General features: G+C 49.5%; 7 protein-coding genes and 2 non-coding genes across 11 annotated transcripts; 6 read left to right on the forward strand and 3 right to left on the reverse strand.

The window, feature by feature from the left end:
• Window positions 1–1,870: 1,870 nt before the first annotated feature.
• On the reverse strand, window positions 1,871–21,029 carry LOC144726255 (phosphatidylserine synthase 1-like). Its single transcript, XM_078604802.1, has 13 exons — window positions 20,662–21,029; window positions 18,624–18,715; window positions 17,963–18,007; window positions 16,738–16,862; window positions 14,946–15,104; window positions 12,198–12,349; window positions 11,331–11,472; window positions 9,950–10,062; window positions 8,132–8,197; window positions 5,044–5,143; window positions 4,742–4,810; window positions 2,950–3,022; window positions 1,871–2,379 (listed from the first exon to the last, which is right to left on the reverse strand). Exons 1-13 carry the CDS (start codon window positions 20,940–20,942, stop codon window positions 2,321–2,323), a joined length of 1,476 nt encoding a protein of 491 aa, XP_078460928.1. The 5' UTR covers window positions 20,943–21,029; the 3' UTR covers window positions 1,871–2,320.
• A 319-nt stretch (window positions 21,030–21,348) lies between these two features.
• Window positions 21,349–28,378, forward strand: LOC144726256 (transcription termination factor 3, mitochondrial-like). 2 transcript variants are annotated; one of them, XM_078604804.1, is made up of 8 exons: window positions 21,349–21,443; window positions 22,410–22,838; window positions 23,198–23,344; window positions 24,188–24,377; window positions 24,915–25,062; window positions 26,082–26,153; window positions 26,851–27,012; window positions 28,064–28,378. In XM_078604804.1, the coding sequence occupies exons 2-8, from the start codon at window positions 22,589–22,591 to the stop codon at window positions 28,256–28,258; spliced, it is 1,164 nt and encodes a 387-aa protein (XP_078460930.1). In that variant the 5' UTR covers window positions 21,349–21,443; window positions 22,410–22,588; the 3' UTR covers window positions 28,259–28,378. The 2 variants fall into 2 exon arrangements, with proteins under 2 accessions (XP_078460930.1, XP_078460929.1); XM_078604803.1 differs by having other exon boundaries at window positions 21,375–21,572.
• A 599-nt stretch (window positions 28,379–28,977) lies between these two features.
• Window positions 28,978–29,050, forward strand: TRNAK-CUU (transfer RNA lysine (anticodon CUU)). The gene has a single exon. It is a non-coding gene; the product is annotated as a tRNA-Lys (tRNA).
• A 200-nt stretch (window positions 29,051–29,250) lies between these two features.
• Window positions 29,251–29,323, forward strand: TRNAK-CUU (transfer RNA lysine (anticodon CUU)). The gene has a single exon. It is a non-coding gene; the product is annotated as a tRNA-Lys (tRNA).
• Window positions 29,324–55,350: 26,027 nt separating this feature from the next.
• On the reverse strand, window positions 55,351–72,791 carry LOC144726258 (uncharacterized). The gene is made up of 6 exons (XM_078604805.1): window positions 72,598–72,791; window positions 61,639–61,821; window positions 59,765–59,836; window positions 59,120–59,182; window positions 56,302–58,200; window positions 55,351–55,490 (listed from the first exon to the last, which is right to left on the reverse strand). Exons 1-6 carry the CDS (start codon window positions 72,638–72,640, stop codon window positions 55,483–55,485), a joined length of 2,268 nt encoding a protein of 755 aa, XP_078460931.1. The 5' UTR covers window positions 72,641–72,791; the 3' UTR covers window positions 55,351–55,482.
• A 1,550-nt stretch (window positions 72,792–74,341) lies between these two features.
• Window positions 74,342–97,715, forward strand: THOC1 (THO complex subunit 1). 2 transcript variants are annotated; one of them, XM_078604800.1, is made up of 21 exons: window positions 74,342–74,937; window positions 77,633–77,706; window positions 78,590–78,650; window positions 79,338–79,404; window positions 81,054–81,172; window positions 82,405–82,453; window positions 83,640–83,735; window positions 84,658–84,788; window positions 85,687–85,760; window positions 86,541–86,649; window positions 87,132–87,272; window positions 88,620–88,720; window positions 89,055–89,121; window positions 89,319–89,369; window positions 89,538–89,608; window positions 90,474–90,566; window positions 92,019–92,084; window positions 93,133–93,216; window positions 94,006–94,153; window positions 94,873–94,942; window positions 95,576–97,715. In XM_078604800.1, exons 1-21 carry the CDS (start codon window positions 74,887–74,889, stop codon window positions 95,917–95,919), a joined length of 2,067 nt encoding a protein of 688 aa, XP_078460926.1. In that variant the 5' UTR covers window positions 74,342–74,886; the 3' UTR covers window positions 95,920–97,715. The 2 variants fall into 2 exon arrangements, with proteins under 2 accessions (XP_078460926.1, XP_078460927.1); XM_078604801.1 differs by having other exon boundaries at window positions 74,343–74,937; window positions 84,658–84,740.
• A 7,082-nt stretch (window positions 97,716–104,797) lies between these two features.
• On the reverse strand, window positions 104,798–117,726 carry LOC144726524 (collectin-12-like). The gene is made up of 6 exons (XM_078605318.1): window positions 116,892–117,726; window positions 111,840–111,893; window positions 109,692–109,817; window positions 108,591–108,689; window positions 106,649–107,695; window positions 104,798–106,070 (listed from the first exon to the last, which is right to left on the reverse strand). Exons 1-6 carry the CDS (start codon window positions 116,896–116,898, stop codon window positions 105,595–105,597), a joined length of 1,809 nt encoding a protein of 602 aa, XP_078461444.1. The 5' UTR covers window positions 116,899–117,726; the 3' UTR covers window positions 104,798–105,594.
• Window positions 117,727–122,257: 4,531 nt separating this feature from the next.
• On the forward strand, window positions 122,258–130,480 carry LOC144726259 (uncharacterized). The gene is made up of 6 exons (XM_078604806.1): window positions 122,258–122,426; window positions 124,301–124,482; window positions 126,216–126,307; window positions 127,022–127,194; window positions 127,869–127,892; window positions 128,049–130,480. Exons 1-6 carry the CDS (start codon window positions 122,320–122,322, stop codon window positions 128,713–128,715), a joined length of 1,245 nt encoding a protein of 414 aa, XP_078460932.1. The 5' UTR covers window positions 122,258–122,319; the 3' UTR covers window positions 128,716–130,480.
• A 1,467-nt stretch (window positions 130,481–131,947) lies between these two features.
• On the forward strand, window positions 131,948–141,674 carry NANS (N-acetylneuraminate synthase). The gene is made up of 7 exons (XM_078604808.1): window positions 131,948–132,402; window positions 137,422–137,521; window positions 138,242–138,357; window positions 139,225–139,324; window positions 139,526–139,680; window positions 140,443–140,709; window positions 141,484–141,674. The coding sequence occupies exons 1-7, from the start codon at window positions 132,271–132,273 to the stop codon at window positions 141,667–141,669; spliced, it is 1,056 nt and encodes a 351-aa protein (XP_078460934.1). The 5' UTR covers window positions 131,948–132,270; the 3' UTR covers window positions 141,670–141,674.
• The last annotated feature ends 332 nt before the right edge of the window (window positions 141,675–142,006 follow it).

Here is a 142,006-nt window from a genome sequence, read left to right on the forward strand (position 1 = left end):
GCTGAGACCAGGTTGGATCACAATGCAGTAGATGCACGTCTATGGGTCTCTGTGCAAGCCTAGAGGTCTGTGCGTAAATCAACAGTGACAGATTTAATCACAACTTAGTATGTGCGAGCCTATGGGTCTCTGTGTAAACCGATGGGTCTCTTTGGGACCAACAACTCACCACAATTCGAGAACTCAGTTTAACCATGGGCGGTTGAGGCCCGCATTCAAACCCAGGATCCCAGTAGTGCCGGGTCGGTGTCTCCGACATGGCCATTGTGAACCCCGTGAGCCACCCCACAATGACCCTACTTCTCGCAGAGATAACGATGATGTGACAGGGTCTCCTAACATCAGCCACGCTGCGCACCTTATTGATAAACGCAATAACGATAACAGCAAACACACAGCAGAAATTACCACCGGCTGGCTATAGTGCTATTGCTTAGTACAGGCAATGAGTTAATATCACCGAAGAATATTGCTTAGTGCACGCTAGACTGTGGAATTACCTAAATTAGAATGTACCCTTCAGTACAATAATACTATTAGGTATAGGTAACACCGTGGTATTACCTATATCACAATGTATCCCTCAGTAGAGGTATTACCTATGTGCATCGCTCAATGTAGACACTTTTTTAATATTACCTATACCACAAGATATCGCTTATCGTTACTCACTGTAGGCAATGCCTACGTAGCACATTGTAGATCAGTATAAGCAATGCCTGGCAATGCCCACATTGAGGAGCAAATTGCTGAGCAGCATTCCCTACTTTGAGACTTTCTTTCCCATTCAAATGAGTAGGAAGTCCAATGTCAGACCGCCGTGTCTAGACTTGGCAATTCAATTTAACTGGGCTCCACAGGTTGGCAGTTGGTTCGTGACAATTTCTCAAACCCATAACCCACGGCAGCGGTAGGTGTCAGCCTTCGGCAAGGTACCCCTGCAAACACACAACTAACTCCTGGTAACCTGAGAGAAATTCGCTGGTTAAAAGTCAATCACAATTTCATTTAGTCACGTGGCGATTCTTCTGCACCCATTCCCCTGGCTTCCCACCCACCCCCAGCGCCGCCGCCGCCGCCACCAGAGATGCGAAGATTCGTCACAACTCTGGGCCACGATTCGATTCAAATAATTGATTAAAATGTTAGTTTAGCACGTAGGCTTTCGCAACCAATATCATCCATAATACAGGTTTTGTTGGGGGGGGGGGGTTAAATCGACGTAACTATATAAATGTGTCGTTAAACCCGCCACCACCCGACACAGCCAATTAGTAAGGTTTGTCTCGTAAACAAAACATGCCAATTCGTTACGAGTACAGCACACCGGTGTGATTGAGATTGTAAATGTTGTGGATTTTCTCTGAAAAAAAGAGCTAAATAGCTCAGTGGGCCTTACCTGGTAAACTTAAAATAGTTTAGGTGTAAACCATTGACATTGCTGGGTGGTCAGAGGTGGAGGGGAGTTGAGAAGCAGTTTAAGAAACTCGCCTCCATTATTTCAGCTGTCACGCCGGAAGGGGGAATCGAACCGGTGACCTCCGGGTTACAAGCCCCAAACGCTAACCATAACCCCACCCTGGCTGCAACCAATTCGGCACAGTGATGTTCAACTTAACCAAACCTATTGAAGACGACGACGATGATGATGGTGATGGCGACGACGATCCCCAACAAGAAGGAACGTGGAAAGCCCGCAACAGTTGCGATTGTCGGTGGCAATGATGAGATGGATAAACAATAAAAAACAATGTAATACTAGAGAAGAGTGCAGTTGTAATACTAACAAAAATACAATAATAATAACATACAATTGAAAAAAACCTATAAAACTATTAAAAAATGTCTGACGGTCAAGTGTTATATTTGATTTTTTTTTTATATATAACTGATTCGGAGCAGGGCTTAATTCCTCACGGAATATTTTCTGGGTCGCTGGTATAACGTGGTGGGTGGCACGTGACCAGTCGTGGTCAAAGCTGCTGGAACAAGTGAAAGGTATCCTGGATGTGGTGTGCCGGGCGAGGGGGTATTTCATGGGTCGCCACCCCCGGACAGTTTCCAGATGAAATTAAAGCCCTGGGTACGGGGTAAAAATGCAAACACAGCAGCGTATTTGTCACCCGACGTCTTAACTACTAAAGCTCGCGTTCGCCTCTTCTTTCACAGTGTGCATTATATGATCGCGAAACGTTGGAGCGAAGCGGTGCAGCCCAGGCAACTCGCCTTCAAACCATTCGTCGTCATCGTCGCCACGGCCACCAACACCCTCATCGCCGCCATCGCCGCCGCCATCACGGCGATCGGATGACTGCGCATTTCACAGAGTCTTTTTCAGCGCGATGGGGTCAGGCTTTTCCTGTATGTCCTGTCTGCTATCTGTGGGGCGAGACGGTCAAGTGAGTTGAGTGAATGTTTCTTTTGTTTTTTAGAAGTTTGGGGTTTGTGGAGGGTGACGGGGGTGAGAAATACCAGTGTGGAGGATGTACAAATCGACGGGCAAACAGGTAAAGCGACATGCAGATAGATAGACACGCAGGTGGAGAGAGAGGGACAGACGACAGGGGTGCAGGCAGGTGGACAGGCCTACAAAGATGCAGACAGACAGACAGACACATATACAGACAAATAGAGACACATGCAGACAGGCAGGAAGGAGCATTGTTAAACAGATGGATAGAAAGACACAGAAAGAGAGAGACACGCAGACAAAATCACAGGCAGGAAGGCAGGTAGGTGGACAGACCTCTAAAGAGCAAGACAGACACAGACCAGCAGGCTGCCATACAAAGAGAGAGACACACAGACTGGCAAAGAGACAAAGGGACACACCAACAGGCATGAAAACACACAGAGGCAGACGTGACGGCCGGCACGAGAGTGGAAAGACAGACAGCAAGGAGGCAGGGAAGAGAGGGGGGGCAGACGAACAGGCAGCGCTGGGCTCACCGCTCAGTTCCATGATGGAGTTCTCTGGGGATGAGTCCAAGTAGCTCACCGAGTCCTCGCACTCTGACAGAGACTGGAAAACAACACGGTGGCCAATCACGTGCCGAACACGTGACCATTTTTCCACTCAAATCAGACGCCCCCGCCAAGAAACAAAAATTGAGTCCATGATTTGGGCCGTTTCTGAGCAAGCAATGGAAATTCCTCGTTACTATGGCAATGGCAAGTATTCCCATCTTACAGATATTGCCATCTCCCCAACAAAGTGGAATTAGTTTTATCAACATGTGGAGCGCTCTGGCCAGACACGCCCAGGGGTCGACTAAGCCCACAATCACATTGGAGCTGATAAAATAGGTACCAGGAGAGATGATGATGGCTTAGGGAGGCCTTCATCAGGCAGTGGATTGATCATGGAAGAAGATGATGATGATGATGATGGTGTAAGTTTCGGGCTCTCAAAGGAGATGCCTGCCGCCTTCATTCCTCGTTTTTTCCAAGATAATCATTGACTTGAACGTTAAAGATTTTCTTAATCTTTGTAACCATTAAATCACGGCAGAAATAATAAAGTGTGCATATATGTGAAAAAGCTAAGCAGATACAATGTGCTGAAAACCGTATCATCATTCATACGAGTACATATTTTTTTAATCTTAGAAATCAATTTCCTCATTTTGCTAAAGCCTCGCTTTCCAAAACAAACGATGACTCGCTGATCGTTTGCTTCGAAAGGGAATTTTTTTTCTCAACAAACTTGTGGACCACATCACAGGTGATGCCAGCTCAGTGGCTCTGACAGGGGCCCATTGTGAGCCACCCACCTCAAATTAAAATTTCTCACAAAAGCTGTGAAAAAGCTCTCACGCGATCGCCTGGTCCAGTCACATTGTTTGCTAAGCCACCTGTCGGAACTTCTAATTCTCTGCTTTGCATAGTCATACAGGGAATTTTTTCATGATAATAGTAATAGCGTATGTGTGTTAAACTTCTTTCACACCGTATGTTGCCAACCGTGCTAACCAGGTGCGACGGGGAAGGACAACAGACTAAAATTTACAACTTATTATGGTCAATAACAACTGTGCCGGTATCTGCCCAATTTCGTCACATTTCAGAGCTTAGCAGACGCTTATCAGGGTTGAACCTTGACAGTGCCTGGAAGGGCGACTTGAATTGGCAGCATCTTGAGAATTCAGTGCCTGCAGAAGCTGCCGGCACATGCAGCGAAACGTCGGACGTCGTGCAGGACAACACGGGGTATGACCCGAAAATGCATCGGAGGGAGCTACACAGCATTAACAAAACCGTGACAGCCTGTGGCGTAGCGTTATTATTATTATGACTTACACACAAGCCACTGGTGATCGTGGCTATGATCTCACGTGGAAAATTCGAATGATCAAAGTGATGAATAATCATCGCCAGCCACGATCTATCAACTGCTGCATGAAGGCCTCTAGAAGCTGTCGTCACGTTTCCCCGTCTCGCAATGCAACGGGTCTGCGGCCCCTGCACGTGAGCGGATTTCATCGCTCCATCTCCGTGACGGTCGTCCTCTCGGGTTGGGTGGGTGTTCCTTCCTCCTTTGGCTTTCATTCTGGCATCCTTTGCGGCCCTCTGGCATCGTTCCTCCTACTGCGCGAACGGTGGCGACCGTGAGGCTGTCGCGTGTGTGGACTGTGCAACGGCGGTGGACGGATCGAGCGGAAGGAAGCGATGGCGACGCGTGGTGGGCATCAACGACGTTGGCGCCGGTGACCTCGCGAACGCGACCTCCATCGCGGTGTACCTTTTCGCGAGTAGGAGCCCAGTCGGCGTACGCCACCATCACGTAGAGGCACGCGAACGTGATGAAGGCCTGCGGGGCGAGCGGTGCAACACGCAGCACACGCGACATTCTGGTCTTAATAAAACATCAGCATCATCACCATTCACTCCATGTAACCTCCTACCTCTCCCCTCCCATCTCTCTCTACTCCCCTCCACGTTGGCAAGACAACTTGGAAGGAGGTGAGAGTGTGCTGCACTGGCAACAAGGTGTTGTGTGTGTGCATGACGTGCGTGTAAGTGCAAGGATCAGCCACTACTTACGATGCACACGAGCCACAGGAACACGTACATGACCTGCGTCTTGGAGAACAGCTCCTTGCCGAACTTTATGCAAACAATCGCCTCCAGGAACGCGATCGCTCTGCAGGCAAGGCGCACAGCATAGCGCGACAGGACACGGCAACGCACATAAAGACGGAGCCCTGCAATTGCTTAGCTCACGCCACTGCTAGTGGAAGGGCCTCCACGAGATGGAGCTCTATAGAAGAGCCCCTCTCTAGTGGAGGGTATTTGCCCGACTCTTTCAGACTGGCCAAACGTCTTGGAAGAGGTGGGATTACCCACACTTTACCCCACGACCTGCCAATCAACTGTGGAGTAACCCATTCGTAATGCCGGGTGAACAGAGATGGTGGTGGGGGGCGATGGATTGAGATATCTGTTGCATTGTTTCAACCGGCGACCTCTCAATTGAATCAGAATATTTGTGTATATTGGAGGAATCCGATGAGCTATGAATCGTCACATGAACTCCATTCATCCTCGCAGAGGCTTCTGGCTAGCCATCGAACAAAGACGGTCACCGCATCGCACGCTTTCAGATGCGCTTCTGCGGCCGTCTGGAACGCTCTTCCTTCCGATATTAGGAAGCCACTGGAGCTATGCACTTTTAAATCATATCAATTGGAAACTAATTTCTTCAGAACTGCTTTTTGTGTCGAGTGCGTTGTCATTCCCCCGCACCTCCGATCAGCACGGTTGACTACATTACGGCATGAAAGAAGTTAAACATACACGCATACATTAATGATGATAACGTTGCCAGTTATTTATTTACAACGAAAAAGGTCTCGCTGAGTCTCAGGACTCTTATTGAGAGAGGACATGTTGCCTTGGGACGTTTGGTCATTCCCACTAATGAGGGTTTGCATTAGGGTGTGGGATAAAGATTAGCACTTGACGTAGCACGGCAGAACAGCTCAGATAAAGCCAGCTTATTCAGTGAAGCGTGGTGTAATTCGAACGTGTGTGCAAAGCCCCTTCTTCTGGCCAAGTCCAGTAACTGCACCGCGCCAAATCTGATTCAGGTCTACTTTTCGGCCATAGTACACGCGGTGTGTTTATATCGGAGGGGATCGCCGGTGCAGTGTGTTTAACACGCTGCCCTCTAACCCGAGTTCGATTCCCAGCCATGGACAACGTCAGAGTTTGCGTGCTTCACCAAATGCCGCTAGCCAATTAGCCCTGTGAGCTAAAACACGTGTCACTGTATATGCGGACAGATGAAAACTGGTGTTTATTCACATATCATATATAATAAATAACCCAGCTTAAATATACGCTCCAAGCTTGGTGGTGTTTCATTCTTCACCTGAGGACGGCTGCTTGCGTTGTGGCCGAAACGTCGTGAGAATAATTTTACTATGTTTTATTTTTATTATTTTATTACTTCCCTTCTACGTGACTTTACCGAAAGAACCAAGAAGATAAATCCCTGCAGTCACAAAAGCTTTAAATCGAAATATAACAATACAAATTAATAATCCTTTTGCCAATCCACTGCTGTATGAAGGACTCCCCATACTGTGTCAGTCATGGCGATTGTTAGACCATACTTCACCAAATTGGGTTTAGTCGTTTTCACAAATATTTAAAGCAGGGATGGGGAACGTCCGGCCCGCGGGCCGTATGAGGCCCACGAAATCATTTGGGTCTGGCCCTGCCAAGGCAACCGCAGGCGGGACTCGAAATTCACTAAATCTAGGAGCAAACCTGGAAAAGCAATTGCGAGTAGCAGCAGCATCATCATCAACACCAGCTAACATCACACGCCTCGCCAAAGAGAAGCAGTTCCAGCCATCACATTAGGGGCGAGTTAATTAAATGTTTGACCAAATATAACGGGCTAATTTTTAAGTTGATAATTTTGTATGGCCCCCGAATTATGTTATAAATATCCAAATGGCCCTTGGCAGAAAAAAGGTTCCCCACCCCTGATTAAAAGTGTAGTCAGACAGAAAGATGTACAGATGGGCAGACAGATGAGGAGACAATGAACGGACGGATGGATGATGGTTGGCAGGATAGGCAGCGAGAGAGAATTGGATGGAATGGTGGATTCTTCGCTCCTCCCCTGTATTGTCATGTCCCAAACTCGTGACTGTGGTCAATGCAACACCTCTGATGGTCGTGGAGACCACGTGGTATAAACTACAAGCAATGGCACAAGCCCTCGCAACCCTCCCCCCACACCCCCCTACCCCACCCAACGCAAATCGGAAATAATCGAAGCGCTATTCGAAACGCGTATCGCGAGGATAAGATTTTCATTTATGAAAGCATCACGTGCTTAACAATTAAGGGGTCCAAAGCGAACGGCAGAGCAAGTCAATCTGGGGTGCCGCAGTGGCAAAATGTTAAATCTCTCGCCTGGTACGCAGGAGGTCGTGGTTTTGATTCCGACCCTGATGCCTGTATATTTGGAGTTTGCATGTTCTCTCTCGCCATGGTCGTGTGGATATTTCTCTAGGTGCTCCGGTTTTTTACCTCCACATTCAGAATTAACATTTGCTTAAAGAGTATTTGGCTGCAATAGATTTCCACGTGATAAGCCACTTCGTTGAGCTATCATTTGTGGTTAGGTCTGCTTCTCACAAAGGGCTGTATAGCTCAGTGGGCCCTTACCTGGTACAATAAAAAAAGTGCGAAAAATATTTAAAATACTTTTTTTTTTAAACACGCTTTAATGAAATGTACTGTCCGAGCTGCCCCTCCCCCTGGCCCCTTCCCCCATCGCCCCTCCTCTCCTTCCACATGCCCCGCCCCTGGGCGTGGCTCCCCGAGGCTTGCTGTGACATAAGGGACCGTGGTGATTTACAGGCAACGTCAGTTGAGCGTGGGCAATTAGAGCCGTAACGTGGACAATTAGATCCATAAAAAAGATTGTTTAAAAAAATATATTTTTTATTTTAAATGATAGAATATAGTATTGTCATCAGTATGACATACATATACGAAGTTTGTAGTCGACAGCACATTGGAAAGAATTGAGTTACAAGATTTCTTTTTTGAGGATACAACAGACGAAAGTGAGTTAAATAAAAGCGTGTAAAAAACGGCAGAGACTCACCCGTACACCCAGCACTGAGTGCCCACGCGCTTGCACTGCGTGTCCGTCAGGTACGCGTAGTACTGCCTGCAGCGCACACGCCAAGACACACACCGGCGTCGCCTGGCGTCATCATCAGACAAGATCTACCCACTGCTGGATGAAGGCGTCTTCGAGCCGTCGTCATCCCCAGCAGCTCGCGAAATCAGCGGCAATCGTCTTCATCATCATCTCCATATATATAAAAGGCAAAGTTGTGAATATGTGTGTCTGTTCAAAATGTTTAGCGTACTTCCCGACATGCAACAAACTTGAAATTTGCCATGTGGGTACTTTCCAGACTGTACACCATGCAACAATTATAAAAATAAAACATTTTGGGGGGGGGGGGGAGCTCAATAATGTATATATTTGTTGCACGGCAAGTGAGCTGTGACGTCACATCTGTCACGTGACCCGCGCACGTGGCAGCGTAACGTATTGTAGTGTAGTGGTTAGCGCGCCGCGTTACGAACCCGGCAACCCGAGTTCGATTCCCGCTCACGGCCACCACCGGTGACTATTATTTTAACCGGTCCTGGGCCTCCCCTAGGTCGACTCAGCCTCAAACGAGTAACTGGTCTACTGTGTGAACATCGCCACTGGGGGTACAAAGGCGGCCGGGCGTGGTGAATCCAAGTCCCGAGCGAAGCCGGGTAGTAAAGCCAGTCATTAATATTTTAAACAAACTACATGACTTTAACACGTAGGCTTTCGCGTCCAATATCATCCACAAGGTTTTTTTTTGGGTTAGATCGCGTTAATATATAAATATCACATAAACATATTTACGCGATCTAACCCCACAAAAACAACAACCTCTATTATGGATAAACAACATCGCACGTCAGTTGAGAGTGATATTTTAACCCGGTCCACACAAAACGACTGCCGCCATTCTTCCAGCAAACGTCGGTGAAGTCGCCACGGTGCTCGTGCCAGGCCAGGCGCCGTTTGAGACGATCACATGAGGTGTGGAATGCTCACTGAGAACAGGAGGTCACGGGACGGACCCAGGTTTTATAGGTTGACCGATTAAGATGACTGGTAGGTGGACCATGCTGGTCTATGCACTCACAAAGATAAAGATCACCTGTATAGCCTTAACAGACTGTTGGGGCAAGTGCTGTTAGCGAGCACCGGTGATGGCCAGCACGGCACACGCGGGGGTGGGTGGAAAGCACCACGCCCGGCCGCCTTTGTCTCCCCAGTGCCAATTTTTACACATCGCACCAGGTACTCATTTGAGGCCTAGTCGACCTAGGGGACGTCCACGACTAGTTCAGATAATCGTCATTGGTGTTGGTAGCCGTGAGCGGAAATCAAACCCAGGTCGCCAAGTTCATAGCGATGGCTCCCCAACACAGATCCCCCCATATAGGAGCAAGCGCTATTAATAAGTAGCACCTATGAAGGCCGGCACGGCACACGAAAGAGATGGGTGACCAGCACCATGCCTTCCCCATATACTCACACCCCCGCAAACAAAAACAAAGATCCCCTGTATAGCCTGAACAAACTGTCGCAGCAAGTGCTGTTCGCGAGCACCTATAAAGGCCGGCACGGCACACGAAGGGGTGGGTGGCCAGCACCACGCCCGGCCGCGTTTGTCTCCACAGCGGCGATGTTTTTACACACTGCACCAGGTACTAATTTGAGGCCGAGTCGACCTAGGTGAGGCCCAGGACCAATTCAGAACACGCACACAAACGTACATACACAGCGACACTGAGACGGGGCGAGGGGGGGGCGGAAGGGAATGGGTCTGGCAAACGGCGGTGTTGCCGGTGCGGGGCGGACCTGACAGTGGGCGCTGTGATGATGCCGATGAGGAAGATGCGCCCGACGCTGATTGGGTGCCCCGCCTGGAAGACGAAAATGTGCTTGAGGAAGAAGGTGTTGAGCTCCGTGAGCTGGAACACAATGCGACGCGCACACACACACACACAGAGACACGTGAACGACAACATTCGATCCGCTAACAAAAGTGATGATTTTCCAACATCTGTGTTTTTTTTAAAGATTCAAAACTAACTTTGAAGGGATGGTTGAGATAGTTCACGTAAACGTGACCTTACATCTGCGTGTCTAAATCAGCTCAAGCCTCACACCCCCATTTTCAATCCCTCATCTTTCCCCGCCGCCCCCCCCCCCCCGGTGAAAACAGACACTGCTCCGTGCAGCTCGCTTCTCTCCCTTTCTTCCCTTTACTCTCATCACCACCTTCTCATCCCCGACCATCTTGGCCCGGCCATTCCTTGTGCCCTTCCTCCCCTTCCTGCCTTGAGCCTCTTTTTCTGTCTTCCAGACTTCCGTCCCAGGCGACATCCCTTCCCGTTCCCGGTCATCTTGCCCCGTCCGCTATTTTGCTCAACTTTTCTTCGAGGAGTAATAACCAAACCCACCAGAAACTTTGCACACTATGTCTCTTATGTCCATTGCTTTAACGCTTTAGGGCACCACGGTGGCTAGGAGATGTTAACAACCTCGCCTGGTATGCAGGAGGTCGTGGGTTTGATAGCCACCATCACGCCTGCTGCTGTATATTGAGTTTGCATGTTCTCCCCGTGGCCATATGGATTTTTCTTCAGGTCCTCCGGTTTTTTGCTAGACATTTAGAAACTTGTATTTAGATTATTTGGCTGCTATAAATTTCCACTTGACGGCAAGCCACTTTGTTGAGCTGTGGGCAGGTCGCTTCTGAAAAAGAGCTAGATAGCTCGGTGGGCCTTACCTGGTAAAAAAAAAAATAGTTTTAGTTTGAACTACCTCTCACCACCACTACACCCTACCCACACAAACACTATCATTCCCTACCCGCTTCTCGTGGCGTGTCATGGGTAAAACTTTTACGAAAACCCAAAACCTCATCTGAAGCACTGGTGAGCAGGCCTTTAATTTCTGCTGGGTTTCTCCGGGTCGGTGATCTGGAGAAAGTTTTGGCGCACACGACATCCAGTTTACCTCCAACAATGACGATAGCTATGTGCCGCACATCCCAGTCTATCAGTGGGCCGGATTATATTCGATGAGAAACTTAGCCCTGGCTGACAGCAATCGACAACCATGACAACCGCGGGGCAGGCAGCCCTTCAGATGGCCTCCACGGGTGTGTCTGCGAAAAGGAGGTGGCTATTCTTTCACACCTCCCCCCAACTCCCCGCCCCCCCCCCCCCTTCACCTGCCAGATGATCATGAAGAGGTAGATGCCGGCGACCCGTTGGAAAGAGGACTTGGGGTCGAACCAACGCACGTACGTCCACCTCGCCGGCGTGAACTGCATTACCACGCGCTTGATCTTGCCCGTCGTGCTGTGGATGTCCCTGCGATGGGTAGGGGTGGCAGGTTGCGGGTCAAGGGGTCAACAGAGCCGCGATTAAACGATTAGCGGCGCGTGGAGTTGAACCGTTGCTCACGTCTGAATGTGTCAGGATGTGGCCTTTAAAGTCGCAATTTAAATGTGGAAGAAAAATCATGGGTTCCATAATGCATTCCAGCATACGTTTCCCCTCGGAAGTCTTCAATTAGCAAAGATCATTACTTATGTTCCAAGCCACACGACGAGAGAACGTCAAGTGGCGTGTGACGTTGCGATGCTGGCTGAGTAGGTCGGTGGCTGAGTGGCTGGGCGAGTGGCTGTGTGAGTGACTGGCTGGGTGGATGGGTGGTCGACTGGCTGACTTGCTGGCTGAGTGAGTGGCTGTGGGGTTGAGTGGCTGGGCGAGTGGCTGTGTGAGTGACTGGTTGGGTGGATGTGTGGTCGACTGGCTGGCTGTGTGGCTGACTTGCTGGCTGAGTGAGTGGCTGTGGGGCTGGGCGGCTGTGTGGTTGAGTGGCTGTGTGGTTGAGTGAGCGAGTAACCATGTGGACGAGGGGTTGGATCGCTGGCTGTGTGTCTGACTGGCTGCATGTTGAGTGAGCGAGTAACTGTGTGGGTGAGAGATTGGCTGGCTCGCTGTGTGGTTGTCTCGGGGGTTGGCCAAGTCGCCATCTACCCAGCTGGCTGTGCGAGCGACCGCGTGACAGGCCGAGTGTATGCGGTGGTTACTTGACGCTCTCCCATCGGTAGGTCCTCATTTCCAGAAAGTAGCAGACCACCATGCCCAGCCAGATGCCACCACCATTGCACAGGATGATGTCCAGGATCACCTGGTCCCACCAGCACTCGGCGAAGTTGGGCAGGAGGTGCATGAAGAACAACTGCATGCGCATGCACGAACACGTTCACACGCGCGCGTTAGTACTGCAGGTGCATTAACCGACAAGTACACGCCGTCGGCTTCCCAATGGACGTTCAAAGATCTTGTGACATTATTCAAAATAAAGTAAGTAGTCAGCCAATGCGTGCCAAGTCAAGGCAAGTCAATTTTATTTTTGCTTAAAGACACGGCGCCTTTCTGGCACAAATCTGTCACCCAAAGCGCCGGCATCACAGGTCAAATTTTTTTGACGAATTTGAAAACTTACCCACAAATTACTCAATTTGAAAAATACGTAGCAGCATAGGCTGCTACGTGGAGGCTATTCCATCTGTGAAACACAACACCGTCATGATAGCCTTGCGCAATAAGAATAGCCCAAATAACAAAAGCACTCACTATTATTACTACATATGGATGTACGCACTTGACTACATAACCAACATTACTTTGAATAAAGGGCAGGGTCGTGGCGGCAGAGCTATTCACGCGCTGCGTTATGAACCCCACCCGTCTATTGTTTCTGTTCAATTGTCATGGAGACGACCGAATTAAAAATTAGGTCGTCACGTGCTCTACGAGACTTGCGATTGGTCAACGTGAACTACGTGATGCAGATAATGCACCACGCAAGTGTAGTTGCACGGAAGATCGCGCACTGCGCTATGAACCCACAGCCCTGTGCTCGGTTCCCGGCCCTGACTCACATCAACAGTCAGCGATATACACCATTGGAACCTCATTTGCCAGATATCGCTTACTGATAATTGGTTTTTTACCCTTCTATCTGGCAACAACACTGACACCTTTTTTACAAGGAGTAAAAAAACAGAGTTATGTTTTTTGTTTGCATTATGACTGCAGGTATTGTGGTCTATGCAAACATGACGCCTTGTAAAAAAGGTGTCAGTTTTGTTGCCAGATAGAAGGGTAAAAAAAACAATTATCAGTAAGCGATATCTGAAGAGGTCCTGGCCTCGACCCCTTCGTGTTACCCACCATATCCCCCCATCTTTTAACCTGTCTTCATCTTGCTTCTTAAGTTCCTCTTTAAACCTTCTTCTTCCTAAAGTTCTTAAGACATTATTTTCAAATTTTTCTTATTTTAACGGGGTTCCCTTCGTCCTGATCGCACGTGCTTTCCACCGCCACCGCCTTCCGGGTCCAACCCTGCGAGGCGCACTGCCCCCTCCCGTCTCCCAGCCGTCGTTCTGTGCTCCCTACTCCATCCCGGGATCACCACATCGCTCGTGTGAAGGACCGGAGCGAGCGAGGACGTAGGTCGAAAAAATAATAGATCACGACGTTTCGATCGCAACACAAGCAATCGTCATCAGGTGGGACAACCACAGCAAGAAAAAACTGCTGTGGTTGTCCCACCTGATGACGATTGCTTGTGTTGCGATCGAAACGTCGTGATCTATTGTTTTTTCGACCTACGTGACTTTACCTGCAGTCACGAAAGCTTCAAATCAAGATTTTAAAACTTGCTTTAAATTTGGATTCTCTTAATGTGTTCTTTTTATTATGCCTTTGCTACAAATTTGTCACGTGATTTTATTTTGCCTACAATTTCACTTTCATTGTTCACGCCTGTAAGGCACTATGCATTACATTTTGTTGCACGAATAGTGCTAAATAAATAAAGTTTCATTGATTGATTCCCCCCCCCCCGCCCCCCCCGTGGTCATGTGGATTTGGCTACTATAAATTTCCATGTGATAAGCCAGTTCGTTGAGGTATCATTTGTGGCCAGGTCGCTTCTGGAAAAAAGCTCTTTCGCTCAGTGGGCCTTTCCTGGTCAAATAAAAGATATAGTTTAAGATAAACTACGCGCTGGTGCTTCGTCACGTGGCCCTTGCCGATCTAATCTGGTTCGATGGACACGAAATCAATAAACGCTTCTCTCCAGGGAAATGACCGACGTCACAATGAACTCGTCCATAGCCAGCGCTGGCCCTGCGTGCCCCCCCCCCCCACCCCCTACCGAGTCATTTCAGATGTCTTGTTAGGTTTTGGATCTGGCTCAGCATGATAAATAGCTTGTGTATAACCAACCACCTGTACCAGCCTCAAGAGACTAAGGAACCCCCGGCCTTTAAAGTGATACCCAACCTCGACAAGACTCCCAAGTTCTAGATTTGAAGCTTTCGTGACTGCAGGGATTCATCTTCTTGGTTCTTTCGGTAAAGTCACGTAGAATGGAAATAATAAAATAATAAAAATAGATTTGAAGCTTTCGTGACTGCAAGGATTCATACTCTTAGTTTTTTCGGTAAAGTCACGTATTCATTCATTGGCTACCACATTCTGATAAGCTCCCCCCCCCACCTCCTCTCCCTTAACTTGTATTTAAGAACTTGCATCTTGGAATCCCTGCCTCACTTGATACAGCAAATCTAGCTGTGACGGTCCCACCTGATGACGGAGACTTGTGTTGCCACCGAAACGCCGCGATTCATTATTTATTATTATTTTATTTATATTATTACTTTTATTAATTTTCATTTCATTTTTTACCTACGTGACTTTACCGAGAAAACCAAGAGTAAGACTCCCAAGCCCCTGGAAGGGTCGAGCCGGAAGCTCTGTGGCACCTCGGTCATCTCCCACGTGATGCTGATAGTCCAGCAGAGGCCGTAGCTCCGCACTACGAGGGCCTTCATGGCCCAGCCCCAGAAGTGGCCGAACGCGAACACATCGAAGTGGCTCGCGATCCTCTCCAACGTGATCACGTGGCAATTCACGGCGTACTCCTGCCACACGCACGCACGCAGGCAGAGAAGAAACGCGAGTGAAGATACGCGGGTGAAACATTTAGGTGTGCGCGCAAGACGGACTCACGAGTGGAGAGGTGATTGTGTTTTATGCATGTAGAGACTATGGGATAAAACGTGTTCTTCTCTGTCTCCCTATTATGCTGGGTGGTGATTTTTGTTTTGTTGTAACTTTCTAGCCCGCTCCTACTGGACATCCGCCTACTGGACAGCTGTGAAGAGCTTCATAGCTCGTCGGATGGATTCCTCCAATCTAAATAAAAGTTCTGATTCTCATTTGTGATACGTGCATGCACATGCAGCATACTTTTCGATTTAAAGCTTTCGTGACTGCAGGGATTCATCTTCTTGGTTCTTTCGGTAAAGTCACGTAGAAGGGAAATAACAAAATAATAAAAATAAAACATAATAAAATAAAATTCTCACGACGTTTCGGCCAACAACACAAGCAGCCGTCCTCAGGTGCATAATAGGGAGACAGAGAAGAAACGTTTCGGACGCTGTCTTTCCGACAGCCCTGTTCTTCACCTGAGGACGGCTGCTTGCGTTGTGGCCGAAACGTCGTGAGAATTGTATTTTATTATGTTTAATTTGTATTATTTTATTATTTCCCTTCTACGTGACTTTACCGAAAAAACCAAGAAGATGCAGCATACTCTTGTATTTATTTAGTTACGTTCATTTTCATTTGTCGCACGGAAGATGGTCCCATTTGGCTATTTGCCCGGCTACTTTACACGTGAGATCCATGATACGCGAGCATAGCAGCAACTAAAACATCAATATTGCAGAGATGGAGTACGGGGTCCCTGAGAACTATTGCACAACTAACGATGTGCACCAACGCACAGATGCCAACAGGTGCACACAGACGCACACGAGCATTATGTGCAGATGTCCGAAAAACACGCACATTTGTGCACACATACCAACATAAGTACGCAAACTCAAGACACGCATGCCCAACACACGCACAGATGCATACGTGCACAGACATACAACGTGCATGCACATGAATAGACGTGCACGTACGTATGTAAGGCAAACACACACAGGTGCGTGTACTTGGAAAAACGTGCACACACACACACACAAATAACCACAGATCACTGTGTCAGGATAGATCACACTCCATTCTGGGTTCAAGCTGAGACACTCTCCCCTCTCTGGGTTCAGTCAGGACACTGCCCGCAGTTAAGCAGACACAATCTCCCCCTCCCTGGGTTCAGCAAACACATTCTGCTCTCTCAGTTCAGTAGAGATATACCCTCCTCTGTAAAGTCACGTAGGTAAGAAAAATAAAAGAAATGAAAACAACTAAATTAAATCATGACCTTTCGGAGGCAACACATTTATTTTATTTATTTTACCTACGTGACTTTACCGAAAAAACACAAAGAGTATGAATCCTTGCAGTCACGAAAGCTTCAAATCTAGAATACCCTCCTCGCTAGGCTCAGTAGAGACACTCCATCCTGAGCCAGGCATCACTGGTGTCTGCAGAGTGCTGGCGCCGACGCTCTTGCAATAATAGCTCCATCTGCATTTTCACAATGTCTGTGTCTGTGCTGTGCACGTGGGACCGAAAGGGAAAGATCGGGAGAGACTGTACCATGATGTCAGCTTCGCGAGTGGCGTTGCGAAGCGCCGGGTCCAGCCAGTACATGATGGCCTTAACTTGCTCCGGGTTGAGGAAGAGCAGGAATATGAGGAACAGGAAGTAGAGGACGCTCATGCCTGCATACGCGTGCGTACAAAGACAAAGATCCCCCGTATAGCCTTACAAGACTGTTGGGATAAGTGCTGTTCGCATCTGTGAAGGCCGGCATGACATATGAGGGGTTGGATGGCTAGCATCACGGCCAGCTGCCGTTGTCTCTCCAGTGCTGATTTTTGGACATCGCACCTGGTACTCATTTCAGGCTGAATCGACCTAGGGGAGGCCTGGCACTGGCTCAAATATTCATCACTGGTGTTGGCCACGAGTGGGAATCGAACTCGGGTTGCCAGGTTCATAGCGCAACGTGCTGCTACACAAACATACGTACAAACACATTTCGATTGAAAGCTTTCATGACCGCAGGGATTCGTATTCTTGGTTCTTTCGGTAAAGTCACGTAGAAGGGAAATAATAAAAATAAAACAAGAAAATGATCACGACGTTTCGATTGCCACACAAGCAATCATCATCAGGTGTGAAAACCACAGCAAGAAAATTTGAAAAAGTGGCGTTTTTTTTCTTAAAATGTTCTTGCTGTGGTTTTCACACCTGATGATGATTGCTTGTGTTGTAATCGAAACGCCGTGAGAATTGTATTGTTTTATTATTTTATTATTTCCCTTCTACGTGACTTTACCGAAAGAACCAAGAATATGTACACACACATGTGAATAGGCACACGTACAGATACATGCAGGCTAAACCCAGTTTAGCTTCCGAGATCTGATGAGATGGGACATATTCTGGGTAATTTGGTCATTGGCGCCTACCCCCTGTGTATGTGAAGTCACGGTTTATCTGTGCTGAAACGATTGTCATCTTTGTTGATAACCACTGTTGACATTCCTTCAGTGTTCTCAAAAATTGGGTGGTAATTTTTTGTCAGGCCAGGATGCAGGGAGATCAGCCGAGTTGACCATTACATTTTAAGGAATTTAGCTCACAACTTTCCGATTGTGAATAATGCGCTGTGACCGTGTTTTCCTATCAAAGCTCCTATATTACACACACTCTTCACTGGTGAAACTCATCGGGCTCTTATCTGGATCAATCAGGGTTACCAAAATGAAACCATGCGGGGTTGCGGGTGTGAGGATGAGGTGAGAGGATTACTCACCGAACACCATGCGCCATATGGACGGGTGAGGTCTCGTGAAGGGACCTGTAATGTGACACGCAGACACACACATCAACACTCCCGCCGCCTGCTGCGCACATCTTTTTCCATCCGATGGAGATTCTTAGGGCTTAATTTCAGCCGGGTTTGTCCAGGTCAGTGACCGAGAAAATATTTACGCACGCATCACACCACATCCAATATTCCTATCGCTGTGGCAACTAGGCCCGTGCCACCTACCACAGTCTACCAGAGACTCGGAAAATATTCTGGAGAGATTAAGCCCTGGGAATTCTTATCCACTGGAGTTGATTGACAAAGTTGACTGACAAAGTGGATTGGCAGTGGAAAAATACTGCCAAACAAACAGAGTCCGGCTTCTGCTGGTGTTTGATGTAGATCAGCCGATGACACCAGAAGCAGCTGCCAACTTTATATAAACGATGGAGAACGCTCCATTTGGTTCCAGAAAAAAAAGGTCTCAGCACGAGCAGTGGAAACTTTGGGACATCATGCCAAAAACACGAGGTACGACCAGGAAAAAAAACGCATCGGAGAGATTTTGAGCGTGTTGTTCGGGGTGATGTCCGACGTTTCACTGCACGTGCCGGGGGCTTCTTCCGGTACAACCCAAGAGGCATGGGAGAGCTGTGACTCTCACCGTTGGGGAAGGCCATGACGCTGACGATGAGAAAGAAAACGGTGACGAAGATGATTCCCCGCCATATGTTGTCCTCGGGGCTGCTGTTATCCCTGAAGGGTTGAGCAGTAAACAGAAAGAGCTTACATAATTAATTCATTAATAGCTGACCTAGCCATATACTGTATTGCCTCAAGGCCAAATTACTTAGCCAAACATGGTGCCTGTCACAGACCACGTTACACTTGCCTCTGGCGCATTGGGAGGCAAGGGCTGGTGGATTACGCAGAGATTTTATTTACGTGCAACTCCCAAACCCACCGGGGCCGCGAGTGAGGTCGGTAATGGGTTGGAGCAAAGCAAATGGGTTTCTGTACCAACCTGTGAGGGCTTTCGAGTGCTACGCCCTTATTCTGTGCAGGTTTTCTCTGGGCACTTGGGTCTCCACCCAACGCAATGCGTCTGGACACGTTGTGAGGTTTCCCTGAGCAAAGGAGGTACTCTATTTCCTAAGTACATTAAAACATATATATGAATTTAAACGGTGATAATGTGCATCTGGCTGGCAAAAATGAACAATTCTCCCGACAATGTTCACATGTTTCGAAATCTCAAAATAAACTCAGTGTCCCGTGAAATATTCGTCGTTTTTATATCGCAACGATCAAAATTTTAAATCTGATGCCCTAATTCCGCGTAATGCGCCCGATCTCATCGGATCTCAGAAGCTGAGCAGGCGTTTGAGCCCGGCTATCGCTTGCACGGGGCGACCACCACCAGACATTGTCCATTTGTACCCTTAGTTCTTTCGGTAAAGCCACGTAGGTAAAAAATGAAATTAAAATTAATACAAATAAAACAATAAAATCACGACGTTTCGGAGGCAACACAAGTCTCCGTCATCAGATGGGACCGTCACAGCCAGATTTGCTGCATCAAGTGAGGGAGGGATTCAAGATGCAAGCTCTTAAATACCAGTTAAGGGGGAGGAGAGCTTGCATTTTTTTACCTAAGTGACTTTACCGAAAGAACTAAGAGTATGAATCCTTGCAGTCACGAAAGCTTCAAATCTAGAATTGTCCATTTGCCTTCTGCGTGGCGACATACATTGTGAACAGCAGAGGGCGGGTGTCAGCAAAATACACTGTAATGCACTTCTATGCTCGCACGCCTCCACAGTGACCGGCGTGGTGAAGTATGGTCAATTGTTCAGCGTGGGTTTTGTGGCCCTTAATGCAACAAGTGGATTTAATTAAAGTTTGGGCTGCTGTACGTTGATTTGGCAGGCGTGGTGTAAATATCTTTAGCAAAAACATTGTTGCAGAAATCAACGAGTGCACAGGTAATCTACCAAAAAAGCTTCAAGTAAATATGAATACGGAAATATATATAAAAATTCATAGCTTACAATTAATTTTGAGATATTTAAAGACATGTACTTGACAATACGGTAGATTTGACATGATGCTATCCATGCCATCTCGAACATACCGTAACTGCTGCGCAAACCAGATTTTAAAACTTTACACTTTTATTTTTTAATATAAACGTTTGTTTATTTATTTTAAAAATCTTAAATTTTTTCAGATACACGTATTCATTTAAACTCAGAAATAATGTTGATATGTAACGGTTACAATTACTTCCCATTCAGAAACGTTGCCCCACTATTGCTACGTACGTCACGAAATCCTACAATACTCTTATCAAAAGCCACCACCTTCAAACCCTATTACATGTAAGCGGTTTAAATATTAGACATTTAATCGTCAACATTAACTGTTTATTTATTTTTTAAACCCACCAGCCATACTTCAAGTTACGTTCGCAACCAATGTCATTCAATCCACCAACGTCAATAACTTCTAACAATATAATACCCAGTTTAAAATCTAAACATAATAACAATTTCAAAAACACACACCACGCAAAAATAACGTTTGAACATAACCCCCCTTCCCCGACGTCACTTCGCCGGCCGGCGGCGGCGGCGGGGGGGGGGCGAACAACTCCGCGGCAAACAAAACTAGGAAAGTCGGTTAAAGCCTGCGGCCCTGACCTCGTGAAGGCGAAGTACACGAGGCAGACGATGGTGAGCGTGAGCAGCGTGATGGTGTGCGGCCTGTAGAAGAACTCGATGGTGATGTCCTCCACCTGCTGCTCGTTAATCATTCGGAAATGCTGCTTGTAGTTGGCGTCGTCTTTCCTGATCGTACCGGCGTACGTATGAATGGCCATCGCTGCTGCTGCTGTTGCTGCTGCTGTTGCTACTGCCCCGGGACCACGCCGCTTTAGAGGTTCAGCGTCCGCTTGACGCGTCGCTAGAGGTCGCCAGACCATTCAATTCGTGACAGCCCTGGATCCATAAGTCAAGTCAAAGAGATTTTGGGGCTCGTCTCCAGTTGACAGAGACAGTGGTGGAAATTCCACGTTACTGTGGCGGGGGGTGGCGAGTATATATATAGGACAACCCACTGGTTCACTCCCACACGAAGCGTTGCTATTGGCAATAATTGTTTCGACAACAGAAAGATTACGGGATTAGGGACGACTCCACGACGCAGGGTTTGAACTCGCAACCTTCCGATTGCGCTGAGCCACCCCGCGTAAAACAAAACAAAGATAATTCTCTCCTTGATCCACCAACCCTTACCATCCGCATCAATCGATAACGGGCTGTGCTCATGGACAATTAAAGGTGAATTCGCGTTTGCGTTCGGAGATTTGGGCCGCGCCGCTCGCCGTAGTCGTGGGGAGCGCGCGCGCGCGCGCGACACGTGCGTTTGTCGGGGAGGTCACGCGCGCGCGTTGGGCTCTTTAAACGCCGCAACGCAACACAAAGTGAGAGGCGTTCGTGCAGTCGCGATTTATCTAGCGGCCTTGTATTATATAATTGATATTATTGAGACCGTCTCATTAATGTCACTATTCAACGTGCCGACGCTCGGAAGATAATACGTTTCCAATCAGGTGAGCGCCCTTGTATTGCCCACTGTGTGTATTTGAATGCTGTCAGAATGTGTGTTTATACTGGAGAAATCCGATGAGCTGCAAAGCTCTTTTTGACAGATGTCCAGATGTCTCACCTCGTCGCTGGCTTTCATCTTATCCGGGGAGGTCGATACACTCGGTAACACTGTGTGGAAAAGTCATCGGTGGTCCTAATGTTTTCATCGTGGGAATGTTGCGTTTTCAGAGCTCGGGATTTCTGTGTTAATACCCGAGGCTCATAGATCTCTTCGGACACTTGGCGTTCAGTAGTATTGCCCACTGGCGGTCCCTTTGATGTCACTGACAGGAGATAAGTTAATTGCCTGCTCAGGGTGAAATTCGCCCAGTCATCAATGGTTCATCGTCTTAATAGCTCCACGTTCGTTAAAATGAATACAGCCTGCGTTGAAGTGAACAGATGGGTGTCAGCTGGAGAGACTTGTCCCTTCCTATGAATGCGTAGTTTCCACCATTGGCAATATGTCCACCATAGGGACAGTTTTTGAATATGATGCTTGAGTAAAGTTTGCAACAACTGTGGAGGCAAACGAATGCACTTTGATGAGACGACAATTATGTATTGGATGAAGGTTCTGTATCAGATGAGGCCAGGGTTTGTGTCAGATGACAACTGATTAATAAACCATATCCCGCACCACCACTGTAGATTCTTGCTCCAGAGTAGTGGTGAGGACGATTTCTACATTTTTTGATTACATGGATTTAACATTTTTCAAAATGCATACCACAGTAGGGACAGCACAAGACGAATTTTAGAAATGATTTCACATCACGTAAATAATTACTTTGTTGCAGGTCTTACAGAATCAAGCTTGGATTTCATCGTCACCACAAAGTGAGCCATTCGTGCTCTCCGGACCTCATCTCACCACCCATCTTCGTCCAACCGGTGGCAAGACCGTCTTGGGGGGGGGAGGGGGGTAGGAAAACAAGTGCACACCCACAGGACCAAAATCAAAAAAATATCATCCGGGATGGCGACCGCACGGTGCTTGTGCCGTGTGTCCGGTCGACTTGGCGCGATCGTGAAGTGGAACGGCGCAAGATTATCCCACTCGCTCACAGACGACCAGCAGCACCGGCGGATGCTACAGGACACTGACACTGCCACTGCCGAACAGCTAGCGGGACCTATCCTGCCTTTGACTAGTTTAAAAATTCCTGTCGTACGCAAACTTGAAGTTTTGAATATTTCAGAAGCCACTAAAGGCCTCCCTTCGCTTGGTGAGTTTACTTGTTTGGCATGGAATAAGGAAGGTATATGTGTACGCCTTGGCCGATAATCCTTATTGATTTCACGCAGTTTTTTTTATCGCCAAGGTTTGTGCAACCTTTTGATTGATTTAGCCAGGTATTCTCTAGGATAAATCCCTAATAGCAACACATTCATTAAAATGTACATCCTGACGTCCTCCCCCCACCACCCCCCCCCCCCCATTAAAGACAAATGTACAGAGCAAGTGCATTTAATGGTTTCAACCGTAGTTTTAAAGAATTAAAAATAGATCAAACGCTCAGCGGTATCCAGACGGGATGTTGGCGGTGTCACGGAACTACAAGCCACGTGTGTGCACATGTTCCAGACGAGGTCGACGAGGCGGGAGCACTGGACGAACTGACAGAGGAGGAGGCGCTGAGCCTGGAGGTATCGCGACCCTTGCCTCCAAGGGCCGACCGCCTCTCTGCGTACGCCGAACGCTCGCACACGCTGCGCCGGCTCGTGATGCTCGGTGAGACCATGAAGGCACGAACGCCACAGCGGACACTGACCCCACAGCTGTCTGCACCCCAGAGGTCGCAAACGGGTTTTGATTCCTTACCCGTACCCGGCCGCACCAGGGTCGCAAACGGCGACCCGTACCCGTACCCGGCTGGGTACGGGTATGGAACGGGTACCCGTACCCAGCCGGGTACGGGTACGGGTCCTGAAATGAGTGACAAACGGCTACTCACCAGTGACTCACGGCCTACCCGTACCCGGCCGCACCAGGGTCGCAAACGGCTACCCGTACCCGTACCCGGCCGGGTAGCCGGGTATCGGGTAGGGTACGGGTATCGGGTACCCAGTTGCGACCTCTGCTGCACCCCAGCTGCCCTTATCACCCAGCCTTGCTGCTGTCGCTTTGTGCAAGTGACTTACTTGGAGATAGAGCACTGTCTCCCTTTCACAGCCATATCTGCAGTTGTTGTCATGAATTAACCCAAATGTTTGGAAAATGAATGGCCTGCAATCTCTACTCTCCCTCTCTCTTCACTTTGTCCAAATTGACACTGTCACACACAATATATATATTGCTGGTGTCTGCTCAATGTCCTTTGCTTTGCGTCTCCCCATCGCTCCATGTCTCTCTCATCGCTCCATGTCAGTTCCTCTCTTCCTCACTCCCTTCATTGTCTCTTGTCTCATCTGCATAAGTGTCTCTCACTCTCTTCCTCTCCCCATCTGCCTTTCTTTCACTTTGGTCTTCCATCTTTCTGTCTTCCTCTTTCACGATCTCTCTGGCTCTCTGTCTGTCTGCCTCTAATCCTCTGCCTCCCTCTGTCTCTCCCCTGTCTCCCCATGGCCGTGCTAGGGGTGGAGCTGTGGAAGGTGGAACGCCTACGTGGAGCGGCGAGCATGCTGCTTCGCCTCGACTTTGAGAGTGACGTGCAAGAGCGGCTGCTCTTCCTGCGCGACGTGGGGCTGCAGGACCAGGATCTGGGGCCCTTCCTCACCACCAACCCCTTCATGCTCACCCAGGACATCTCCAACCTGCAAGCCAGGTGGCAAAGACAACGATTCCCCGTGTAGCCTACACAGGAATTTGGGACAAGTGCTGTGAGTGAGTGTCGGCTATGAAGGCCGGCATGGTGCACGAGGGGGTTGTTAGTCTAGCAACACAGCTGGCCACCTTTGTCTCCCCAGTATACGTGGGATCCAGGCAAGCCATGGTAGTGATGCCATCTGCCATCTAGTGGCAAAATCTGGAAAACACTACCGTACAGTATTAAACATGATAACCTCCATTCTGTACATAATTTCTTCTCAAATCACAATTACATAGCTTCTTAATCACGATCATCAGCTGTTGTCTATCCTCTGCTGGATTAAGACCTCCCCAAACCATGGCCATCTCTCCCGGTCCAGTGGTGCTATCATCAATTACACTCATGCACATGGACTGATCTCAGGTGGTCAACCTTTCGGACCCATTACTGATATCGGCTTCAGGATATCTCTACCTATGAAGACACCCTGATATTAGATCATTAATGACGATGCTGGAGCTGGTGTGGCGTGCTGCATGTGTGTCACCGCAGGGTTCACTACCTGGAGTCGCGTGGGTTCGGCAGGGACGCGGTGGCCAAGATGGTGCGGGGAGCGCCGTTCCTGCTCAACTTCAGCATCGAACGTCTTGACAACCGCCTCGGCTTCTACCAAAGCGAGCTGGGGCTCAACGCCAAGCACGTATGTATGTGTCTGCACGTGTGTGTACTTGCGTGTATGTGTTTGAGTGGGGAATGGTGGCGCAGTTGATAATTGTTTTTTTACCCTTCTATCTGGCAACAAAACTGACACCTTTTTACAAGGAGTCATGTTTGCATAGACCACAATACCTGCAGTCATAATGCAAAAAAAAACACAACTCTGATGAGTTGTGCGCCTTTTGGCGTCATCTGGTCCAACCCATGTGAGACTAGGCTCTAAGGAAAGCTGTCTCGGGTGTGGACCAATCAACTTCAAGGACAGTGCACATTATCAGAGTTGTGTTTTTTGTTTGCATTATGACTGCAGGTATTGTGGTCTATGCAAACATGACTCCTTATAAAAAGGTGTCAGTTTTGTTGCCAGATAGAAGGGTAAAAAACCAATTATCATTTTTACTGGCAAATGAGGTTCCAATGGTGGCGCAGTTGTTAGCGCACCGCGCTACAAACACGACGACACGAGTTCAATCCCTGCTCACAAGCAATAACAGTGCTGAATATTTGAATCCGTTTTAGGCATCTTCTAGGTCGACCCAGCCTCAAATGAGTACCTGGTATGGTGTGTAAACATCAGCAATTGGGAGACGAAAGGCGGTGGAGTGTGCTAAGGCTGTATGGGGAAACTTTGCCTTTATAAGAGCATGGCTGATCTACCCGAGACTCGCATTTTGCTTTGATTTTGCATTTTATTTTCTTAGTGTCCCACTGTCATTGAATGAACATTACTTTCAGTGGCAGGATAGGTGGGAAAATGCTTATCCCCTACTGTGTGCACCACAGGTCATCTTTAATGTGGTGTCCGCTTCCAAAGATCTCTGTTCTCTAATGTGATGGGTTGCGCAGCTGAGAGATGCGAATTTATACTTCACCTTACGTGATGGCACAATCGCATGTAATTGTGGATAAAAACTAAATAATAGAAATAATAATCGCACTGCTACTTGTTTTTTTTAATCATTGGCTGCTGCTGCTGCTGCTGCTTCTGTGTTCTGGATGCAGGTACGAGAGCTGATGATACGGATGCCCAAACTTCTGACTCGCAGCCTGGAGCCCGTTAAGGAGAACCTGAAGGTGAAGAGCAGTCAGAAAGTGAGATAGAGAGACTCACAAATGAAGTTAGGGAGCATATATGCAGGAGCTTATACTGGTAGGAACCACCTGGTTCCACCAGCCCACAGGGGATTATTGTGTCCGTCCGTCCGTCGTGCTGGGTGGAGAGGGGAGGGGCTGGGTGGGGAGGGGCTGGGTGGGGAGGGGAGGGTGGGGAGGGGCTGGGTGGGGAGGGTGGGGCTGGGTGGGGGGTGGGAGGGGTGGGGCTGGGTGGGGAGGGGCTGGTCACCCCGTGGTGCCCTTATAAAACTCAACGTTTAACCTACTCACGCCGGCTTGTGCCGTTGACCCTGGCCATTGACCGAGCAACCCAACGTTCCTACCAGCTCCCTCCGCAGGAATGTGTTAGCACAGTACTACAATAGATTTTTTTTGCATTATCCTCTGCTGGCAACAAAGTAGCCTGGCAGTCTAAAACAACCTTTTTTATAGCATGGTGGTGACCCACTCAAGGGCTATCCGGATTCAGCCCTGCTTAGCTTCCGATATCTAATAAGGCTGAGCACATTCATGGTTGATTTGGTTTAAACACGGCCCAGCGTTCTTGACCTCTGAGCCACCGACTTCATCTAAAACGATGGGGGGGCGGTAGTGCTATCTGTGTTGTTATGTTGCCCCCTCCTCCCCACACTCCTACACCCGCGCCCTCTCCATACAGGTCCTGCAGCTGGAGCTGGGCTTCCGGCCCAATGAGGTGCAGCACATGCTGCTCAAGGTGCCCAAGCTGCTGGTGCTGAGCAAGAGGAAGCTCCTGGATGTCTTCACGCTCGTGCATGGCACTATGGGCCTCCCCCAGCACATGCTCGTTCAGTTCCCGCAGGTCGGCACGGGGTCGGCACGGGTTCGGCATGGGGTTGGCGTGGGGTCAGAAGTGGGAGGAAAGAGTTGGGTAGAGGTATACTCTTAGGTTTTTTCGGTAAAGTCACGTAGGTAAAAAATTAAAATTAATAAAAGTAAAATAAATAAATAAATCACGACGTTTCGGAGGCAACACAAGCTTCCGTCTTCAGGTGGAACGGAAGCTTGTGTTGCCTCCGAAACGTCGTGATTTTAATTTTTTATTTTATTTTACTTTTATTAATTTTAATTTTTTACCTACGTGACTTTACCGAAAAAACCTAAGAATATGAATCCTTGCAGTCACGAAAGCTTCAAATCTAGAATTGGGTAGAGGTAGTTTGAAGTTTCTTTTGTTTAACCAGGTGAGAACTCAAGAGACCAGGATTAGTCTCTTTTGCAAACGTGAGCTGGTCTGTCGTCGGCAGAGGGCAATGGTTGCTCTGTGTAATCCCAATTGAGTAATCTAGTAGGCAGGAGCATGCAGGGATTGGTAGAACTATGGGTAGGGGAGGGGCAGCAAGGGTAGGCAGGTTGTGTGTGATAGGGAGAAATTGGCTGGGGTAGGAAGGTGGTGGCAGGGGTACACACAATTCAGCTTGCATCTGCAGAGGTAGGCAAGGGCAGGGAATTGCTGATCATTGCTTATATTACTGGCCGACTCGATATTAAATATTACTGCCCTGGAAAATTGTATGGAGACTATTTATTTGCAAAACCCAATGGTATTTTAAAGTGAAAATTTGGCAAAGGATCGGAAGGAATGGGTCCATATAAAGAGGTACAGGTGGCAGTAGGTACATGGGGTTTTAGACTCTACAGTGAGTTCACTGAGAGCTCCAGTCTCACTTCGACACCCTTATGAACTTTTATACTTGTGATTAGTTTTCTCTCGTGACATTTCCCCAGTAAACATGGAACGGTGTGCGCAGTGTTGGCACGTTCACTGGATAGAGGATCGGACTACAATGGTGATCCTGCCCGACTTGACGACGAAATCGAGAGCTAACTTTCTGTGCCCTGGACCCCGGCAGGTATTCAACGCGAAGACGATTGCCATGAGGGAGCGGCACAGCTACCTGGAGCACCTGGGCCTGGCACAGTATGACCCTTTGCAACCCCTGTATGTCCCCCTGGACCGGCTAGCCACCACCTCCGACGACGTCTTCTGCCTGGAGGTCGCGAGGTCATCCCCAGAAGAATTCAACGACTTCCGAAAGACACTGTAGTCGTGAAAAAAATATATGTAAACAAAGAATTATATATCTGTTGGACCCTTTTTGGCAATCGTAGCCATGAGACTTTGTTGGCGGTATCATTCAATAAAAAATCTACTTGCTTTTTTTAAATGGCCTTGTTCTTATCACTCTTCAAGGTCATTGCCGTCATCAGCCACGAATGAATGCCTCCTTATGCGGTTTTGGTCATGGGGTTTGTTTGATGATAGGGGCTGACCATAAATGACGTCACGCACGTAGGGGGGAGGTCAGACATTTGTGACGATGTGTGACGAGGGGGGGTGGGTTTAGAAATGTGACGTCACATCAAAATGCGCAACTTTAAATAAATATAGACGACACGTTCTACTTAATTAAATAGACTTTTTAAATAAATGTTTTCTCATACAACATCAGAGTGCAGCGCCACATTAAATACGCACTACAATGACAATAGTTTAAAGCGATTTGAAGCAAGTTTTATTTTTTGGGGAGGGAGGGGCAGAGCTTTGTGACGTCATATTTGAGGGGAGTGAGTTTTTGTGACGCCGTGTGACGAAGGGGGGGGGGTAAAAAATCGTCCAAAATCGCATGACGTCATTTATGGACGGCCCCTAAGTCTAAGCTTCAAATCTAGAATATATAGGAGATCTTTAAATATCGCGGTTTTGGATTTGGAGTGTTGACATTGGCGAGGTACTAATAGCGATTAAACATCTCGCTCAGCCAGTGCCCGGCTAGCTCAGTCGGTAGAGCATGAGACTCTTAATCTCAGGGTCGTGGGTTCGAGCCCCACGTTGGGCGCGAATATCTTTTTAATAATTTTCAATAAAAATCCTCGCTCTCTAAAAAAAATAAAAAAATAAACCTCACGATTCTCCATTTTGCTTACTACACTCTTCAAGAAAAATGATAAAAGCCAATTCTATTTCATTCTCGATATTTTGTTTAACGAGTCAACGTGAGTAGGCACACATGGGGAATTGGTGAGCTGAGTACCCAGTGCCCGGCTAGCTCAGTCGGTAGAGCATGAGACTCTTAATCTCAGGGTCGTGGGTTCGAGCCCCACGTTGGGCGCGAATATCTTTTTAATAATTTTCAATAACAATATACTAACAACCTTCGCATCTCTTAAAACCCCGCGTGAAGATGGCAACAATAAGCAACGTTTAAAAAAATATATAAACCAAAACAAGTCATGTTGTGAACCATATAAGCTCGTAACAACGGCTGCAGTTTTAGGCGCAAAAATGTGTGGGGCGGTTGGTGCGCGTATCGGCCGTCAGGGGGCGCTGCATCTGTCCGCAGATAATCTAAAATAACACTGGTCAACACACTTGTTTCTGGCATAAGGTATTCCAACGGTTTTAAGGTAAGTTTGGGCTGCTGATTCCAAATCTGGCATCAGTTTTTGTCTATCACATCAGGTTTTTGAGATATCAAATATTGCATTTTCAATAAAAACTGCAGAAGAAAAATATTAAATAAATGTGGATATCTACATAAAATGATAGTAAAAACACACTATCCTAAAAATACAGCACCATATTTTAACACTAAAGCAGTCACTGACTCGCAACAACTTGCAATCATAAGTGACGGAGTTAATTTCGGGTAAAATCAATGAAAATGGGGTATGCCGATAGCATAAAATGAGATGTGATAGAGCAAATCTGAGATCAGATTTGGAATCAGCACCCTGAAATTAGTCTAAAACAGCCGCAAAAGTCCAGGCCAGAAAAAAACTTTTTTTTGTTAACCAGTGTAATAAACTAAAATAAGCATTTCTATATTTGAAGCTTTCGGTAAAGTCACGTAGGTAAAAATAAATAATAAATAATATAAATCAATTTATAAATCACGACGTTTCGGAGGCAACACAAGTCTCCGTCATCATTCTATTATTATTTCTATTATTTTTATTTTTACCTACGTGACTTTACCGAAAAAACCTAAAAGTATAAAATAAGCAAACAATACGTCTCCGTGTACAGTCTATCCATCCGTCTATTCACGTAGAATATACGTATACGTGGGACCCGTATTGTAAAGAGAGGGCCTTTGTTTGTAACCGATCAGAATATTGATTTACACTGCAGGAATCCGATGAGCTGTCAAGCGTTACAACAACAAATCGAAATTTAACAACAAACGGTACAAAAACACGGCAGGAGTGCAATTGAATAGCCAAAAGGTAAACAAATCACTAAATACATTCCTGATAAAAAACTAAATTATATATTTTAAAAAAGTAAACGTGGAACGTTGGGCCAACGTTGATTTCAACCACATGCCAACGTTGGCCCAACGTTGGCCCACATATTGTTGAAGTAAAGAAAAAGCGACAATAACTATGCGTGTGGGGGCCTTATTTTATTATGTTTAATGTTTATTATTTTATTATTTCCCTTCTACGTGACTTTACCGAAAGAACCAAGAAGATCGATCCCTGCAGTCACGAAAGCTTTAAATCGAAAAATAAAAACACAATAGGCGACGTTTCGGGCGGTGGCCTCCCTCTTCGTAGCACAAGACGAAGGGTCGTTGCCCGAAACGTCGCCTGTTACGTATTTGTTGTTCCTTATAAAACCACACCACACGGTGTTATTGGCGAATGTGTTGAGTTTGGCTTCCTTTTAAGCTTGGTGGGCGCCGTTTGCCTACAGCAGAATTAAACGACACCACAATGAAATTGCGTAATAAATGCGAGATTTATAGTCACAACGTCACGTTTATTGAGCTACGGTGACAACGGGCAACAGACGACACCCCCATTGTTGTACTGTACCGCTCCCACGTTGATACCCCCCCCCCGGCCTTCACCACCCCGCACAGACCAGCGTGGTGAAGTATGGTCAAATGAAGAACACCCCCAACGCAAACCGCACGGTGTGCGGAGTGGGTCAACGTCGAGACACGTGCGTGACATTTCGGTTTTCAAAATTCATGGTTGTTCAACGACACGACAATCGGCGAAACCGGTAACCGTTTTTGGAATCGGTTACCGGTTTCGAGGGTCAAAGAAACCGATACCGTGCTCGTTTCCAGTGGGGAAGTAAGCGATTCATGCCCTCGTCTCTGACGGCGGAAGAGGCAACTGCTTGCTCCAATCCACCGCTGGCGGAAAGGGCCTCTCACTAGAAGGAGCTGTCGAGGGGCATTTGGCCTACTCTTCCACGCTGACCAATTTACGACTTGGGAGATGTGGAAGTAACCCCACAACTTACCCCCCCCCCCTCAACCTACCTACCGATGGACTAAGTGTGGTTGTCCCCCAATGTATACGACTGGGGTGGACAGGTGGGGAACAAGGAGGGGGGCGAAGTGAAGGTGGAAAGTTGAGCCATTGTCTTTTTTAAATCCTTTATATTAAGTTCGCTTGCTTGCTTAGGACCGTGCAAATCTTTCGGTCGTTTTTTAACCCACTTCCCGTGATCCAATCGAGCTGACATTTTCCACACAGACTCGTTGTGCGTGACAATTAATGTTCGTGAAAAAATTTTTCCAAAATTTTACACTTTTTAGGACAAAAATATTATATTTAATTACCAATTGCTTAATGGTGCAATGCAATCATCTGACCCATAGGTGGCAGCCATCTCAAGCCAGAGGACGAGAGGACTCTAGCCGCCACGCATATAAAGGATTTATAATGAAAAACTTTGTTTTTACGGGTTAATTTTTTACTTCCGCGCCTGGAGGTCAAATCGAACCGACCACTTCTGGATTGCAAGTCCATTGTGCTGCCAACAGGTCACGCAATTTCGTGTCTCAGTTCACCAAACAAGTTTAGTCAGCAAAAATATTTATTGCTTGACGTTTCTGTGTGTGTGTGGTAAACTGCTAACCGTTTTTTTTACCGGTTCTTATGAAGCAGTTTCCGGAAATATAAAATAAGTAATATTTTTAAAAACTTTTTTTAAATACACTTTTATGCGAATGTACTAGTCATGAAATAATTCCACGACTCCAGGAGGTGGCCCCGAAGCTTGCCATAACGTAAGGGGCCGTGGCCAATTACAGCCAATGTCAGTTGACGGTGGACAATTAGACCCAAGCCGAAACAGAACATATAAAAAAGATCGTTTAAAATATATTTTTATTTTTTTATGATAGAATATAGTATTGTTATCAGTATGACATAAGTATACCAAGTTTGCAGTCGATACCACATTGGGAAGTGAGTTAAAATTGAGTTACAAGATTTGAGGATACAACAACGACAACAACAGACAGACAGAGTTAAATGAAAGCGTGTAAAACACTATTTAAGCGACTCTAATTAAACTAGTGTAGGTACTTTCTATTGAATTATACGTGTTTAGCTGCTGTAATTGGTTTATTTTGTATTTTTAATTATTTAATCTCTTAAAAGTGGCTTCAAACAGTTCGTGTTGATTAGTTCAAAGAAAGCATTTCCACATGTGCGATATTTTGTCACTGTTACGTAAGATGAACAACTGAATTTTGCCTCAAAATTTACAGTACACTGTATCGAGATGCATTTCCTCGCAGTGACAGCACAAAATGCTAATGTATTTGTTTAAGTTGAATGTAATTATGTAACTTACTGAACTAGCATTGATGTTGAGTGCAGCAGTGGTGTATAATCACAATTTAGCATGATTAGCTCAAGTGTGTCCACGAAATCGAGTGAAGATCTTATAAAACTATTGCACATTCCAAAAATTACGCAACCAGCCACACAGCATATCTAACTAATTGGCTTGTGGCCACAACTGCGGATCTATACGCTGCTTCCTGCACGTTTCTGTCGCCTTAAATCAACAGGGAAAGTTCAACCTCTGTAGGCACTTCTAGATTTGAAGCTTTCGTGACTGCAAGGATTCATACTCTTAGTTCTTTCGGTAAAGTCACGTAGGTAAGAAATTTTAATAAAATTAATAAAAATAAAACAATAAAATCACAACGTTTCGGAGGCAACACAAGTCTCCGTCATCAGGTGGGACCGTCACAGCCAGATTTGCTGCATCAAGTGAGACTTGTGTTGCCTCCGAAACGTCGTGATTTTATTGTTTTATTTTTATTAATTTTAATTTCATTTTTTACCTACGTGACTTTACCGAAAGAACTCTGTAGGCACCTTGGCCATTCCTCTTTAGGCCATGCCTCGTTCCTCTTTAGACCCCAGCCCTTCCTTCTTAGGCCCTGCCCCTTCTTTAGGCCCTGCATCTTGACGATGCCTGTCCCTTCCTCCTCCCACTAACTGGACACAGAGTTCGGCTGCTTTGGGTAGTGGTGGGGGAGGTGGAAGCAGGCAGAATGCGTAGCAGTAGAAGGGTTCGTCAGTTTAACACGTAGGCTTTCGCGACCAATATTATTCATAATCAACGTTTTTGGGTTTAGATCGCGTTATTTATAAATGTGTCGTAACCCTCCACCACCCGACACGGCCAATCAGTAAAAAAATGTCACGTTGACAAAAGACAAATAGTTCACTGCTTTAGCCCACTGGTGTGTTGAAGCGTGAAACCACAACATTTACAATTTGAGTACGACGTTTCGCTGGTAATTGCATCCAGCAATTACGGCGTCACGAGGTAACCACCACAATTCCTATTTAGAGCAGCAATATATAATAATCGATTATTGTTGAAATGTAAAAGATTAAGGAAGCCAACAAAAAACACATATCCCCCCACGTAATTTCATACACACGTAGAAACTTATTTATTACCAAAATGTTCACAAAATATGAAATATGTATTCCTTTGTGAGCCTCCACTACAACTCGGGAAAAAAACCTCCTATAGATCTAATATCATGTATATGTGGATTGTTGGTCATAACCTAGGCTGCCCTACACTATTTTGAAGTATTGTTAAATGCCAAGGAATTAAAAAATATGTTGGCCCATCATTATAGTGTTCTAGTGAAGTTACTGTCCATACATTTTAACATTGGGCTAAGACACGGGTACCAGTACATGATAATTTAACTAGTAATAATGAGCCTAACAGTGGAGTGTGCAGCTTGAAGGATTTTTTTGTACAAAGTTTGTGCTCTTGGGATTCGTTATTATGTTGTGTCAAGAGCGGTTTGTCCTAATATCAAAACTGGGCCACGTTATGATAACACTGGTCAACAAAAAAAAACTTTTTTTTCTGGCCTGGACTTTTGCAGCTGTTTTAGACTAATTTCAGGGTGCTGATTCCAAATCTGATCTCAGATTTTCTCGATCACATCTCATTTTTATGCTATTGGCATACCCCATTTTCATTGATTTTACCCGAAATTAACTCTGTCACTTATAATTGCAAGTTGTTGCGAGTCAGTGACTGCTTTAGTGTTAAAATATGGTGCTGTATTTTTAGGATAGTGTGTTTATAATATCATTTTATGTAGATATCCACATTTATTTAATATTTTTCTTCTGCAGTTTTTATTGAACACCTGATGTGATAGACAAAAACCGATGCCAGATTTGGAATCAGCACCCCAAAATTACCTTAAAACCGTTGGAATACCTTATGCCAGAAAAAGTGTGTTGACCAGTGTAATGTGGAATTTCACCCATTGGATCAACACCGCGGGGAGAAATTAACTTTTGACTTGTGATCAAGTGAAGATGGCTGAGGTTTCTATACATGGAGAGATGAGGGTTCTGCGTGGGGTGCGGATTCTGTATCAGATGAGATGAGTTGAGGATTCTGTGCTGTACAAGACACGGGTTCTGTGTTAGATAAGACAACGGTTCTGTCGGATTAGGCGAGGGGTTTTATATTGGAAGAGACGAAGGTTTAATATTAGAAAACAATTGTTGTCTATCTGATGAGACATCATTAGAAATGTACCATTTTTTGATAAAAACAAGGATTGGTATCAGATGGGATGAGGCTTGTTTGTATTGCTCTATTTTTCTATGGGAGTGAAGTGGTCAAATCTTAGCTGTTAAAGTTTGTATCATATTTTCCTCACCAGGGCCCTGCTGATATGTTCTATTATTTGCAGGTTTTAAAGCACTCTGAGATGCGATTGCATGCAAGCATTAGATAAATGCTAATTCTATGCGTCCCTATACTGCATTCATCGCAGGAGTTCGCTGGACAACATGTTATATCGCACAGTTACAGCTAAATTATCTTGCTTACTCAGGTTCATTAGCCATACTATCACCACCAAGATCACGATGATGACCTGGCAGAGTAGCACTTGTTAGTCATCAAATCCTGAGTCCCACAGGCCCTCGTAGATAGACTCATCATTGCTACCAGCAGACAAACTCCCATCGCCACCACCACCACCACCACGCCACCTCACGCACGTCACTTCCGGTCTAGCTGGGACTCCTCGGCAAAAACCACCACAGCACTGATCCAACGGAGCCCGTCCTTGGAGACACCTTCTGCTCCACGGGACCCCACACAGCTCCAACTCCTGGAGACCATCCTGCAGTTGATGAGCTCGCTTATGTATCTGTGCACCGGTGCGTTGAGGGCAGTCGAGGAGGTGGAGGAGGTTGTGGTGGTTGCGGTGGTTGCAGCGGTGGTGTTGTTGGCATTGAAGGTCCTGACGAACATCACACTGGTCGGTGGGAATTGGGCCTCTCTGGAAGTGGCTCATGCACTGCCCCGTCGGAGGACAGACGCCCGAGAGAAGGCAGCCATCCAAGACTTCCCCCAGCTCGCATATGTTACCGGGCACACGGAGGGGCTGCTGGACGTGACGCCCAATGTCGTGTCGGTGGTCTATGTTGAGGTGGCTTCTCTCAGGGCCAATGTTTGGCTTCAGCTCACAGCAGCGCCGTGGAAGATGTTGTTGGATCTCTTGTTGCTGTGGCTGCTGTAGCTGCGGCTGTAGCTGCTGCTCCTTTTGCTGCTGCTGCTGCTGCTGCGGCTGCTGACTTTGTTTCTGATCCTGCAGGTGACGCCGCTGTTTCTGCAGGTTTGATGGCCCTCGCTCGGGCTGTGGGGTCTCGTTGTGGGCCACGATGTCTCGCTCCAAGGGCAGCGATTGGGCATACAGCTCCTGGAAATGCTCCTCAAACTCGACGACCACTTGGCCAGAGAAAATTGTGATCATGTGTGCATTCACGTGACCGTCCATCCACGTGTACCTGGAGGGTGGTCAATGCATTGAGAGGGATTAGGAAAACATAAAAACAAATCATATTTTTTTCCATACCCTACCAGACTTTATTACAATTGTTTTATTGGCGTCATGTCATGATATATATAATATACATTTGGAATTGTCACAGAGCAGTGCATCACCCCGTGGAGAGGGAACGCACCCGTAAGTCCCAGTGACCACGTGCTCGCAGTCGATGATCAGGAATCTCTGCTGCTGTCTCCCGCAGAAAAACGAGCCGGATTTGGCGACGAAACGCGGCGTGGCCAGCTTCCGGACGTTCAGGTTCTGCTGATGGAGAAGAGAAAAAAACTCATCAGATCTGAACACTGGTTCCTTACCTTCATTTTTTAAGAATGTATCATCTGATGAGATAAATAGGCAGGTGAGCGCAGGTATGGAGTGTTTTTGCAAAGCTGCAGTTGATAATGAAAAGCAACATAGCGTAAGGCCATTTCTATCGTTTTTCAACTTTAGTTTTTTTTTTCATGAATGGCCCTCGGGGTACATTCATATGTCTTGTGAGGCCAGCAGCGTGTCACAGTTTTGGTCACGGTTCGGCTCAGCATATTGCGCCAGTGGAAATCCACCCATCCTGTGAATCCGCCAGGCTGGCTTGGCTCGAACGTGCCAAGCCATTGGTTAGTGCGCTGCGCTACGAACCCGGGAACTCGAGTTCGATTCTCACTCACGGCCAATGCCAGTGACGATTATCTGAACCTGTCCTGGGCCTCTCCTAGGTCGACTCAACCTCAAACGAGTACTGTACATCGTGCTATGTGTAAAACATCACCACTTGGGAGACAAAGGCGGCCAGGCTTGGTGCTGGCCACCCACCCCCCTCCGAGCCTTCATAACTGTCGCTTGCCAACAGCACGTGGCCCCAACAGAACAGACTGTTAGGGCTACACGGGGGGATTCTTTGTCTCTTGCTTGCGACCATGGGGTGGGCGCCGTGGCCTCACGTGGCAGTGCAGGGGGTCCACGGCAAGTTGGCGGCAGGCGGCGGAGAAGGCGGGGAAGCCGTGCTCGCCCAGCAGCAGGTAGACGCTCACCCCGCGCCACCGCGCCGCCTCCAGCAGGTCGCACAGCACGTCGAGGTCGCAGAGCCGCGGGCTGACCAGGGCCAGCAGCTGCAGGTCACGGGGTCAGGGTCAGGGGGCCGTCGGGCCAGGGTGTGCGTGCGTGTGTGAATGGGGAGCGGTGGTGTAGTGGTTAGCGCGCTGCGCTATGAACCCGGCAACACGGGTGCGATTCCAGCTCATGGCCAACACCTGCAGTGACGATTATCTGAACCGATCCCGGGCCTCCCCTAGGTCGACTCAGCCTCAAATGAGTACCTGGTGCGGTGTGTAAATATCGCCACTGGGGAGACAAAGGCGGTCGGGCGTGGTGCTGGCCATCCACCCCCTCGTGTACCGTTCCGACCTTCATAGGTGCTCGCTAACAGCACTGGCCCCTACAGTCTGTTAAGGCTACACGGGGGATCTTTGTCTTTGTACAGGTGTGTGTGTGTGGGGTGGAGGGGCCAAGTGTTTAGGGTTGAGTGTAGAGGCGTGTGAGAGTGTGCGTGGGGACACAGCGCTTGGGAACAGCACTTGGTTCAACAGTCTGTTAAGGCTATATGGAGGATCTTTGTTTTTGTGGGGTACAAAGTATGCAGGTGTGTGTGTGAGCGTATAGGTGTGTGAGTGTGTGTGAGAGTGAAGATGTGTAAGTGTGTGTGGCGACGGTGTACACGTGTTTCTGTCAAAAAAGTCCAAATTATTTCCAGATCATATGAGCATTGTGTTGGTGCAAACTGCACACAGCCCTGAGCCACTGATGTATGTTTAATATTCATGTCGCAGAGGTAAGGTTATCCATAATCCAAGTACTGCTGACTTCCCAAGAAAGTGGTACTTATTTTAGCCGCAAAGGGGTAATGGGATTAGTCAACGCCCTCCCAACCTTCCGAATGCTCTACAGCTGATCCACCTTTCCGAGTGTGTGTGTGTGATGTGTAGGGAGGCATGTCGACTCAGCCTTAAATGAGTTACAGGTGTGGTGTTTAACATCAGCACTGCGCAGACAAACGCGGCCGGACGTGGTGCTGGCCACCCACCCCCTCATGTGCCGTTCCGGCCTTCATAGGTGCTCGCTAACAGCAATTGCCCCAAATGTTTGCTCAGGCTATAAAGGGGGACATCCTGTGTGAGTGAGTGGTGGGGAAGATGTATGTGTGTGTGAGTACACAGCAGAGGTTGCAACCGGGTACCCGATACCTGTACCCTACCCGATACCCGGTTACCCGTACCCGGCCGGGTACGGGTACGGGTAGCCGTTTACGACCCTGGTGCGGCCGGGTACGGGTACGGGTAGACCGTGAGTCACTGGTGAGTAGCCGTTTGTCACTCATTTCGGGTAGGGTACGGGTAGGGCAGGGGTCGGCAACCTACGGATGCTCTTTACGGGCCGCTTCTTGACAATATGTACGTATGTACAGTATGTACTCAGATGCATTGCGGCTCTTGAAATACTGAATTTTGTACCGAATTGGAAAGAAATGGCTCTTCTTGTTATTTTGGTTGCCGACCCCTGGGGTAGGGAATGGCTACCCGTACCCAACCGGGTACGGTTACCTATTTGCGACCCTGGTGCAGCCGGGTACGGGTAAGGAATCAAAACCCGTTTGCGACCTCTGGTGCACAGGTGTCTAAATGTGCAGGTACGTGTGTGAGAGTGTCGAAGTATGTGATTACGGTCAAATATCCCCCACGACCCATGAAAGTGCATGTCCACACAGCTTCTAATCACATGTATAACACACTCCTAATTAAGCCTGACACAGAGCTATTAGGGCCTCAGTGAAAATAACACATGATCTCACCTCTCTAATCCGACACACCACTCACAGGAGGAACCCTTTAATTATCTGCAAGCGAATTAGACATGTTGTGCCTTTGCATCCCACCATGCACGTGGGATACTGACTTATACTGGTAGGAACGAAGTGAACCAGCCTACAATAGATTATATCGTCCGTCCGTCCGATGTCCGATTAGGTGTAGCAGCATCGCCCCCTACTGCAAACACTTGGCAGGACCCTACAAAAACCTTTAGACTCAGTGAGGCTTTCCTGGCTAAACAAGTGTAACATTCCCTTATAATTCCCTGAGATAGTTTTTAATTAAAACATTTAAATTCAAAATTAACTCACAGCGGCCTAAAGCCTACAGCTAGGCCTAAAGCCTAGAACTAGGCCTCAAACTCTCCCTTCGTATCGTACCCCCGCCATTTCATTTTATTATAGCCATTCATTTGTTCGTTCCTACCAGCCCACCCCGCAGGGACCTGTTTATCTTCAATTTAGCAGCCTTTATTTAACCACCGACATTCATAACCTCTTTTGCAAGCGAGACCTGGAATTCCTGTACCGTATATGTGCGTGTGTGTGTGCATGTGTGTGTGTACAAGTGTACGCATGTGCTCGTGAAGGACGCTACTGGGCAGTTCGAGGCAGTCGCCCTCCAGCAACAACGGAGGGCGGAGGAGCGACGCTCACAACGAGCGGAGCGCCGGGTGACTAAAGCACAGCAAGTTGGCACAGTAGGGGGCACAGGTGGTGCATCAGCCAGTCATCTCAGTCAGTCGACCCGTGGCACCTGCTGGGTCTGCCCCGTGACCTCCTGCCAGCGGGCGTTCGACACTTCACGTGGCCTCAAGGTGCACATGGCCTGGCACAAGCGTCGTGGTGACGTCACCGCCACTTAGTGGCGAATGGCGGTTGTTGTTGTTATTATGCATTTGCACGTTGTCTGTATGTACAATCATGCGTTTGTGTATCTGTGTATATGGCTGTAGATTGAGTGTACAAGTATGTGGCAAAGACACAAACAGACTGTTGGGGCAAGTGCTGTTAGCAAGCGCCTATGAAAGCCAACGCAACACACGAGGGGTGGGTGGCCAGAACCATACCAGGCCGCCTTTGTCTCCCTAGTGGCGATGTTTACATACTACAACAGGTACATTTGAGTTTGAGTCGACCTAGGGTAGCCCCAGGATCGGTTCAGATAATCGTCACTGGTGTTGGCCATGAGTGGGAATCAAACTCGGGTTTGTAGTGAAGTGCGCTAACTGCTGCACAAACAAAGACAAAGATCCCCCATAATAGCCTTGACAAACTGTAGGGGCAAGTGCTGTTAGCGAGCACCTATCAAGGCCGGCACGGCACACGAGGGGGTGGGTGGCCAGCACCACGCCTGGCCGCCTTTGTCTCCCTAGTCGGGATGTTTACACACCGCACCAGGTACTCATTTGATGCCGAGTCGACCTAGGAGAGGCCCAGAACCGGTTCAGATAATCGTCACTGGTGTTGGCTGTGAGCGGGAATCGAACTTAGGTTACCGGTTTCGTAGCGCAAAAATACTAACCGCTACATTACCGCTCCCAACGACACACACATACACGTTTACACACACACACACTCACGTTTACACACACACACGCACACGTTTACACACACTCACACTCACCTTCTGAGCACCACAGATCCCGTCAACGACACACACACACACGTTTACACACACTCACGTTTACACACACACACTCACCTTCTGAGCACCACAAATCCCGTCAACGACACACACACACGTTTACACACACACACACACTCACCTGAGCACCACAAATCCCGTCAATGACACACACACACGTTTACACACACACACTCACCTTCTGAGCACCACAAATCCCGTCAATGACACACACACACGTTTACACACACACTCACTCACGTTTACACACACACACACACACGTTTACACACACACACACTCAGCTTCTGAGCACCACAGATCCCGTCAACGACACACACACACACGTTTACACACACACACGTTTACACACACACTCACTCACGTTTACACACACACACGCACACGTTTACACACACACACTCACCTTCTGAGCACCACAAATCCCGTCAACGACACACACACACGTTTACACACACACTCACTCACGTTTACACACACACACACACACGTTTACACACACACACACTCAGCTTCTGAGCACCACAGATCCCGTCAACGACACACACACACACGTTTACACACACACGTTTACACACACACTCACTCACGTTTACACACACACTCACTCACCTGAGCACCACAGATCCCGTCAATGACACACACACACGTTTACACACACACACGTTTACACACACACACGTTTACACACACACACGTTTACACACACACACACGTTTACACACACACATACACGTTTACACACACACACGTTTACACACACACACGTTTACACACACACACGTTTACACACACACACGTTTACACACACACACGTTTACACACACACACACTCACCTTCTGAGCACCACAAATCCCGTCCCGGACCACGTCTTTGATGGACGGGAGTCCTGATCCAGGCGGGGGCTGAAATCGAACCTGGACCGTGGTGGTATCCACATTAAGGTGCCGGGAGCTAGGCCACCCAAGCTCCAGATCAGGACATGGTGCATCCGATTCGAGCGGCCAATAGGTCCCTTCGGAAGCAGTCCCATTCTTGGCCGGTCCCAACTCGTCTGGCTTGATGTTCTGGATTTCTTGACCTTGTTTTCTGGCTGAATCTCCCGTCTCTTGAGGACGAGTTTTTCCCGTGACTGGGCAGCCGTGTGGAGTTGAGTTTACATCCGTAAGCAGAGTGGAAATCGGAACATAATTTCCGATGGGACATTTATTCCCCATGGCTTGATTGAGGGGCATTAGTGGATAATTACCAAACGTGTGGAATTCCGTTTGCAAATTCCCGATTGGAGAGTTGAAGAAAAACTTGTGGGGCTCCGTAGGATGATTTCCGCAAAGGCAACGTTCATCTGGATAATTCCTGATTGGACAATTTCGATAAGGATTGTAATTTGCCGTTGGGAAATGATCAAAAGGGCAGAATCCAGGTTGGAATTTTCTCACCGGACAAAAGTCCATCCGAAGGTTCCCGGTCAGAGGATGGATGAGATCAGTACAATACTCTACTGGGCAGTGCCTATGAGGCCAACGTTCCAATGGAAAATTCCTAGCCAGAGGATTCCCTGCTGGATTATCCCTAACAGGATGAGCAACGTCCATGGGAAAAGTCCACATCTTAGAATTCTCCATCGCAAAATTCCCAGCAAGATTATTCCCAAAGGGACGCAGAAAGCCTTCGGGGCAAATATTCAAGCGCCTGGGAGAATTCCCACCTGAAATAATCCCCTCCAGATTATTTCCCCGTTTTGCAAAATTCGCCGCCAGATGATTGACTGCCGGATAGTTTCCGTTCTGACGAGCAACTTTGTAGTTGGTGAGAGGATTCGTTTCGGTGTTGAGCTGGCCATTACGATCCCGTGGTGTCGTTGTCTGTTGATCTCTCTTTTCTCCATCTTCCGCCTCGTTTTCCTCGTCCCCCTCCTCCTCTACTTCCTCCTTCTCCCTAATTGTTGTTGTTGTTGTCGGCGATGTTATTTCGATGCTCTTGGCTCCCGGTCGCCTCACGATAGCCGGGATGAGCGTCATCTCCTCGGGCGAGAGGAATCCGATCTCCCGTTCGGCTCGCAGAGCCCCCCAGTAACGCTGCCCCCCACCCAACATCAGAGCTTCCAGGGCGATGCGCGCCGTCTCGGTGAAGGACGGGGAGCCAGTTTCAACGCTGGCGCCGGCCCCAACTCCGATCCCAACCCCACCGGGGCTCGCAGACCGCGGATCACGCAGTAGCATGGCCCGCAGGGCTAGGGGACCAGGAGGGTCTATGGAGCACGGTGGTACTGAGGGATGAGGGGGGCATGGGAGAACTGGGGGATACAGGGGACCCTGAGGGTAGGAGGGGTTCAGGAGGGCTGGTGCCAAGGGTTGTGTAGACATGGGTTTAAATTATGATGATTAACTAAGAGATGTGTAGGGAAGAATACTGGTGAAATAGATATCGCTAAATTGAAAACGACAAACGATTTAATGATGAGTGACAGAGTTTATATTTAGTTATATGCGACTAATCAGTACTGACGCTTGAACGGATGGTAAACGATGTAACATCGAAATGATAACAATAATCAAATGTTTAATTTATTATCAATGCTTTAAATATTATTTATTTAAAATATAATTTTATGGTATTACCTAATTGATTGTACGCACATGTCATTTTTAAGACAATAACAGTGGAATTAATAATTTAACAGTAAATCATTATACAATTTGTATCCGTTTTACAATAAAATATTTACATTCATTAAACAAATTCAAATAGAACAAATCGCTCACTGCTTTACCATCACAGTGGCAAAATGTATTGCGTTATTATTGATAACTTATTCAATTCTCCTAGCAACGTACCCAACTGAATCGGCAAAACAATCTACACGCGATATTTAAATGTTACATTTAGAATGAAAGTAACTGCTGAAATACACGTACAGGTAAGACACGGTGATCTAACACAGACAGGGAACACACAGTGGACTATCACACACGGTGATAAAGTCAAACTGCAGAGCGATATCACACACAGGCAGGGAAAAGTGGTTTATAATACAGGTAGCTAATACACAGGTGAGGTATCACACAGGTAGCGAACACACAGCCGTACATAACACAGGCAGGGCACACAGAGGAAAATAACACACAGACAGGGAGCATGCAATGATATATGACAAACGGCTACCATACAGGCAGCTAAAATAATGATAACAGAGTAAGCTAACAGTGATATCACAGACAGTTAACACACAGTACTATAACCACACAGTGATAGCACGCACGCACACACACACACACACGGACAGCATGCAATGATAGATAACGCAGACAGCTAATATCACAGGCAGCTAACACACAGTACTATAACCACACAGTGATAGCACGCACACACACACACGGACAGCATGCAATGCTAGATAACGCAGACAGCTAACACAGGCAGGGAACACCACGCTGCTAACACGCACAGGCAGGTGAGGCACAATGATGGATCTAACCCAGTTGTCGCTGGGAGGCCGGGCTTGGGTGGATGAATCACACAGGGTGTGGATTGCAGACACAAGCCTTAGGGGCCGGCCCACACACACCCCCCTAACACTGGAGATTAGGCAGGGAAGCATTACCTCTCCCCGCCCTGCCAACCCAATGGAATCGGGGTCACGATTTAGTTTGTAGGCGTCCCGTTGGCGTTGCTTGTTACGTTCTACTTGTGAAGTTTGTCAATGCTAAATGTGTACGAGCACATCATTTGCATATTAATTTCATACGTTCAAATCGTTTCTTGCTGGTACAATTCGGTCTGTATGTATGGTGAATTTCTTTCGCACCATACGTCGTCAACCGCGTCATTGGGAGGTGTGTGTTTGTGTGTGTGTGTGATCAGCTTTGACTTTCCTCCTCGACGACACTGGGGTACACCATCAACCTCATCAACAGATCGATGCTGCACCACATCTCGGAATAACGCGGTTGACTACGTATGGTGCGAAAGAAATTCAACATACACAAGCCACAGTGGTGAGATTGTGGCCATGCAAGCCAAACTGTGGACCATACCGTCAACCCATAGGAGACACAGATATCCATAGACCCATAGGGATAGATTCAGGACAAGCCACAGCCGTGTGACTTTAGCTATGCAACACAAACCATGGAACGTATAATCAACCACTGTATTACCTTCAATGGAGGAGGAATAGCACAGCTACGCAAACTCTCTCTCTCTCTCTCCTGAAGCACCTCGACATGACCCACTTGATTTGGGTTTGCCGTCCTTCTCCCGCACCTCTTGATTATCACGGTAGGCCACGTACGGTGCGAAAGAAGTTCAACATACCGACAATTGCATCATACGCAAAGAATAAAATAGCTCAAGAAACAATTGCAATCGACGGATCAGCGCGTCGCGACATGCTGACAGGGCCAATGAAGATTCTCCGATTCATGGACACATGCAACAAATTGAGCGTCTTAAGGATCGACTCAAAGTTGCAGGTCACGGATCTTGAGTTCCCCGAGTTGCAGGTCACAAATCTTGACTTCCCCAAATTCCAGGTCGCGAATCTTGACTTCCCCAAATTCCAGGCCACGGATCTTGACTTCCCCAAATTCCAGGCCACGGATCTTGACATCCCAAAATTCCAGGCCACGGATCTCGACTTCCCAAAATTCCAGGTCGCTGAACTTGAGTTCCCAAAATTCGGGGTCACGAATCTTGACTTCCCCAAATTCCAGGTCACGAATCTTGACTTCCCAAAATTCCAGGTCGCTGATCTTGACTTCCCCAAATTCGGGGTCACGAATCTTGACTTCCCCAAATTCCAGGTCACGAATCTTGACTTCCCCAAATTCCAGGTCGCGAATCTTGAGTTCTAGGTCACAAGCATGACCCCCCCCAGGAACACCGCAGGGGGAGGGGAGCATTGCCAGGCTGCTAAGTGGCACCAATTACACCAAAGTTGGGGTAATGACCAGCAACGCCATGACGCGTGTGGGAACACGTCGACAGGATATTTACACACCCTCGTCAACACAGAGGCACGTGTCCCCCATATAGCCGCAACAGACTCTTAAAACAAGTGCTGTTAGCGAACACCTATGAAGGCTGGCACGGCACACGAGGGGGTGGGCGGCCAGCACCATGCCTGGCCGCCTTTGTCTCCCCAGTGGCGATGTTTAAACACTGCACCGGGTACTCGTTTAAGGGCGTGTCGACTTAGTGGAGGCCCAGGACCGGTTCATATAATCGTTACTTGTGTTGGCCGTGAGCGGGAATGTAACCCAGATGGTCGGGTTCATAGCGCAGCACGTTAGCCACTACACTACCGCTCCCCACACAAAATACACAACAACAATCGCCATTCGCCACGAAGTGGCGGTGACGTCACCACGACGCTTGTGCCAGGCCAGGTGCACCTTGAGGCCACGTGAAGTGTCGAACGCCCGCTGGCAGGAGGTCACGGGGCAGACCCAGCAGGTGCCACGGGTCGACTGAGATGACCGAGATGACTGGCTGATGCACCACCTGTGCCCCCTACTGTGCCAACTTGCTGTGCTTTAGCCACCCGGCGCTCCGCTCGTTGTTGTGAGCGTCGCTCCTCCACCCTCAGTTGTTATTGGAGGAAGACAAGACACACACACCAACGCACACGCAATCCAAACAAAATGTACTACCTTTCACCACTAAGTGCCAATGATGTCACTACAGAGCTTGTGTCAGGCTAAGTGTATTCTGTGGCTATATGAAGGCTTACCGAGATGATTGTGGCACCTCACCGTTTATCTTCCTGGCGGTCTGGTTGTAATTCTGAGCGTCGTTCCTCCACCCTCCGTTATTGCTGTAGGGCGGCTACCTCCCGGCTCCTCATCACGATCCTCCATGGCCACTGGGGTACGAGCCGTTGTTTGCAAGCCCACTCAGCTCGACAACCATCCTCCGGCACCGCGTCAGCCCACCTCCATTCTACTGGGTGTTTTAAATAAATGGACCCAATTTCAAAGCGGTATATTTCACGATGGCAACATGTTACGATTACACAAAAAGTTACAAACGGTTTAATGAGTTAGCAAGTTTTACTAACCATTTTTATAAATGCTCTATGTGCCATCCACCCGCTGTACGGACAACATCGAGACGATAGTTGAATTCGTCCCAAACGCCTCTCAAAGTGTCTTCTTCCACTGAAATCACCGCTGCCGTGATTCTGTTTTTGAGGTCATCCAGATTAGTCGCTAACGGTGGCACAAAAACACAGTCTTTGACGTATCCCCACAAGAAAAAGTCGCAGGGTGTGATGTCTGGGGGTGATCTTGGGGGCCAAGAGTGTAGCGCCAAGTCTTGAGGTCCCGTGAAACCTATCCAATGTTGAGGCAGCGCGTCTTGCGAATGACTGAGGCTAGGGGCTGTTTGTGCGCTGGGAGAGGCATCTCGCGGTAATCATTTGAAACTCTATGCCCCGCCCTCTCTATGCCCCGCCCTCTCTATGCCCCGCCCTCTCTATGCCCCGCCCTCTCTATGCCCCGCCCTTTCAAGTGGTAAGAGTTTCATTCATGGGCGGTTCGTGGTTGCAGAGATATAGCGATTTCAAATCGGGTCCATCTTGTTTAAACACCCTGTATTTATGTGATTGATAGACTAAAATATAGCCTCCTTGTACATGTACCTAACTTTTTTTGATGCCTCTTGCCATCATATTTGCTTTTTCGTTTACCGCTGTCAAATACCTCGTTTATTAGTTGTGCAATATTCCTTCAGGAGCCTGAACTCGTTCTCTGTAACATTGATGTTGTCTTCTAGTTGTTGCTGTGATCATGCACCACGGACCTCCCTTATAAAATAGGTGGGCAACTGGCTAAACGGGATCATCCATGTGTAATGTGAGGATATATCCGGCTCACTGACGTATCACAACTCGTCATGATGATTGGCTCTGCCGGTCCTGGTTTATAGCCAATGGGGGGGAAGCCTAGGGGCGTGGCCCTGACGTAATGGAAAGGTGACAGCTGTAAGTAGAGGATTGGTTCTGCTGGCTTTGGCCACAGCCAATGGGGAGATGAGTCAGGGGCGTGGTCCCGGGAGCCTACGAGGGAGCCAGGAATATTCCATGGAGGCTAACCAGGATTGGTGGAAATGTACCACGTGACCCGGGTATTAAATAGGGGTGGAGACGAACGACACGGGGTCAGAACGGGAACGAACAGAGGAAGGGGGCCACGCGGGAGCGGGGCTCTGGGTTGCCACGTGGCAGTGTGTCTCTCTATCTGTCCCTCTCACGCTGCCTGTCAGCAGCGTGAAGGAAAGCTGTAATGCAAGTTGAATAAAAGACCGGATTCCAGAAGTCGCCTCAACGACCTTTATTACACATGTAACAGATAAAATAAACTCAAACTCTGAGCCCTTGCTGTGCCCGTTTATCCCCCTCGACCTGGCCAAATGTAAGCTGCTTGGGCATGCCGTGGATGGATATGTGGGCTACATGACCCCATGCAGCCAACAACACAACCTCCCACCGTCGCCATGGCCAGAGTTGAGCATGCATCACCCAACACTGGTATGAGGAGGTACATTAGTATAACGGGGCAACCGAGTAAAAAAAATGATGCACAGCATGTATATGTTTAAAATTTAATTCAAATATTTTCCATGTCACACAAGGATTGAAAAAACACATTATGTTACACGTGAATAATAAGAATGTTTCGGGATCAAAAGGGCAAAACCCTGAAAAAACTTAGTTATCTACAAAATCCCCATTACACACACCCACAGCGGCTGCACTGGCACCTTGATTAAGCAAGCGAGGAATTCAGTGCATGCGCAATTACCTAAGTTTAAGACGTCGCCACAAACGCAACTAACACCAGCGACATTTCCCTGCCAACATCACACTCAGTAGCGAGAGGTGGGGAGTTACGTGGGGGTGATTATTGTTTCCCAAACACTCAAGTCCCCGCGACCCGCCACACACACGGAGCCGCTTTGCCACCGTTGCCACCGTTGCCGATCTTCCCTGCCCAAGTACAAACGAGTCGTTACGCACTGCACTTGCCTGATGATTGTTAAACACGTTCAACTATAGATTGCAGTGCCGATTTGAATTAAGATAGAAATCGTGTTTGTCGCAGTCATCATACACCTTTGTTAATCCACTACCGGACGAAGGTCTCCCAACCCCATGAAGGTCATCGGGTTGTTTGGCCATACTTCACCACGCTGGTCAGAGTTGCTTGGCGGAAATAAGGGAGGCCCAGGATTGGTTCAAATATCGTTTTTCAGTTCGTAGCCGACAATGAAACTTGGATCACTGGGCGGTGCTAATTTAGTCAGTACGAGTCAAACCACTGTACCATGGCATGTGTGTGCCACATGACAACGAGGGCCAATTTCAAATTAAGATAAAAAAAATCTTATTAACATGTGTGTGCCACATGACTTAAGAAATTGCCATTTCAAATGAACAGACTGCAACTGTATCCACGCGTCATTGGCGAGTGCTGGTGCAGTGGTTAGTACTCCGTGCTACAAACCAGGCGACCCATATTCGATTCCAATGAATGAACAAAAAAATTTTGCGAATATCTGAACCGGTCCTGGGCCTCGCCTAGGTCAACTCAGCAGTGGTAAAACTAAAGGCAGATGAGGCGAGTGCGGTGTTGGCCACCCACCACTCTTTAATATGTACTCGCTAACAGCATTTGCCTCAGTCTGTTAAAGGCTATGCAGGTCATCTTTGTCCACGTGTCAGAGAACACTCAATTTTAAATCGGTATTTACTGTAATCACGTGGGATGTGTTTACTAAATTTCAGGCGCTTGCCGTGTGTAACAACTCGTATGGTAAATGTGGCCTCACATGCCGCAGTGGGTTCCCAGGATCGGAGGTTGGTTTATTCACTCTGATGAGGGGTCAGAGGTTGGATCACTAGCAACGGAGTGGGTGAGTGGTGTTGTTAATTCGCATGGCGCGTAAAAGGTGCCTCGCGAGTTCCACGACACAAGGGGAAACGGCGCTGGGAGGTGGGAGAATACCGGTAACACCGCTGACACACTGGCGTCGACTAGCGACTGCCCATACAGCTTAATTATCAAGCGACCGCCGGTCACTTTCATGGGAGGTCTAATGATAAAGTAGACTTGCCGTGCACATTCACTTTGCATTTGCTTTTATAACTCGAGATATCCCTTGAGAGAGGGACTCGTAGGCTCACTTAGCTCCGATCAGGTTATGTGATATATATGAAAACTTTTACTTTTGATGTTTCAACAGAAAAAACCAAGATAAAAAAAACAATTGCTCAATTTTTTTTGTATAATTCACAAAAAGTAGAGTAACTTACACGTTTTCAAAACGGAATATTTTCTTGCCCAACAGCGATTGGCGTGTTATTGTGATTTACGTAAAGTTTTAAACGGGAGCTTTCACAATATATTAATGATGAAAATCCGTCTGCGATCAGATGAAAATTTTCACATGCTCTGGAATTTAAACGTGCGTTGTCACATTGTTTGTCCTCATTAGAGCCGTACGTGATTAAATGGAATTCATCATGTGATTAATGTGCTGTTATTCACAGTAAAATCTTCCTGATCAGAGCAAATCCCTGATGGGATGAAATTGATCGCGATAACTTATTTCGTTTACAGGTTTCCCTCGCTCCATGCTGTAGTAGTAGTAGGAGATGTGCTCCAACAAAATGGGCACACAAAGCGAAACCGCATGAGACAGCTGCCTGCCGAGTAGCGCACATGGTACACACACAGTACACACACACGGTACACACACAGTACACACACACACGGTACACACACACACACAGTACACACGCAGCACGCACACACGGTACACACACGGTACACACACACGGTACACACACACGGTACACACGCAGTACACACACGGTGCACACACAGTGCACACACAGCACACACACAGTACACACACGGTACACAAACAGTACACGCACGGTACACAAACAGTACACACGGTACACAAACAGTACACACGCAGTACACACACACAGTACACACACAGTACACAAACAGTACACACGGTACACGCAGTGTTGCACCGACGTCCGAGCGCATAGCTGCACAGGAGTGAATTCAAACTGCGTACTGTATAGCGAATTTGAGTATAAATAGGTTTGGCATACATACGCGAAATCGCACAAACCGAACCCGCACAGAGCGAGGGAAACCAGTACTTTTTAAATCAGAATTATAATATTTATACTGGAGGAATCCGATGAGCTATGGAGCTCTTTTCCACATGTCCAGTAGTCATTGTGATACGGAACGCCGTTTACCCAGTTACAATGCTATTTTCATTCCATTTGCGAGTACGATAAATTGATATAGTTTTGCTCGTATAATTGCTTATCAACCGTATCGATTTTCTCAATTCCTCATCAAGTAAAATCACACTGAGCTGTAACAAATAAAAGTTAAGTCAGCTTACCCCAGAGATGGTGGGGGGGTGGGGGGGGGGTATTAAATGAACGGCCATTCGCCTTCATAGAAATATTCTCACGAAAGATAACGGCCTCACGCAGTCACCGAGATATATTAAATCACGCGATTGTCATTCACGTGGAATGTCGAGTGATGAAGGCTATCGCCATTCACGTTTACCGCGAGCTATCGATTTGAACGCCATTCACTCTCAAGAGAAAGCCACTCGACTAATAAAGTCGACGGCCGTTCACATTTTTTCGCAGAGGGCTCGTCAATTGATGTGACTGCGATTCACTTTAACAAGCTGCTATTAAATTTCGATTTAAAGCTTTCGTGACTGCAGGGATTCATCTTCATGGTTCTTTCGGTAAAGTCACGTAGAAGGGAAGTAATAAAATAATAAAAATAAAACATAATAAAATCATTCTCACGTTTCGGCCACAACACAAGCACGACGTTTCGGCCACAACGCAAGTACCCGTCCTCAGGTGGAGAACAGGTCTGTTGAGGAGACAGAGTCAGATTGTCTCCTCGACAGACCTGTTCTCCACCTGAGGACGGCTACTTGCGTTGTGGCCGAAACGTCGTGAGAATAATTTTATTATGTTTTATTTTTATTATTTTATTATTTCCATTCTACGTGACTTTACCGAAAGAACCAAGAAGATGAAGCTGCTATTAATGAAGTGACACTTGCGCATTTAACTTCATTAGCGCGGTCACACTGCATTTGTTTATTCATTGAAATCGATTGCGGTTAAATTATCCACGTAGAATCGCGAGTACAATAATCCAATTGGTTATGATTCGTACACGGATGCATCGTGATAATTTCCACCGCTGCCCACCAGAGGCTGCTACATTCACCACGAAAAAAAAGAGCAAATACGATTTTCGGGTGAAATCGTAAGGACAAACGTTAAAAAATTCGTCGAATCGCGGTTGCAGGAACAGACCGATCTCCGTGAAAGCGAATGGCATCGTCCACGTTTCATCTCTCGGGTTTGCAGTCCCCCTGGCTCTGAACGAGCGCCAGCAACGCCGCCAGTACCGGCACAGGCTGCAATGGGCAGCGCTGCGAGTTAAGTTCACGAGGTACACGAACCAGGCATGAAGCATCACACACACATCCTCTTACAACAGGTACAGTCAACCCTCGATTATCCGGGATCATAAGGGGAGGAAGAGGTATGGCCCAGAAACAAAAACACGACTAATAATTAAAAAACTGTGTCAATTGGCTGATAAACCACCCATATTGATCGTTCACCTCGATGTGCCGTCAGCTATTATCGTTTCAGAACGGAACAGGCTGGGCTCAATTCCCATTTGGGTCTGTTTCGGTGAGCGACCCAGAAAATATTCCTGCACCGGGCAACACCACGTCCAGTTTCGCTTTCACGACGGGGCCGCGACAACTCGTCACACACTTTGCCTTTTCATGTTTCACCTGGGAAACATTCAGTGAGAAACGAAGCCTCGCTCGTCATCGGTCGCAGAGTCACGTGCGAGGAGCACGAGGTGCTAATGAGCGCAGTACAACTCCCATCTCCTACAAGTATTGTGTTTAGTTTGTTGTCCTTAACCTCGCACATCTACGGTTGGTTACGTACGGTGCGAAAGAAGTTCAACATACGTACTTATATATATCTTCCATTGCCCCCCCCCGCACCCCACCAAAAAGGACGGTTAAGCCTTGTAATCCCAGATGACCCATGTACCGACAATCGAGCGTTGAGCGTGTAACGCGTGAGCGAGCTATTGCAATCATCCCATGGCAATCATCCCACGACCGACAGCGGTCGAATCTCCGTAGAACACTGGACAATAAACATCAAGCATTATTGCTCTCGATGGAAATTTACATTTCCCTACCACGTGCACACGAGACGCAACGTGGGCTATAAAAGAACGTAATGAATCAGTGCATACGCAGATCACGGACGCAGAGTATGACAAAAGACGTGTAAAAATATTTTTTTTTTAAAGCTGGAGAGCACGCAAAGCAGCACGACAGAGTGACACACGATGGGAATTACAGCGAGAGCAGCATTAGAGACCACAACGCAAGAGAGACATCGTGTCGACTGGGGGGGGGGGGAGGGGGTCAGGGCAGGACATGCCGTGGCTTTAATGGATGAGGGACAAGACTGGCGATGCAATAGTAGCTGAAGGAAGGAAAACAAATACAGTAAAACCTTGGATTGCGAGCATAATTCGTTCCGGAAACGTGCTTGTAATCCAAAGCACTCGTGTATCAGTTGTGATCACGTGACGCTCGGCAGACAAAGCGTATGCACGTACTATTCGTATTGCAAGACCTCGCTCCGTTTATCAAATTATTTTTTATTTTTAAAAATTTGCTCGTCTTGCAAAACACTCGCAGACAAAGTTACTCGCAATCCAAGCTTTTACTGTATGTCCGAGACGCCGTGGGAGGTGGCGCAATGAAGTCGGCTCATGCGTGCACAAGCAAGATGGAATGTAGCGTCAGGACTGCGAGGAAGTTTGTTGGTGTGGGGTGGGGGGGGGGAGGCCTGCATCCAGCAGTGGATAGGACAGGCATGGTGACGAAGAAGATTCCAATGACGGAGCGAATCTGGCCGAGTGGCTGGGGCCATCTGAGCCCCGACTTTCCTCGTGCTTTTATTACGAGCAGCAGGTGGCTTCGAGAGATTCAATTCAAGCATTGGCTCTTGTCTGTCCCTTCTGTACAGTTTCCCTTTTCCTGTGTCCTCAGTTCAGTTTTAATCACTCCATTAGCCTAATTGTGTTAGGTGTGATGTGCTATGAAGAAGCACCATTGCCTGAAACGTTGCGATTGTAAAAAAATGTTCTTTTAAGGCCACACAGTATTATTGACGAACGTGTTGAGCTTCTTTGTTATTCGTAGTATGAGATCGCATGCGTTCAATTTCATGCATCAGATAATATATCCTGACGTATACGATTCGATGCACTTATATCATGAACATAACGATCGGTGTTCATTAGCGAATATAAGCATCTTTTACAGGTGTAGGCAGCACCAATGATGTTGCACGAGTGCGGACATCGATTACTTGTGATTTACCCAAAGTAAATGTCAACGTTTCCTCGAGGCTAATGGAACAACTGAGAAGGAACAAACGAAGCTGAACAGAGGCAAGGATCAACAAAAATGAGACTAAAAAAACTGGTCGATTCTAGGATCAAATCACGACCCCAAATGTTTACAAACCCACTCACCTGCGGGAGGGGGGCGTGTGAACGACGGCTACCTGGCCGGCTGCGATGCATTCGCAAAATCCCTGCCGACCGCCGTTGTGAACCTACAGTGAATCGACGTCAATAGCCGCCGCAAGATATGGCGCTGTCCTGCCCATGCTGCGACAACCCGGAGCCATTTGCTGCCTTCCTTATGCAAGATCCCATAGCCGTTGCCGAGGCGACACCGAACCACCAAGGACCGCTCTTGACAGTCTCATCACCACCACCACCACCACCTAGACGGGCTTTGGTCTTTCCCTTGGTTGCACACCTCTGGGTGCCAATTGCAATGCCTGTCGAGGTAGTAACCTGCCCCCCTCCCCCTGTCCAGCACCCACGTCCCACGCACCACGACCCATTCTCACAGCCCACTTGCTTATTAGTGTCATCATACTGCATTTAAAATGTACTGTATATTTATTTTAAAAACTAGGAAACGGTCCCCCCCCCTTCCTAAAGAGGGGGACCGTGGATTGTCTTAATGCTGGTGAATCTACTCAGTATCACCCTACCCTACATCACCCATCCCCCGCCCCCCCCCCTTCTCGCCCCCCACAAACGTCGTCAAGCAAAAGGGTGTTTCCGCATTGACAGCCACACGAAAACGAGACTGCACACCCGCGGGGGTCTGCGGTAAACCCGACGGCTGTTGTAACGTCTCTCTGACGGCAAACTGAGTTAGAGGGATCGCGGTAAATTTACTGAGTCAGTGCCGAAACCCGGACCCCCTCCAAAAATGCCACTGTATCCACCACGCGCGCAGCCCCGTCAGTACAAGTGTGTACTGCATATTCATATCGAAAACAAACCCTTTCTTAAAAATTCACTATATTATTGCATCACAGACATACGTTGCCATTGGTGGCAGCATTAACACGTTGGCTTGTCACCTCGCCCCTCTCGCCTGCGGCTCTGTGGCCTCCTCCTCTAGTGGTCTGTGGGGACAGACAGACAGACGGGCAGTTAAGTTGTCAGATTCTTTAAATAAAATTTTTAAAAATGTATCCCATTTTTTTCTACTTGGTGCCGTATCATGTCACATGACATGGAAGAATCTGTTCAGAACTCTGGAAGAGCAGTGCAACGTAAGCGTGCGAGTATGGCTGACGCATGTGTGTGTGTGTAGCTGCGTGGTGTAGCGGTTAGCGCTACGCTGCGCTACGAACCTGGCGACCCGAGTTCGATTCACGCTCACGGGCAACATCAGTGACGATTGTCTGAACCGGCCCTGGGCCTCCCCCTAGGTCGACTCAGCCTCAAATGAGTAGCTGGTGCGATGTGTAAACATCGCCACTAGGGAGACAAAGGCGGCCGGGCGTGGTGCTAGCCACCCACCCCAACACAGGTGCTCGCTAACAGCACTTGCCCCTACAGTCTGTTAAGGCTATACGGGGGAGCTTTGTCTTTGTAGCTGCGTGTGTGTACGCTCGAGTGGTAGTGTAGTGGTTTGCGTGCTGCGCTACAAACCCGACGACCCGAGTTAGATTCCCGTTCACGGCCACCAACACTGGTGACAATAATCCAAACCGGTTCTGGGCATGCCCGAGGTCGACTTAGCCTAAAACGAGCACTCGTGCGATGTCTAAACATCGTCACCCGGGAGACAAATGCGGCAGGGCGTGATGCTGGGCACCCACCCCCTTCATGTGGCATGCTGTACCTCATAGGTGCTCGCCAACAGCACTTGCCAAAACGGTTGGTTAAGGCTATGAGGGTGATCGTTGTCTGAGCACGTTAGACTCTCACCTTCTCTCACTTCCTCCCCGTGGGCGCCAGGCAGTGGTGGAGGAAGAGAATCGCTCCCCAACTCCACTTCTCCATCAGCCTCATCCTGAAGCTTGTGCAACTCTTGGTGGAGCTCGGGTTGTCCGCCACCAGCATCACCATCGCCCGAATCAGCTGCACCGCCGCCGTTATCCGCCTCCTTGAGAGGAATGGCGTTCTCGTCGTCATCTCTCTGCTCCTCGTGACGGTGGCTGCCTCCGTCGCGCTGCTGCGGCGGATAGTCGGCGCTGCGTTCGTGGTCGCCATCGTCGCCGTGTGCTTCGTTCGACTCTGGCAAGTCCACGCTCTCCGCAGGATGCGTCTCGTCCAATCCACCCTGCTCGCTCGACCCGCGATGGTCGGGGACGTCCTCTGCTGGGGCGGCGTCGACCTCATCGTCGTCGTCGTCACCGTCACCTTCCGCTTCGACGTTCTCCTCCAGCTGCATGGGGATTTCATTCTCGTCAGAGGATGCGGCATGGTGCTCATGCAGTCCGCCGTCCCCATCCTCCGCCTTCTGCTCTTCCTCTGTCCCGACCTCTTCTGCCTCCTCAATGGCCTCGTGTTGTTGCGACACAGCCTCTGCGCTGATGTCAGACTCAAGCTGTCCCTGCAACTCCTCCTCCTCCTCCTGCTGCTGCGACTCATCTGACGGCCGCTGCTGCGCAACATGATCTTCGTGGACCTGCTGAGATTCACCCTCCACCACCTCCTGTGGCGGGGAATGCTCCTCCTCGTCGTTGTCCCCTGGCTGATTGGACGCATCCTGGGCCTGCTCGTCCTCTCCAGGGTGGTGTAAATGCTCGTGGTGCAAGTGGCTGACTTCATCAGGGTGGATGGCGGCGTCGCCCTCGTGGTGTGGGTTGGCCTGTTCATGGTGTGGGTCAATCTCGTGGTGATGGTGGTCACCCTCTTGATGAAGGTGGACCTCCACATGTTGATCCTCATCCCCATGGTCATGACCATCCTCTTCATGATGGTCATCTTCTTTGTGAGAGTGGACCTCGTGGAGGTGATCACCCTCAGATTGAAGGTGACCATCCTCGTGGTGCTGCTGTTGGTCGTCTCCATGATGGTGATTCTCATGCTGAGCGTGGAGCTCCTCATGCTGAGCGTGGAGCTCCTCATGCCGAACATAGACCTCCTCATTCTGAGCGTGGAGCTCGTCGTGCTGAGCATGGAGCTCCTCATTCTGAATGTGGAGCTCCTCAGGCTGAGCATCGACCTCCTCATTCTGAGCGTGGAGCTCCTCATGGTGAATGTGGAGCTCCTCTTGCTGAGCATCGACCTCCTCATGCGGAGCGTGGAGCTCCTCAGGCTGGGCGTGGAGCTCGTCGTGCTGAGAGTGGAGCTCCTCAGGCTGAGCGTGGAGCTCCTCAGGCTGGACGTGGAGCTCCTCATGGTGAATGTGGAGCTCCTCATGCACAGCGTCGACCTCCTCTTGGTGCTCATCAGCGTCATCACCATCATCATCATCGTCACGATCATCTTCTTGATCAAGGCCATCCTCATGTTGGAGGTGGTCCTCTTCAAGTTGATCATCACCCTCCTGATCACGGCGATCCTCTTGGTGATCGACTTCATGATGAAGGTGGACCTCCTCATCTTGATCATCATCATCATCCTCATCCTCCTGCTCGGGATCATGCCCGTGGTAACGGTGGTGGTCATGGTCGTGGTGGTCGTCACCTTCATCGTGGTCACCTTCATGGTGGTGGTGGTCGTGATCATCTTCATGGTGGTGGTGGTGATCACCCAGTGGCTGGTGAACGTCTTGGTCTTGTTCATCTTCGTGTTGTCGGTGGTGGTGGTGGTCGCCAGTGTCGGCAGAGGGAGCCTCGGCCTTAGACTCCTCGCTGCCGGTGAACTTGCTCTGGATGGCTGAAAATAAAACACGAGCCGTGAAGGACTGAGGTGGCCACCTGGCTCAGAGATCAGTGGCAATGCACCACCATCGTCTCCGACGTAATAATAGCAATTTGAACCTGCAACGTGGCACCACGCAGCATCGGCTCGCTCTCGTAGTGAGAGACAGAGGAGGCACCAGGAGGAACCAAGGACAAGTGGGAAGGCAGCCACGTGGTGAGCCGATGCCAATAACTGCCCAAGCTCAGCAGTCCTCGATATATTAAGGTGTTTTCAGCCAATTAATTGTTTACATGTGGAAGGAAACTGGAGTACCCAGAGAAAACCCACGCGTACCGCCTTCACCTGGCAAACCAGGGTATGTGGCACCTCCTCGACACGGGAAGGGAGTTTCGTAACAATAGTGGAGTGATCTACCAACCCTCGCTGCCTTCACAGTGATGGATTTTAAGGCCACGTGTGTAGCCAGTGCCGCCCCCGGGAGACATCCACCTAGTTTGAATCGTCTCATTCGTTTAATTAGCCCGAACGTAACATTAACAAAAAAAACCTAAACAACAGATGCTTGCGTGAGCCTAACGAATTATTTCAAACTCTTTGGGTCTTTTTCGGTCAAGTCACGTAAATAGAAACAATGGATCACGACGTTTCGATCGCAACGCAATCAATCGTCTTCAGGCGAGACGATTTATTGCGTTGCGATTGGAACGTCGTTATCAATTATTTCTAGTTACGTGATTTGACCGAAAGACCCAAAAAGTATTAATTCCCGCAGTCACGAAAGCTTTCAATCAAAATGATTTTAAACAGCGGATCGATAAACCGGTACATGCCAAATTCCCAACCAGTCACCCTCCCCCCCCCCCCTGAATCCGCTACAGGGCAGCCAGACAAGGGCTACACGAAGTCCGACAAGACAGACAAGTCCACACACCTGCTAGCAGGGTGTGCATGTCCTCCCCATCCACGTCACCGTCTCCGTCCCAGTCCAGCTTGTCTGCAGCAAGGAGGATGTAGCAACACCACAGCACCGAGTTAGTGGTTGGGAGGGTGGATGGGCGATTGGCTGATTCGATGGTTGAGTGAGATAGTGAATGGGTGGATGAATGGTTATTGGAAGGATGAGTTTGTGAGCGAGTAAGTGGTTCAATTAATGGGTGGGAAAGTGAGTAAGTGGGTGGGTGATCACATGGATGAGTGAGTGGGTTGGTCAATTGGTGGATGAGTAGGTGAGTGAGCGCGTGTGTGAACGAATGCATGAGTTAGGGTTGGTGAGTGAGTCAGTGGGTAGGTGGATGAACGAGTGGGTGGGTGATTGGATGGGCAAGTTAATAATGAGTGTGTTTCGTTAAATTTGTAGGTGAGTGAATGGGTATCAGGATGACTATATGAAGGGGGTAGGGTAAGTAGGTGGATGAGTGTGGGTGGTGAGTGGAATGATAAAACGAAAAGGGAGGTGTCAAGTAGGGAATGTGAGGATGTAGGTAGGTTATAAGACAGCATTAGGTATAGATTGCTGGGTAGGTAGGTGAGTGGGTCTGGTGGGAACGCATGCTATTAGCCTCATCGCAGCCCTTACCTTGGAATATTTTCTTGACATCTTCCACGTCGAAATCCCTGTCCCCGTCCATGTCATAATCGGTGAGCTTTTCTGAAATTTTAAAACACAAGCGTTTAGTTGGCTATGGAAAAAAAAAACAGACGGTGTGTGCGTTTTGTTTATCAGGCACAAATTGGGAGCGGAAGTGTAGCGGTTAGCACGCTGCGCTAAGAACCCACCAACCCAAGTTCGATTCCCGCTCACGGCCAACACCAATGACAATTATCTGAACTGGTCATAAGTCGACTCAGCCTAAAATGAGTACCTGGTGCGGCGTGTCAACATCACCACTGGGCAGACAAAGGCAGCCGGGCATGGTGGTGCCCACCCACCCTATCGGGTGCCATGCCAACCTTCATAGGTGCTCGCTAACAGCACTTGCCCGAACAGTATGTTAAAGGCTATATGGGGAATCTTTGTCGTTGTCTATGATGTGTGAGTGTGTGAGTTAGTGTGATATTTATCTGTGTGTTTGAGCTTGTTTCTTTTGTCAAGTTAGTACACATCAATGCTCAATGTTCATACGCATCAACGCATATGTCCAAACATGTGAGCATTTGTGTGCTCGTGCATGTGCAGTATAATGTCTGTATTCATGTCTGTGTGTACATGGGTCTGTATGCTTGCGTCTGTATTTATATACGTGTATCAGTATGTGCCAACAGCCCTTTCCCCAACAGTCTGTTAAAGGCTGTACGGGAATGTGTCGTGTGTGTACGTTCATGTGTGCTGTACGCGTGTGCGTCTGCGTGTAATTATTATTATTAGGGGAGCGGTGGTGTAGCGGTTAGCGCGCTGCGCTACGAACCTGGCGACTCGGATTCGATTCCCGCTCACGGCTAACACCAGTGACGATTATCTGAACCAGTCCTGGGCCTCCCCTAGGTCGACTCAGCCTTAAATGAGTACCTGGTGCGGTGTGTAAACATCGCCACTGGGGAGACAAAGGCGGTCGGGCGTGGTGCTGGCCACCCACCCCCTCGTGTACCGTTCCGGCCTTCATAGGTGCTCGCTAACAGCACTTGCCCCTACAGTCTGTTAAGGCTATACGGGGGATCTTTATATTTAATTATTATAGAGGTAAAATGTAGTCGGACGGCTCCACGGTGAGCACAAGCGGCTCTCAATTGGAAGGTTGAGCGTTCAACTCCTGGTTGTGGGGGGATAACGAGGCCCCATCGTGTTTACATTCTAAATCAGGTCACGCAGCGCGGCTCAATCACTTCGAACAGACTCTGTAACAGCTGCTCTTCATTGGCGATACGAAATGGAGCACCACTTTATGGGAAGTGCTATAAATGGACCCCCCCCCCCCACACTATTCCTAACTGGCTCAGGGCTGTAAACACAACAGGTGAGCACCGCCTTAATCTTAATTTTGGAGCTTTCGTGACTGCAGGAATTATTCTTTGGTTCTTTCGGTAAAGTCACGTATAAAGATAAAATAATAAATTAAATAATAGCATACTACGACGTTTCGACATAGAGTAACACATAGGCACAGAGAGGGAGATCGTCTCTGTGGCGTGGATGATCTCCCTCTCTGTGCCTGTGTTACTCTCTCTATGTATCTTGGTGACATTTGTCTGCTTAGATGTCTGTCTATAGTGTTCTGGTTAGATTTTTTGTAGCTATTTCATTTATACCTGATGATGATTGCTTGTGTTGCAATCGAAACGTCGTATGCTATTATTTAATTTATTATTTTATCTTTATACGTGACTTTACCGAAAGAACCAAAGAATAACACCGCCTTAATGCTCGATTCGGCGAGATATCACTCACTTCTTTGTTTGATGGCGTGTGCGTGTCTATGTTTGCGACTGCGAGTGCGCGCGCGTGCATGTCCGTGCCTGCCACCGTGTCGGTGAGCCCCAGCGTGTAGGCCAGCACCACCGAGAGCACGAGTGCGCCCGTGAGCACGAGGCAAGTGACGACGCCACCGCCGCAGCCGCCCCAGCGACTCCGCCGGGAGGCGTTCGGCTTCCGGTTCCGTTGGTTCATCCGCGCGGTGCCAGGCGGCCTCTTCTCCATTTCTGCGCACGAAAAATACGCACAGACAAAGGTGCCGCAGATAGCCTCAAACAGACCGCTGGGGGGGGGAAAGGGCTGTTTCTATAGCCAGCGCCTGCGTAGGCTGGCAACGGCTGACGAAGTGGGGGGTGGTCTTGCCAGCACCACGTCTGGCCGCCTTTGTTTCCCCCACTGACGGTGTTTACACGCTGCACCAGGTACTCACGTAAGGCCGATTCGCCCGAGGGGGGTGATGATTATTTTGCATCGTGTAGTTCAAAGCAGATTGCATCTCAAAATGCTGACATATTTGTAACGTGTGGTGTTCGTGCTGTGGGGGGTGGGGGGGGTGACTGATGTGATGTGAGCATCCGTGGCCGGTGTCATTATTGTGTAATTTGGTCAATCAGGTCACTTGTCGTGTGCGATGGGTAGAGTGGCACAGGGAGCACGAGACTAGCCGTCACCTCTAACAACGCTCGCTCGGGCTGGTTTGGCTTCATCGTGTCGTCAGGCCACCACGGGGGTTTCCAACGAGTAGCGAGGTTTTAGACAACGAGCGGAAAAAATGGAAACTGTCCTAATTGTCCCAAAAATAAAAAGAAATTACGGCTGAGCGCACACTCTTCAACGCCCACGCCATGTCGCATTCCCAAACTCGCACACACAGACACGTTATCAATGAAGGCTGCCTCAACCTTCGCGAGGTACCACGGTTGTTTGGAATAGCCTTCCGGATATCGGGAAGTCCCCACCATCCACCAAAACAATTTGGATTGCACTGGAGCTTCGCGCACACACTCGCGATTTTACCCCACACCCTTGGTTCTGCTCTTTTTGGGTTCTGGAGCACCAGTGTAGTGGTGTAAACTCACACGGAGACGAGATTCTCTGTAAGGGCTATTGCCAATCTAGATTTGAAGTTTTCGCGACTGCAGGGATCCATACTCTTTGGTTCTTTCGGTAAAGTCACGTAGGTAGAAAATTTAATAAATCAAATCACGACGTTTCGACTGCAACACAAGCAATCATCATCAGTTTATTAACTACTACACTCACGTACAGAAGCACCGGATCACACCGGAGGTAGACACTTCTACACTTGTTCCTTCCCGTGGACCGTCCCTGTACCCGCTTAACCCCTCGGCCTATCCTCACCTAAGCTGCCCACTAATCCCACTCTTTCCTCGGCCTAGGGTCTCGGTGCCGAGCAGCGTGTCGTCCGTTCGGCGTGTCTTCCGTTCCCTCGAGACCTCCGTTCCCTCGGCTCCCCACAATGACCCCGGCCCTCGCCCCGGGGTCCCCCTTAAATACCCCTCCCCTCTGGGTAACATGACGTCACCCTATGACGTCATCCAGCTCTTTCCTGCCGATGCCCTCACTTCCCCCCACTACTCCTCTACACCAGTGTGGATGGATCTCTGGGGCCCACCACACCCATTGCAACCAGACCCCACCCACACCCCCCAACTGTCACTCGTCATCACAAGGAGGCGACCTCACGCGCCTCCTCAACAATCCACCTGCGCACCTCAACCGCAATTCAGCACTACCTATGCCACACCGCACATTAACGCGAGACCGCCCAGCACTGCCGACCGCAGCTCGGTTCACCACTGCATCTCACCCCTGCCCGTAACACAAAGGGTTCCGGCTTCACAAGTTCCGTAGCAAGGTTTCACCGCTTCATCCTTGCGTAGGGAAGCGCCGCGGAGAAAACCTGCTAGTCCTCGTAATTAACCCCACCCCATTCCTGTTCTGCCCTTTGAATTGACCTTATCCTTGACCTTGATACATTGGCCATACTCACGTACCAACTGTGGTTCCGACGGCCACTCTAACCCAGACAGGGGGTCCCTGTTACTTCAAGGACCCCGATGTACAACAGCATTTTAAACTACACAGTGCAGTGTAGGAAATTACCCACAGCGTAAAGGAAGGCAGTTCCCAGTCGTTCCCAGCTAAGACACACCTACCGATTTATCAGTTAATCCTTCCGTGCTCTCACGAGACATACCCTGAAATATGTGTGCGCGTGTATGTGCATAGGAACTGCTCATAATGTAAGTAAATCATGTGCAGGCGTTACCTTTCGGGCTGCTGAGTCAAACTGCACTCGCCTTTGGTCCCCACTGCAGCTGGTCGTGTGCTTCCTCTTACATACAGCCCGAGCCATCCTTAGCCAATGCAAGAGCAGCCGCCCCCCTTAGGTATTACACATGCCTGCCTACATAATTGCTCCAAAGCAAGGGACCCCGAGTACCCAAACGACTTACGCAATTCAAGTAATTCTAGAAATTGCATAGGCAAAGACTCGTGCTAATTTCTCGATTCCAAACGGGAATTTAACGCTAAAAATATTCGCGTATATTCCGTGAGGACTTAGGAGCGGTCGAGGTCACCCCTTAAAAGTTTGCCGTAGCTCAGGTCCACGAGCACGCGCGCACGCTCTCACAAACTCAATGAGTGCACAATCGCTAACAACGACTCTCCGCACACAGACACGCATTGTCATAAATAGGCAAAGATCCCCCCCCCCTCCACGCAGCCTCTTAATAGACTGTTAATAAGCACCGATTAAGGCCAACAGAGCACACGATAAGAGCCGCACAGATACAAAACACACAAAAAACACACACACGCGCGCACATGAAGACATTCCCACGGAAATACAATGAAAAATTGCATACGTGCAATCTCTCACACTCGCACAAATGAATGCACACGAAATCACTTTACTTTCAAATGTATTGCAAACATAAACAGGTCCCTGCGGGGTGGGCTGGTAGGAATGAACAAATACGATATGAAGGGAGAGTTTGAGGCCTAGTTCTAGGCTTTAGGCCTAGCTGTAGGCTATCTCAGGGAATGAGTTAATTTTTAATTTAAATGTTTTAATTAAAAACTATCTCAGGGAATTAAAAAACTATCTCAGAGAATTATAAGGGAATGTTACACTTGTTTAGCCAGGAAAGCCTCACTGAGTCTAAAGGTTTTTGTAGGGTCCTGCCAAGTGTTTGCAGTAGGGGGCGATGCTGCTACACCTAATCGGACATCGGACGGACGGACGATATAATCTATTGTAGGCTGGTTCACTTCGTTCCTACCAGTAAAATACAACTTATCTCAGCCACAGACTAGCTTATGCACATGAGGTGGTGATGTCATGGCAGCCATGTTGCATAGGGACTTTGCAGTGGCCATGTTGCATGAGGGTCGTCTTTTCCGGGCAGTTGATTGGCTGGTGCAGTGAGGTAATCCCGAGCGACCATTGCCACCCGACCATTTTGGCAACCTCGTTAGGATGTACGGGAACACACACGTCAATCTCCTGGTGGCTTTTATGCGATTTTTCTGTTCTCAGGCCCCGTAGATCTGCACACTGTTTTCCCGACAACCAGCTGCTCGATTTGAAAAGCGTGCAAAATTGACCAATAGTGAGCAACTGCCTGCTGGGGAGACGATCACCGCTCAGTTTCAACCAATTACGACTGCCGCCGCAAGCATCTCTCACCAATGGGTGTCCAGGCCGTGGGCACAACGCTCAGCTATTTCTGTCATCCAAGCGTGAGCATGGCCAGAGACCTGTCCACACTTCTGAGTAGATATTGCACCATGCCACACTCAGGGGAAGCCACAGACAAATCGGGAAGGCAGCCTGAACTGGCGCCAACAATTGTCCAAGCTCTTGTCGTCCTACATTGGGATGTTTATCAAACTCCTTGGGAGGCACAGGATGTGATCGGATAATGAACACCGATCAAACCCAGGTTGCCGAGTTTGTAATGCAGTGAATGAAGAAGCACTACGCTACTGCTCCCCACATGTAATTACACATGGGACACACATGTACACATGACAGTACACTCAAGACATCTACACTGTTTACATGTGTAGAGGAGTATTGCGAGTAACCAATGAGGGGGGGCGAGTGGCAGGAGGTGCGAGCGGATTGAGAGTCAAGGATGACGTGACGTCACGGATTACAAGGGGCTTTCCGAAAGCACTTTCGAGAACGTGGGCGGGGCCGAGCTGGGGGGAGGAGCTGCCCAAAGGGGTTCTTAAGGGGGACCCCGTGACGGGGGCGAGGTCGCCATGGGGAGCCGGGGTAAGGAGCGGCTGGAAGAGGGTCTCTCTCTCCTCGTCGCGGAGCGGTGTTGGCTGATCCCCCGCTCCGGGCAGACGAGTGAGAGAGCCAAGGGTAGGGCCCATATAGTGTTCAGTGTCCGGGTGAAGGACCGAGAGAGAGTGCACCTCCACTGGTGTGAGTGTAGGATGCCGAGTGTGAGAGTGGTTTAATAAACGGCAACAGCCCATCTAGTATTCCTCGTCTCTGCGTGGTTGTACTTAACACATATATTTATACACACACATATATATTTGCACTGCATGTCACGGCACCCAGTTTGGAGGAGGGGGGTCATAACAGCCACTGTGAGCCTGGTGTTCAGATCTGGGTCTAGGTGTCTCTTCTAAAAATGCGGTTCAGAATGGCCACGTCAAACCTACTGAGATACTGCGTGCAACACAGCCAAGATTTGGTGTCTCCAAAAGGTGAATAATGGAAATGTCAAAGCCACTGAGATCCTGGCTCAATGGCTCAGGGACACGTACCGATGTATCAGTTTGGCTAATCTTACGCTCATGACACGTGTGCACGTGTGTAAGAAATGTTAACGGTGTACTTAAATAATGTGCAGCTGTTACCTTCAGGCGAATGCAATGAACAAAAACCAGACGGACAAAGACAACGCAAACGAGACAGACGGGGCAAACGAGACCAAACATCCACCCTCGATTCAAACCGTGACTCCAAAATCTGATGATTCATCAAAGCACAATGGTGGAGGATAGGCAGCTGCATTCTTACATGCCTGGCAGAATGACCCAGTCTCTCTTTCTCAGGGAGGTTCACAATGGCTGTATCAGAGCCACTGAAGCAGCATTGCCAACACGCTGGGTTTCCTCGATAAATTGGCCCACAAAACTGACGACCGCATCATCCGGAATGCGCCCAATCTCTTCAGATCTCAGAGGATAAGTAGGTTTGAACCTTTACGAGTGTTCTTCCTTGCAAGGCCCGCGGGCCACTGGCGGGCCCTGATCTGCAGCCCCCCTGACAATAAAGAAATGTGAAAAGGCCCCATCACGCTGTCAAACGCAATGGTTTGAAATGCGTGGCGGTCCTCACACTGATGATGTCTTATCGGCGAAAGTGGCCCCCCTCTGAAGATTAGTGAAGAACAGTGACCTAGACAGTGCCTGGACAGGCAACTAACCATGCATCATAGGTTGTCATAGGTTCCGAGGCTGTACTAGGCTGCACTGTAGTAGGCAGCAGAGAGTGCTGGCAGCAACACCCATTTTACTGTACTACTATGCCCCCACGTCTATGCTCCCCCCCGCCTTTACCAACCCCGTATTAATTAGCACGGTGAAGTATGGTCAAACAAACCCCTTGGATTCACAAAGGGCTGTGCATTATGTTGAATTAGGACAGCTCCAGACTTGGGTATAAACCCTGGCTCACTACTGGATTCAAAGTGAAGGAGATGCAGGTGGCTCGGCTGAAATGGAATCATGCATTGAGAATTATTTATAATTTGGGCAAATCATATGCGAATGTGACATCAGTGCTTTGTCATACGTAAATATCATAAACAGAGTTCAGTACGTAGCCATTTCAAGACATCTGCTTTCAGATCCTGATTGCATTTTATTGACTCACCTCTATTCAAATCCGTTTTTTTTGAAACTCAACTCACTTTGGCTTCAGAGATACACATTACTTTGGCTGTGTACGGACTAACTTCCCGTAAATTTCAGCTGCTTTGACAATCACCAAGAACTAATTTGCATAATGATGTAACACGATTTAACTGCCATATTTTAAATACCCAGAGTGCTTTGCACAGGCATGACTTCACTTCACACATGAGTTGCCTGATGTGACCACTATGAGGACACACATTTTCAGCTGTGCCGAGTTGTTCAAAAAGTGTATGTTAAACTTCATCGTACTTATGAGCATTAATAACTGGATTAAGAATTCATTTGAAATACGTAACAATAATTATTGACTTGTGATATTACAATTTTTAATATGTATTTTCTAATGGCTGCTATACTAAAACCTGTGTGGATACAAATTTTTTTTATTATCTTGGCTTATTTTCCAAAATTACTATTTTAAAAGAAAATCTATTTTTCAGAAGGGACGGGAGTGGTGGCACAACAAAGGCTATCCAAGTTCTTTGGTTCTTTCGGTAAAAGAGTATGGATCCTTGCAGTCACGAAAACTTCAAATCTAGAGCTATCCAAGTTCTGTTCCAGGCAAGCCTCTAACATCGGTGGCAAGTTTTATCTGAACCAATCCTGGCCCCCCCCCCACCGGGTGAAACACAGCCAAACAACACCAATGGCTGCCAGGGCATGAAAAGGCTTTCATCCATCAGTGGATTTACAAAGGGGCTGTAAATATAATTGATGCATTATTAAGAACTCACATATAACAAGAGCATCGCAACTGCATGTGGAAAACCAACGGCAGTGCTAACAATGCTGCTGTGGGTTTTGCTCTGCCATTGAATAATGCTGCAGGGAATAGACCGGGAATGTGGAAACTCTCGCTCTGGGTTTAATGAACAGGTTGAAATTTCCAGCCAAGAGTAGTATAGTCTTGTGTGTTTTCGAATGTGGGGAGTGGTCGCGCAATGGTTTTGTGCACTGCGCCGCGAGTTCGGACGTTTTTGGGTTTGATTCCCATCAGCTGCCTGAAAAAGGAGTTCCTGACGGAGTGTCTCAAGTTTATTTGTTTGAACAGGTGAGAAATCAGTAAGAGACCAGGACAACCTCAATTGCAAGTGTGACGCGTAAACAGGCAGGCCAGAGAAGTGCTGGCCACACCACCCCCTCGTGCACCATGTTTGCCTCCATAGGAGCTCGTTAACAGAAGAGCCAACAGTCTGGATCTTCGTCTGTGGGTAAAGGCAACCGAAAGTTGTCTGGCAAGTGAGGGCGAGTGCAAAACGTGGCGTGAAGACTTCTAAAATCTCACGCACGGAGCATAATGGACTTTGAAGTTGTAATCCAGATGTTACCAGTTCCATCTCGCAGCACGGCAGTTGATTTAAAGTTGGACATTCCTCAAATGCCCTCCCCGCCCCCCCACCTCTCTGCTCTGTCCACCGAGGCAATAGGTTACACGCAGGTCATGCGTGGTGGGGTAAAGTGTGGGTTCGTCCATTTATTTTTGTTACGCCTGGACATTGTGGTAAAGTAGACCAAATACCATTTTTAGTGGCAGGAGGAAGATTTTTTCACATGCTTGAGAAATGCTTACTGAGTAGGGGTGGAATGACAGATGTCGATTATTTAATTGAATTGCAATCTTGAATGAATAATATTAATCATTTCGATTTAAAGCTTTCGTGACTGCAGGGATTCACCTTTTTGGTTCTTTCGGTAAAGTCACGTAGAATGGAAGTAATAAAATAATAAAAATAAAACATAATAAAATAATTCTCACGACGTTTCGGCCACAACGCAAGCAGCCGTCCTCAGGTGAAGACCAGGTCTGTCGGGGAGACAGCGTCATTCAGATGCTGTCTCCCCGTCATTCAGACGCTGTCTCCCCGACAGACCTGGTCTTCACCTGATGACCGCTGCTTGCGTCATTCAGACGCTGTCTCCCCGACAGACCTGGTCTTCACCTGAGGACGGCTGCTTGGGTTGTGGCCGAAACGTCGTGAGAATTATTTTATTATGTTTTATTTTTATTATTTTATTACTTCCCTTCTATGTGACTTTACCGAAAGAACCAAGAAGAATATGAATCATATTATTGGCGGGGGTGGGCACAACTATTACATAACCATACAAATGCCACCGCAAGCTTAATAAAAAGCTGGTGAGGTTGGTTCACTTTTGGACGCACAACAAATTTTCTGAATTTAAATTGAAAACAGATTTTAACTCGAGACTCCATGCCCCACACAAAGTACAGCTCTTATATAGCAGATGCACGGCTTTGGCTGTGTCACAGGCTGTCACACACAAGTCTCAAGCTTTGATATTGTTAAAGATAATCTATATTTGTTATATATAAAAACATAGTATATGTGCCTTACTGTGATTATAAAAAAATATATACTACGTTGGCCGTTCCAGAATATGTGCTTGTTTCTCTCTACACAAGGAACACGAAAGTAAAACAAATATTGTGCACCTAAAATGTATTTAAAATGTCGACTTAAATGTCATATGTAACCCCAGCCGCCCTTGTAAGTGGCAATGTTGTTTCGTGTCGCTCAAATGCTTTAGTTAATTTATTGGCGTGGGTCTCGGTTGCTTTATTTTATTTATTGGTTACATAAAACACAGTACTGTGAATGAACTATCAAAAATATACCTTAAGGCTACGGCTGGGCATTCTATTATTAATAGTCTCTAGTGATGTCAAAACACATTCGATTCTATTCTTGCGTAGAGTGGAAATATGTTAAGGAGGGCTTCAGGGAAGAGGGCAATTAGTTTTGCTGTTCCTCCACTTCCCTTGAAGAAGTGCCGACTACAGAGTGGTTTACTATAAGGGCCACAGTTTTGGGCTGTATTGGGCACGATCATACGAATGTGGCTAGCCTTAAATGCATTTCCATGTTTATTTACGGGCCTCTGTATCATTGAGCCTCATAGTATCCCTATCGGTCTCCTATACAGTCCAAAGTTTGGGTTGCACGGTCAATGCATTCATTGCAATGCGCCAATGTGTGCTAGTGGTGGCTTAAGTTACGTCACCAGTTATGAAGGGTCGTTGCCCAAAACGTCACATATTGTAGATTTCGTTGCCACGGTGTTCTTGATGAATGTGTTGATTTTGTTATCTGTGCCATAAGTCTTTATTTTTCCTCGTTCACGAAGAGATTTTGCATGAGAGACCATCGTGTCTGACACACGAGACAGAACAGGTCACGGTACACAAGAACATGACGGAAGAGTACATATTGGGCAGAACGGCACGAGACTGAACATATTATACAAATATAGACGGAACAGCCGGGCAGAACAGATCAAACAGAGGACATGATACAGACAAAACGAACGATTCAGACAGAACACATTCATAGCTGTCAACACCTTATCAGTGCCCCTACCTTATTACAGACCAATTCAGACCCTATTGGTCACCCCGTGCCCACTGATAAATCTCAACCTTCATCCGACAAAGTCCCGTCACAAGGCAGAAACACAAACACGCCGTATGGACATGAAAACTCAATTTCCCTGTACAATAACACGGGCTACACCGTATGGGTTGGCAGCTGAGCACACGATACGGAGCGAGACAGAGAAAAAGACCGCAGAGCGTAGACACGAGAGACATTGACAATTTGAATGAATCGTGACACCGCCAAATCGCGGTCGTCAAATCGTTACCTCGTTGGCATTTGACCCATAGAATACAGTGCGGTAGTGAGGGGTGCAGCTTGGCACATTGCAAACACGTGGCACATTGCAAACACGTGGCACAGTGCAAACACGTGGCACTGCTGCTGCTGCACAGCGACACTCAATGGGGGCACATTGACGGCGTGGCACTGTCCATACAGTGCGGACGTGTCCGTACAGTGCGGGCGTGCCTGTACAGTGCCGTACTGTCTACACAGTACTGTCCTGTCTGTAGAGTGTCGTACTGTCTACACACTACTGTCGTGTCTGTACAGTGCGGTACTGTCTACACAGTACTGTCGTGTCTGTACAGTGCGGTACTGTCTACACAGTACTGTCGTGTCTGTACAGTGTCGTACTGTCTACACACTACTGTCGTGTCTATACAGTGCGGTGCTGTCGTGTCTGTACAGTGCGGTACTGTCTACACCGTGCTGTCGTGTCTGTACAGTGCGGTACTGTCTACACAGTACTGTCGTGTCCGTACAGTGTGGTACTGTCTTTACAGTGCGGGCGTGCCTGTACAGTGCCGTACTGTCTACACAGTACTGTCGTGTCTACACAATGCGGTACTGTTCGTATAGTGATGTACTGTTCGCGCAGTGCGATACTGTTCGTACAGTGTAGTACTGTTCGTACAGTGTAGTACTGTTCGCACAGTGCGATACTGTTCGTACGGTGCGGTACTGTTCGTGCAGTGCCGTACAGTGCGGTACTGTTCGTACAGTGCCGTACTGTTCGTACAGTGCCGTACTGTTCGCGCAGTGCCGTACTGTTCGTACAGTGCCGTACTGTTCGTGCAGTGCCGTACTGTGCAATGGCGCCCATACATCGCGTGCCAAAACTGCTGCACGGTGCAAGATACGGCGCTGACACATCGCATTGGTGTCGGTGCACGGCTGCGTCCATGCGGTGCGGTGCCACGCACGGCGAGGAAGACGATGAGCAAATGCCGACGACGCTGACGATTTGACGGCTCGTGGAGACGTTAATGAGACAGTGACGATGGCGTGAAGCCGACGATGGAGCTGGTGATGTAGATTATGCCGAGGGCAGAACGATAACGGCGATGACGTTCTACGCGTACGTGTGTTGAACTTCTTTCGCACCGTACGTAGCCAACCGCGCGCTAATCTGAGGTGCGGGGTAAGGAGAACAAACTAAACAACTCCAGTGGCATGACGGGTATGAGTCCTGTGACGACGACGACGATAACCACAACGATGCCAGGCCATTGCATATTTAATATCCGTGAAGAGAATTCGAATGACCATGACGAGAACGCTGATAACGATGACAGATCGTCGTCATCATCACCACCACCAACAACAACAACAACCTCTTTCACTAACCATGTTGCGCGGAGTCCAACTTTTTCGGCGTCTTCTTTCCCATGTCCTCTTTGTTCTTGCAGCAGCAGCAACAACAGCAGCAACAGCAGCAGCAGTCGTCAACCTCGTTCACCACCTTCACCTCCTCCTGCTGCTGCTACTACCACGGCTGCAGCAACAGACGGCGTGGACTCTCCCGGCGCGCATGCGCACTCACGACCCCCCCCACCCCCCGACCCCCCCCACCCCCCCGACCCCCCCCACACCACCCCCCCACCCACACCACCCCCCCACCCACACCACCCCCCCACCCACCCCCCCCACCCACACCCCCCCACCCACACCACCCCCACCCACACCACCCCCACCCTCACTACCCCCCCCCCCACCCACACCACCCCCCCCCACCCACACCACCCCTCCCCCCCTTCCACCTCACCCACCTCCCCTCCCCCCCTCCCTCATAGCCCGAGGGTGGCACGCGTTAGCCCTATGCTTATGTGAACTACGATATGCGCGGCGTTACGTCTGTACGAACTACCACATGCAAACAAACGTGCTTATGCCAACTACGAAATTTGTGTCGTCTCTATGCGGACTGCGAAATGTGTACGCGTATGTGAATGTTAACTACGGATTTTGTCGGTATGCGTTTATATGAACTACTAAATGTTTAGTGTTATGTTTATGCGAACTACGAAATTCGTAGGTGCATGCTAACGTGAACTACATCTTCACGAATTTGTATATAAACTGGGAAACGTTAAACAATTATGTCTCTTTGGTTCTTTCGGTAAAGTCACGTATAAAGATAAAATAATAAATTAAATAATATTCTTTTATTAATTTATCTTTATACGTGACTTTACCGAAATAACCAAAGAGTAATTCCTGCAGTCACGAAAGCTCCAAATTAAGATTGAATTATAATGTCGTCGGCTTAGCAGATTGCCTTTCGACGGAAACATTTATCCCATCACTATTTGTCTCAGCAAGCGCCAGGCTTGGTAAAGGAACGCTGCTGAGCCACCCGAGGGAAGTTATTTCATGAAAACTACAACACAATGGATTACAAAATTTCGATTTAAAGCTTTCGTGACTGCAGGGATTCATCTTTTTGGTTCTTTCGGTAAAGTCACGTAGAATAATTCGTGAGAATTATTTTATTATGCTTTATTTTTATTATTTTATTACTTCCCTTCTACGTGACTTTACCGAAAGAACCAAGAAGATGGATTACAAAATGTTGAAGGTTTATGTTCATGTGAACTACATGAACATAAACGTGCATTAAAAAAAACTGCTTGTGTTTAGTTTATTGCCCCCACCGCACCTCCGATTATCACGGTTGGCTACGTAGGGTGCGAAAGAAGTTCAACATCCACTGCTCGATGAAAGTCCACACATCTAATTTGCATTAAATCTGATGAAATGTAGTTACGAATCTTGAGAACGACGGGATGCGCATGTTAACTACGGAATTGACACCCTAGTCCGCGTGGACTAGGAAATGTAAAAGGTGCTTATGAAACGCACAAAAGTCGCTATACGCGTGCGAACTAAGATTTAAGTTTCATTGCCGATATAAATTTGACACTCTTACAAACTGCACAATTAAATGCGTCTGCTTATGTCTTGTTGCATCAACTATTACAGTTATAAAAACGTATAATTATTGCGCAGATTTACACGACAGACTCTACGCGGTATGCGCATGTAAACTAGTATTTTGAGTACCCCGACACCTATACGAATTACGAAATCTAGAGCGACGGCTCAACCGAGATCTCGCGAAACCTCGCGATACTTTGTCAAGTCTCGCTTTGCTTTGTCAAGTCTCGCTTTGCTTTGTCAAGTCTCGCTTTGCTTTGTCAAGTCTCGCGATACTTTGTCAAGTCTCGCTTTGCTTTATCAAGTCTCGCGAGACATCGTCAAGTCTCGCGATACTTTGAGCCGAGGCCTACCCCTGGGCGCCAACGCTGATCACCTGGTCCCGAGGGGACCCCCTGCGTTCTACCCCCTCTCAGGGGTCTGCTGTCATTCCTAGGGGTCCCAGGACCCCCACCGCTTCGCTCCCCACTCTCTGCGCCCCCCTCCCTCACGTCTTGATCATCTCAGAACCCGGCGTGCTTCGCTAAGTGGGATTACTGTGGCGGGTGTACCAATATCGGGTCTCAGGACCCCCTCCACTCATCTCTCTGCCTTCCCAAGGGCTCTCAGGAACCCCCCGTAGTCTCTTTAAGTCTTCTCTCAGGGGGGCTCCTCTTACCCCCTCTTAGGACCCCGGTCCACACGGTGGGGGTGGTCGCCATGTCCACGGCGATGTTGTTCGACTTCACGGAGAGCAGGAAAGCGCTCACGGTGAGTGTGGCCGTGCTCATGAGAGACCTCTCCATTCGCTACGAACCCGGTGTCCCGAGTTGAATTCCCGCTAAATCGGTCCTGGGACTCTCCTATGTCGACTCGGCCTCAAACGAGTACCAGGTGCGGTTGTGTAAAACATCGCGAATTGGGGAGACAAAGGCGGCCGGGCGTGGTGCTGGCCACCCCCCTCGTGTGCCGTGCTGGACTTTCATAGGTGCTGCTACTCGCTATCACAGCACTTGCCCCCTACAGTCGTGTTGCACTTCTTTCGCACCGTACGTATCCAACCGTGTGCTAATCGGAGGTGCGGTGGTGGGTACAACAACATTAAACACAAAATGCAGTTCTAAAGCAACGAGTTTTCAATCTAGGTTTAAAATACCGTAGCCAATTCATCTTAGGTCGATAGCAATGCGCCACTTTTTGTTGGAAAGTCAACGCTGGTTATCGTATGTGCATATAATGTACATGCCCCAGTCGTGGGAATGTGGAATTTATACCACTCGCTCACGGGGCCTGCGGTAGAGAAGAGCGCGACACCGCTGTCTAGCCAAACTGGGGGAGAAGACGAGTTGAGAACAAACGTTTATTTTGTTTTATTCCCAATGTTTATTCCGTTTTGTACCTCCGGGTAGGCCTCGACAAGGTAAGGTAAAAGTTAAAAGGTAAAAACAACGAGCCTACCTTTTACCTTACCACAATACAATCACTCTACCCTACCTTTAACCCTTTAGCAGGTAAGGTAAAAAGCAACGAGCCTACCTTTTACCCTACCTTTTACCCTTACCCCATACAAATTACCCGATTACAGGGTAATTACTAGGGAACTACTACACATGAACAAGGTTTATAACAGGTAAATGCTAGGTAGAACGCTTTACTCATATAGAATACTCTCGATTATTCCAATTTTACACGCTTTTAACTCACTCTGTTACTGTCGTTGTTATTGTCGTTGTCATATCCTCAAATCTTGCAACTCAATTTTAACCCACTTCCTAATGTGGTATCGACTGCAAACTTGGTATACTTATGTCATATTGATGACAATATATTCTATCATAAAAATGTATATATTTTTATATGTTATCTTTCGGCTTGGGTCTAATTGTCCATGCTCAACTGACGTTGGCTCTAATTGGCCACGGTCCCTTACGTTCTGGCAAGCTTCGGGGCCACTTCCTGGAGTCGTGGAGTTCTGCCATTCCTAGTAACATTTCATAAAAGCGTTTTTTAAAAAAAAGTTAAATGGAGGCCATGGACTGCACCACGGAGCTTTTAGCGGTAACCAAGGCACCGCATTTACCGGGTAATACTTCGCGCTACCTTTAACCTACCGGGTAATTCTTCTGAGCTACCTTTACCCTACCATTTACCTTGCCCCTTGGCATGTCGACACCTTTACCCTTTTACCCGGTAAAAAGGGTAAATTACCTTACCTTGCCAAGGCCTACCTCTGGGCCTGTGGACCAACTCTCCCGGAATGCCCCAGATCTGGGAAGCTCATCGAGTTGAGCCTGGCGAGTGCTTGGTCTGGGCGACCACCAGACAGTAATTAACAGGTGCCATAGGCTGCGAGGCAGAGGACAGTGCAGCATCATATGTTTGTTGTATATAATGTAGTCGCATATATATTGATGCGGCTCTGGCGTGATGCTTAACGCACTGGACTATGCAATGGAGAAGTTGCTGATTTCCCGGTGTGGCAATACAAAAAAAGGCTTGTTTCTTAAACCTCTGGCCTCTTTTCAACCCAGCTGTATTCTATTATAAAAGCACGGCGTTCCCTTTGTCCATCAACTAAATTATAAGAACCTTCCAAAAGATCTGAATAAAACATCCCTCCCAGATGTGTGGGTTAAAAGTTGATCCAACCGAGTTCCAAAACAAATCACTTTTATTTTGTAGGCGTACATGCCGAGACACCCCTACATACAATCGAGTCGGTAGTATCTGCACACATTGGCGGGGGTGGGTGGACATCAGTCGGGACGAGTAGCCGAGAAGCCCTCCCCAGGAGCTAGAGAGAGTAAGGTGGCCGCAGGAGGCTGAAATTCTCGTCCAATAAATTAGCACACCCACAGATCCTCGCTATGTCGCATATGCTGGGTAAAGTGTGGGTCCTCTCACCACATCCAAGACGTTTGGCGAGTGTGGTTGAGGAGGCCAAAATGATCTCTAGATGAGAGGGGCTTTCTGGACCTCTCTTTCGCAGAGGCCCTTCCGCCAGCAGTGGTTGCACACATTAAACAAAGTTTATCTGCAAGTTTTACCACAAGCATGTGTGCTTAATGCAGACTTGATGTATTGCAGTAGGTGTCTCCTGTATTATTGGCGGAAATGATAAAGCCTTAAATTTTTCTTCTTCTTGGTTCTTTTGGTAAAGTCACAACGCAAGCAGCCGTCCTCTTCACCTGAGGACGGCTGCTTGCGTTGTGGCCGAAACATCGTGAGAATTATTTTATTATGTTTTATTTTAATTTTATTATTTCCCTTCTACGTGACTTTACCGAAAGAACCAAGAAGATGAATCCCTGCAGTCACGAAAGCTTTAAATCGGAACCTTAAATTTTTGTTTCATCACCATGAGCAATAACATTGCAGGGTTGCAACTTTATCATTTACAACGCATGTACCACCCCCACCCATGCCTCACCTCCCTCGTCCCAATCCCCTCTCTCTGCCTTCACAGACCTCGGCATGGGAGTCTCTGAAGAACAAGAGCACCGACGTGATCGTGGCGGCTTTCGGACAGCTGAACGGCAGGTGAGTGGAGCGTAGGATGACACCCAACAACCTCCTTTCTCTTACACTTACCCTTATCTATTAATTAGCTAATCCCCCCCTCCCACTCCTTGGCTCCTCCCCCCCTCTTACCCTATATAATCACGGTTCTCTAAACAGCTCTCTTTATTCACTACAGCAATTTTGCTGTGGCGGTTCCACCTGAAGACGGATGCTTGTGTTGCTTCCGAAACGTCGTGATTTAATTTAGTTGTTTTTATTTTAATTTATTTTATTTTTTAACCTACGTGACTTTACCGAAAAACCCCAAAAAGTATGGATCCTTGCAGTCACGAAAACTTCAAATCTAGAACCCAACTGATACCCTGGGAACGATCCAAGCCAGGAAAACCATACGCGATCCAAGTGATCCGGGCGGTTAGTGCTCGTGACTCTTCGAGCTGGGCTTGTGTCGTTTATTCGTCTCTTCACGAGACCAGCACACCAGCAACTCGCCTTCTTCACTCAACACTGTGACCACGCTCTCCCATGCCCGGTACCTGAATATGTATCCCATTTAATCGGACCTCAAAAGTTACGCATGGTTGAGCTTGGGTTAGTCCTAGGATGTGAGAGCTGTCTGGGAAAATTGGGTTTTGTTGGATTTGGATGCGATTTTGCCAGGAGATAGCTGTACGGCAGTTTACTGTTGAAGCCATCTGTGCGGAGTTTCAAATGTTATCTCATGTGGGGTCGAGTTTTTCTCTGAGTTCTCCCTTTTCCTTCCACATGAAGCCAAACATTCAACGATGTAATTTGTCCAATGCAGATCCGTTCTGAAAAGTATATATGCAGCAAAGCTTTCCTGGATAAATCAAGGGCTTTATTAATTCGCTCTGTTTTGCAATGTTCCTGTTTGATGTAGTGAGCTGGAAAAACGGAGCGCACTGGACCAGGCTGTCAGAGACGTCCTCAAGGAGTTGATCGTGAGTGCACACGCAGTCACACACTCTTGCAGTCAAAGACCCCCCGTATAGCCTTAACTTACTAGCTTTAACATACTGTTAAGGCAATACCACCACTCCTCAACATATATCGTCACACACACACAGTCCCAAAGTTGCGCACAGTCACACGCTTATACATTCAACCTGTCAAAAACGGTAGCAAAGTCACATGCAGTTACACACACGGACACATTCACACTGTCACAATCACGTCACGCTTTTGTATGGTCAGTGTGGTGGTTACTTATTCTTCTGTGCTTTCCCCTATGGTCTGGCATTCCCATCCCCCAACCATCCATGCTGTTGACACCTGCCCCTGTTCATGTCTAGGCTCAAGGCCTTTTCCCCCCTTCTGTCTTTGTCTCTAAAAAATAAATATGACCACTGTTTCTTTAGAGCGACCTGAGATGCGGTCGTATTGAGACATATCAATGATAACATTGTATTGTATAGAGACACTTAGCCTCGTATCGAGGCCTTCCTATTTTCCTTTGCCTATGACCGACTGCCTCCCTCTCTGTACAACACGTATACCCACGGTTTCTATCCAGTCATCTTGGGACGCGGTCGCATCGGGACGGTACATAATATCATGCAATTGCGTTGCATGATATTGTATTAAACTATATTAAGTTCTTGCATGTGCTGCCCATATGTCTTGTGCAGGTGAGGCAAAGCGACTGCAAGGATGTCCTGGCCGTTATCTCACTGAGCATTGACAGCGTCACGGCAGGCATGTAACCGCACAACCATGGTGACATTCATAACAGCGCGATGAATTGGTGGCGGATAATGATCATGATGATGACGACTATGATGATGTTGATGCAGTTGTAGAAGAGCATTTTTATGGTGTAAAATGCAACTTTACCTTCAAATTACAAGGAATTTCAATGGATATATTGTGCAGTCTTTAATGCTGACTTGTATGGCATTTGTTAACTAGAGGATTATATTTTAACTGTGATGTTGCTTTACATGACTGTATGAAATCTTAGTCTTACAATAATGAAAAAAAACATAACATCGAGTAGGACGCCATAAAGTAACAGTTCGTAGGACGCAATTAAAGTACACATTTGGGGATGCTGCTGCTGCGTTGCCAATGGTGCACCAGCACAAATAGAGAACGAAACAACTCATCCGTCAACAACACTGGACTTAAATAACAAAAAGGGAAATAATAGGCAACGTTTCTGGTAGTGGCCCTTCTTCACAGCACATAGTCCAGAGAGGTATGTGCTGTGAGGAAGGGCCACTTCCCGAAACGTTGCCTGTTACGTTTCAGGCAGTGTCATACGTGGACAGAGCTAAAACGGAAGGCCAAAATCGCCGACGTCTTTGCGAAAGCGACGTGGCCACGGAGAGAGATTTATGAGAAAGCAACGTGACCACAGAGAGAGATTTATGAGAAAGCGACGTGGCCACAGAGAGAGATTTATGATTGTGTTGAGAATGTGTTGAGATGTTTTCGTTTATTATTTGTTCAAATAAAGTACAGTCTCTTGTCCTATAAGGCGGTAGTTCTGTTCCTGAAGAACACTGAACAAAGACTGAGGCCCGTGGGTAGCATCTCGAAGCATCCAGCAGCAATCCCGCCTTGTGTGATGCTCCGCCGAGGCAGTTGTACAACCGCTTATTGCTTCTCGCTCGACATAGTTCTGTTCACTCGATCACATTACAGGTAGTCCTCTACTTACGATGGAGATGCGTTACGACGTCCCCATCGTAAGTCGAAAATATCGTAAGTCGAAGATGGCCTCGCCTACCCAGAAGTCTTAAAGAATGGTGATTATTTAGCAAAACAGAGCAATTTACAGTACCGTACTGTATAAACTATATACTGTATGTATTTATTAATTACAATACTGTATTGCACAGTAAAATGTAAAGTAAAAAAAACAAGGTAAATTCTTAGCCTACCTATATGAACTGCAATTTAATAGAAAGTTTTTTCAGGAAACAATCCTATCTGCTATAAAAACTTTTAACATGCATCGAACATATCGTATCGTGATAACCTTAAAATGAAATCGCTAAAGCTACGTATCAAACATGCATTGAACGTATCGTAACGTATCATATTGTACTGTACTCACCAAGATTCTGTCCATCGTCTGGATACTTGAACGATGTTAGGTTGTTGTTGGCAATTTTGTCGTTTCGCTATCGCCATCGTAAGATCGAAATATCGTAAGTCGGACCATCGTAACTCGGGGACTACCTGTATATCCAATTCGCATCCCTGTTATAAATATATGTTCCCTGAACAGACTTTCTTTGGGGTTAAAATAATATAATAGTATTCTGACTCGTGGGGGTGGGGGATCTGAAGTCAATGGGATCAAAATACGATGTCGCGCTGTTTCCCCGACGACGCAGGCGTGTGCTCGGCGTCAACCCCGTTCCTGCTGCTGGGAGATCTTCTGGACGGCCTCCCGCTCGATCAGTGCGACCACATTTTCACTTTCGTGGAGCAAAACGTCGGCACCTGGAAGGCGGTAAGAACGCCTGAGATGGCAACATGACCCTGAGATGGCAACAATCCATGCAGCACCTTCTGCACAGCCACGAAACTGAAACTATTTTCATTTTGCCAGGTAAGGCCCACACAGCTATATAGCCCTTGTTTAGAAGCGACCTGGCCACAAATGATAGCTCAACTTAGTGGTTTATCATGTGGATATTTATAGAAGCCAAATACTCTCATCACACGCTTCTAAATGTGGAGGTAAAAACCGAAGGACCCGGAGAAAAATCCACGCAGCCCATGGGAAGAACATGCAAACTCCAAATATACAGGCAGCAGGGTCGGAATTGAACCAAGGACCTCCTGTATACCAGGCGAGGGGGTTAACATCTCACTGCCGCTCCATCTCGTCAGTGGACGCCCTCGGATACGTTCCGTTCTTTGGCTGCGGCTCCATCATTATGCTTGACCATCATCCATTAACCCCTCCAGCGATGTGACCTGCCCAAGCCTAAAAGTTTTGACAATGTCATTAGCCTGTGAATGTTCCCTAATCCACGTGTTCCTCTTTCTGTTTCTCAATGTAATTCCGAGCATACGTCTCACCACGTGCCTTGGCACACTTTTCAGACTCTTCAAGAGTGGCTTGGTGAATATCTGAAAGGCTGCCTGCGAATAATCAAAGCAAGACAGTGGTGTTACTTCTAGATTCAGAACTTTCGTGACTGCAATGATTCATACTCTTAGGTTTTTTCGGTAAAGTCACATAGGTAAAAAATAAAATTAAAAGTTAATAAAAGTAATAATGGAAATAAAATAATAAATCACGACATTCCGGAGGCAACACAAGTCTCCATCATCAGGTGGGACCGTCACAGCTAAAGCCTTGATGCAGTAAATTTAGCTGTGACGGTCCCACCTGATGACGGAGATTGTGTTGCCTCCGAAACGTCGTGATTTATTATTTTATTTCCATTATTACTTTTATTAACTTTTAATTTTATTTTTTACCTACGTGACTTTACCGAAAAAACCTAAGAGTAGTGGTGTTACTGTGTGGCCCGTGGTCTAAAATAAAGTTATCTACAAGCATCGATTTAATGACGATAATAAATGGTCAGTCGACCTTGGATGGGGATTTGAACCATCGACCTTTGGACTGCGAGGCAATCGCTCTCGCCACAGCCGCACGCATGACCAGGTCTCCGTTGCGTTGTGTGAAGTCCCGGCGAAATTAACGCGTTCCCTACCCCTGTTTCGCAGAGCACTTTCTACTCTGCCGGCAAAAACTACCTCCTGCGCATGTGCAATGGTGAGCGGGGGCTGTGAAACACACACACACGCACACAACAGCAGCAACAACCGCCATTCGCCACTAAGTGGCGGTGACGTCACCACGGCGCTTGTGCCAGGCACGAGGTGCACTTTGAGGCCGCCACGTGAAGTGTAGAAAGATTGCTGGCATGATGTCACGGCTCACACCCGGGTGTTATGGATTGACTGCCTGAGATGACTGGCAGATGCACCACCTGTACTCCCCACTGTGGTAGCCTGCTGCGTTTTAGCTGCAAGGCGCTCCGCTCGTTGTTGTGAGCGTCGCTCCTCCACCGTACATTGTTGTTGGGAAGGCAACTGCTTCCAACTGCCCCCAGTCACATCCTTCACGAACTTCTGCTACAGAGGCTGATCTTGACATTGCTGGTACCAGACATTGGAAAGTCCAAAAATCTCCACATCCTTCTGTACCAAATCTGTCCATCTATTCCATAGCCCATCCCACGTCCGTGTAACCCCCTCTATCTGGCCAAACAGAAGTGGCTTGAGAGGCATGCAGTGGCTGGGCATGCGGTGTACACGACCCAGCAAACGCATTTTTGCCCGTCAAAGGAGCTCACAGATAGAACTGTGTCCAGATCTTTGAAGGATCTTTGAGCTCACACAATCCAGTCTGGTTAAACCCTGGATGAATTGTAGGCATGCCAGCCACACAAACCACAAGCACACACACATGTGATCTGTGCTTTTGTGTGTTCCACGCACAGTGTGATTATCCCGTGCATGTGTCCTGCACATACATGTGATCATGCCGTGTGTCCCGAAAACACAAACACACACCTTCTTGGTTCTTTCGGTAAAGTCACGTAGGAGGGAGATAATAAAATAATAAAAATAAAACATAATAAAATAATACAATTCTCACGACGTTTCGGCCACAACGTAAGCAGCCGTCTTCAGGTGAAGAACAGGTAAGCAGCCGTCCTCAGGTGAAGAACAGGTCTGTCGGAAAGACAGCGGTGAAGAACAGTTGCTTGCGTTGTGGCCGAAACGTCGTGAGAATTGTATTATTTTATTATGTTTTATTTTTATGATGTTATTATCTCCCTTCTACGTGACTTTACCGAAAGAACCAAGAAGATGAATCCCTGCAGTCACGAAAGCTTTAAATCGAAACACACACACACCTGTAACCATCCTATGCACACGTGTCCTTCACTCAGACCTGCTCCGCCGCCTGTCCAAGTCACAGAACACCGTGTTCTGCGGACGCATCCAGCTTTTCCTCGCGCGGCTCTTTCCTCTCTCGGAAAAGTCAGGTGAGACGCACACCCGGGCGGGCGCGTAGCGACGTGCCGATTCGTCGACCGAATCTCGCGACACGAGCGCCGTTGATTGCGCGTGCTTGCGTGTGCTTGCGTGTGAAGCGGGCCAACTGTGTGGTGCTCTCTCACCGCTCGTTGCAGAGGCTCACGGTTTGAATCTCACGGGCAGCTTTAGTGTTTAAACCATAGAATACGCGCCATCCGCTTTGGAGAAGATGTTGACTATCCCCTGGTTCCGTTAGAATCGTGTAGGCCATTGTGCGCCGGCGTCACGATCTACATTTGGCGAATTAAAACATTTCCTCGCAACATTCGCCAAATTACGCCATGGGAATTATACACGGCAACATCGTCCCCTTTTGTAAAATCACCATGTGAAACATCGTGCCTTCGTTATAGCCTTGCACTATAATAATGGCGCAAATAACAAACGCACACATTTGGTCTTGTAGCTAAATAGGAATGATGCCAAAAGATTGAACAATTATTTTGAATCGTCAAGATCAAATCTACAGTAAAACCATTGAGTCTCCCCAGATGGACGGCCATGCGGCCGTCTGTCCGGAGAGTGAGTTTGATTAACGGGTAGGTAAGTGGAATGGAGTTAATGATGGGGAAGGAAGGGGGATTTTGGGTAAGCAAGGTAAAATAAGTGAGTGTTTTAAAGGAAGAACAACAAATATGACAGTGAGGCTAAGTTACGTGTTTGACTTGGTCTCGCGAATAACGCCGAACCACCAGACGCCAAGTAGCTGTCGCCGAGTCAAAATCAACGAGTAAAATCGCAGCTGGACATTGTACCAATTAATCGAATCGCTTGGCGTGTGGACTGATTTGTATTACAAGCCCAGCGACTGGTGATCATGATGGTGGTGGTGGTGATGATGATGATGTTGCCCCCTCCCATTGTGCTCAGGTCTGAACCTGCAGAGTCAATTCAACCTGGAGAATGTGACTGTGTTCAACACCAACGAGACGGAGAGCACGCTGTGTCTCAAGGTGAAGGGCCGTGGCTGTGGGCCCGACACGCGCTTGGTCAAGGGAGAGGCGCGTACGGGAATGCTCGTGTGTTTGCGTGTGCTTTTTCGTATGTCTGTGTGTACAGCGGTTCGTGTCCCGCGCTATGAACAACTCGACGGCCCGAATTCGATTACCGCTCACGGCCAACACCAGTGACGATTATCTCAACCGGTCTTGGACCCTCTCCTAGCGAATACCAAACGTGCTTAATTATTCAGCCTGATGGTGGTGGTGGTGGCGGCGATGCACGCCTGTAATCCGGCACTGTGGAGCTCGCGAGGGTTTGTGGAGCACCGCACGAATGTTGTGAACCTCCCTTCCCAGTGGGTGTCGAGCTGAATGCAGTACCGTACGTAAAAAATGTGGACTCCCATCTGTTCCATCTGCATGCAATAGAGCGTTGCCCCACCTCGCACGTGTGGGTTTCCTCTGGGCGCTTAGGTTTCCTCCCACTTGTAAACACTAGTGACCGATGATAACGCTAAATTTCGATTTAAAGCTTTCGTGACTGCATGGATTCATATTCTTGGTTTTTTCGGTAATGTCACGTAGAAGGGAAATAAAATAATAAAAATAAAACAAGTAAATTCTCACGACGTTTCGGCCACAACGCAAGCAGCCGTCCTCAGGTGAAGAAACAGAGCTGTCGGAAAGACAGCGTTGTGGCCGAAACGTCGTGAGAATGAAATTTCATAGTTTTTTTATTATTTTATTATTTCCCTTCTACGTGACTTTACCGAAAGAACCAAGAATACGATAGAGGACCGCAGAGATTGGCAGTGGAGGGAATTTGGTATTGATTGCTGCTGCCCTGCCACTTGTGTCTCTCTCTCTGAGAGCGAGCAAATGTTGTGCAAGTTGACACTATTTGTGTCCGTGTGCATTGTGTGTCCCGTGTTTTATTTGTCAACGCGTTGCTCTGCAGCTGACGGACGATCGTGATGACACGGTGGACATCGAGGAGGGAGAAATGGGAGAGGACGACATCGTGACCACGAGGTGTGGACGCTCACTAGCCCCCACGCCTGCACCACTCCCTTCTCTCTCTCTACCTGGTAGAGCACCGGAGCAATGCATCAACAATACCCAGAGCGGAGAGCTGACTCGGAATTGAGAACGCTGAGCTGACACCTGCCTATGATTAAATTTGGTTACTGAATCGCCATTGGAACCTCATTTGCCAGTAAAAAATATGATAATTGTTTTTTTACCCTTCTATCTGGCAACAAAACTGACACCTTTTTTACAAGGAGTCATGTTTGCATAGACCACAATACCTGCAGTCATAATGCAAACAAAAAACACAACTTTGATAATGTATGCACTGTCCTTGAAGTTGATTGGTCCACACCCGAGACAGCTTTCCTTAGAGCTTAGTCTCACATGGGTTGGACCAGATGACGCCAAAAGGCGCCCCTTATTACTGAATGTAGCCAACGGGTTAAGGGTCTCAGCCTGGTCACTCGATGCTCCGTATGAAGGATGTCGTGAGTTCCGTCCCGATCCCGACGCCTGTTTATTTGGAGTTTGCGTGTCTCCCTGTAATCACGTCGATTTTTCTCCGGGCCTTCCGTTTTTTCCCTCTACGTTTGGAAACATGATTTTAGAGCGTTCGGTTGCTATAATTGTCCATGTTATTTTAAGCCGCTTGGTCGAGCTATCATTTGTAACCAGGTCGCTTCTGGAAAGGAACTGTATAGCTCAGTGGGCCTTGCCTGGTAAAATGAAAATAGTTTAGTTGATACTCCACCAAAAACAAATCATCGTGCCTCCCCACAGCTCCGTGCCCATCGACTACAACCTCTACCGCAAGTTCTGGTCCCTGCAGGACTTCTTCCGCTGCCCCTTGCAGTGCTACGACCGCCTGCAGTGGAGGACCTTCTCCAAGGTGCGCGTCTCTTCTTCTCACGGCCTCTTTAGAGACTCGTACATAATGAATTATAACTTGCAGCGGCGCCGTGTCAGTCCCCGCTGCTCAATGATTTTTTAATCTTTGACCGGTGCATCGTTACACAACTAGCGATTATGATGAAAACAATGATGGTGCGTGTGACTGCTTCCCGTTTCTCTCTCTCTCTCTTGCCCCCCCTGCCCCCGCCCGCTAGTTCTCCGACAAGGTGCTAACCGAGTCTACATGTGACGATGATGATGATGATGTGTGACAGCTCTTTATGTCTCTCTCCTCGCTAGTGCTCAGACAAAGTGCGTACACGTGGTGATGGCGGCGGCGATGATGATGATGATGTGTGACAGCTCTCTTGTCTCTCTCCCCGCTAGTTCTCCGACGAGGTGCTAACCGAGTCTACATGTGGCGATGGCGGCGGTGATGATGATAATGTGTGACAGCTCTTTTGTCTCTCTCCCCGCTAGTTCTCGGAGGAGGTGCTCACCGTGTTCAAGAGCTTCAAGCTGGACGACGCGCATGCCAGTAGCCGCGTCCACGGCGCCGGCGCCGTCTCCCGTGCGCACGGGGAGCACGCTTATTTCGCCAAGTTCCTCACCAGCGAGAAGGTGGGGGCCACAGGCAGAGGTCACAAACGGGTTTTGATTCCTTACCCGTACCCGGCCGCACCAGGGTCGCAAATGGGTACCCGTACCCGGCCGGGTACGGGTAGCCGTTCCCTACCCGTACCCTACCCGAAATGAGTGACAAACGGTTACTCACCAGTGACTCACGGCCAACCCATACCCGGCCGCACCAGGGTCGCAAACGGGTACCCATACCCAGCTGGGTACGGGTAGCCGGGTATCGGGTACGGGTATCGGGTACCCGATTGCGACCTCTGGCCGCAGGGCTGGGAGGGGGGGAGGGTGGGGGCTCTCATCCCATAATCCCCATGGAGTCGTGGTTATGTACGGAAACACGTGATTGCGCGTGTCTGTCTGTGTACGTTTTGTACGTGGGGAGCGGTAATGTAGCGGTTAGCACGCTGCGCTAAGTACCCCGCAGGCCAAGTTCCATTCCTGGTCATGGCCAACACCAGTGACGATTATCTTAACTGGTTCTGGGCCTGCCCTAGGTTGACTCGGCCTCAAATGAGTACCTAGTGCGATGTGTAAACATCGCCACAAGGGAGACAAAGGCAGCTGTGCATGGTGCTGGCCACCCACCTTATGTGTCATGCCGGGCTTTATAGGTACTAACCAACAGCACTTGCCCCCAACAGTCAGGTTATACAGGGGATCTTTTACTTTTTTCTTTATATATCTATGTGCTAGTCCGTGGATGTCATTTTCTGCCTGTGGCTAACATTAGCCGCTCCTGGCCGACCTCTTTCATCAACCCAGGCTGTCCAGCGTGGTGAAGTACGGTCTTACAACCCCCATAACCGACATGGTGCGGGAAGGCATTCAGTAATCAATTACAAAAGCTCTATAATTTAAATATTTTTTACAGCGCTCGTTCCAAGATTGTTTTTATGCTACTCGGGTGGATTTTTCCGTTTGTCTTGTCGGGCTGTCTGGGTGTTTATGCATAAACTGTAAAACTAAACTATAACCAGGAAAGGCCCACTGAGCTATATAGCTCTTTTTCAGAAGCGACCCGGCCACAAATGATAGCTCAACAGAGTGGCTTCTGTTGTCGAAATGTATAGCAGCCAAATACTGTAAACTCATATTTCTAAATTTGGAGTGAAAAACCGGAGGACCCAGAGAAAAATCCACACGACCGCGGGGAGAGAGACACGCAAACTCCAAATATACAGACAGCAGAGTCGGAATTGAACCCACCACCTCCTCCATACCAGGCGAGGGAGTTAACATCTCGCGACCGTGGCGCCCAATCATTATGGGTGTTGCACTGTCGGTGTAGCGCGTTGTGTTGAGCAATCGTGTCTTCTCCTGTGTCGCTTGCAGCTGATGGACCTGCAGCTGAGCGACAGCAACTTCCGGCGCCATGTCCTGCTGCAGCATCTGCTGCTGTTTCAGTACCTAAAGGGACAGGTGAAGTTCAAAAGGTCAGCTCAGCCTCTAGCATAGCTGGCAGATACAGCGTGGCTTGCAGCTAATCCACACCTTCCACGCCACGTCACGGCATTTCTCACCACTCGCTCCGCAACACACCACCCCCACACCGCAGCACACCGCACCGCGAACCCACACTACAGCGCAACTTGCCACCAACTCGCACACCACGTACATGCTAACCCACGGCACACACGGCACGTGGTAGAGGTATCGCAGCCTGCGGGTGTGTGATCTGTACCGCCCCTCTGTGTGCATGCGAGCTGCACCGTCCGTCTGTGTGCAGTGCACGCGTGTCCGAGCGCTGTGTGCCGGCTGTCGTTTCAGCTCTACGAGTGTGCTTACTGACGAGCAGTCGCTGTGGATCGAGGACACCATCAAGCACGTCTTCCAGGTAGAACAGGCCTGGCGCTTGTCTAGCACCAGCCTTGAGCTGGTCTGAAGCTGGTCTGAAGCTGGCCTGAAGCTAAGCCCGGAGCTGGCCATGTGGTACTAGTCTGGTAAAATATTATAACTGTAACTCTTCACCATTCAGGGTCACGATTTATTGAAGAATGTACTTTTTTTTTGTCGCTCTGTTTCTGCCGACAGCTGCTAAAGGAGACGCCTCCCGAGGGTGACAAGTTCTCCAAGGCCATCGAGGTGAGTCCGTCACCACTGTCGGCCACTGCACGCACGTGCTCACGCGCCCACGTGCACGCATGTGCGCCCCAAAACTAACCTGACGCTGGCCTGACCTGACCTGCGATGCCTGTCGCGTTGGGGAAATCCAGTGGCCAAGCGCCACCACCTTCTTCGTTCTCGTTGCAGCACATTCTGGCGCGAGAGGAGAACTGGATCACGTGGAAGAACGAGGGCTGCCCCAGCTTCGTGAAGGAGAGGTACGGTGGCACAGAGGCACGGCGCAACGCACGCAGTGGCCGGCGGACAGGGTTCACACGTACTCGGCACGCCCGGCGTTTACGCGTGCGCGCACACACACACGACACGCGTCGGTCAGCGTTCACGCGCGTACTATTTTCAGCAGACATTGTTCACACACACACACAGGGCAGCCGACAGTGATTTCTTGTGCCTGGGAAATATTGTGCTCATGTGTTCGTCCGTCCGTCCGTCTGTCCGAGGACACTTTCATGAACATTAAAAAAAAAACCCTCGAACCAAACAACTCAACACATTCGTCAATAACACTGTGGTCTTAGAAGGAAAAGTATAATTGGCGACGTTTTAGACAATGACCCTTATTCATAGCTTATAAACATGGACCTTCTTGCATAACCTAAAAGCAAGCGCTGCCCATACCCTGAACTTGACTCGCCAACACCCACATTTGTGGGCCATTTGGGAAAGATTTGGCAGAAAAATACTTTAAAAAAAAAGGTTTTTATTCAAACAAACAACATCGTTGTGCTACGTAACGGTGCGATTACCGCACGCAGCGACGTGTATGTGCCCACTTGCGTAACGCGTGTGCGCGTGCGTGTTTCTGTCGTCCATGAGCACTTCACTTTGTGTGTGCGGTTGCATTCCACAGCAAAACAAAATGGAGGCTCCCGTCTTCTTCACGTGCTGTTTTTTCCAGCTTGCATTTCTCTCTCTGTGTGCCGATGCGAGCTGCTGCCGCTGCCGACACGCGGACGCTTCAACCCGAAGCTGAACTTTCGTGTGAAATATGAACCCACCGCCTCGATCTCCCCCTTCTTGCTCCTTCACCCCCTCTTCTACCCCCCCCCCCCCCCCGGTCAGACCGGCAGAAACACGGCCCCATCGCCCCCGCAAGAGGGCGGCTCCTGAAGACTTCTTGGGCAAGGGGTCCCACAAGAAGATCCTCATGGGCAGGTACCTGGTGTACTGTGGGGACTCTGGGCTTGTAGCAGTTCGCCATCGTCGCCTGTGGTTTATCCACTGCTGGATGAAGGCCTTCCAAAATTCGTCGCACGACATCGTATCATCATCGCCGTCCTCGTCACACCAAGATTGCGAGTTATTTGGCTTTAAACTTGAGAAATAAAGCAGGACACGGATGAGCAATGATTATTGCCCCTTTTCAAAATATACCTTCATGACCTGGGAAACTTGTTATGGTGCGATTGAGACAGACATTGATGGACAGCTGAATTGCAATATTTGCAAATCCATCAAGACAATACTGTTGAAGTATTAACAAATATTTGCTCTTATCATCACCACCATCATCATCGTCAAGCTACGTCACCATCAGGCTTTTGGTGGATTTTAAGATGTTTGTCCATCCTGCAAATTAAAACGTACCAAGGATGGTAATCGTTTGTGTTTTAAGTTTTCAGATTTCAAGTTTATTTTAGTTTTACCGGGTGAGAATTCGGGAGACCAAGATAGTCTCATTTGCAAGAGGCAATGTGTGTGTGTGTGTGAGTGAGTGGGTGAGTGAGTGTGTGAGGGGATGAGTGTGTGTGTGAATGAGTGGGTGAGTGTGTGAGTGAGTGTGTGAGTGAGTGGGTGAGTGTGTGTGTGAGTGTGAGTGGGTGCGTGAGTGAGTGGGTGAGTGCGTGAGTGAGTGTGTGAGTTAGTGGGTGTGTGTGTGAGTGAGTGGGTGAGTGTGTGAGTGAGTGAGTGTGAGTGAGTGTGTGAGTGTGTGAGTGAGTATATGAGTGAGTGTGTGTGTGTGTGAGTGAGTTTGTGTGAGTTTGTGTGAGTGGGTGCGTGAGTGAGTGTGAGTGAGTGGGTGAGTGAGTGAGCGTGTGTGAGTGTGTGAGTGTGTGCGTGTGTGCGTGAGTGAGTGCGTGGGTGAGTGTGTGATTGAGTGGGTTAGTGTGTGAGTGAGTTGGTTAGTGTGTGAGTGAGTGGGTTAGTGTGTGAGTGTGTGAGTGTTTTTTTTTTTAAACATAATATAATGCTTTATGTTGATTATTTTATTATTTCTCTTCTACGTGACTTTGCCGAAAGAACCAAGAAGAAAAATAGATCCTGTTTACCTTTTGACGTGTTCTGCTCTAACACCGGTGAGGCAAGGCCGCACAAAAAGGATGTCTCTGGTGTAGGTCAATCATTTTCAAGGACAATGCATATATTATCAGAGCATGTTTGTTTGTATATCTTGCCACAGGTTTGTGTGGTTGATGCAGACTTGATGCCTTGCAAAAGGTATCTTTTCTGGTGTTTGGAGATCTTAACACCTGTTTATTTTGCCAGGAATGGTAAAACCTGTTCTTATGTTCCGCTAGCTGCGATGACCGTTGCATTGAGTGCTCTGCAGGGTCCACTCTTCTCTACTGCTCTTGCTGAGCGCTGTGACCACTTTCTGTGCTGCAGCGACGAGTTGACCCGGCTGTGGAACTTGTGTCCCGACAACATGGAGGCCTGCAAAGCGGAGAGCAGGTAACGTCCACCGCCCACGCAAAACTTGCACCTTGGAGGGGGCGGGGGGGGGGGGGTGAGTTGGTGAGCTGTGTGGAGAGTTGGTGAGCCGTTACGTGCGGCGGTGGTGAACTGATGAACCTGGTGTGTTTTATGTGGTGTGCTGGAGAGCTGATGAGACACGCAGCGTCTTTGTGAAATAAAACTACAAAATATTTTTTTTGTACCAGGTAAGGCCCACCGAGCTATGAAGCTCTTTTTCAGCAGCGACCTGGCCGCAAGTGACGGCTCAACAAAGTTGCTTATTGTAGAAATTTACAGCGGCCAGATACTCTAAACGCACTATGTTGATTCTAAATGTGGAGGGAAAAACCGGAGGACCCGGAGAAAAATCCACGCGACCACGGGGAGAACTTGCAAACTCCAAATATACAGGCAGCAGGGTCGGAATTGAACCAACGACCTCCTGTATACCAGGCGAGGGAGTTAACATCTCACTGCCGCTCCATCTCCTCAGTGGACGCCCTCCGATACGTTCCGTTCCTCGGCTGCGGCTCCATCATTATACTTGACCATCATCCATTAACCCCTCTAGCGATGTGACCTGCCCAAGCCTATATACAGGAATCGGGGTCAAGCTAAAACCCACGACCTCCTGCACACCAGGCGATGTAGTAAACATTGCCACCGTGGCAACCATTTTGAGGTTGTTGGCGAGCCGGTGAGCTAATAGATCATGGAGCGCTGTAGTGAGCGGGTGGGGGGTGTACTGATGAGGTGTTGACCGTTGCTATGTGCTGGTGATCTGTTGTGTGGGCTGCAATGCTGGTGAGCTGTAGCACTGTACTGGTGAGCTGTTTCCCATTGCTCTATCATGGTGAGTTATCAGGTGAGCTGGAATGCTGGTGAGCGGGGGGGGTGTGGAGTACCGGGGAGCTGTTGGTTCTCGCTTTCTGCTCGTGATTTGTCGGGCGAGCTGGATTGCTGTGGCGTGTGCCGTCTGGTGGAGCTTGCCGTGGCGGTGAGCTGGTGGTGACCGGCGTGGTGGCGCTCGCGTGTCCGCGCGTAGGGAGTTCCTGCCGTCGCTGGAGGAGTTCTTCGACGAGGCGATCGAGCAGGCGGACCCCGAGAGCATGGTGGACCGCGAGTACAAGTGAGGAGCGGTGGCGGCGCCCGAGCGATCAACGCGGGTGGCTCCCCCCGTGTTGCTGCCATTATTCGATGTTATTTGTTAACGCTTGTTTGCCAGGGAGAAGCCTCCAAAATAAGCCTCGTTTGCCAAGTCTCGTGGCTGTCTTTCAGGAGGGTCCTGCCACGTGTTTTTGCGGTGGTGGGGGGGGGGGGGGGGCGGCGTGATGGTTGTTGTGTACAATCCCAGTTGTGTACAATCCCAGTTGTGTCATTAGCGGTGACGCCGCCAGATTTGGACTGTGATGCCCGGCACACAATGGTCGTGATGTGAATAACGCCACGGGGGCTTGACTGTGTACTGTGAATTAGACGCCGCGTAGTATTTTCAAGGTGAATACACCCGCAGCTGTAACCAGGGCAGGCTGCTAGGTTCAAACCACGAACCATCCGCAAGACACAGTGTACAGCTCTGCCACTGGGCCATATCAACCCCCCATGATAATGTTAGTTGCTAGCGTTAGCGGTGGCGATAGTTCCAGTAAGCGTGAGTGCGAGTGTTACGGGGGGGGGGCGGTTGCGCAGCGGTTAACGCACTGAGCTCCTGAACCCTGCGACCCGAGTTCGATTCCCGCTCACGGTCAACATCGGCGAGAAATATCTGGATCGGCACTGGGTCTCCTCCGAGTGCTGCTCGTGTCGGTGCCGGTGTTAGCGGCAGCGCCAGCGCGGGTGCGCCAGTGCCCCTGTCCGAGCTGCCGGTTGTGGTGATGTCGCTCTGTGCCTCCCCCCCCCCCCCCCCCCCCCCCACCAGGGTGGTGAACGACTCCAACTACGGGTGGCGTGCGCTGCGTCTGCTCTCCCGCCGGAGCCCTCACTTCTTCCAGCCGACCAATCAGCAGTTCCGCAGCTTGCCCGAGTACCTGGAGAACATCGTGACGCGGCTTGCCAGGGAGATGCCTGTACGCCCTGCACGGACTTCCCCTGCCCCCCCCTCCTCGTTTCATTCACTTCACCTAGCCATAAATGAACATCTGATGTGTCTGTGTGTGTAATGATAGTGGAGAGCGGTGGTGGTGCAGTGGTTGGCGCATTGCACCCTGAACCTTGCCAACCGAGTTCAATTCCCACTCACGGTGGTGATGGTGGCGAATATTTTAACTGGTCCTGGGCCTGCTAGGTCGACTCAGACTTAAATGAGCAGCTGGTGCAGTGTGAAAACATCAGACCTGGGGAGACAAAGGCGGCCGGGAGTGGTGTTGGCCACCCCACCTCCAACGTATGCCATTCCAGTCTTCATACATCCTCGCTAATAGCACTTGCCTCAACAGTCTGTTAAAGGCTATAGAGGTTAGCTTTGTCTTTAGCATTGGTTGCACACTTCACTACCAACCCAGCAGGTTAAGATCGATTCCCAGCCAAGGCTCATAACAGTGTACAATGTAATCTGCATCAGTCGAACGGGGGTTTCTCAGTGGTGCCTCTGTGATATCCGCGCCTTCTCTGGGAGAGATTCCAATGGATTTTTCATCTGATGACGCCAAGGGGACAATTGCCATAAAATGCGGGGAAAGACGGCAAAATCGTGAACACGTTGCACGCATGTGCGTTTTCGTGCCCGTATGAATGTACACATCTGTGAATGTATACCTGCATGTGTGTACCTGTGTTTTGTGTGCAGCCTCCGTCAGAGGAAATCAAGACCGAGGACGAGCAAGATAACGATGACGGGCTGCTCAAGGACGGAGACAGTGAGATACGCACGGAGACGTGGGGGGGGGGGGGGGGCTGGACAGGGTGGAGGACACGCGGGGAAGCACGTGGGACATGTAGTTGAACACAAGGTTGAGTTGAAGGACGCACGGGCACACCGAAGTGAGCAGGGACCAGCGTGTACAGTGCACGCAAGGACACCCACGCAGCGTCGCACAGATCAATTCAAGAACAAAGAGACGCGGGGACGCGCAGATTGATCGAGAGACGCATGAAGATGAACACAATTGGGGGAAAGTGCAGTTGGCGAGCAACCTAACCTTTCCCGTTCCGAGATGTCTGCAAGTTGCAGGGTGGTGTCCCGTTCACCGCTGAATCTCGGAACGTGTAAGCGGTTCAGCGTAAATTTTATTTCGAGGCGTAGTGGCGCTGTTTTTAAAGACATCGCACTCACCGCAGGGAACTGTAGCGAACACGACACATTCTAGACGATGTCCATGTACGTCATCAGAGGGTTAAAACTGGCTTGGCACACAGAGAGGGTGGTTACATCCGACGCCACGCCGCGCAAAACACATTTGCGAGCACGCAAAGCGCTCTCGCTGCCCGACTACTGGGTGAACTCTGCCCGACGACCGGGTGAACTCCGCGTGACGGTCTGTCCCCCGCAGGCCCCGAGGGCGCCGCACGCGCCGTGACGTCGCGGCACCTGGAGGCGTGCGCCCTGCTGGTGGGCGCGCGTTGGCGAGCGCTCGTGCAGCACCTGCAGAGCGGCGGCGGCGACGACGACGAGGAGGAGGACGGAGAGGGCGCGGCGAAGGCCGGCAGCGCATCCGGACGCGGGAAGGACGAGGACGATGACGAGGAGGAGGGGGCCCTGGAGGCGCTGCTCGCGTGGCAGGAGAGGGAGGGCCCCCGCGCCACCGTGGAGGCCCTGCACACCGCCATCAGCGCCATCGGCTTCTCGCCGCCGTCCGACGGCTCGGAGCCCGACACGGAGGGGGACAGGGATTGAGGGGGGTGGTCGGAGCTGCGGGCGGGGGGTAGCGCTGCCCGTGACCGGCTTCTCACGCTGACCCCTGATCTTTGGCCTGACCAAGAACCTGACCCTGAGGTGTTATTGGGAAGGCCGTGTGAGAAGCCCAGTTCTTAACGGGGCCTTGTCTCGAGGGCTTAGTTGGTAGCGCCAGCCGGGCGTAACTTTGACCCTCTGCCTTAGCCTGACGCAGAACCTGATGTCTAAGGCTCTGGGGAAAGATGGGAGTGAAGGGGGACGGATTGAGGGCGGTAGAGAAGATGGAACAGGCTGACCTTGACCCTTATCTGACCTCGAACCTGACCCTGACGTCATCTAGGAAGGCTGCAGGGAGAGCTGGGATGTATCGGAGCCATTGGCTCGAGGTGTTGATGGCTGGTCTTGACCCTAATTACGATCCTGGAACGTTGTCGAGATGTTGTTGACTTCCTGAGCAGGGACAGCCGGCTCCTGCGTCGGGGTTCCATGGCTTGAGGCAGAGGTCGCTACCGGGTACCCGATACCCGTACCCTACCCGATACCCGGCTACCCGTACCCCATTCGGGTACGGGTACCCGTTTGCGACCCTGGTGCGGCCGGGTACGAGTAAGTAATCAAAACCCGTTTGCGACCTCTGGCTTTAGGTGTTTTGCTGTAGCAGGGTGCGTTTGTGGGAATGTAGCGTCCCCTTGTGAGCAGATGAGAGGAAACGTCACTTGAACAGATCTCAGAAACAGCTGGCCGATCTCCACTTGGACTGCTGTTTCCACTGCTGCTGCTGCTGCTCTGCAAGTGAACGTGGTTTTTCATAGTTCCATGACGTGACACACCGACAGCGGAGTTTGACTAAAACGCTGGGGCCTTGGCCGTGATAGTGACCTTTGAACATGGCCCTGACCTCACCCTGGATTCTTGTAGACGTGTTACTCTACCCAAGCAGGGACAGCCGAGTCCTGGGTGGACCGGCTTCGGCCTTGCAAGGCCGTTTACTCCTTCCACCATTTTCACAATTCATCAGGCAGCCAGACCTAAAAGCTCCCAACTCGTTGCCATTATTAGTTTTTAAGAAGTAAGTCCGTCCTTGGTGAAAATTAGCAAAGGGGGCAGCAATCGCATCTGTTGAACAGTCCCTTGTAGAAATTCCATGTTCTTGTGGCAGGCACAATTCTAGCAAAGAGAACCATTCGCTGTTGGCTTCCCACAAAGCAGGACATACTTTATAACGGTGGTGATAAGTTTGATGAAGGGTTTGAGTGCCTCACCGTTTACGACTTACACAATGTAAGCTCTGTTGTCCCGGCCTCGAAGCAAGGGCGCTTTCGCGGGTCATGTAGCGATGTTTTGTTGTTGAAGTTAGCAGCTGTCCTGTGAATTTTTTTTATTTCCCACAGATCATTTTAACAAAAATCTCGCCCATACCAGCAGCGTGGTTGGAGACACATCAATAAACTTTTGGTAGTTTATTGTTTTGTACCATCTTTCCACAGATGGCTGCACAATGATAATAAACCGTTGATATTTTTTCACTTAATCCACCCACCATACGTCACTCTCGGCACAAATCCTAATTTGTGTACGGATGAGATTTTGTGACGTTATAAAGATTTTTTTTTCCAAGACCAACCAATCTGGGGGGGGGGCATTGCCCCCCCCAAATTGTTCGCAGAGCAGAGAAGACGCGCTCTGTTGGGGTTTTGCGATTCCGCTCTGCAGTACAGTACCCACGTCCTCCTTGGTACGTTTGACATGCAACTGTTTGAAGAGAATGTTTTAATAAAAAAAAACTTTGTTTTTAAGAGTTTGACTTAAGTTTATATGGAATGTTTTCAGATTTTTCAGGGTGTTTCAATTTTTTTTGAACACTTATATCGGACGATCGTTTTTAATGAAAAAAGAACAGATAATACACTGTAACATGATAACAAATGTGATGTTAATAGCTTCAAAAAGTAAAAGTATCCACTTGTTCGCCATCATTGTCAACACGTTGCTTGGAATCTTCTCCAGGTGGTCAAATTCTCCGAAGTGTTCACATTTTTTTAAGCCCCCTGAATATTCACGTCGTACACTTAAGTGGGCATTAATCCTCTCCAGCACCATTATGAATCTAGACTTTAAATTTTCGTGACTGCAGGGATCCATACTCTGGTTCTTTCGGTAAAGTCACGTAGGTAGACAAATAAGTCACGACGTTTCGATTGCAACACAAGCAATCGTCGTCAGGTGTAAAAACCACAGCAAGATATTTTTTTTCACCGGTCTCACGAAAGCCGGCGAAACGACACGAGAGCGGACGGGACACATTTGGCGCACTCGGCAGGCACTGAACATTATCCGTAGGCTTTATTTATCGTACCAAATAAAAAAAAGCACCAGCATCACAAACGTGAAGAAGACATCGATATCGTAGCTGTCTGCGTGTACCCACGTGAAACAACGTGCGCGCAACGTTCGGGGTGGGGGGGGGGGGTACTTGAAGGTGACGTCGTCCCGAGACTCGTGGTTTCAGGAGGTTTCCTGCCACCGTTGGATGTTTGGACAATTCCAGAGCGGGTGTTGTGAGTTCTCGGTCAGGGCGAGAGAGTGGGTAAGGCCTGGGTTATCGAGTGGATGTCGTGTTCTCGCTCTGGGTTAGAGAGTGTTTGAAGTCACGTAGGTAAAAATAAATAATCCAAATAATTGAAATAATAATAGAAATAAAATAAGAAAGCACATTTTTTTATTTCTATTAATATTTTCATTCTTTTTATTATTATTTATTTTTACCTACGTGACTTTACCGAAAAAACCTAAGAGCATGAATCCTTGCAGTCACGAAAGCTTCAAATCTAGAATGAATAAAAGCGATGAGTTGTGTGTGGCTAGGCTGCAGAGTGGGTTGAGTTATCGGTCTAGACTCTAGCGTGGGTGTTGAGGTCTCGGTCTGCGCTTTAACACTCCTTGGGGGCACAGCTGTGACCCAAACGCGCATGCAGACCAGCAGTATCACCACTTCCTCTCAATATATACGATATTCTCACCTATCTAGATTTGAAGTTTTCGTGACTGCAGGAATCCGTACTCTTTGGTTCATCATCGGGTGGGATGACTGCTTGTGTTGCGATCGAAACGTCGTGATTTTATTGATTTTATTTTATACCTACGTGACTTTACCGAAAGAGCCAACGAGTATGGATATTGTCACCTGTCAAAAGTGTACCAGACCGTTCACACGTGCGTGCAGATGACACCTCTTAGTGCACAGTATATGCGTACAAAAATACAGTAATTACATATGTAGCTACCTACCAATAGTAGCCGATGCATCGGAGAGAATGCATTTGCAGGTATATTACTACACCTGTTGCAGCGTGCGTGTGTGTATGTGTAGAGGAGTGAGTGACGTCACGGGGAGTGACGTCGGGGGGAGGCCCTGTGGGACGGTGACGTCAGAACCCTGTCCCCTGGGGAGTAGATTCGAGGGCGTCCCTTGTTAGGCGTAAGCCCCCAAATAAATTCTAGATTTGAAGCTTTCGTGACTGCAAGGATTCATATTCTTAGGTTTTTTCGGTAAAGTCACGTAGGTAAAAAAATTAAAATTAATAAAATAAAAATAAAAAATCACGACGTTTCGGAGGCAACACAAGCTTCCGTCTTCAGGTGGAACCGTCACAGCCCGACAGCTGTATCAAGTAAAAATGTTTATTTTTTTTTACTTTTTTACATTTTTACTTGATACAGCTGTCGGGCTGTGACGGTTCCACCCGAAGACGGAAGCTTGTGTTGCCTCCGAAACGTCGTGATTTTTTATTTTATTTTACTTTTATTAATTTTCAATTTTTATCCCCAAATAAACTTGGCGTGAGCCTCCTACGCCATCACAAATGTATGTATACATCCACCTGCCAAACGTGTGATTATGTCTGGCGAGAACCGTATAATTTTTCTTGTGTATATGTGCACAGGTTGTAGAACGTATCATTTGTATATATATATACCCCCGAGTGGTGACGACATCACTGTGTGGGTACGTTTCACTTGTAGTGTACACATGTACAGAAATATGTATATAGTTACTTGGCAAAACACGCACGCGCATTCGTCGATCAAATTGGTGATGATTGTTGCAGCTGAATTGGTGGCAGTGGTGCACAGTTAACAACACATTCATCAATAATAATATATGTAATGGGTGACGTTTCGGGAAATGGCCCTTCGTCAGTCATGTGCAATGAAGAAGGCCCATAGCCCGAAACGTCACCTCTTGTATATAGTTTTCCGATACGTTTTTGTATTAAGGCCACGGCGTTTGTTGACGACTGTGTTGAGATTTGTGCACAAGTAGAACCTGTGCGTGAATGTGTCACCTTTTATCGTGATTATTGTGGACAATCCGGGGCCTTCATTTCAGCCGGGTCTGTCCGGGATCCGAAACCCGGAAAATATTTGCTCACCCGGCACATCACATCCAGTATACACGTCTCAATATATGTCTGTGGCTACTCGTCACGTGCGTTTCTCTAGTTCTACCAGTCGCCTGGGAAATATAAAATGAGAATGTAAGCCCTGGCTACACCAATATATCGATGTACACATACAAACTTAGAAAGATCGATCGATCTAGAAAGGTCAAAATTGCATGCCGAGTGGGCGCTTGTGGGTCAGAAGCCAACATACGGGAGTGGGGCTACTCTAGCGGCTCACCCTCCCACTTCGTCATCCAAGTGCTGTTAGCGAGTAGCACGTGTGAAGAAGGCCGGCACGGCACACGAGGGGGTGGGTGGCCAGGACCGCACCCGGCCACACTCACACACGCACGCATCCACTCACACACACACTCACTCACACACACATGCATCCACTCACACTCACGCATCCACTCACACACTCACTCGCACACACACACACGCACACACTCACACACACTCACTCACACACTCGCTCACACACACACTCACACACTCGCTCACACACACACTCACACACGCACTCACTCACACACGCACTCACTCACACACTCACACACACTCATACACACTCACTCATACACTCACACACTCGCTCACACACACACTCACACACACACTCACTCACACACTCACTCACACACATACACACACACTCACACACACTCATACACACTCACTCATACACTCACACACTCACTCACACACACATACTCACACACACATACTCACACACTCATACACACACTCACACACTCACTCACGCACTCACACACTCACAAGTCACCAAGTGGGAGGAGCGAGGCTCCCTCGAGCGACCGCGAGGCCCCCGCGTGTGACTGCGGTGAGACACGCACCGTGGAGCATCTCTTGCTCCGTCTCCTCCTGGGAGGGGCCGTGCACCATGGCGGGGGACCGGGCCTCACCACAACTACAACCATCATCATCCTCACGAGCCATGCTCTATCCACTGCTAACGACCTCCAGCCTCGATCCAGCGGTGGCCATACATACTCTTAGGTTTTTTCGATAAAGTCACGTAGGTAAAAAACTTATAAAATAATAATACATTAAAATAACTCAATTAAATCACGACGTTTCGGAGGCAATACAAGACTCCGTCTTCAGGTGGGACCGTCACAGCTAAATTTACTGATACACCACCTGCAGACGTGATTTAATTGAGTTATTTTCATTTATTTTTATTTTATTATTTTTTTACCTCCGTGACTTTACCGATGAAACCTAAGAGTATGGAATCCCTGCAGTCACGAAAGCTTCAAATCTAGAATCAGCGGTGGCCAATTCGTGGATGGCAAAGAGATTTTGTTTGTGGATCTCAGGACAAATCAGAACGCCGCCATAAGTCGACACAAATAACACTGGTCAACAAAAAAAAACATTTTTTTTGGCCTGGACTTTTGCAGCTGTTCTAGACTAATTTCAGGGTGCTGATTCCAAATCTGATCTCAGATTTGCTCTATCACATCTCATTTTATGCTATCGGCATACCCCATTTTCATTGATTTTACCCGAAATTAACTCTGTCACTTATGATTGCAAGTTGTTGCGAGTCAGTGACTGCTTTAGTGTTAAAATATGGTGCTGTATTTTTAGGATAGTGTGTTTATAATATCATTTTATGTAGATATCCACATTTATTTAATATTTTTCTTCTGCAGTTTTTATTGAAAATGCAATATTTGATATCTCAAAAACCTGATGTGATAGACAAAAACCGATGCCAGATTTGGAATCAGCACCCCAAAATTGCCAGAAAAAGTGTGTTGACCAGTGTTATTGATGCGCCTGATGGCAAATGGAAATTCCCGACGAAAGGACACATCCGTGAAGCCAGTGGTTCTCAAACCTGTTTCTTTTGGCGACTGTTACCTCCCCCCTTGTTGAATTTAGTTTGCCTGACCCAACATGGTCATGCTAAATAAATGTTCGAATAATGAACATCAAGTAGTTTAAACAATTGTCCATTATTGCGAAGCATCCTAACTATCTCGTAACTGCAAGAGAATATTTTTTTAAGATCTTGGAAACCACAATGGGTTTAGAAAGGTATTTTAAATGGTTCTAGGTTACCATTTGGATAAAAAAAAATGTTTTTTACCGTAGTTAATTTATATTGGCAGATTCATGTGTGATTATTCACCAATGCTTCTCACGCATGATGTAATTTCACACCTTTATAAATCACCACACGTACCACCGGCTGAGAACCACTGCGCGTTAAGTTGTAACTTTTATTACCTACTAGCTGTAGCTACCCGGCTTCGCCCGGGACTTGGATTCACAACGCCCGGCCGCCTTTGTCCCCCCCAGTGGCGATGTTCACACCACAGCAGTTACTCGTTTGAGGCTGCGTCGACCTAGGGGAGGGCCCAGGAGCGGTTCAAATAATCGTCACCGGTGGTGGCCGTGAGCGGGAATCGAACTCGGGTCGCCGGGTTCGTAGCGCGGCGTAGCGCTAACCACTACACTACAATGCGTTACGCTTCCACGTGCGCGGGTCACGTGACAGATGTGACGTCACAGCTCACTTGCCGTGCAAATAATCAATGCATTATTGAGCTCTCCCCCCCCTCACCCCCCCAAAAAAATCAAAAGTGTATTTTCATAATGTTTGCATGGTGTACAGTCTGGAAAGTACCCACATGGCAAATATCCTGTTTGTTGCATGTCGGGAAGTACGCTAAACATTTTGAACAGACACACATATTCACAACTTTGCCTTTTATATATATGTGGGGATAAATGGCGTTAGTACTTGACATGTCTGTCGTGCAATGTTACAGAGTTACATCCATCGCCGGTGATTGTTTAGCGGTAGCTTTGGGGCCGCCCATAAATGACGTCACGCGATTTTGGACAATTTTTTACCCCCCCCCCACCCTTCGTCACACGTCACAAAAAGTCAGACCCCCCCCCCCCTCAAATATGACGTCACAAAGCTCTGCCCCCCACCACCCCCCAAAAATAAAACATGCTTCAAATCGCTTTAAACTATTGTCATTGTAGTGCGTATTTAATATGGCGCTGCACTCTGATGTAGGAGAAAACGTTTATTAAAAAGTAGAACGTGTCGTCTATATTTATTTAAAGTTGCGCATTTTGATGTGACGTCACATTTCTCACCACCCCCCCCCCCCCAGGTGCGTGACGTCATTTATGGACGGCCCCTTTCTGGTGGTGGATCGCGACGGTTCCCCTTGAGAGCTCGCTGTGTCAGCCACCTCTGCCGTGTCGGCTGCGAATTTAATCTGTCCACAAAACGTGTCCAAAAGTGCCAGAGAGTCACGCGCGCGCACCTGTATATCCCTCCGTACCTATAACAAGCGACGTATGTGTGTTTGTGTGTGTGTGTATGTACTTCACCGGGCGTGGTGCTGGCCACCCACCCCCTCGTGTACCGTTCTGGCCTTCATAGGTGCTCGCTAACAGCACTTGCCCCTACAGTCTGTGCAGGCTATACGGGGGATCTTTATCTTTATCTACTTCACGTGGTCTCAAAGTGCACCTGGCCTGGCACAGACGCCTTGGTGAAGTCACCGTCACTTCGTGGCGAATGGCGGGGTCGTGGTGTTGGTATTAAGGGGAGCGGTAGTGTAGCGGGTAGTGTAGCGGGTAGTGTAGCGGGTAGTGTAGCGGGTAGTGTAGCGGGTAGTGTAGCGGGTAGTTGTAGCGGGTAGTGTAGCGGGTAGTGTAGCGGGTAGTGTAGCGGGTAGTGTAGCGGGTAGTGTAGCGGGTAGTGTAGCGGGTAGTGTAGCGGGTAGTGTAAGAGTTCGATTTCCGTTCATGGCGTAACAGCAGTGACGATTATCTGAACCGCTCCTGGTGCGGCGTGTAGTAAACGTCGCCACGCTGGGGAGACAAAGGCGGCCGAGCACCTTTACTGGTTCATACTCGTAGTTTTTTCGGTAAAGTCACGGTCCCACCTGATGACGGAGACTTGTGTTGCCTCCGAAACGTCGTGATTTTTTATTATTTTATTTTTATTCATTTTAATTTAATTTTTTTACCTACGTGACATGACCGAAAAAACTAAGGGTATGAATCCTCGCAGTCACGAAAGCTTCAAATCTAGAACCTTTACTGGTCACCAACTCCCTCTTCGTGGCGTGCCGGCCTTCATAGGGTGGTGCTACTCGCTAGCAGCACTTGCCCCAACAGTCTGTTCAGGCTACACGGGTGGCGGATCTCTATCTATGTTTTCGTAGCTACTGGGGAAGGGTTCACGTGGAATGTGCGCTGCAGCTCCCCTGCCTCATCATCACACGCGCCCACATCGTGCGACTCTGTGGACCGGTGCATTTCATTCGAGATTTGAAGTTTTCGTGACTGCAAGGATCCATACTCTGTGGTTTCTGATGTACTCCACACCCTCCCCCGCCCCCCTGTCTCACCCCCCCCCCCCTCTTGCCTTATATAATTTCTTGTTACGAGCAGCTTTTGTCCACTCCAGCAAATTATTTCTTGCTGTGGCTGTCCCCACCTGATGACGGAGGCTTGTGTTGCTTCCGAAACGTCGTGATTTAATTGAGTTATTTTATTTTTATTTTGTATTTTATTTATTTTTATTTTATTTTCACCTACGTGACTTTACCGAAAGAACCAAAGACTATGGTGCATTTCACTTTGCTCGCACCTCTGTCGAATCTCGTCGCGTACCCGTGTACCGCACGCTCTGTGGCGACCTGCCGTACGCGTCGTGAGTCGTAGTTGGATTATTACCTGGGACCTGCATCATACGCCGATGTATGTTCAACTTCTTTCGCGCCGTACGTCGGCAACCGTGCTAATCGGAGGTGCGGGGGATAGACATATACACATGTATATACACGTGTCCAGAGGTGGGACAAAGTCATTGTTATGCAAGTCCAAGTCGAGTCGCAAGTCATCAAATTCATGACTCGAGTCTGACTCGAGTCCAAGTCACATGACTCGAGTCCACACCTCTGCACGTGTCACTCGGCGTGTGTATTACCTGCATGTATCAGCACATGTATGGACCTCTATCTCCATACATGCATGTACCTGTCACACTTCACATGTGCATACCTAATTGTCGCTGTGCATGTATGGGTCAGGGAACGATGGCCGTCTCTTTGCGAGCCTCTGCTGTCCCCCAACTGCCTGACCCACCGTGTCCCCTGCGGTAGTGTTTGTGATCGTGATCCTCGCTACCTGACAGACACGTCCGCAGGCCCCCGTGCGGCTCCTACGAGGGGCCGGCCCTGCTGCCGCCCGGCGGCCCCACGGGCCCCGGCTCGCCGGGCGGCCCCGGGGTCCCCGGCATCCCGGCGAGGCCCCTTTCGCCCGGCAGCCCGAAGTTCCCCGGCGGCCCCTCCGGGCCGGGCGGCCCAGCGGCCCCCACGGGCCCGGCCGGCCCCGGCGGCCCCGCCGGACCCTCGTCCCCCGCGGGGCCCGGCGGGCCCTGCTCCCCGGGGTCCCCCTTGATCCCGGGGCTTCCGGGTGGGCCCTGTCGGGCCAGGCTGCCCTTGGAGCCCGTCAGGCCCGGAGCCCCCTTGGGGCCCTGCTTGCCCTTCTCCCCCGGCGGGCCTTGGTCGCCGGGCCTGCCGGGCTCGCCCGACGGGCCCGCCGGCCCGTCGTTGCCTGCGTCGCCCTTGTCGCCTTTGGGGCCCGGGCTTCCCGGTGGGCCCCTGATGCCGGCATCCCCCTTGGGGCCCGCGGGACCTGCAGGCAGCACGTGGCGTGGGGGAAGAAGGCGGGGCGGGGGGTATGACAAGGGGAGAGGGGTTAAGGTTGGTTGTATCGGAACTGATGAGATCTTGCGAGAAAAACCCAATCCTTGAATCTAACACCGACATGACTTGTTGAATGGAACTCGATCTCCGGACCCCACTGAACTCCCAACTCGACCTCCTGATGCTCCGCCAGTGTATCACCTGAACCTTCACCCCACCCGACGACTCTGTACCCATTGGATTCTGGGCTCCACAGCTCCGTCTGGGGGTTTCTCAAAGGGGTTCATAATGGCTGTGTCAGAGCACTGATCTAGCACTATTGAGAGTATGCAGTCGAGATGAGTACTGGATGGCTCACCATCACGGCCTGGTAAATATGTGCACATTATCACCTGATGTGGAGGAGGCAATCAGACTCAAGGTTAATGTCCAGGCCAGTCTTCCGTTCCCTCCCATCCGGTCATATCACGCAGTCCGTCCAGTCATCCGTGTTAGTCCATTCCCGTGTTCGATGCAATCCAGTCCGGCCGCACCTGCCCCGCTGCCACCACAGCTGCCCATGCTCACCCTGCAGCAGCGTGAGGTTGCGGTAGAGTTGGTCGTGGTAGACGTCCACCCGGCGCAGCTCCTCCACCACCACCGAGAGGTTCGCCACCTCCACGTCGAGGCGGCGCTGCAGGTCGCCGTGCGCCGCGAGCAGCGCCGCCGCGTCGTCGCGCAGCCTTGCCAGCGTCTCGTTCACCAGCGCCAGCTCCTCCGCCCGCGGCTCCGAGCGCCCCCCGCATGCCTCCCGCACCTGCCCCAGGTACGCGGCGACGCCGCGCAGGTGCCGATCCGTGCCGTTGACGGCGCCACGAACGGCGCCCAGCTCGGCCTCGCGCGCGTCCACTCGCCCGTCCAGCGCCTCCAGCCGGGACGCCGCCAGCGCCTCGGCGCGCCGCAGCCGCTCGCCCAGCTCGAGCAGCGCGTCGTCCCGCGCGGCGCACTCGGCGCTGACGTTGGCGAGCTCCCCGCCCAGCTCCGCCGCCTGCGCCCTCGCGTCGCCCGTCGCCTCCTCCGAGCGCCGCAGCAGCTGCGCCGCCTGCGCCGAAGCGGCCCGGAGGCCCGCGACGGCGCCGCGCAGCTCGCCCTCGCCGGCGGCGCCGCGCTCCAGCAGGCGGCTGAGGTTGCGCAGCCGGCCCCGCGCGCCGTCCGCGTCCCAGCCGAGGCGGGCGGCCGCCGCCTGCGCCGCCGCGGTCAGCGCCGCCTGGCGCCGCAGCTCGGCGTCGAGGCGGCGCAGCGTGACGTTGTGGGCGGCGTGGGCGGCGGCGGCGCGGGCCACCGAGTCCTCGAGGGCGCCGACGGCGGCGCGCAGGGCGGCGTCGCCCGAGCGCCGCTCCTCCAGCGTGCGGTCGAGCGCCAGCAGCAGCGAGCGCGCCGAGTCGGCGTCGGAGCGGGCGGCGCCCAGGGCCACGGCGGTCGAGCGCTGGGAGGCGTCGGCCAGCGCCAGCGCGTGGGCCTGCGCCTCTGTGGCCGCCAGCGCGTGCCGCGCGTCGCTCTGCAGTTCCCACATCTCGTGGCGCAGGGACGCGATGGCCGATGAGGTGGAGCGGTTGTGCCAGGTGGACTGCTCGTCTGCGCACGGCCGAGAGGGAGGCAGAGACGGCGGGGGGGGGGGGGGACACGAGCGAGAGAGGCGCGGGTGGGAGATGTCGTCCATCTCAGCCGGGCGGCGCGAGTGCCGAGTCGAGCATGGGAGCGTACGACGAGACGGCGCGTGGCAGCATTCACCCTCAGGCACAAAACCCCTCGGGCCCCTGCTGGAAAAAACCTCAAGCGAGCCCCCTTCCTAGGGGTCCCTCCTGGAAAAGCCCCCGTGAGAGAGCCCCTTGACAGTCAACGTCGATCTGCTGCAGCCATGAGGCCGACCTCTTAACCTCCCTGTATCCTGTCTCCTCTATTATATCCCCTGTCCCTCCCCCTGTATCCCCCACGTGTCTTCCCACGTCTGTCCCCTGTCTCCCTCTGTCTCATCCCCATCTCACCTGTGCCTCACCCTGTATCCCCCATGTGTAGGCCTCGTCAAGGTAAGGTAAAAACAACGAGCCTACCTTTACCCTACCTTTAACCCTTACCCCATACAAATGACCGTATTACAGGGTAATTACTGGGGTACTACACATGAAAAGGTTTATAACAGGTAAATGCTCTGTAGAGCGCTTTATTAATATAGAATGCTCTCGATGATTGCAATTAAAAATGGAGGCCTCGGACTGCGCCACGGAGCTTTTAGTGAGTGGTAAACAAGGTATTCACCGGGTAATTCTTCCGCGCTACCTTTACCCTACCCTTTACCTTACCCCTCGGCATGTCGACACCTTTACCTTTACCCCTTTTACCCGGTAAAAAGGGTAATTGACCTTACCTTGCCGAGGCCTACCCATGTGTCCTCCCATGTCTGCCCCCTGTCTCCCTCTGTCTCATCCCCATCTCACGTTGTGCCTCCCGCTCCCGTCTCGCCGTGTCTCACCTGCGTCTCTCAGGCTGGACTCCACGCTGGCGAGTTTGGCCGTGTAGTTTGTTTGCACCGAGAGGATGTCTCTCTCCAGCAGGTCCATCTTGGCCATGGCTGCAGGCACGGGACGGGCACGGGACGGACAGACAGACGGACACGGACACAGGAGAATACAGAAGAAGAAAACGGATATAAGTATTCGTGGTAGAATCAATCGGTAGGCCTCTGACATGAACGGTGTTGACAAGTCTTGTGTTACGTCGTCCTCCTGTAATAGTTCCTGGAGCAATAGGGTTAGGGACTCGTGGTATAAAGTCAACTGTTGCCGCAGCGTTAGGGTTAAGGGCCGGTGTTGTATAATAAAGGTCGTGGAAGCGACTTCTGGAATCCGGTCTTTATTTGTCTTTCGTTCACAACACTCCCATCTTACTGCTTCACACTGCTGACAGACAGCGTAAGAGGGAGAGAGAGAGACACGCACGGCCACGTGGCAGCCTGGACCCCGCTCCAGCGTGGCCTCACCCTCCGTTCGTTCCAGATCTGACCACGTGTTGTTCGTCTCCATCACTTTTAATACCTGGGTCACGTGGTACCTTTCCACCAATCCTGGTTAGCCTCTATGGAATCTTCTAGACTCCATGGTACGCTTCCAGGACCACGCCCCTGACTCGTCCCCCCATTGGCTGTGGCTAAAGCCAGCAGAACCAATCCTCTACTTACAGATGTCACCTTCCCATTAATTCAGGGCCACGCCCCTAGACTTCTCCCTATTGGCTATGGGCCAGCACCGGCAGAGCCAATCATCGTACGAGGTGTAATTCAACAGCAACCCGGATATGTCCTCACATTACAGTTGTACGAGTGACGATGGGGCTAGCGGCAGGCCTGTGCCAGGTGTCAGTGTTTGGACGATGGGGCTAGCGGCAGGCCTGTGCCAGGTGTCAGTGTTTGGATGATGGGGCTAGCGGCAGGCCTGTGCCAGGTGTCAGTGTTTGGATGATGGGGCTAGCGGCAGGCCTGTGCCAGGTGTCAGTGTTTGGATGATGGGGCTAGCGGCAGGCCTGTGTTAGTGTTCGGACTGTGTCAGCGGTAGCGCGGGTGGTGTTGGCGGCGTACCAATGGAGCCGAGCGCGGCGAGCGTGACGGCCAGGGCGGCGCACACCACGTAGAGCAGCACCACGGCGCTCTTCAGCACCCAGGGGTCGTGGTGCCGGCCACAGCATCCACGCGCTTCTTGGATACCTGTGTAGTAGGTTCAAAGAGACTTGGACGACGTAGTCGGAGGCACACTTATTTATTAACCGTTACACTCTATACAGGCCAAGGTATACAACACTCTAAGGGGTAACGGCCCCTTCACCCGTCTAACAGGGAGATCCCACTATCTCTATCCCGGCTAGCCTACTCCCAGGTCCTCCACTCGAGAGCTAGGGGAGGCTAGCTGATCCAGCTCTGGCCAAGCTGGGATCACGGCACCCTGAGTCCCCAGACCGGCTCTTTCAAGAACATCGGCTCTGGGCTCTCGGGGCCACGCCACTGGCTTGCCCTGGTCGGTCCTTAGAAGGATGGCGATCCAGGGGAGTCCCAGGGCCTATCTAGCCGGTCTTCCTTCTTCACTGGCTTAAGCTAAACACTGAACCCCGAGCCCACCGGCTCACCGCCTTATATAGCAACTCCCCCCCCGAGGGGTGGGGATTACAACGCCGTTTCAGCCCCCCAGGCTAAACGATGCGGACGTGAATGTAAGCATCCTTTCGCGTGCGGGCATAACCACCCCTGGTCTGTTTGTTCGCCCTCCCGTAACACCTCTACACCTGCAGCAGATGGGAAAAAAATTGCGCGCACACAGCTGGGGTGACGGGGGTGTAGATGATGATGTTGGTGGTGGTGGTGGGGGAGTGATGTTTATTTATCATCATCATTAGACCTCCTTTGCCAGTACCAAAATATAATAATAGGGGGTTTTTCCCCTTTTTTCTAGCAACAAAACTGACACCTTTTTACAAGGATTCATGTCTGCATTAACCACAAATGCAAACAAAAAACACACTCTGATAATATATGCATTGTCCTTGAAACTGATTGGTCCACACCAGGGACGGCTATCATAGTATGTTTTTTGTTTGCATTTTGACTGCAAGTATTGTGGTTAATGCAGACATGAATCCTTGTAAAAAGGTTTCAGTTTTGTTGCCAGAAAAAAGGGAAAAAAACCCTATTATGTTTATTTCATGATGCATTATGCTTGTTTAGGGTTCCGATCTCGCATGTGTGGGTTCTTGTCCGAGCGCTCAAGTTTCCTCCTGCGTGTGAACGCTCAGTAACTGATGGGTGACACCTTAATATACATGGAGGAACGCAGAGCTTGGGCAATTTGTTGTGGCGGCGGCTCATTGCGTGGCTGCTGCCTTTCCCGCTCCTCGCCTTTGGTTTCTCGTCCTGGTGCCTGTCGAGTCTTTCTCTCTCGACGAGAGCGAGCGAAGGCCGTGCAATGGTGGCGCGTTCGTTACAAGTTGAATTGTTTATTCAAAGGGTGTACGTCGTCACCTTCTCACGTGACTCTTTTTCAGGAGCGTCCTGACAAGTTTTTGCACTGGGGGGGAATGGGGGGGGGATGATCGATAGGTCGAATGCAACCGAGTAATCTGTGGGTACGTTTGAAAGATTTTGCCAAATTTAGACCGTGACGCCGGCACACAACGGACTACTCTTGCGAATGACGTCAGGGGATCTTTAACGTCTGTAGTATATGTACGGTCTATGCACCTGCAGTATTAACCAGGGCGGCTGCTAGATTCGAACTGTGAACCTCTGCAATAAGCAGTGAATGCGTCCCCACGAGGCCACGTGTGATGATAATGATGGGAATTATCATCATCATGGTGGGATGATGCTGCTATTACTGCTGATGATGAAGAGGATGATGAGATGATGGTGATGATGATGTGGGTGCTGATGATGAGGTGGATGAAGAGGATCTGATGTTAATGACGATGATGCTGCTACTTATGATGATGCTGATGCTTCAGCTGCTGTTCGTGAACATGATGATGCCGAGAATGCTCGCTGATGCTGCTGCTGTTGGATGATCACGGAGATGTTTATGCTGCTGCTAACGACGCTACTGATGACGATGATAGTGATGGCGCTTCTGATGCTACGAATGATGTTGCCGCTGCCGTGAATGATGATGATGTTGCTGCTGCTGCTGATGAAGATGATGTTGGCGATGATGTCGCTGCGTGTCCTCGGTGCCGCTCGTACCAAAACGCTTGTACCCGAAGGATGAGGCATCGTCCTCGTCGCCCGCGTCTCCGTCTGCACAGGCGGAAGAGCCGACAATGTCACAGCGAGGGTGGGGGGGGGGGGGTCAGTGGTTGGAGGGGGGCAGGTAGAGGGGGGGGGGGGCAAGGGACACGGGGTCAGGGGGTCAGGCAGTTGGGAGAGATCAGGGGCTCGCAAAGAGACAGCCATTGTTGCCTGACCTATCCATGAGCAGCAGCAACAAGTAGGTTTGCACACTGAACCGCTTTTTGTGTTCTTTGTTCTTCCCCCGCACCGCCGATTAGCGCGGTTGGCTACGTACGGTGCGAAAGAGGTTCAATATATATACACATCATGTGTAGTGTGATAGAGGTACATGCATGTATAGAGATACAGAGGTCTACACGTGTTCTGAGATATGAAAGTATACACGTGCATAGTGACAGGTATATTACACGTGTAATGACAGGGTGACACCTGCCGGCCTGTAAGGGTCATTACGGCTATAGCTGCAATACATAACGCCTTAAATTTCGATGTAAAGCTTTCGTGACTGCAGGGATGCATCTTCTTGGTTCTTTCGGTAAAGTCACGTAGAAGGGAAATAATAAAATAATAAAAATAAAACATTATACAATTATTCTCACGACGTTTCGGCCACAACGCAAGCAGCCGTCCTCAGGTGAAGAACAGGTCACCTGAGGACGGCTGCTTGCGTTATGGCATGTGTAGCTATACACGTGTGTGCATGTGTACACGTGTGTGTAGGTGTACACGTGTGTGCAGGTGTACACGTGTGTGCATGTGCAGGTGTACACGTGTGTGCAGGTGTACACGTGTGTGCATGTGTACACGTGTGTGCATGTGCATGTGTACACGTGTATGCATGTGTACACGTGTGTGCAGGTGTACACGTGTGTGTAGGTGTGTGTAGGTGTACACGTGTGTGCATGTGTACACGTGTGTGCAGGTGTACACGTGTGTGCATGTGTACACGTGTGTGTAGGTGTACACGTGTGTGCATGTGTACACGTGTGTGCATGTGTACACGTGTGAGCAGGTGTACACATGTGTGTAGGTGTACACGTGTGTGTCGGTGTGTGTAGGTGTACACGTGTGTGCATGTGTACACGTGTGTGTAGGTATACACGTGTGTACACGTGTGTGTAGATGTACACGTGTGTGTAGGTGCATGTGTACACGTGTGTGCATGTGTACACGTGTGTGCATGTGTACACGTGTGTGCAGGTGTACACGTGTGTGGATGTGTACACGTGTGTGCAGGTATACACGTGTGTGTAGGTATACACGTGTGTGCAGGTGTACACGTGTGTGCAGGTGTACACGTGTGTGCATGTGTACACGTGTGTGTAGGTATACACGTGTGTACACGTGTGTGTAGATGTACACGTGTGTGTAGGTGCATGTGTACACGTGTGTGCATGTGTACACGTGTGTGCAGGTGTACACGTGTGTGCAGGTGTACACGTGTGTGCAGGTGTACACGTGTGTGCAGGTGTACACGTGTGTGTAGCTTGCAACCCTCCTGCCCCTCCCCCGCTCCGGTGCGCACAGCTGGCGCGCACGTGTCCCGGCCCCGGCGACCACGTGACCACGGGGCCCCCACGCGCTCCGCGGTGCCGGAATCGATTCCTCGCAACGTCACCGCCCGCCGTGGTCATCGCGGCGATTCAAACAACGGAATCGATTGACGATCCACGATCGCTTTTCGATTCCCTATTCGTGTTAACTGGGCTTCGAATTCACCATTCGGGAGCCGTGACGTAACGTTAGGGGCTAGGGTTAGAGCTTAGACCTTTATCTTAGGGTTAGAGTTAGGGACCGTCCATAAATGACGTCACGTACGGTTGAGAAATGTGACGTCACATCAAAATGCGCAACTTTAAATAAATATAGACAACACGTTCTACTTAATTAAATAGACTTTTTAAATAAATGTTTTCTCATACAACATCAGAGTGCAGCGCCACATTAAATACGCACTACAATGGCAATAGTTTAAAGCGATTTGAAGCATGTTTTATTGGGGGGGGGGGGGGCAGAGCTTTGTGACGTCATATTTGAAGGGGGGTTTTGACTTTTTGTGACGCCGTGTCACGAGGGGGGGGGGTCAAAAATCGTCCAAAATCGCGTGACGTCATTTATGGACGGCCCCTTAGGGCTAAAGTTGCAGCTCGAGTTAGTTCTAGATTTGAAGTTTTCGTGACTGCAAGGATCCATACTCTTTGGTTTTTTCGGTAAAGTCACGTGGGTTAAAAATATAAAATAAATTAAAATGAAAACAAATAAATTAAATCACGACGTTTCGGAGGCAACACAAGCTACCGTCTTCGAAACTTCGTGATTTAATTTACGTGTTTTCATTTTAATTTATTATATTTTTTACCTAGGTGACTTTACCGAAAAAAAACAAAGAGTATAGCTAGAGTTAGGGGTTAAAGTTAGAGCTAGAGTTAGGGGTTAATGTTAAAGCTAGAGTTAGGGGTTAAAGTTAGAGCTGGAGTTAGGGGTTAAAGCTACAGCTGGAGTTAGGGGTTAAAGTTAGAGCTAGAGTTAGGGGTTAAAGCTACAGCTGGAGTTAGGGGTTAAAGCTACAGCTGGAGTTAGGGGTTAAAGTTAGAGCTAGAGTTAGGGGTTAAAGCTACAGCTGGAGTTAGGGGTTAAAGTTAGAGCTAGAGTTAGGGGTTAAAGTTAGAGCTGAAGTTAGGGGTTAAAGCTACAGCTGGAGTTAGGGGTTAAAGTTAGAGCTAGAGTTAGGGGTTAAAGTTACAGCTGGAGTTAGGGGTTAAAGTTAGAGCTAGAGTTAGGGATTAAAGCTACAGCTGGAGTTAGGGGTTAAAGTTAGAGCTAGAGTTAGGGGTTAAAGTTAGAGCTAGAGTTAGAGGTTAAAGTTACAGCTGGAGTTAGGGGTTAAAGGTAGAGCTAGAGTTAGGGGTTAAAGTTAGAGCTAGAGTTAGGGGTTAAAGTTAGAGCTAGAGTTAGGGGTTAAAGTTAGAGCTGGAGTTAGGGGTTAAAGCTACAGCTGGAGTTAGGGGTTAAAGTCAGAGCTAGAGTTAGGGGTTAAAGTTAGAGCTAGAGTTAGGGGTTAAAGTTACAGCTCGAGTTAGGGGTTAAAGTTACAGCTAGAGTTAGGGGTTAAAGTTAGAGCTGGAGTCAGGGGGTTAAAGTTAGAGCTGGAGTTAGGGGTTAAAGTTAGAGCTAGAGTTAGGGGTTAAAGTTAGAGCTGGAGTCAGGGGGTTAAAGTTAGAGCTGGAGTTAGGGGTTAAAGTTAGAGCTAGAGTTAGGTGTTAATGTTAGAGATAGAGTTGGGGGTTAAAGCTACAGCTGGAGTTAGGGGTTAAAGTTAGAGCTGGAGTTAGGGGTTAAAGCTACAGCTGGAGTTAGGGGTTAAAGTTAGAGCTAGAGTTAGGGGTTAAAGCTACAGCTAGAGTTAGGGGTGAAAGTTAGAGCTGGAGTTAGGGGTTAAAGCTACAGCTGGAGTTAGGGGTTAAAGTTAGAGCTAGAGTTACGGGTTAAAGTTAGAGCTAGAGTTAGGGGGTTAAAGTTACAGCTGGAGTTAGGGGTTAAAGTTAGAGCTGGAGTTAGGGGGTTAAAGTTAGAGCTAGAGTTAGGGGTTAAAGTTAGAGCTGGAGTTAGGGGGTTAAAGCTACAGCTAGAGTTAGGGGTTAAAGTTACAGTTAGAGTTAGGGGTTAAAGTTAGAGCTGGAGTTAGGGGGTTAAAGCTAGAGCTAGAGTTAGGGGTTAAAGTTAGAGCTAGAGTTAGGGGTTAAAGCTACAGCTGGAGTTAGGGGTTAAAGCTACAGCTAGAGTTAGGGGTTAAAGTTAGAGGTAGAGTTAGGGGTTAAAGCTACAGCTACAGTTAGGGGTTAAAGTTAGAGCTAGAGTTAAGGGTTAAAGTTACAGCTAGAGTTAGGGGTTAAAGTTACAGCTAGAGTTAGGGGTTCAAGTTAGAGCTAGAGTTAGGGGGTTCAAGTTAGAGCTAGAGTTAGGGGTTAAAGTTAGAGCTGGAGTTAGGGGTTAAAGTTACAGCTAGAGTTATGGGTTAAAGTTAGAGCTAGAGTTAGGGGTTAAAGTTAGAGCTAGAGTTAGGGGTTAAAGCTACAGCTGGAGTTAGGGGTTAAAGTTAGAGCTAGAGTTAGGGGTTAAAGCTACAGCTGGAGTTAGGGGTTAAAGCTACAGCTAGAGTCAGTTTGGGAACTTAGGTTAGGGCTAGAGTTAAGATTAGGGCTATAAATAGGGCTAAGAGTTAGGGTTTAGGCTACTTTTAGGCTTAGGGCTAAAGGTAGGGTTAGAGCTAGGTCTGTGGGTTATAACCAGGAGGTTAGAGTTACGGGTAAAAGCTAGGATTATGCATCGGTGTTAGGTTTAGGGATGAGGGTTAACGTTATTGGTTAGGTTTAGCGCGAGGGATAGTGGTGTGTTTTAGTGCTCGGGTTAGGGGTTAGGTTTCGTGATAGGGTTCGACCTATGGTTAGGAATATGGCTTAGGTGAACTGCTCTGGTTAGAGCTATACTTTAGTTTAACATTTATGTTAGCTCCAGGAGTTTAGACCAGTACCCGTAATTGTCATTATAGTGGTGAATAAAGGGCTACTGCTTAGGCTAGGGTTATTTCTGGGTTCAGGCTTAGCATTAGGGCTAAATGCATATTAAGCCAAACTCGGCTGTGTGGCTCCACATATCAATAGTAATATTCTAGTCCATCAGCGCCTATTATTAAATGCCCATAGCGATAGAAACCCGCAGCATTCGTTTTAGCAAGCACAAACTCTGGACCGCCTTTGACATTCTGTGTTCTCATCAGCGGAGGTCAGGTTCGTTGCACAAATGCTACCACATTACTGGATGTTATCGGCAAGAACACTCCACCTAATCCACGGGACCCCATTCAACGCGACAACGCAACGCAGAACACAAATTCATGACGCGTTTCCGTGAAGCTGATGAGGCCCATTCGTGGTACATGATCCCGACCTTCTGACCCGACCTGGAGTCTAACCCCTGACGGTGGCTGCAAGGCAGGTCCCTTACCCCTCATCATGATGGAGGCTCCGCACCGTCCCTCGATATCCACCGCCACTCGGGTCCAGACCTCCACTCCCACCTGGAGGTGGTCTTCTGCTGGATAAGGGGACCTTCTTAGTGGGGATGGATGGACCCTCCGTAGCTGGAGATTGTTGAGTCGGACCTTGTCCTAGAGTCGGAAGCTTCTCGATTAGGAGCTTCTCAACCAGGACCTTTTTCTGGATCAAGAGTGTCTGGAGCCGCACCTTCTTTGAAATGAAGATCTTCTTCGTCTTGGTGGGATGGGCCTTCTGTAGCTGGAACTTCGCCTTGCAGCCGAACCAAAATACTTCACAGCACCTTATCCAACATCCAGACCTTGCACTGGGGCCAGTCCTTCTCTTCAGCAGGGCCTTCTGTTTGAGTCGGACCTTCTTCTCGATGAAGACTTTCTCTTAGATCTGCACAGACACTCTCTTTGACACGGACCTTGTTATGTGGCCGGATCTTGTTGTGCTTTTGTCGTTTAGTCGGACCTTCCCCTAGAGCCGGAACCTTCTCGATCAGGAACTTCTCGATGAGGACCTCCGGGAGATCTGGTTCTCGATTCCAGGAACCCGTCCCTGGAATCACAGCAACTATGTGTCTGTGTGTGTGGGTGTGTGGAGCAACACTGGCCGAGTGTCTGCTCCGTCCTCCTTCTCAGCCGAGCTGCGGCAAGAAGGGGGGAAATGAGTGGTGGGGGAGCCAGGATCCAACTCCCGCAGGGGGGAGGGAATGGGGGCAGAGGAGGAGGAGAAGCAGGAGAATGAGGGGGGGCTGCAGATTCAAACCCAACCCCCACCTCGCATTTTTGCGGGCGAGGGAGTCGAGCCACAGGAAAGGTTGTTTGGGGATGGGGGGAGAGGAGGGAGATGGAGAGATGTGAAGGAGAGAGTGGAGATTGGGGGGTGAGATGGCGGATGGAAGAGAGAAAGAAGAGAGGGGAAGACGCGGGAAAAGAGAGGGAAGGTGTAAAGACGGAGGAGCAGAGAGAAGGGGAAGATAGAGGGGGGAGAGAAGGGGGTAGAGGTGGGGGAGTGAGACAGAGCAGAGAGAGGAAGAGAGAGAGAGAGGAAGAGATGTGGGGGGGGGAGACATGGAGATAGTTTTTTGCAGCCTCCCACTCTCTATAAACATCTAAAACTGCTGATGAGGCAGGGTGACTGAGTGAGGTTCATCAGGGCCAAGTCCTACTATGCCAGTACCATGGAGATGCTGTAGCTTTGTCTAAATAGCTTTGTAACGGCCGTGTCTGAGATAGCCTGGGTTCCATCAGCGCATCATCAGCCATGCGATATATCCACTGCTGGATGGAGGCCTCCCCCAGCCCGCCGTCGTTCCCCGCAGAACTCGAGATTGAACGATCCGTTTAACTCCTCCTGCACTTGAGCGAATTTCGTCTAATTTTGCAATATTTTGCGTGTACCTATCCGCGTGTATTGGGATTTTTGCACAGCGTTGGTGAAAGACTTTGCAGTTTTTTCTGGATTTTTCTGTTTGCACATAGTCACTTTAAGATGTTTTCTTGTTCATGTTTTTGTTTTTTTGTTTGTTGCGGTTGCACCCGATTCAAGAGCCAAATGGCTCACAGGGCTATACCGAATAAATTAAACTTGAAACTTGTCTCTCTGTCCTCCACGCTGGGCGTTTTCGACGTTCTACAAAGATATTCACAATGGCAGTGCCGGTGACACTGTGCCAAATCCTCGCCCCGGGGGCCCTGGACCTGGGACCCTGGATCCCCTTATCCCCCCCCCCCGACTCTGGACACCCCCCTGATAACTCTCCCAGCCCCTCCTGCCCCCCCACCCACCGTCCCCCCAGACCCCCTCCTAGTCTCGGAACGTTGGGCCCCTGAACTATGTAACCCAGCACTGTTGAGATCCTGGGTCCGATCCTTGCTTTTTTTTATTGTCAACAAAGGCCTCCCTAATTATATTATATTCCTTCCTTGCCCCTGTCCAGTAGTATAACATCCCAGTAAACATTGAACGCTGAGTCAACGGTTCCAACCGCGTGCCAACTTGGGTCCGACGTTGCATGTTTACTTGGCTCTGAGCTCTGTGATGTCGTCCCGTTGCTGCTTGACGTCTCCCCCCGCTGTCTTGCCTCGGCCTCTTTTGACTTCTCTCGTTTTTCCACTTTGCAGTGAATATTTTGAGGCTGGGCTGTCTCTCTGTCTCTCTCTGTCTCTCTCTCTGTCTCTCTCTGTCTCTCTCTGTCTCTCTCTCTGTCTCTCTCTGTCTCTCTCTGTCTCTCTCTGTCTCTCTCTCTGTCTCTCTCTGTCTCTCTCTCTGTCTCTCTCTCTGTCTCTCTCTGTCTCTCTATCTCGGCGGTTTTGTAACGGCCATGTCGGTGCATTCAAACATCGCTACTAAAGAACTTGGATTTTAAGTTTTGGGCGTGGGTGTCGTCGCTTCAGGGACTCACACAGCGGTCGTTGTCAGAAACAGACGGCTCCAATAAAGCAAAAACTGGGGTTGAGTCCACGTTTGGGCCGCCCCACACTTACATCGAATTTTCCACCACCATGCATGCACACGTGCATGATGCAGTCACGCTGCCGGCCTTCAGAAAATCCGCACTGACCCAAGTGTGGTGAAGTATGGTCAAACAACCCCCCATGGCACCGCACAGGCGTTTGAAGGCGCTCGTCCAACAGTCGAATTGCCAACAATATCTGCACGGCATGTGTAGCGAATATATTTAAAGATACATTTAGGATTTGTAAAATGCAATGCAGCGGCATGGGTATGACAATGGAGCGGTGGTGCAGTGGTTGGCGCAGTGTTCTCCGAAAACCCGTCGACCCGAGTTGGATTCCCAACCACGGCTAACAACAGCGACTAGTTTAGAGTGTATCTGAACCGGTTCTTAAGTTCCCCGGCCTTCCCATCACCAACCCGAACTGTCCAGCGTGGTGAAGTATGGTCGAACATGGAGTGACAAAAGCACCCACGTGCCACCGACATAATAATAATAATCGTGTGGTGTGTAACGCGCTGCACGATATTTCACGGACGTGATGAATTACAGCGGCTCTGATGTGCGGAAGAGCCAAACTCAGTGCGGCTCAAAAGCCAAGCGAAAGAGATGACCTCTTTAGAAAGATGTGTTTTTTTAAGAGGTGACCTTTAAGAAAGAGGTGGTCTTCAAGAAATAGGTGGGGCCTTTAAGAAATAAGTGGGGACATTAATAAAGAGGTTTTCTTTAAATAGGTGCCATTTAAGAAATAGGTAGGATCTTTAAGGAAGAGGTGGCGTTTCAGAAAAAGATCACCTTTAAGGAAGAGGTGAGGCCTTTAAGAAAGAGGTGGTCTTTAAGAGGTGCCCTTTAAGGAAGAGGTGGTCTTCAAGAAAGTGGTGGGACCTTTAAGGAAGAGGTGATATTTAATAAAAGATGATCTTTAAGTAAGAGGTGGGTGGCTTTAAGAGGTATACATTATTATCAGATAGCATGGGGGGATGGAGGGGGGTGAGCTTAATGTGTTATGTTATGTGCTATGAAGAAGGGACATTGCCCGATACGTCCCCTGTTATATGTTTCTTTCTATTCAGGCCAAACAGTGTTGTTATTGACACGGTCGAGTGTTGAGTTTCTCTTGTTTATTGTGACTGCACCACACTGCCAACGCAGCAGCAGCAGCGGCGTCGCCAGATGTTGCTTTAGACCAAATCCAACGCCATCTCGTGTTAGGAGAGAGACCATTCGCGTGGAATTTTCAACGTTTTGCAGCATTGCATTGTCCAAAAGCATTGTTCCGTATTTGAGTCGATATGTTGATAAGTAAGAGTGGTGGCAAAAGGGTCCCATAGATATAACTTCTTAATCGGAGGTATTATTGATTTGTTTTAGTTTGCGTTGTCCTTGTGCTGCGCTGTTTTTGTCGAGCACTGGTGAGACAAAGCCATCAGAGAGGCTCTCTCTGGTAGTGCAGCCCATCAAAGCACATTTGCATTTTTGTTACACAAATGTGATTAGTTCTAGATTTGAAGTTTTCGTGACTGCAAGGATTCATATTCTTTGGTTCTTTCGGTAAAGTCACGTAGGTGAAAAAAAATAAAATAAAAATATATTTATATAACTAAATTTCGTTACATTTTGCTTTAAAGCTTTCGTGACTGCAGGGATTCATATTCTTGGTTCTTTCGGTAAAGTCACGTAGAAGGGAAATAATAAAATTAAAAAAATATTTAAAAAATACTAATTCTCACGACGTTTCGACTGCAACACAAGCAATCATCATCAGGTGTGAAATCCACAGCAAGAATTTTCTCAATTTTCTTTATATTTTATTAGAATTTTCTAAATTTTCTTGCTGTGGATTTTACACCTGATGATGATTGCTTGTGTTGCATTCGAAACGTCGTGAGAATTATATTTATATTATTTTATTATTTCCCTTCTACGTGACTTTACCGAAAGAACCAAGAATATAAATTTAGTTATTTTATTTCCACCTACTACGTTGATTATGAATAAATAAACCCATACTTTTCGATTTAAAGTTTTTGTGACTGCAGGGATTCATCTTCTTGGTTCTTTCGATAAAGTCACGTAGAAGGATAATAAAATAAAGCATAATATTTTTTATTTTTTTTTATTTTATTTTCCCTCTACGTGACTTTATTATTATTTGATGTATTATTATTTTATTTTCCTTCTACGTGACTTTATTATTATTTGATTTGTTATTATTTTATTTTCCTTCTACGTGACTTTACCGAAAGAACCAAGAAGATAAACCCATACTTGTCAACCCCTTATCAGTGGCGACCTTATTACAGACCAATTCCGACCTTATTGGTCACCCCGTGCCCTTTATAAATCTCAACGTTCATCCCACAAAGTCCCATCACAAGGCAGATAAACACAAACAGACACAAACACAGATTTGTGCACATATTGAAACGTCTGCACGCTGGATGGACCTGAAAACTCAATTTTCCTGTACAAAAATACGGGCAAAACCGTATGGGTAGACAGCTGTGGCGATTAGCATGATTATAATTCATAATATAGTTGTTTTGGGGTGGGGTTAGATCGCCTAAATATGCGTCGTTAAACCTCATACTGTATTACGATATTCTGAAGTTACAGTGACGTCACAGCTCTAGTGCCCTTCCTCGCCACTCAGCAGCAGCAGCAGTAAAAACCATCAGCACGTCACGAAATCATTCGCGAAATGACGTCACCCATTTCTCAACGTCATCTCGCCACAAGACACAAGCGGCGGATGACGTCACGACCCGCCCCCTCCCGCCGCCAACGAATAATAACATCGCGGAGAGCGCGAGCGGCTGTGACGTCACCGACGTCCCCCCTCCTTATTTACTGACGGAAGTGACGTCAACCCCCCCTCCACCGCCAGGAGTCTTCCTTTTCCGGCCGCGCTGCCGCCGCTGCCGCCGCCATGGCGCGAGTTTACATCGGAAAGCTGAGCTACCAGGCGCGCGAACGGGACGTGGAGCGATTCTTCAAGGGCTTCGGCCGTCTCGTCGACATCACCGTCAAGAATGGGTACGGGGCGGTTGGTTTTGTGCGGTGGTGGTGGTGGTGGCGGCGTGTGTGAGGGGGTGGTGGTGGTGGTCGGGACGGAGCCCAGAGGGGAGGGGGGGAAAGCCGCAAGGCGCGCGGGAAAGAGGCGCGGGAATGGAGGGGTAGGCCCGAGGGGGGCGGGGCTTGTGGGGGAGGGGAGGGCTCACAACCCTCCACAACCCCCCACCATGATATTATTAGGTTTTTTTCGGTAAAGTCACGTAGGTAAAAAAAATAAAATTAGTAAAAGTAAAATAAAAAATTAAATAAAACTCACGACGTTTCGGAGGCAACACAAGCTTCCGTCTTCAGGTGGAACCGTCACAGCACGATAGCTGTATCAAGATGGAGCACGGGGAAGAAGATGTTGCACGTGGGGGGGGGGTTGAGCGAGAGAGAGATGTTTTAATAGAGATGGATCGGTGAGGGTATAGAGGTGTTATTGGTGGTTGAGGGGAAGATAGGGGGAGGGGAGGGAGCGACACAATGGGAGAGATGTACACTATTAGGTTTTTTCGGTAAAGTCACGTTAGATAAAAAAAAAATGTATATAAATAAATATAAGAGATGTACACTGTTGAAGCAATACAGTCGTGGAGGAAGATGTCTCGAGAAACGTGGTGGTGGTGGGGGGGTAGGTGGATACACAGAGATGGAGATTCATCGTTTGAGGTGTATGGAGGGCTGGTTGGGGGAGATGCATGTGGGGAGATGTGTACAAGGGGCAGAGAAGGTTCGATTTCAGGATGTTATTTGTTCTAGCCGGAAGGCCCCAACGAGCTGAGTTTATATTTCATGGTCGTGCTCCGACGGTGCAGATGTTGTACAGTACGGCTCTTAGCTACACTCGTGGTTACACGAGTCGCGATTCAAACAGGCAAACAATCGATGTGTGTGTTAAAGGGGGAATAGGGAACCGGTGTTAGTTGATAGAGGGATGGAGAGCTAAGTGAATATTAAACATGCGGATTATTGAGAGGGAGATAAGAAATTGGCGACGAGAGAGAAATGAAAATTACGACGAGATAGGGAATAATTTAGAGATGCGGATGGGGTAGAGAGTTGGATGTAACGACCAAAAGATGCGGAGAGATGGGAAATAAAGAGGAAAAAATGAGAGATGGCACGGCAGAGATAGGTGGTGAGAGATTTGGTTAATAGGCGAGAGAGATTGGAGATGGAATAGGGTTAAGTAAGCACAGATTGGTGATGAAACAAACTAAACTATGAACAGTTTATATTTTACCAGGTTAAGGCCCCCTGAGCGATGTAGCTCAGCGACCAGGCCACAAATGATGGCTCAACTAAAAATTACTTATCACGTGGGGAAAAAAAACGATAGTTGCCAAATACTTCAAAAGCAGACTGTGCAGAGAGCTGTGTGGATCGGTCTTTATATAATAACGGAGAGATTGAAAAGTGAAAGCGAAGATGGAGATTGTCGAAAATATATTTCATTAGATCTCCCCGCACATCTTTCATTTGCCGTATCGCCCTGAAGAAAGATGGGAATAAGGGGAGGAGGAACATCCTTGCAATCGGTTCAACATTTTAATAAATAACAAATCTTCCTCCATGTTTGCTTCTACGTCTCTGGCGATGTACCCACGCCCATGTTTTTACGTCTGTGAGCGAGCTATCAAGGTGGTCCGGGGTTCTCTAATATCACCTCCGCCATTGTAACTGGCGTCGTCTCCTCATCCGTCTAAACCGTCTCCGATTATCTCGCTAATTTTTCTATCTGCATTATCTCTCCATTATCTCTCTTCCCCCCCCCCCGTGCGTCTGTCCCTGCCGGCGTGATGGCCGTGTGCGCGCGCGCACGTGTGTGCGTGCGTGTGTGTGCATGTGCGTAGCTTTGGCTTTGTGGAGTTTGAGGATGCCCGCGACGCGGATGAAGCCGTCTATGAACTCAACGGGAAGGACATGATGGGCATGCGCGTGATCGTCGAGCGCGCGCGTGACTCCTCCCGCGATGGTCGCTGGGGGGGTCCGCCGCCTCGCGATTCTGCAGGTACCACCCGACACTCCAGCCCAGGTAATTCCCCTCTCCTCCCCTCCCCTACCCACGAATGATATGCTAAGTACACCCACCCCGTCACTCCCCTCGGTCGATTTAACAACACTTAAGAAAAGCAAGAGGCATGACTTGTATTATGGTAAAATTAAAATTGTTAGTAGTTGGGTTATGCCTTGCATGCATGTCATGTGACCGCCGCCTTTGTATGTTCAATGAATGCTCTTCGCCTTGTGTAAACCACCAGCTGGGCAGAGCTGAACCTTTGGCCGTTTTGTTGTTTAAGGGACCAAATGTCGTGATGGGGGTTTCTCATCGTTTACAGAAAATGCTGGACTTGAATCGCGTCCCCAGCCACTCTGCCAACCACCCATAATCACCCGCTAATCGATTAACCCCAACTCCACCCACCACAGTGGCTTGATTAATTTTGTTGTGATTTAACCACGTCAGATTGGTTTTCTGTACAGTTTTGTTTGCTCAAGTTAATGATTTGGGGTCGTGATTCGAATCAAGATAAAATAAAAATCCGTACTGTCTATCTCATTTGTACTGTGTATCACATATGTACTGTCTGTCTTGATCCGGTCCAGTGCGGATCGAACCGCTTGCTCAAGCAGCTTCTGTGGGCCGGATAGACGGGACTAAACGGGCACGGCATGGGCTAGAGAAGAGATGGTCTGATGTGGTACGGGAGGATTTGGAGCTGATTGGACTTGTCGATGACTGGTACCGGCGGTGTCAAGATCGGTCTCTGTGGAGGAGGCTCTTGAAGGTCGCTACTGGGCAGTTGAAGGTAGCCGCCCTCCAACGAGCAGAGCGCCGGGCGGCTAAACACAGCGAGGTGGCACAGTGGGGCGCACAGTTGGTGCATCTCAGTCAGTTAACCCATAAACACCTGTCTGTCCCATGACAGCAAGCCTTAACGCTGCATGTGGCCACAGTGTACCTAGTCTGGCACAAGCGCTGTGGTGACCTTACCGTCACTTAGTGGTGAATGGTGGCTGCTGTTTTGTGTGTTATGTTTGCGTGAGTGTGTGCGTGCGAGAGGTGGCGCAGTTCTTAGTACACTGTGCTACAAACCCAGTGACCTGAGTTTGATTCCCGGCCACAGCTAATGTCGGTGGCGAGTGATATCTGAACCGGTCCTGGGCCTCCCCTAGATGGACTCCCACTTTAAAATGAGTACCTAGTGCAGTGCGTGCACATTAGCGCTGGGGGAAAAAAAGCAGTCGGGCTTAGTTTTTCTGACAGCCCTTGCCCCAACAGTCTATGTAGGCTATAAAGGGTATCACACGTGTGTGTGCGCACACGCATTCACAATTTGTGTATGGCGTGCATGTGTTGTGTACTCAACTGCATGGCACGTGTAGGTGATGTGTTTCTGATGCGTGTGCGTGATTTGCATGCATTTGTGGTGTGTGTGCTGTATGTGTGATTGAGGTGTGGAATTTTGTGATAAATTTGTATGGGCATGGTGTGAGATTTTGTGGTTGTGTGTGATTGTGATGTGTGTGGTATGTATGTTGATGTGGTCTTTGTGTGTTTCATGCGTGTAATTGGTGTCCGAGTGGCCAGTAGTTTTGCTTTATGTGCTGCTGTATGTGTATGTAATTGTTGCGTATGATTAATGTGTAATTGTGGTTTGTGAAACTGTTATATATGATGAGCGTGTCGTTGTTATTAATGTATGCGTGTGTCCCCGCTGTGTGTGCGTGTCCCTGCTGTGTTGATGTAACCGATGTGCTGCTCAGGCCATGGGCGCCGGTTCGGTCCACCTGTACGCACCGAGTACCGTCTCGTTGTGGAGAATCTATCTAGCCGCTGCAGCTGGCAAGACCTGAAGGTACGAGCGGTGTGACGTGGCGATGGTCCCAACCATTGCCCGTAACGTGATTGGCAAGATCCTTGCTGGTGCAAGTAATGATACGAGGGCCCCCCTGTCTAAGTTACCAGCACCAAACATTTCTGCTACCCTGTGAACCCTGCTGCAGTTGGACTGCCTTTACTCAACTCGCTTGTACTAACCTCGATACAGACTCCAACCCAACCGTATCCTTTAACACTAAATCAATTACAGACTGCAACCCTAACCTCCAATACTAAACCTCGTACAAACTCCAACCCTATCCCCCAACGTTAAACCCAGTATAGACTCCAACCCTATCCTCCTATAACACTGAACCCAATACAGATTGCAACCCTAACCTCCAACACTAAACCCAGTACAAACTCCAACCCTATCCCCCAACGTTAAACCCAGTATAGACTCCAACCCTATCCTCCTATAACACTGAACCCAATACAGACTGCAACCCTAACCTCCAACACGAAACCCAGTACAGACACCAAACCCTATCCTCCAACACTAAACCCAGTACAGACTCTAACTTCCAACACAAAAACAATGTTGATTTCAACCTTCATTAACCTCTTCTTGTTTATCTTCTTGTTTACTCTTTTGAAAATGTTACTAATATTGAGCGGATCCCCTGATAGTGATGATGATGATGACGACGACACTGTGCCGTCCCCTCCCCCGGTTATTGCGCACATGCAGGACCACATGCGGCAGGCGGGCGAGGTGACCTACGCGGACACTAACCGTGGGCGAGCCAACGAGGGCGTCATCGAGTTCCGCACGCTCGCCGACATGCGCCGCGCACTTGACAAGCTCGACAACTCGGAGCTGTATGGGCGCCGCATTCGCCTGACGCGGCAGCGCGCCTCAAGGTGATGAACGCCTGCCCACACAAAGACAAAAAAAGACTTGACAATAACCAGCCCCCTGTATAGCCTGTTGTGGCAAGTGCTGTTAGCGAGCACCTATGATGGTTAGCACGGCACGTGAGGGGGTGGGGTGGCCCACCGCACCCGGGGCCGCCTTAGTCTGGCGATATTTACACACCGCACCAGGGACTCATTTTAGGCTGAGTCGAACTAGGGAAGGTCCAGGACCGGTTCGGATAATCCCTGGTGTTGACCACGAGCGGGAATCGAACTCGGGTTGCCAGGATCGGGAGCAACGCACCAATTGCTACACGACCACTTCCCACACATCGCGCAGACACACACGGCATGTCTATATATCTTGGAAAAGTAGGCCAAATGCTCTCTTGAAGGGCTGTCTAGAACTCCCTCCATTAGAGGCACTTCCGCCAACAGTGGCGTGATGCAGAATCAGAATCTTTTATACTGGAGGAATCTGATGAGCTATAAAACTTTTTTTAACAGATGTCCTGTAAGGGCAGGTTCAGAAGGTTACAACAAACACCTTTCTCAGCTTGTGATGTTATTTATATGGATTGTGTTTAATTTTCTTGTGAATGACCATGCGTGTGAATAGTTAAACGCCTCGTGGTGATTAATGGAGCCGGTCTGTGTGTGTGTGTGTGTGTATTTTACAGATCTGGCTCGCGTAGCCGCTCCCGGTGAGTAATGGACGTCTGCTGTGGCACGATAGCAGGCTCGCACAACCACACTCGCAACACGGGGGGGGGGGTGGTGTGGCGATGTACGGCAACACAGAATGGGGAAACCCGAGCTGTCTAAAACTCTTCCCCCCTCGCTCCCATTTTCTTCTGCAGCTCGCGAAGCAGGAGCCGCCGTCGCTCGCCCTCCCGTTCGCCACGGAGACGCTCCGGGTCTCGGTCACCACGGAGACGCTCGGGGTCTCGGTCGCCACGGAGACGCTCGGGATCTCGGTCGCCACGGAGACGCTCCGGGTCTCGGTCGCCACGGAGACGCTCGGGCTCTAGGTCTCCGCGGAGACGCTCCGGGTCTCGCTCGCCGCGTAAGCGGTCGGCTTCCCGCTCGCCGCGTAAGCGGTCGGCTTCCCCGTCGCCACGGAAACGGTCTGCTTCCCGGTCTCCACGGAAACGCTCCGTTTCCCCATCCGCACGGAAACGCTCGGCTTCCCCGTTGCCGCGAAAGCGATCCGCTTCCCCGTTGCCACGGAAACGATCCCCTTCTCGGTCACCGCGGAAACGATCGGCTTCCCCGTCACCGCGGAAGCGATCCGCTTCCCCGTTGCCAAGGAAGCGGTCCGCTTCTCCGTCGCCGCGGAAACGGTCCGCTTCCCCGTTGCCACGTAAGCGATCGGCGTCCCCGGTGTCACGGAAACGCTCCACCTCCCCCGCTTTGCGCAAGGGCTCCCGATCTCAGTCGCCACGGAAACGCGCCCGCTCTGCTTCCGGCAGCCGCTCGCGTTCCCCATCTCCCCGCGCGGCCTCACCCACAGCCGCAGCCCCGTGACCCGAGGTCGCAACCTTCCCCCGACCCCGTACCTCCTCTCCCTTCCATTATTACCCTCTGTGTCACCCATGAACTCCCTGTACCCGCATAACCACCCCTGTACCCCTAACCCCCCATGCCTTTAGCCCCTTGAATTTTCTGTATCCCCCTTGAACCTTACCGGTACTCCTGGCCATTCATTTCCTTTGTTTCACCCTGTACTCCCATCGCTACTACCCTCTTCCCCCAACCTGCCCCTGTCTCAAGTCTTGAATCTCCCAGAATCCCCAAGTCATCCCGGTACCCTCATGGTCCTCCCTGTACGTCCCCCATAACCCTTCCTCTACCGCGAGTAACCCTCCCTGTATGGCGCTACCTGTCTGTCATGTACCCAGTTTTCCCTTGTCAGAATTGTACCCTTTAGCCTATCCCCTCACTCTCCCCGACTCATCCCTCTTTTTCCCTCCCCCTGTATCCTCTAATTCTACCATTGCTCCCCCCCCCCCTTTTTACCTTCCCCGATATTCCCCTAACTCATCGTTCACCGATTTAGAAAAGCAATCACCTGTCAATTACGTTCATTGATAAACAGGTGAGAACTGCATTTGTGCCGTTAGTTTAGTGGTGAGACGTAGGGCCTTGTACGTTAGGAAAGTGGTTAGACTTATCTCCTTTAAGCCCCTACAAGTGCCCTTGTGACCCCCGCCACCAACCCACTCGGGGACAGGGTTTCCCAGACTACATTCCTCACGCCACACGATGACGCGCCTCCCCTTGTTCAACCAACCACTTCCAATGCAGATTAAGTCGCCACAAGCGACACGCGCCTGATGTTTGGTGAACGAGTCCCTCCCAGCAAGGTGGAGTGTCCTGTTCCAGAGAGAAAATGTGTGACGTTGGACACATTCGCCGCACGCACTCTAGTTACGCGCGACACATTGATTTTAACCAGCACGCGCACGTGTGCGACGCACGAGCCAATCATCGGATGTGCGCAGCATCGTTGTGACTTCGTTTCCACTTGGAACGGAGACCATTGGTGTAAACGTCATCTTCTGCTACCACCTTATTTTGGAAGTCCCTTTCCCAGGCCATCTGTGCTATCGATCCCTGCGGTATCGTTATGGTTCAGAGCTCAAGACCGTCTGTAGCTTTGACGGTTTCTCTTAACGACGGCTGGCGAAATGCCACATTTCCCCTCGTCCCTCTGTTTCTACTCGGCGTGTCTAGAGATGCAGGCCTCTTACGGACGCGATTATAAATCTCACACTGTACCGTGTAATGTGGTCACTTGCAAGCGTTGGGAGTTTGGGAAACCGGGCCCCCCAGTGCCCACTTGCGCGCATACCCTTGCTCCATGGTCCCATCGAAATTCAGTCCGAGAACGGCCACTTTTATATTGCCGCTTCTGCATTTTGCGTTCACGTTTATCTTCCAGTGCCGTTGCTGTCTTGTGTTTTTATTTTTAAAATTTGAATGTTTGTGAGTAGCCCCTCCCCACCACCTCTGGAAAACAAATTTTAGTTGGTCCGGGTTCTCTGGGGGGGTTTGGGAGTCCGTGCAGTGTGATTTGACTGGGAGAGAGGGGGGGGGGGGTGTGTCGCTCATGGGCTTTGGGGGTAGAGGAGAGGGCGGTTAGGGTTGATGGAGTGAGGGATGTGATGGGAGGTGTGAATTGCCAGTGCAGCTGGGGCGTGGTGGGGGAGCGGCGATTACAAACGAACGGCGCTGTCAAACCTCGGCGCTTCACCCTCGCAACCGGTCAATAAATTTCTAACAAATTCTGTGTTCGACTGCACGTGTCCTCGCTGTTGTGTGTGTGTGCTGTGCAGCTCCTCCGCGTCTTCTACTCGGGTTCGACTGCGTGTTGTTTGGCTGGGAAGCTCGGCGCTAGAGTCGGCTGCTCGCAATCGAAAGGGTGCGAGTTCAGGTGGCGTGTTAATTCGCGTTGAGTTTCTAAATGAGTACTGTACCACTTTTGTAAAGTGAACAGTGGTTGACCGAAGGAGATTCTCACCATTCCGGCCATAGGAACGTGGAATTTCAACAAGCTTCGGGATGTAAAACAAATCTCAATATTCACTGAGTAGGAAACCACCGACTTGTTTATCCTGTTCGATGTGTTCAATGTTTTATTCCACGTGCTGCGAGTATCATTACACGATTCCTAGAGCTCCCAGCACGTGACGCTTACGTGGTACAACTTGAAAATATCTATCTTGTTGGGCAATGGTGGTGCGGGTGTTTCTATACCGCACTACGAAACGGGAAACCCCAACTCCAGATCACCACCTTGCCACGTGGTGTCAGAACTTATACTATCCACCTATATTCTTAGGTTTTTTTCCGGTAAAGTCGCGTAGGAAAAAATTTAATGAAAGTAAAATAAAAAAAATTTACCTCCGTGACTTTACCGAAAAAAACCTAAGAATATGAATCCTTGCAGTCACGAAAGCTTCAAATCTAGAACTATCCACCAAGGTTGCTTCAGCTTCAAATGCGTGCCTGGTGTGTGCAAACATCACTGCGGGGAGAAGGTGGCTGGACTTGGTCCTGGGCACACCACCACCACCGCCCCCCTTTGGTGCCCCTTGCTATTATCATTGGCTTCCTTTAACTGTAACGTTCGTGAGGAATCTGTCGATGGCCTGCTTGTCAACTCGCCACTCAAGTCTGACATTCGTAGCCCTTGGGGGCGGTTTTTTGGTTAGCGTCTTTTTACAATCAACCACCACCAAAACGAAAACACGTGCTTTCGTACAATGAGCTTCAATCACCCCCTCGCCTCTCGATAAGTAATTCACATTGTTTTAACCTGAGGTGTACACGTGTGGTACTTAAATAATAAAAGGTACTTTAAATAAAAACAAAAACAAATTTTGAGTGACCCTTTAATGTCCCCACGTGCAATGTACCCCTAGGTAAGATGGCCGACCCCTAGGTAAGATGGCCGACCCCCTAGGGAAGATGGCCGCCCGCGTCATAGGGGGTGGGCATCAACCATGTGCCGCGTGACGTCCCCGGCAAACGACCGGATTATAAGACGCACCTTCCCCCCCCCCACATAACACGACACTATCTTAAGCAACAGTTCAAGGCATCTTACTTTCTGGCGCGTATTGTCGTCTTTAAGAATACGCCATTCGATACGTCGGCAAAACGCTTTGGGCGCGGCTGCGTCGTGACGTCACTCACGCGCATGCCCGGGCGTCGTGACGTCATTGACGGCGTCGTGGAGGCGTCGTGACGTCACTGGAGGCGTCGTGAGCGCCACGTGTCTCGGTGCCTCCCCGTGCATCCTTTTCCGGGCTTTGCTGCTGCTGCTGCCGCTGCACCTGTTCACGTCAATTGCTGTTCCTGCCAATTCTGCTGTTCACATTGTGTCTGCTGTTACCGCTGATTCCGCTGTTACCGCTGATTCTGCTGATCCTGCTGATTCCGCTGATACCGCTGATACCATCTCCTGGCTGCTCCTGATTATTCCGCTGATATCATCTGCTTCGGGATCAGCCACATCCGCGTTCTTGCTTCACCGCTCCTCCTTCTCCACCACCACCGTACTCGTAGCTTGTCGCAATGCCTCTGGAGTTTGAGTTGTGCCCGGGCAGGAAGATCGGCGATGAGAACCCGTGTTTCATCATCGCCGAGATCGGCCAAAACCACCAGGGAGACCTGGAGATCGCCAAGAAGATGATCAAGATGGCAAAGGTGAGGAAGAGGAGGAGAAGGGGGGGTCTCACTCAGCATTGGACATCAGTGAAAAAGAGCTTCTTGGTTCTTTCGGTAAAGTCACGTAGAATGGAAATAATAAATTAATAAAAATAAAATCATTTTATTATAAAACATAATAAAATAATTTGTTTTAAAATAATTTTATTATGTTTTATTGTATTATTATTTTATTATTTCCATTCTACGTGACTTTACCGAAAGAACCAAGAAGATGAATCCCTGCAGTCACGAAAGCTTTAAATCGAAATGAAAAAGAGCTGTGTTGCTAATCGGATTCCTCCAGCATTAAATATAGATTCAGATTCTGGAATTTGGGACAGACTCATGTCCCTCTCGTGGAGATGAATTCGGGTCCACCTCGTAGAGCTGACGTTATGTCCCCTGGCCAGAGGTCGCAAACAGGTTTTGATTCCTTACCCGTACCCGGCCGCACCAGGGTCGCAAACGGCTACCCGTACCCGGCCGTACCCTACCCGCACCCGGCCCGGCCGGGTACGGGTAGGGTACGGGTATCGGGTACCTGATTGCGACCTCTGGGATGAAGCCATGTGGCAGGCGCGGGTGGGTTGATTCTAGGAACTTGAATTGTGAGAAGAGACAAGACGTTGGGAAATGAGTGACAAACGGTGACTCACCAGTGACTCACGGCCTACCCGTACCCGGCCGCACCAGAGTCGCAAACGGCTACCCGTACCCGTACCCGGCCGGGTACGGGTAGCCGGGTATCGGGTAGGGTACGGGTATCGGGTACCCGGTTGCGACCTCTGCCCCTGGCCCTCACCCCCCCCCTCCCCTCCCCGGTGGAGGTGAAATCACGTCCCCCCCCCCCCCCCTGGTGGAGTTTAATCACCCCCCCCCCAACATCCTCACTCGTGGTTGAGTAAATTCAACGTCCATCCTCTCAATGCTGGCTTCCTTCCGAATGCCGTGGGTCGCCAGTTCCTATGATCACTGTTTCATTGGTTTCATGGCTTTATTTTGGTGATTTCGAAAAGTGTATTGGTTTAGCCGTGTTTGTTTGTTGTAGTACAGAGTTAGACTGATGGCCTTAATCTTTGTTCTACGTGACTTTACCGAAAGAACCAAGAAAATGAATCCCTGCAGTCACGAAAGCTTTAAATCGAAATTTAATCTAAGTTGTCTTGTGGTTGTTGTTGGATGTTTGACTTGCATCCCACTGGGATTTGTGCACGCAGCGTTGGTGTACGGTGTTTTTTTCTGCAATATTTTGTTGTCTTTTCTTGGATTTTCTGTTTGCACTCAGTCGCATATTCACTTTAAGATGTTTTTTTGTTCATGTTTTTGTTTTTTGTTTGTTGCGGTTGCACCCGATTCAAGAGCCGAATGGCTCACAGGGCTAAACCTAATAAATTAACTTGGAACTTGAAGCACTCGAGTTCGACACCGGGGTTCAAAGTTCAGCGGTGCAAGGCGCGGCTTCTCGTGACGTTTGTTGCCCCCCCCCCTCCCCTAGGGCACGAAATTCCTCCTCCCCAAGTCCTCGTCTCGACCTAATTCTTGGCAATAAACCGAGACGTGCTTCGGTTAAACGTTGATTTTGTTTAACCAGGTGTCTGTCTGTGTGTGAGAGTCTGGCTAAAGCACAGCAAGTTGGCACAGTAGGGGGGGCACAGGTGGTGCATCAGCCAGTCATCTCAGTCGTCTCAGTCAGTCGACCCGTGGCACCTGCTGGGTCTGCCCCGTGACCTCCTGCCAGCGGGCGTTCGACACTTCACGTGGCCTCAAGGTGCACATGGCCTGGCACAAGCGTCGTGGTGACGTCACCGCCACTTAGTGGCGAATAGCGGTTGTTGTTGTTGTTGAGAGAGAACTCCAGAGCCCGGGATAGAATCTCATGTGCAAGAGTGGCCTTGCGGGTGTTAGTCAGCTGGTGAGGGTGGGGGGCGATGGTTGGTGCCGTGAGTAGGAGGCCCGATTGAGTGGTGTGGTGGTGGTGTGTGTCGTGGGGTATCGCTGCGGCTATTCGCCAGATGCAAGTTGGTACAGTAGGGGGCACAGGTGGTGCATCAGCCAGTCATCTCGGTCATCTCAGTCAGTCGACCTGTGGCACCTGGGTCTGCCCCGTGACCTCCTGCCGGCGGGCGTTCGACACTTCACGTTGTCTCAAGGTGCACATGGCCTGGCACAAACGTCGTGGTGACGTCACCGCCACTTAGTGGCGAATGGCGGTTGTTGTTGTTGTTGTTGTGTGTATAAATGTTTGTATGTGTGTTGGCACAGTAGAGGGTACAGCTGGTGGTGCATCTGCCAGTCGTCTCAAGACGGCCAACCCACGGCACCAGCTGGGTCTGTCCCGAGACCTCCTCCAGGCAGCAGCGAGCCTTCGACACTTCACGTGGCAGCCTCAAAGTGCACCTGGCCTGGCACAGGCGCCGTGGTGACATCACCGTCACTTAGTGGCGAATTGGGGGTATTGGTAATGGTGGGGTCACAATGGGGAGCGGTGGCGCAGTGGTTAGCGTGTTGGGCTACGAGCCCGGCGATTCCCACTCGCTATGGCCAACACCAGTGACTATTATATGAACCGGTCCTGGGCTTCCTCTAGGTTAACTTGGCCTCGAATCAGTACCCATGCTTTGTGCGTTGTGTAAAAATCGTCACCGGAGAGACAAAGGCGGTCGGGCGAGGTGCTGGCAAGACTGCATAGGTGCTCGTTAACAGCACTTGCTCCAAAAAATATGTTAAATGTGCCACCTGTCCCTGAGTTTTCCAGAATTGCCCTTGTCGAGCGAGAGGCAGCTGCTTTGTTGAAACATCTGGAAGAAGTCTTCCTGGAGCATAATAATCCTAGTTTTGTAATAATAGTCACAAGAATTCACCACTCGGCACAATGCATTAACACGATCTTCTCCCCTCTCCCGGCACGGTGAGATGATTAGCCATCTCACGGTTTGGCCCGGTGGGAAAGCCTCGTGTGTTTACACATGGGGATGGGTTGTGTGTGCACGTGGGTGTGTCTGTGTTCACCTGGGTGTGTGTGTGTGTATATACGTGGGTGTGTGTACCCAGCTCTCCAGATAAGCTGTATAGTGGCGCTATTTAAGCTTATAACACGGTGTGACATTTTAATATAATCCAGGGCTTAATGTCAGCCGGGGTCTGTTCAGGTTTGCTATCGGTGCAGGTAAAGGAACACCTCGCACTGTCGTTTGGTTAGGGACCAGGGCATGGACGAATGTCAAAGCACAGTCTTGATTTAGCCTTGCAAATGTTTTTTGGCCGGCGAAAAACGTGCATGCAAATAACTACAGTGCCGTAACTATATGACACATGCGTGCGAAACCCAAATGAACAAATAAAATAAAAATAAACATAAGAATAAATAAACAGGACTAAATAAATAAACAAAACTCAATAAATTAACAAAATGATACCTTGAAATATTTATAATCTTGCGTAAGTAAACATTGTAGTATTATACTGTTATAATTACAGAAATAAGTACAGTATTAATAATATATAATAATATTAATAATCGAACCTTTATAATTCATTTTTTGTCTATCTGTCTGTCTATCTATCTGTCTGTCTGTCCGTCCGTCTGCGTACGCTCCCTTGCGGGGGATGTAACTCTCGGACCGTGGGGTTCGGCGAGATTAATTTTTGCAGGTGGGCACGCCCCCGGCCCCGCGGTAAACTTAGGCATTTCCGATTTTTCGTCTCTAAACTTTAAATCGGACCGATTATCGATTTAGTGCGATTTCTCATTATTTAGTTATTTAACGCTTTATTTATTTATTTACTATTGCCGACCGGCGCGGACCACGGCGGTTGCCCCTGGCAACGGGTAGCGACGCATTCGCTGCGGGGTGGACGCCATTTTTAATTCCCGTTATAAATATGCGCACGCATTAACACGCGACTGTGAGGTAAATTCATCAAAGTTTCACGTCCTCTTCACTCCCCCCCCACCCCAATGTGTGCAGTTACTATTATAGGGTCGGTAGATAATAAAATTATAGCGATTAGACAGTATTATTGTAGCGCGGGAGGGGGGGGGGGTTAACGGCCCCAGCACCCAGCCTCAGCCGGGTGGGCAATCTAGGCGAGGCCGGAGGCTCTGCACGGTACTAGGCCTCGACACGCAACTCTGTCAGGCGACGACTTTGTGGTATAAACTCGATATACCCAGCGTTGGGCAAAGCCGGGTACTTCCGCTAGTATATAATAAAAGCGACGAAAGTCCAGGAAGGTATCGCTGTACTCATCAGATGCCACCTGGCCAGAGGTCGCAACCGGGTACCTGATACCCATACCCTACCCGATACCCGGCTACCCGTACCCGGCCGGGTACGGGTACCTGTTTGCGACCCTGGTGCGGCCGGGTACGGGTAGGCCGTGAGTCACTGGTGAGTAACCGTTTGTCGCTCATCTCCCAACGTCTTGTCTTTTCTCACAATTCAAGTTCCTAGAATCAACCCACCCGCGCCTGCAACATGGCTCCATCCCAGAGGTCGCAATCAGGTACCCCGATACCCGTACCCTACCCGTACCCAGCCGGGTAGGGTACGGGTACGGCCAGGTACGGGTACCCGTTTGCGACCCTGGTGTGGCTGGGTACGGGTACGGGTAAGGAATCAAAACCCGTTTGCGACCTCTGCATCTGGCGCAGGCTACCTCCGACTTGGAAAATATTCAGTGAGATCTCATCATGGTATGGGAAGCGGCAGTGCCGTGGTTTGCGCACTACAAACCTGATGACCGATTTCGATTCCCGCTCCTGCCCGCAGCCAACTTCAGCGTGGAGTATCTGAACCGGTCCTGTGCCTCCTCTAGGTCGACTCAGCCTTGAAAACGAGTACCTAAGATGGTGTGTAAGCGTCAGCACTAAGGAGACAAAGGCGGTCGGTCGTCTGGCTGGTGACATTACCCCCCTCGTGTACCGTGCCGGCCTTCAGTGTTGCTCGCTTGTAGCACTTGGCCCAACAGCCTGTGTTGGCTACATGGGGGATCTTTGTCTTTGTGTGTACACAGGACTGTGGTGCGGACTGTGCCAAGTTCCAGAAGAGTGAACTTGACCACAAGTTCAACCGCGCCGCACTCGAGCGGCCATACACCTCCAAGCACTCGTGGGGTGAGTCCCACCGCACTAATCACACCACGTTGACCACATCATACTAACCACACCACACTAACCACACCACACTAACCACACCACACTAACCATACTAACCACATCACGCTAACCACACCACACTAACCACACCATACTAACCACATCATACTAACCACACCACACTAACCACACCACATTAACCACACTAACCACACCACGCTAACCACATCATACTAACCATACCACACTAACCACACCACATTAACCATACTAACCACACCACACTAACCTGACTAACCATACCTTACTACAGGAACATTTCACCACGCTGCATTAACCTCACCACATGCACTGGCACGACAACACGTACTTCGCGGTGCTCCGCAGGGCCTTGGGAAGCTGTGCACCACCGTCCCAGATCCCTACGATTTAGTCGCCACGTTGAGTCGCTTTAATTTTACACTACGAACCCGCCGACCCCAGTTGGATTCCCGATCACGGCCGACACCAGTGGCAAAAATACTTAAAACTTTCCTGGGCCTCCCTGGGGTTGGCTGAGCCTTAAATGAGGAGCACCTGGTGCATCACCACAGGGGAGATAACGGCATCCGGGAGTGGTGTTAGCAACAGCACCACTCCTCGTGTTCCGCGTTGGCCTTAATAGGCGCCGCTCGCAACCGGCTCGGTTAACGCTGTGCGGTGGTGGGCGGTGGTGGGCGGGGGTCTCTCTCGGTGTAGGAGCAACGTACGGGGAGCACAAGCGGCACCTGGAGTTCAGCCATGACCAGTACCGCGAGCTGCAGCGCTACGCCAAGGAGGTCGGCATCTTCTTCACGGCGTCCGGCATGGATGAGGTGCGTGCCCACGCACAACAACAACAAGCAGCAGCAGCAGCAGCCGCCCATTCGCCACAAAGTGGCGGTGACGTCGGCGCAGAGCTTGTGCCGGGCTAGGTGCACTTTGAGGCTGTCGTGGGAAGTGTGGCAGGCTCGCGACCGCTGCTGGTCGGAAGGGGTTACGGGACAGACCCACCAGGTGTTCATGTTTCGATGAGTGAGATAACCGACAGATGCGCACCGCCTGTGGTGCCCACTGTGGCAGCTTTCTGGGCGCAAAATAAAGACAAAGATCCCCCGTATAGCCTTAACAGAATGTTGAGGCAAGTGCGGTTAGTGAGCACCTATGAAGGCCGGCACGACACACAAGGAGGTGGGTGGCCACCACCTTGCCCGACCGCCTTTGTCTCCCTAGTGGCGATGTTTACACACCGCACCAGATACTCATTTGAGGCTGAGTCGACCTAGGAGAGGCCTAGGACTGGTTCAGATAATCGTCACTGGTTTTGGCTGTGAGAGGGAATCGAATTCGGGTCGCCGGGTTGTTAGCGCACAACCGCACAGGTGCGCATGCACAAATGCACACACAAGTACACACAGTTTCAGTTTCATTTATTTGGTATCGCCCTGTGAGCCGTTCGGCTCTTGAATCGGGTGCAACCGCAACAAACAAAAAACATCTTAAAGTGACTTTGCGCAAACAGAAAAATCCAGGAAAAAACTGCAAAGTCTTCCAGAAAAAAAAGCACCGTCCACCAACGCTGTGCAAAAATCCCAGTACACGCGGATAGGTACACGTGTGTACGTGCAAGCTGAGTTGGAATAAGAAATTGTACAGTTTCTCCATGCCCCCTGTCGCCCTGTCCCCATGTCCCTCTGTCCCAGATGGCCGTGGAGTTCCTCCATGAGTTGAACGTTCCGTTCTTCAAGGTCGGCTCGGGAGACACCAACAACCTCCCCTACCTGGAGAGCACCGCCAAGAAGGGTGACGCTCTCCGCTACAACAGCCACCACCACCACCACCACCACAAATGTCAACCACTGACGTCAATGCAATCACTACCCACAACCATCACGATGATGACGTTGAGCGATGTTGTTTGACGACGTCGAACGATGTTGGGCGATGGAAAACTGTGATCTCTTGGTGATGATGATTTTGTTGTCGTCGTGTGCCGCTGGTCAGGCCGGCCAATGGTGATCTCGAGCGGCATGCAGAGCATGGAGACGATGCGCCGTGTCTACGCCACCGTGAAGCCGCTCAACCCCAACTTCTGCCTCCTGCAGTGCACGAGCGCCTACCCCCTGGAGCCGCGCGACGTGAATCTGCGTGTGCTCACCGTGAGCCTCACCACCACCGCCCCGCTCCTCACCACTACCACCACCGCTTCTCACCACTACCACCACCCCTCCTCACCACTACCACCACCACTCCTCACCACCACCACTCCTCACCACTACCACCACCACTCCTCACCACCACCACTCCTCACCACTACCACCACCACTCCTCACCACTACCACCACCGCTCCTCACCACTACCACCACCGCTCCTCACCACTACCACCACCGCTTCTCACCACTACCACCACCGCTCCTCACCACTACCACCACCACTCCTCACCACTACCACCACCGCTTCTCACCACTACCACCACCACTCCTCACCACTACCACCACCACTCCTCACCACCACCACTCCTCACCACTACCACCACCGCTTCTCACCACTACCACCACTCCTCACCACCATGGCTCCTCACCACTACCACCACCGCTTCTCGCCACTACTCGTACCACCACCGCTCCTCACTCCCCACAGAGTGCTCACCTAGTGCCTCGCCTCAGCGCCACTCGTGCTCACCGCTGCTGCTCTTACTTCCTCGCCGCTCACCACCGCCGCTCCTCGCTGCTCCTTGCCGCTCACCGAGTGCTTGCCTTGGGCCACCTCACCACTCATCCTCTCACCCCCGTCTCCTCCCCAGTCTCCTCCTCCTCCTCCACCGTGTGCACTCTAACCCTCCTACACCTCCACCCTCTCCCCCCAACTCTCTCTCTCTCTCTCCCTTGCCTGCCCCCTCCTTGCCCCCCCCCCCCCCCAGACCTACCAGCAGGAGTTCCCGGACGTGCCGGTGGGCTACTCGGGTCACGAGAGCGGGCTGACGGTGACGCTGGCGGCGGTGGCGCTGGGGGCCAAGGTGGTGGAGCGCCACGTGACGCTGGACCGCACGTGGAAGGGCAGCGACCACGAGGCGTCGCTGGAGCCCTCGGAGCTGGCGCAGCTGGTGCTCGAGGTTCGCGCCGTCGAGGCAGCGCTCGGCTCGCCCGCCAAGCGCATGCTGCCCTGCGAGGAGGCCTGCCACACCAAGGTGGGACACGTGGTGGGGGAGGTGGGGGAGAGACGGGGGGGGGGTGTGGGGGAGAGACGGGGGGGGGTGTGAGGGGAGACACAGTGGTGGTGAGGAGGCCTGCCACACCAAGGTGGGACACGTGGTGGGGGTGGTGGGGGAGGTGTGGGGAAGAGACGGGGGGGGGGGGCGGTGAGCGGAGACACGGTGGTGGTGAGGAGGCCTGCCACACCAGGTGGGACACGTGGTGGGGGAGGTGGGGGAGGTGTGGGGAAGAGACGGGGGGGGGGGGCGGTGAGCGGAGACACGGTGGTGGTGAGGAGGCCTGCCACACCAAGGTGGGACACGTGGTGGGGGAGGTGTGCGGGAGAGACGGGGGGGGCGGTGAGGAGTTCTGCAACACCAACGTGGGGGGGTGTGGAGGTGGAGAGGGGAGACAGGGGGGTTGTGAGGAGGCCTGGCACACCAAGGTGAGACACGTGGGGGGAGGGGCAGGGGGAAGAGGTGTGGGGTGTAGACACGGGAACGGTGGTGGTGAGGAGGCCTGGCACACCAAGGTGAGATGTGATGATAGCTCAACGAAGTGGCTTGTGGACTTTCATAGCAGCCAAATACTCTTCAACGCGTGTTTTTAAATGGGGGGGTTGCAAGATATCTGGACCACCCTGTCCACCCGTGTGTGCAGTGCGCAGTGCGGCGCTTACCACTGCGCTTCCACCCCTAATGGCAGCGGTACACCTCCCTGCTTGCGCATCCCCTCTCCCACCCCCCCCCCCCCCGCCCTCTCTCGCGTAGCTGGGCAAGTCGGTGGTGGCGCGCGTGGACATCGCGGCGGGGGCCAAGGTGACCCTCGAGCAGCTGACGGTGAAGGTGGCGGAGCCGCGCGGCGTCGCTCCCGAGCTCATCTACAGCCTCGTGGGCCGCACCACCACGCGCGCCATCCTCGCCGACGACTCCGTCACCGAGGACGCCCTGCAGTGACGAGGGGGGGGGGCGGGCGGTGAAGGCCGTGGGGTGAGGGGAGTGGTGGGGGGGTGAGGGGAGTGGTGGGGGTGCGGGGCCGCGTGCGGAAGGATCGGGGCGTGCCAGGGGTGTTGGGAGCGGCCAGGTAAACGAGGGAGGCGTCGTGAGATAACTTTTGAATCTTATATTGAAAACGAATCTCTTTTTAGAGGTGATTTTTGTGTTTGGTTTGTTGTTCTTCCCCCCGCACCTCCGATGAGCACATTTGGCTACGTACATACGTACGTAATGATTGAGGCGTGACCGGGAAGGAGGCAAACGTGGCTTGAAAAGAAGTGGGGCATCCCCGTGACGA

Source organism: Lampetra planeri, chromosome 23 (assembly GCF_965212315.1).
Source record: "Lampetra planeri chromosome 23, kcLamPlan1.2.h2, whole genome shotgun sequence".
Lineage (NCBI taxonomy): Eukaryota > Metazoa > Chordata > Hyperoartia > Petromyzontiformes > Petromyzontidae > Lampetra > Lampetra planeri.

What these genes read in the sequence shown, in the direction of transcription:
- LOC144726259 (XM_078604806.1), top strand. Translation starts at nt 122,320, where the DNA reads ATGGCGCGAGTTTACATCGGAAAGCTGAGCTACCAGGCGCGCGAACGG. An exon ending in ACGCGGCAGCGCGCCTCAAG is followed by an intron (nt 127,195 to 127,868) that starts GTGATGAACGCC and finishes TGTATTTTACAG; the next exon opens with ATCTGGCTCGCGTAGCCGCT. An exon ending in GGCTCGCGTAGCCGCTCCCG is followed by an intron (nt 127,893 to 128,048) that starts GTGAGTAATGGA and finishes TTTCTTCTGCAG; the next exon opens with CTCGCGAAGCAGGAGCCGCC.
- LOC144726258 (XM_078604805.1), bottom strand. Translation starts at nt 72,640, where the DNA reads ATGGGAAAGAAGACGCCGAAAAAGTTGGACTCCGCGCAACATG. An exon ending in GCTCACCGACACGGTGGCAG is followed by an intron (nt 59,837 to 61,638) that starts GCACGGACATGC and finishes TTAAAATTTCAG; the next exon opens with AAAAGCTCACCGATTATGAC. An exon ending in TGTCAAGAAAATATTCCAAG is followed by an intron (nt 59,183 to 59,764) that starts GTAAGGGCTGCG and finishes TCCTTGCTGCAG; the next exon opens with ACAAGCTGGACTGGGACGGA.
- LOC144726255 (XM_078604802.1), bottom strand. Translation starts at nt 20,942, where the DNA reads ATGGTCTGGCGACCTCTAGCGACGCGTCAAGCGGACGCTGAACCTCTA. An exon ending in TCACGTGGGAGATGACCGAG is followed by an intron (nt 12,350 to 14,945) that starts GTGCCACAGAGC and finishes ATGCGCATGCAG; the next exon opens with TTGTTCTTCATGCACCTCCT. An exon ending in CTCCATCATGGAACTGAGCG is followed by an intron (nt 2,380 to 2,949) that starts GTGAGCCCAGCG and finishes CTCGCCCCACAG; the next exon opens with ATAGCAGACAGGACATACAG.
- LOC144726524 (XM_078605318.1), bottom strand. An exon ending in CTTCGGGTACAAGCGTTTTG is followed by an intron (nt 109,818 to 111,839) that starts GTACGAGCGGCA and finishes CCTACTACACAG; the next exon opens with GTATCCAAGAAGCGCGTGGA. An exon ending in CGCCGCGCTCGGCTCCATTG is followed by an intron (nt 108,690 to 109,691) that starts GTACGCCGCCAA and finishes CCGTGCCTGCAG; the next exon opens with CCATGGCCAAGATGGACCTG.
- NANS (XM_078604808.1), top strand. Translation starts at nt 132,271, where the DNA reads ATGCCTCTGGAGTTTGAGTTGTGCCCGGGCAGGAAGATCGGCGATGAG. An exon ending in TGAATCTGCGTGTGCTCACC is followed by an intron (nt 139,681 to 140,442) that starts GTGAGCCTCACC and finishes CCCCCCCCCCAG; the next exon opens with ACCTACCAGCAGGAGTTCCC. An exon ending in AGGAGGCCTGCCACACCAAG is followed by an intron (nt 140,710 to 141,483) that starts GTGGGACACGTG and finishes TCTCTCGCGTAG; the next exon opens with CTGGGCAAGTCGGTGGTGGC.
- LOC144726256 (XM_078604804.1), top strand. Translation starts at nt 22,589, where the DNA reads ATGGCGACCGCACGGTGCTTGTGCCGTGTGTCCGGTCGACTTGGCGCG. An exon ending in GCGCCGGCTCGTGATGCTCG is followed by an intron (nt 23,345 to 24,187) that starts GTGAGACCATGA and finishes TGGCCGTGCTAG; the next exon opens with GGGTGGAGCTGTGGAAGGTG. An exon ending in TGGGGCTCAACGCCAAGCAC is followed by an intron (nt 25,063 to 26,081) that starts GTATGTATGTGT and finishes TTCTGGATGCAG; the next exon opens with GTACGAGAGCTGATGATACG.
- THOC1 (XM_078604800.1), top strand. Translation starts at nt 74,887, where the DNA reads ATGTCCACGGCGATGTTGTTCGACTTCACGGAGAGCAGGAAAGCGCTC. An exon ending in AGTGGAGGACCTTCTCCAAG is followed by an intron (nt 86,650 to 87,131) that starts GTGCGCGTCTCT and finishes TCTCCCCGCTAG; the next exon opens with TTCTCGGAGGAGGTGCTCAC. An exon ending in AGTTCCTCACCAGCGAGAAG is followed by an intron (nt 87,273 to 88,619) that starts GTGGGGGCCACA and finishes TGTCGCTTGCAG; the next exon opens with CTGATGGACCTGCAGCTGAG.